Source organism: Pungitius pungitius, chromosome 8 (assembly GCF_949316345.1).
Source record: "Pungitius pungitius chromosome 8, fPunPun2.1, whole genome shotgun sequence".
NCBI lineage: Eukaryota > Metazoa > Chordata > Actinopteri > Perciformes > Gasterosteidae > Pungitius > Pungitius pungitius.
The window spans coordinates 13,024,217-13,167,159 of NC_084907.1; the positions used below are offsets into that span (position 1 = coordinate 13,024,217).

Below are 142,943 nucleotides of genomic sequence, written 5' to 3' on the forward strand. Positions count from 1 at the left end.
GGCTAGGCGCTGTCATCTATTTTGGGTGGTAAGGTTGATTTTGCTTTTGCGCTCTCCTTCAGATCGTGTCGGCTCCATCTCTGTTACTCTCCTCCTATGAGAACTTTCAAAGCCGTCAGCGGGACACAAAGTGGAAGACATCATTTGAATTTCAAAGGCCCAACAGAACCTCCTCTCTAAAGGTCCTCTTGACAAGAAAGAGCCTTCAGAATGAATCCTCCTCGCCGAGAGTCCTCGTGGAAGCTGCTTCCTCTGCTGGCAAGGCGAAAAGCCGACAAGGTGGTTGGAGAAAGCACCGAGCCGTAGTCAGGCCTGATGAGAAAGCTGAAGGCCTCCCACTCTGCAAGCTGCCTTTTCGACAGGAACCGAACACGTGTTTATGTGGGACGAACAGCATGAGGTCATCTTCCTCCTCTTTGTGCTCTTCACTCACATCAGTGTCTTTTGTTGCTTTACAAAGCAACAGATTGTAAAGTGTGTGGGGAAATGCAAAATGGCCCATGAAAGCACCAAGCTGGAGCTCGTCCCGAGCCTCCGGAGGTCTCGTTTGAGAGACATACGGCCCCAGCGAGCGGCAGACAGCTTCATTGCTATGAGCTAATTAGCTATCCCTAATGTGGATCAGCTTCCATTTTTACTCACGTTGATTTACAGTGCCTGTCCCATTACGTCTCCATGGAGACGATGCCATTGTGGGCCCGGTGCACCAAGTGATCCCATAAAAAAGCAGTTATGGCTGCTAAGTATCACCAGCCCCTGTTGGAGGAGAGTCCTGTGTGAAAGCTGCTGGCTCCTCGCTGGGTGATTGATGTGTTTGGACTCAGATCATGACACTAACCTCTTCTACAAGCTCAGGGTGGCAGCCATGGTTGTCTCTCTGGTACTCGTTCCCCTGAAGATAAGGGTGCACACGTTGAATATTACTGGAAAGAAAAAAAGGGAGGAAGGAACAGCTGCTGATAATTCAGACAACCTGGTATTAAGCAGCGAGTTCCTCCTCATCTCATCCTGAATCAAATCACTGTTTACGCCCATCTAAGTTGCACGGTGCCCTTCATTGGGAAGATAAGCGCCACCGTTTCATCTTTTAAAAAATAACATCTATGGGGACTTTCACATGGCCTCATCTCCTTGGACACATTTTGTTCCAGACCGCAGCTGTCCGTAAGGGAGGGGATCTTCAGCAGTGGCTTAAGTTTTGATGTTTGCTTTACAAGGAAGATGCTCTACTTGACGTGAAGCACCATGGTATATGCCAGTAGTCACACTGCGATGCTCGAGCCCCAGCTGAATACTAAATGATGGGTCGGCCAGCTGTGATGAGCTCTAACAGAGCTGCTAACTTCCATTCCATTCTCATCGTACCAACATCGCTCTTCATAATATCCACCACAATTTGTGGGCCCTTTACAAAGAGCTACTTCCCCGGGAATCAAAGACACATCAAGCCTGAAAATAGAGTTGACACTCACAATAGCCTGATCATTTTCTTCAACAAAAGGTATTCTTTAAGAACCTTTTAATACATTTTGATATAATAAGACCAGCAGACAGCATTTGAAAATGACAGCAGTTTGCATCAGTCGGAGCTGAGTACTTCAGTCTCATATCATGGAAACCCTGCAGCATGGCACAGCTAAGATATTACCTCTAAAAAAGACCTCGACCAATTTCACTGATTTATCATCATTAGTATCTTTCACAAACATAATCAAAATTTAAATGACTGAAATAGAAGCAAAGCCAGGAGTCAAAATGAATGTTGTGGGTCGGCCAAATGCAACGTATTGGATCTGTTTGTAACGGATGTCTTGATTCTGTATCACAGTCACAGTGCAGGATTCATCTTTGATTCAGTATCAGTAAAGGAAACACTCTCATTTCATATGCTAATTATTACCTCTTTGATATTCAAAGGCCCGTGTAGTCTTACATATCGTATGCATATTTATTAATTTATGCTATTTTGAGCTTTGAGTAGATACGTAGTGGTGTCCTTGTATAGTAGATAACATCATGTCAGCATTTCATTAGTAGCCTGGAGGGAAGATGGTTGTACGTCTCCTATGAGATACGCGGCCTCAGGTCATACACTGAGGAAAGAAACAGGGCCAAAAGTAGGAGAGCCATCAATGCAGTGGCCTTATTGGAGCCAGTTACCACATAAAGCTTCCTATTCTAATGAGAGTATGACAGGTGGAGGGCGCCATGTGGCAGAGAGCCAGTGTTCACCTGTTGGGACCGTTTCAAATGTTCCACGTGAGAAGGACGTCTGCAGGAGGCTGATCAGAGGGGACTTTCTCTCATCGTTTGTTTCCTTTGGACAAGCTGTATCTCTCCGAGACCACCTGTACTGAACGTTGCCGTTTGCATTTCCTACTGCCATTACTTGTGTGATTATGGCGGCATGTGAGCTGGAGACATTTAACACCTGTGACCGTGAGAGGAGGCCGATTTGAAGGGGCTTGCCAGTCAGAAGTTGCTCCTTTCTGGGTGGGAAAGAAGGAGGCCAATCCATAACAACCTGAGAGGGAAAGGCAAATAACACTGTGGTCACAAATCAATTTGTAAGTTCTAAATCTGTAAAATGCAGCTCGGACCTGTACGTTGAATATAAGGGAAAACCAAAGACTTATCTAAATGACCGTAAGGGGTTCGCTCCAAACAATGCGCATCAACTCTGCACAGACGAGTGGGCTGGGAAAAGGTCTGAGAAGTTCTTTGTCCTTCCCAGGATGAGGGACTCCATATGTCAACACCACAAACCAGAGGCGACATGGCGAGCCCTGTTTTAATTACGTTCACCTGCTGCTGTGTTGTCTATGGAAGTAAATCTGTGTCATCGATCGGGTATTGAAAAAAAAGGTGATTGAATTTCTAGCACTGAATATTTATGCATTGAAATTATGTATCTGAATGTTTTTCAACATTAAAATACTGCAAAAAAGTCAACCTAAAAAAAATGAAAAGCTACAGTAAGTACTTATTACAAGACAGCCCAGCGTGACTTATTGTGTGTGTGTGTCTGTTATTATTAACTGTTATACGATATCTTCTGTTTTGTATATATATCATTCTTTCCACCGTGTCGTTACAAAGCGGCATGTCACTGCTCCCTCCCCATCTTTTTTGTGTAAAGGTCACCTTCATTGGCATTCTGAGGCAGAAGGGCCTTTGGAAAGTGCAAATTAAATTCCAATCACCTTGAGAGAAATCGCTTTCTACTGAAGAACCAAACAAGGCAGAGGCAGCAATCTGGGAGGTTCATTTAAATTATGGATTGCACTCATTTTTGTTGCATTTGTCACCGTGATTGTTTTTATTTTCCCTGGAATGGTATAAAGGTTAATTGTATAATTGAGTGGATGCTACTGCCTAGTGCCTTGTCTGTGTCATCAGGGCTTTGGTAAATCTGTCGTAGAATATATGAAAACATTTGGTCAATATCTGTATCTTTGTTATGTAAAGATTTGTGTTATTTGTCCTCAACCAATTCATTCGATAACAGATGGTTGTCCTTCTTTTTAACCTCCACCCCTCTCTAAAGCTGGGCTTCTTCTTTCTTTGGAGACGTTGTCTCGTGTGTCTCCCCCCCCCCCCCCCCCATTCATCATCAACCAACATGTTAGCAGGCAGGTGTCATAGAGCATTCCTCCACATCGGAGCACTGGAGTCACAAGGCTCACTGTTCTCATCCGCGGGGTAAAGCCTAAGCAGCACAGCAGAGACGGGGGCGCCATTCTCCTGCATTGAGCCGAAGGTCATAGTCCCACAGCAAGGGTCAAGGCGATAGGCTGCCAGCAGCCTGCCTCATGCATATGGATGACGGACGCTCCATCTGTTCCGCCGTAGAACGCCTCTTTCAGGGCAACCCTGCCAGACTTTACATGGAATCAGTTCCACTTGTTGGTCGCAGAGTGGCGATTTATGCAAAATCCACTATAGAAATGCAAGTCATTGCTACACAAAGTCCCAGCCCGACCCCCTGCTCCGCCACAGCTGAGTCTCAGACCTTCCTGCCTGATTCATCTCAGCCCAACCCTCGTCATGCAAAACGCTGTTATATTTTATCTTTATTTGAGAAAGAGACAGCTGCCCAGTCCACCCAGTATCCCTGTGCTGGAGTAGTTAGAGGTCAGCCTGGTCCCCTCTGTAGTGAACAGGGAAAACAATGGCTGCTAGAAAGCACCATCGTGTGAATATCACAGTCAACGTTCCTCGGAGAAGAAATCTATCCCTTTGTTTTAGGTCTGTGTAAAACGTTGTCAGCTAATGAGGAGAAATTTAAAGAAACAGCACCATGTTTAATCAGATTGTTCTTATCATCCACAAGCATGACACAATTCCATGAAGGCATTTTTCAGCAGATGTTATTGGTTGTGTTCACTGTTCATTGCTTTTGTGTTCCTTTTTTACCATTTATGTCTGCCACAAGTCATTGCTAATGTCAGTAGGCCGGTTTCCACCTCTGCATAATGGATTGGCATAAGCCTTCTTGATCATTCATGGGGTTCACTCATCTAGTGAAATGTAATAATTCAGTATGATCAACACCCTCAACTAAGATGGTAAACCTTGTTATTAAAGCAATAAGGTACGAGAGGCTGTACTGCCTCAAGTATCTTATGCTTTAATAACAAGGTTACCAGCAACATTATAAATAAGTAAGTAAATAGTTTCCCTTCAGCACAAAATAGTTGTAGCAAGCAAACGTTGTGTATCTTATGTCATCAGTATAGAGACAAATAGTCCCCTACGTGCATGTAAACAGCATCGGGTCCCTCACCATCTCATTCATTCACATCATGACGTCACCGTAATGTCCGCTTGTGAAAGTTCACGTTGCCTCAAACGATCATTTGGGGGATTTTTGGTCTTTTTCCAGCGATCCTCACCGAGCTAAAAGCTAAATGTCAACTAACGGTCTATATCTAAAGTGTTACTTTGAGTGCACAGTGATGTGGAACAATGGGGTCAATGTGAACAGCTACTGTACATTATCATTGAATAATGCACACCGTGACTCGCACTCGACCAATCAGAACGCTAGATTTCATCTACCTGTGTTATAATGTCTGTTAAACACTAGCATTAGCTTCAAGCTCAACACACTACAGCCACACTAGTAGAGTCTAGTTGATAAGGTGGCAATATTAACCACATTGTTACAATTACGTTTAAATAGATGTAACCACGTTGTTTTGATTATAGTCATTTTTTGTTGTATCTGCATGCTTTGACTTCCAGTTTTATTGTTTGTTTGTCAGTGTGCAATGAATAATGTGTTGCAGATGCAGTTTTATTTGTTTCATCTACCTTGTTTATTAGGTGCGTGTCAGCATATCTGATTAGGGGCACCAGGTGCGTGGCAGATATTGACAGCAGGTGTGCACTCTGCACCTCTTCACCTGAAGAGCGTGAAACGGTGCCGGCGGCAGTTGGAGCAGATCTGAGTCTTTTTGAATAGAGATGCATCTCTTTTACTGGGTTTTTATGGTGGGGCAGAACTTCTGAGACTACTTTTAGATTCAGTCATTTTAGACATTGTTTTGATCTTTAGTTTGTGATTCAGAGTGCAATAAAATGCATTGTAAATTAATGTGAGTGGTTACCTACTGTGTCACACACACACCACCTCACTGAGAAACCCACCTTTTGGTCACATATATGTATTTTATTTTCAATTTTTTGAGACAATGTAAGCCAGAATAGAAGATATTCAAGTCCGCTTTTCACCACAAAAGTTATTACTAACTGCCTGATTGTCAATTGATGTTTCATTGGCCATGCAGTTACAGAATTAGAGATGTATTCAGGATTTAATCACACTTAATCAACTGTTACCTATAGTTAAACTGTTATATTTTCTTTTTCTATGCTTTGGTAAGTTAGTGGATCAGCATTAATAACCATCAGCAGGTCATCTGTTCAATAGCTTTAAAGGCGTGTAGCGAGGATGTGTGTATTTGAGGGCATGAGAGTGACTTGGCTGTTAATGCAGAGCAGTGTGAGGCCTGTTGGGCCATGGCTGCTACGCTATGTTTGATCCCCGGGAGGTCGGCCTTAAGCTCCTGCTGTCTGTGTCCGTCATGGCGGGGGGGGGGGGGCTGAGCAGACATTCAATCCTCTTTTGCAAATGTATTTAAAAGAGCCGCATTGTGCCCACCCCACCAAGGGCCAGCAGGTGTAAGAACCACTTTTGTGAAGCCTTTAAAGCCTGCTTAATGGCAGCAGGTGTTTGCTGTTCATCAAATGCAACGCCGCATGCTGCTTTGTGGTTGTTTTTATACGACATCCAGTGGACAGCTGACGTTAAATTGTCCTGTTTTGGCGAGCAGGGAGGAGTAAGGACACTCGAGCATGCATTCTCTGCTGATATTTCGATTCCGTTTTGCCTCTAATCCCAAAAACGTTTCATCAAAGCAGCGACTCCGTAATGACAATATCTGAATACTAAATGCTCAGTGGATCCCTCTGCAGCGCTGAATGGTACCAGCTGATCTCCACATAGAATAGAAGTACAACAGATATTGAACCGTCATGCTGCATTGACTTGAATGTGGGTTCTACTCTCTTTCTCTTTCCATGACTTTGTCCTATTTCTCTGTATTTAGCATTTGTAAGCAGTATATAATAAATAATGATTGATTATAAAACATTCATTGACCTATAAACAAGTCACTTGCGCAGAAAGTGATATTATTCTGATATGTAAAATTAAGAGGTTTATCATTGGAACAAAATCGAGGTAATGGAAAATTGTGATCTGATGTTTACCTTTTTATTGCCTTTAGAGTCTTTAGTGTTGATTGAAGGCTGGATGGATTCAAACTTGATTTTTATCCTTCATTTGCTGAATTTTGATCTGTTGTCAAGTTCAACAACAAAGAGCGTCACACAATACTTTCAAACAAAGAGTCTGAGCAGCGTGAATATCACACTGATCAGATTATTTGGATTACGGACATGTTTCCACAACATTTGATTTCAAAAGAGGATTTCAGTTTGAATTACAACACAAAACTGAGATACATAAACAACAAGTAAAACTGGAGAGGACTTATGTATCATCTAGTGTAAAATAGTACGTAAGAAACCAACACAAATCAGAGGATATTTCGAGTGAACACTTCTTCGAATGGGGAAGAGATTCTGAACTTTAAGGCTGCAGTTTCAATCTGCTCTGGATCCATGGCATGAATCTTGTTCCCACTGGAGCATTGTGGGACATTCACACTTTCACTCCAAGCTTTACCCTGCAGGTGCAGAATATCCACTACCACCATGGATGCCAGCAGAAATTCAACATTATTTGTGAGAATAAAGACATTGGATGAATCGTCCTTATGGGCTGAACTCTCTCTCAAACAGCAGCTCAGCATCCCACAGAGGACTCATGTTTGGTTGCTAGGCAGATGTCATTCATATTTAACGACAGTGTTCTTTTGCATGTTGTGGTGTAAATTCACTTCTTCTTGCAAAGGCTGCACACTCTCCGGGGGATAAGAGAGGGAAGTCCTCCGGATCCTGGATTGTTCCCCTGCTGCTGTCACACCCGGCTGACGGCGTACAGAGAAACCCTCTTACTATGTGTTTGCTTATTCATAAGAGCTCACAAATCCTCAAGCCGATAGAGTAGGATAGTCCTCAGCTTCTGGGGACATATATTTGGAAAAGGGATTCCTTTCCACTGTTTGCTATGTGGAGGCCTGTATGGGTATTTACAGGTTGGTGTAGATGGGTGCATATGCATGGCGTATTGCATGGGATGCGTGACTGAAAGCCAGAAAGGGATGTGACTGAGTAATGAAACACCTCTCAAATCTGTTACAGAAGGCTGCTACAAGGGAGGCGAAGGAGGTGTGAAAAAAACAAGACAAAAAAAGATAAAGTGTGAAAGTGATCAGGGAGTCTAACCGTTTGGAAGCTGCCAAATCTGCCTGGCAACCACAGTTCAGCAACCATTAACCAGAGTAACTGGCAGCTTACAGCAGGTCCTCCCTCTGACCTTCTCACTGTAGACCTGTAACGTCACCGACCACGATGCTTCCTACGGTCAAGATGATGTCTTGACCCAGGAAACGGATGTAGTTTGTAAGTCATGTATATTTCTACAAGGCAGATAGTGTGGGTGATAATTTCCTTACATCTGGAGTTGTTAATAATGAACTACAAAGATGTGAAACATCAACAGATGAATAGATTACTAAATCAGCATCTGTATGTGTCTGTTGTTGTTTCCCCTCAGAGCTCCACCCAGTGTCCCGTGACCAGGCAGTGATTTAAAACACCTTTGAGGGGAGCGTTTCACCGGGAAACATGTCAACCAAGCGGTGAAAGTATACAGCTACTGGAGCATAAAATAATCAAATAAAAGTCCTTGATGGAGTGTTATCAGCAGGAGGAAGTAACAGGTGGCTGCAGCACGTCTGTGGTTTGCAGCAGCACGGCCTCAGGTAACCCATTAGAGGACTAATTGGTCCCTGCGTGCTTTGGCGGCTCCGCCATCTCGTCCCCCTCCCTCGGCTACACGCTGGATTTCATACGAAGACAAATCCTTTCAGCGGTCGGTGGGGTACATTGTGACCTCATCGGAGTAACAACGTGAGCTCTGAGGCTGCTGGTGATAGAAGAAGAGAAGGGAAGGTCTGGTCTGACTGGGAATCAAAATGCAAGCACCAAACTGAGGCCTAAAAGTAGGCCAATCAATAAAACCCTGTTTGTACGTTCTCAACTTGGTACGAATACGGCGAATCTGGTCAAATGCAATAATTCATTTCCTCCAGCACCTGGCTCGCCCTCAACCCACTGTCAACGCTGCTGACAGCCTGAGCTCCCGGAGGCTCGCCAGCCAAATCGGACTGGGCTTCGCCCGCGTCTGGCCCTCAATCATCCTCACCCCCCCCCCACCCCACCCTGACAACCCCTAACCCCCTACTTGTGTTCCAGTCGACGCTACCTGAAGAAGAGAAGCATTTGATTGGTTCCTTCTATTTATAGCCTTCTCTGCTTCTGCAGTGTAGGCTGGGGAGGGCTGTAGTCACAGAGAATGAAAATGCTAATATTAAACAAAACACTGCCATTGTTTTACACCCGGCCTCCACTGGGATATTATCCTTACTTTTTATCCGCCTTGAAACAATAACTTGCAGAGCCGGAATTAGAATTCCCATTACACAGGATCATTTTATCGATGAGGTGCCATAAAACAAAGTTATCACTTGATTGCACCTGGCATGTCATGAGAAGGACTTTTTTTTCCCCCATCCACCCTCTGAGAAACACGCGCACACACAAACTCACATTTGTTTCTGGCACTCTGAGCCTCTTTTGAAGCTGGTTATGTTATTCAAGGCTTAGCATGCACACAGTCTCATCGTGTGAGGTGAGATGCCTGATAAAACACACTATTTACTTTTAGTAGTTAACAGAGGCAATCAAATGCAGCGCTCCATACGCTTAATAATAGAAAATGCCTGCAAAGTAGGGGGGGGGGGCGGTGGAGAGAGGTACCGCTTCATAAACGATGAAGAAAGTGCACGGACAAACTGCCAAGAAAAGCAAAAGGTTGGATAAGGCAGGCCACCACCTACAAATGAAGTATGGAAGAGGACCCAGATCTGTTCCCCCCTCAGGGGCATACGGTGCGATGTTCTTCGGGGCGGGGCGGGGGATCCTTCACAATCGACACACTTTTAAAAAGGTTTTGGGGCTTTTCGCTATTGTTGTTGCCAAACTTCAAAGAGGGGCAGAGAAGATGCAACATAAAAAGGCTAAGAGGACCGGCGGCCAGGTTTCACATCACGAAGGATTGAACATGCGTTTGTGAGGGACTGAAAGAAGCTGACTGACGGCGTGCTGTTTTTAGATTTTAATTTGCCACCATTGGAGTCCTGAGGTAAAATTCAAAGGAGGGTAACTTTTTGAAGATTAATGGGGGCGAACACGTGATGATGCGAGCACGCTGCCTGGCCACGTGTCAGTGCCTGCTAATTCAAAAGTATTATCTAGGATGTTATGCAGTCTCCTGTTTTTCCTTGAAACTCTCAAAAGTACTAGATCAAACCTCTGGAAGAGAACGGAGAGAAAAGGGATAAATCATTGTGATAATAGGTGGAACTGTTCAGGAAATATTCTTTTTTTTTTATCAAGTCCTTTTCTGACGCTTTTATCTAAAGCGATTTTCATTGCATTTTAACCCATGGTCTACATTTTGCCTGGGGAGCAATTAGGGTTCAGGTATCTTGCTCAGGGACACTTGGCACTGCCGGGATACGAACCGGCCGCAGGTGTGCCGCTGTGTGTGCGCTGTCCATGGTGCTGAACTTGTGCTGACACAAAAGGAACTTCTAAAATCACAGAACAAGACGGAGCTTAAAGTTGCCTGTTTACCACAATATGACTCTTAACTATTGGGAAGAACGCTGTTTTCAGCTCAATGTAAAAGTGTACTGAGGGGGCAGGGGGTGGGGGTGGAGGGTCTTTGTGCAGCCTTCTGGCTCTGATGGGGCCATCTGCTTTCATCTCTCCTCGGATGAGGACCAGAGACGAGGTGTACAGATAAAAGTGCCTCCGTACCTATGCACCTTCAACCGCCAAAGGTGGCTTTGAAGGCAGCAACACGAGCCTCCTAAATGTATAGAAAATGAACCAAGCGAAGCACTCCGTGTGGCACGCAGTTACCTGCACGCATAGTTATTCATTGACTTATGTGTTGAGTTGATAAGATAGAAGCCGAATCTTTGCAGCCGTGTGTCTTATCCTGACCAGAGTTCTTGCTTGTGCTTCCTATTTTTATAAAGATGAACATATCTTTGCTATCTTTGCTGCGCCTTGCCATACGGTCCAGTATGTAACAGTGGATGCCTTTTCAAACGTCTCAAATGTACAATGTGTGTAAAATTTGTGCCCGAATTGAGTGTTAGGTCCCCAGCATTTCAACATGGGAGCAACAGATTCTGCAACAGAGTGAATGCAGCTCTCCAATGGGGCTTCACTCAGAAAAAAGCAAATGTTCCACTATATGTTAAGGGTTATATGCTTTTTGAAAAGAAGGGTTCAATAGAAGGTGGATTTGAAGGCAGGATTAGGTTCAGAGGCTGTGGACTGTAGTGCACATATTCATTAGGGGTCTCTACTTCAATCGCTCTCCATCTCATCTTCACTTTGTCCAACAGGGGCAGCTCATTCTGCTGATGCCAGTGCTGTACTGCCAATCACTGGGCTCATAATCTCCTTGTCTCAACGCAACCGTGAGCAAATGGATTCTTCAAATAGCTCTAATGCTCTCCAGATGTCATCCTACATGGTCGCATGAAAGCTAATGGGTCCTGGTAGCGTTTCAGCGGGACCTCCAGTTTAATGTGACCCTACTGTATAGAGCTGCAGTTATATTTAAAGGTCACTGCATTATATTGCTTATTATAATGGACCGTTTATATTCCTCAAGCGTAAGAATGCATTAATTGTGGATGCTACCTGTAGCTTTAAACAAGGCCACAGTACTGATGTTTGCTGATATCTTCTCTTTTATTTTAACTGCCAGACAATGGAGCATTACATAATAGAGTATTAAATCATTGATGAACAATGAGCATGACTCTTCTGTCAAGCGGAAAGATGTTATGGCTTTAAACTCATTGCCCTGTAATTCATCCGTAAATGTTTAATTATCTCTTTTGGAGACTTAGAGATCACAATTACAAAATGAAATGGGATCTTAGGGCGGTCCAAGCACTGAGTGAACATGTTTGTTGTAGCTGATTGGAGACAGCTCAGATTTCCACTAAGAGAATAACTAGAAGAATAAAACTAGGCAACAACGAGATTTCTCTGATTTGTGTTATCTGGGTGTACATATAAATAAAAGATAAAGTCTTGTTTGTGACGTTGTTGCAGGAAAGTCATATATTATAGGTTCGCGTAGAGAGGAGGAGGAGGCGTTTATCCCCACCCCCACCCCCCCGTTCCTCCCCATGCCCCACCGTCCTCTACTGCCTTTGTTCACATCACAACAAGCCCGGAGCAGATGGTGCTCTGCTCGGCCGGGCCCGCAGTGACAGACAGGCGCTCCCGGCCAATCAGCTGACTGCTCTGGACAGCGCCAGGTGCTTTTTTGTTGTAATCATTTTTTTCCTCCTCCATCCGTCACAAGCAGCAGGCAGGAAGGCGGTCGCGCGGGGACACGGCGGGGACAGGACACTGGTGGTTGGTCTCCGGTCTGCACCATGCGTCTCCACGAGGCGCCGTGTGACTGATCGGATACTGAGGTAGAAGCACGTGTCTCGGCAGCACAACGTTGTATCGTGTTTACGACGTGGATGTCTGGATAAAGGACCCGTGCGCTTGGACCGGAATGTCAACAAGGTGAGACTCGGGAGACGGGGGGCATCTTTCTCCCCCCCCCCCCCCCCCCAACGGACTGTTTCTTTATACGCTGCATATTTGGTTGTTTTCACGTGTAAAGACATGTTGCACTTAGTGAATGGGTTCCCTTAATGATGCATTCATCATGCACACGCACCCAAGGGCATGCTCTGTGTTCTGTTGTTTCACTTCAGGGTTTAAATCTCTTCTGAATCCGCAGGAAAAAAAACATTCCACCCATTTGATCAAAATCCATCAAACCGTTTCTATGCGTCAAAACGGTGTTTCGCGTGAGACAAACTTTGACGAAGCTGCGGTAAATCAGCCGCGGAAGCGGCAGCGCTTCGCCCGCGACGTCGTGCAGAATGTGTGACGCGCATATTAAACGTTCAAAGAGACGCCGGGTCCCTGAGACCGAGACACTGGGCCTGTGGGTGAGAATGGGGCTGCATTGGCAGGGGGTCCATTGTGGTCCACCGACCTGCAGCTGTTGCGCGTGTGTGGTGAGAGACTGCGGACGCGCATCACTCGCATCCAGGCACAGGGGACACGCTGTGGAAAGGTGAGGATGATAAAAACTGCGTGTTTCCAGGACTCTGTTCTGACCTCCTTTTAAAAACCAAAGTGCTGAGATACCTCTTTTGGCTCTGGGTCGAGGAGATGCATCCCAGCGAGATGGGGAAAATCTCACTGTGTGCCGGTGCTTCTCATCATCAGACTTTCTTGAGGTTTATCCAGACAAAATATGTCTCCTTGGAACAAAGGCGGTTTGATTCTCTCAAACTTCGAGAGACTAAATCACTCCCTAAAAGTGAATAACGATGAAAGGATGGATCACCTGATCCATTTCTGTAGTTTGTAGGTCTATTTTCTCTTTAACTTGATCGTGCCTATTTAGTGTGACTAAGAGGCAGGTGTCTGTGTGTGGGTTTGTTAGGAGACAGCAGGGCTCATGGGGGGAGGAGGGGGATTCACCCCCACCACTAACATTTGGGTCCCGAGGGTTTAAGGCATCGCGTGGAGGGGGCGGGGGGGGGGTCATTCAGCCTCGGGCCTCGCACCATTATTCCTCACAGAAGGGCTGAGGCATTAAACCCTTTGTCCTCTGTTGGCGTCCCCCAGACAGATCTTTTGGCTGCGGGAACGTGGCGTTTGTGTGAGGTTGGACACCAGGAGCTTCTTGTGGCCATTTGTGAGCAGCTGACTGGCAAGAAGGAGTGGATGGCCATTTATCTCACTATTTACACACTATTGAATCCGCAAGTTGACATGCTAATGCTTCAGGTGCGTTGGTTTGAAAGAAGGGAAACTTTGAATGAACGAGAGATGCTGTATTAATGTGAAGCCAAACCTGTAAGCAGTAAATTCATCGAATCTAATGTGAAACTGGCCCACACACACACACACACACACACACGCACACACACACACACAGTGTCAGTGAGGTGAGTAGGAATCACAACAACCTGTTTGAAGTCCTGATTCCCTCCTCGTTCATGGGAACAACATTTCCCCCCGTAGTCTTGTTGCCTCATGGATCTTTTTGTGATGGTCCCCCAAGAGGCTGTAAGTGAGATAATGTTCCTCCTCTTCCTCCTGCTGAAGCAGTAAGCAGTAGTTTTCTCTTCATTTAACCTTCTTGTCACAGCAGCATTCTGCTCTTTGTCTTCCCCCTCGTTGAGTTGTTGATCTGCCATCTAATTCTGGAGTGTTTTTACCACCTCTATTTGGTTGAATTTGTGACAGGATGTGTTTAGAATCTCCCTGGGGTTGTTTATCTCACCTGCTCCACCTGTAATTTGTTTTTGCTGTTTTTGACATCTCTTTTTTTCCATCTGGGGTGTACGCTCGAGTAAACTGAGGCTTGAAGGCGGACCAGGACCCTCAGGGTTATACGCTGACGGATCTTTAATGCAAGACACCTGCTATCCAGTGGAAGTCAGTTTCATTTTTTCATGCCACACTCGGTTATTTGTCCTCAGGCTCCGATAGAGAGGTACAGGAACAGAGAAGTTGAGCTCTGTACACCATCACAGTGGATTAGATGGAGACTTAAAGGCGCCTCCATCACAGAACATCACCGATAACGTAGTAAAGCATCAGCATAACTAACACAATGGCAAGTTATTACTTAATTGGTTAAAATTAGGCTAGTAATGAGAAATTGGTTGATACTGTATCAGCAACCTGTTTGGATATTTTTAGGCCATACCTTTGTGAAGCGATGCCAATACGATGCCTTTGACGTTTCTCAAAGGAATCAGGCAGGCGATGAAAGTGGACACTTGCATGGCTGCGGAGACGGCAACCTGCTGACAGCCATCACTGCAGTTACTAGCGATGCAGGCCAAACACTTTGGCTGTTTCAATTCTGTTGCTTTGGGAGAAAAAGAGCAAAGAAATTGTTTTCAACTTTATTTCAATAAACTCGTGGTCTCCTGAAAGCACCGTGGATCCTGCTGCTGATTCTTTTTGTAAGTGCAGTTTAACGTTGCTGCTCTAGGTCACCAAGTGTGAGAAGGGTTTCCATTAGAGGCACACTGCACTCATTCTGCATGTGTCACCAACCACATTTTATTAACCAATGGATTTTGGATGGAAACCTAATGGAGTTTTTATTATTGACGGGTTCAAAGTGTGATAAACAGTGTTCTCCCCCCTGCTGCTCTTCGGCTCCGCTCACAATGGACATTTCAGTTGTTGATGAAACATCAACAGGATGTTGATGGTTTTTTTTTTTAGTTACGTCAGCATTCTTTTTTTTTAATTTCAGCTAACCCATTTTTTTGTGTCATAGTTTGTGCGTTGAGTATTAAATGGGATCAGAAATGTCTTAATCTTACGCTGCACTAAGAGGAGCACGGACAAAGCTGCATTCACCAAACGGGGAGAATCTAAGATTAACCCCATTTGGGGTAAATATTGCGCTGCAGGAAGGCGCCCTGAAGCCGACGCATGGGAGTTGGCACTTTGACACTGAAATAATATCTGTGGCTAACACAAGCTTAAGAGATTCCATTGCTTTTATCTGCGATGTAAGTAAATACCTCTCTGGGGATTTTTAACTAACAATTGGCTCAATGAGTACCAAACATCACCACCAGAACAGGAAGTCGTTCTCTAGTGACTTGATTGACGGGTGTGAGCATTAGATTTTTACTTCTTTTGCTATCATTTACGCTTCAAAATGTATACACGTGAAGATTATTTTGCTAAACCAAACGAGTAAATATCAGCTTTTTCTCCCCCTAACAAACCGAACCAACAATGTAATGTGGAGAATGTGTTTAATTGCATTTTCAATTTTTTCAATTCTCTTTAGAAGTCTTCTTCCAGAAACTGGAAAACCTTTGGAAAATTATCATCAATGACAATGCCGTCACTTAATCAGCCCGACCCAAAAGAAAGCCAACAAAACAATACATTACTATAAATGTTCTCGGGTTTTACAAAACATTTACACACTTTTTTGTGCTTTACTTGATTATGATGACTGTGGATCACAAACATACTTCCAAAAAGTTGAAACCTTTTCGTCAATAATATAAATTATGTTATTGTATTATGTTCTTATTGGAGAGATTATTGAGTCACTGATAAAATGACAAGTATGTAAGGAGTTTTTTCTTTTTTTAGATTGCACTGATATGTTGCTTTTAATTTACGTGGCCTGTTTCTCTCCTCGTGCTTCTCACCTCAAGCTTACCTGCACTTCAGGATCTCCATCCACTAGTCGTGACTGGCACAGCCATCGCCACAATACACAGTGCTTCAGCTTAAAGAAGAGCTCCGGCGCTCCCCCCGCTCCTCCCTGTCCCTTAGGGAATACCCAGTGAGGGAGGAGCAGAAACATCTTCCTGTCTCCGTGCTGCTGTTGTCAGGCAGCTTTCAGAGGCGTTAGTCAGCGCTCCTGTTTGAAAGCCTCTTAGGAGCTGCCTTCCTAAGCTGGCGTTGGCCATAAAGCTATGTGTTGGAGAAGGTATGCATCCGTTTCCTCCTTTTGAAGTAAAAGGACCTCATAGAGTATTGGGATCTGTGTTGATTTTGGATACTGCGTATGCACAGGGTTGTTGAAGACGTGGCGCCAATCCTGTAAATAAACGATGGTGAGGGATGAAACTGTTTTATGGAAACAATACGTCTGTATACTTTGCATGTGAACAGATTATTCCAATGACTGAGGCGCATATCTCGTTTGAATGCGATAAAAGCCTTTGACAAGCATCGTTTGCTCCAAATCCCTGATCAAGACTGAGAGTGAGGCTCCGTATCAGTGATTCTTAGAGCCTAATGCTGATGTGAGCATGCTTAACCGTGCCTTCATGCTGATGTGTATCGTGAGTACCACGTTCCTCTTAGTAAGAGGACAAATATCTCCATCAAATTAAAATGTTTCTACAAGTGTCGAACCCAATAAATATCTTAATTCGAAATGAAAGTACACAAAGAGAATCCTCTTCAAAAGCACTAAAGCACTAAAATCCTAACGCGTGGCAGTGCACTGACAATAATAAGTTACAGGTTTACTAAAGCATTGCAAACATATTAAAATAATGGAAAGGAACATGAAATGAAACATTAGAATAGTCTTGGTAATCTAGTAGTTGAGATAGTTCAGTCCGCAGGTGGACCGACCTTTACTGCATCCCTAATAAATACAAATACCCCACACTAAGTCCCATCTACTTCCAGGTGGAGTATTGTGTGAGAGTACGACGCGTTGTCACTGCATAGAGTGTCAGTCACAGCCCACTGGGCCTCTCAGGAGCTCGTCTTTGAACAAAGCGACTGAGCTCTCGTCCACTCCTGCTCCTGTTTTGGGGTTTCAAGTGTTAGAGTTTAAGAAATGCTACTCAAAGTTTTGAGAGTGTTCCTTCTGTGCCCAATCGTCCCAGAAAGAATCTCAGCCCTGCTGAAAACTTCTTTTTCATGTTTGCCCTAAATTCAGCACACTGAAGACGTGTTTAAAATGAAGACATTTTTTCCTTTCTCCAAAGCCTGGCGCATACTCATATCTCAGTTTTTAATGATGTTCGGAGAAGCTAATGATCAAGTCCTTTTGGGCTTGTTGGATAGATGAAAGGCCTCGATGAGATCTGATTTGTTTCCAAGTCGCTCATAGCAGGGTTTAGTGCATCGTAATGAGCTGAACTTGCATTTTCTTTAAGTTGTTGATGCTGCACATAACTCGCTCTCACAATGGAGATGTTGTTCTAATTCAGTTGGTTGTCTTGTGTAATTGCTTAATTTTCAAGAAACGTAAAAGATTATGTTCTACTGTATTTTAAGTATACTGGTGTTCGCTGTTATGTTGTGCTGTACTCCAAGAAAGTAGTGCTTTAAATGTCAACATGCAAATAAATGTTTGCAATAAGCAGGTATGTAATTAAATTTAGATGTGGTTTTCAGAAATGGCATCTTTTTAATGTTTGCTCTTTTGTTTTAATGTGTTTTAAATATTGTGCACTGAGGAAACCTCCATTTTATTAATGTGTGTGTGAGTTGTTTTTGGTGTCAAATGAGTTTCTCCACAGGGGATTAATAAAACTTTCTAGTCTTATTAAACTGGAAACTTGCTGATGTTTTTTCTGGTTTCTGTTCTCAAACCAAAGAATTAGAAAAAATAACATTTTGAGCTGATGTTGCTGCTAAATTCTATGGCAATACATTCCAAAGTTGCTGAGCTATTTCATGTATAACTATGAATGTTAGACCAAAGCTGACGAGCGAGAGAGAGAGTAAGAAGACCACCAAATGATGTTATTTATCTGTTGTCTAAGAACAATGAGTGTATGTGCAGAATTGCAAGACTATCCATTTGATAGATGTTGACGTAGATCATTCTTGACCAAAGTAATGCAGCGACAGTGACAGACCCACGTTGCTATTACTGAGCCATGCTTCTAGCATTGCTAAAAATATCCGTTTTACAAACACTCCTCATTATGAAAATAAAATTAGACCCTTTTCTTCACAATGACATATACCTGCTTTGTCCTTCTTTTCCAGACTACTCTGGGGCTCCAAGATCTGGTGGTAAATTTTGACCCCCTTTCAACCCCGCTGCTGGACTGAAAGACCTAATCCGCAGAAGGTCTGGTTGATGACTGTAACGCCTCCCGAATTCATCTGGCTCTCCTCCTGTCGATCCCCAGCATGGCGAGACGGAGGTTGGACTGCTTACTTCCGGGCCAGGTGTTTGCTGGCCTGATGCTGGTGTCAATAGGACTATCCTTCCAGAGCAATGAGTGCCCCCAGCTGTGTGTCTGCGAGATCCGGCCATGGTTTACCCCCCAGTCCACCTACCGAGAGGCCATCACTGTGGACTGCAATGACCTTCGCTTAACTCGTATCCCAGGAAACCTCTCCAGTGACACTCAGGTTCTTCTTCTACAAAGCAACTACATTGCCAGGACCAATGACGAGCTAGAGCAGCTCTTCAACCTGACTGAGCTGGACTTGTCCCAGAACAACTTCAGTAGCATTCGAGATGTTGGCCTCTTCAACATGTCCCAGCTCACCACGCTTCATCTGGAGGAGAACCAGATCACAGAAATGCCAGATTACTGTTTGCAGGACCTCAGCAACCTGCAGGAGCTCTACATCAACCACAATCAGATCAACACAATCTCTGACAATGCCTTCTATGGGCTCCACAACCTGCTCAGGCTTCACCTCAATTCCAACAAAATTAGGACCATTGGCAGCAGATGGTTTCAATCCACACCCAACCTAGAGATCCTCATGATTGGGGAGAACCCTGTGGTTGGAATAATTGACTTTAATTTCAAGCCATTGGGCAATCTTAGGAGTCTGGTTTTGGCGGGGATGGATTTGACAGACGTACCTGGAAATGCCTTTGTGGGACTTGACAATCTTGAAAGCCTCTCTTTCTATGACAACAAGCTTGTCCGAGTTCCCCAGAGAGCCCTACAGAAACTACCTAACCTCAAGTTTTTGGATTTAAACAAAAACCCAGTGCACAAGATCCAGGAAGGAGATTTCAAGAACATGCTGAGACTGAAGGAACTGGGTATAAACAACATGGGCGAGCTGGTTTCTATTGACCGCTACGCACTTGACAATCTTCCTGAGCTCACAAAGCTGGAGGCTACAAACAATCCCAAGTTCTCTTATATTAACCGCCAGGCCTTTCGTGATGTCGCTGCTCTGGAGAGTCTAATGCTGAACAACAACGCCCTGAATGCTCTCTATCAATCCACGGTGGACTCTCTACCAAATTTGCGTGAGATCAGCATTCACAGCAATCCTCTGCGCTGTGACTGCGTCATTCAGTGGATGAGCTCCAACAGAACCACAGTCCGTTTCATGGAGCCTCTGTCCATGTTTTGTGCCATGCCAACAGAAGTAAGGGGTTTACATGTTCGGGAGGTGCTGCAGAACAATTTGGCAAACCAGTGCCTGCCCTTGATTGCCCACGATACTTTCCCAAGCCACCTCAACCTGGACATCGGCATGACCTTGGACTTGGACTGCAGAGCTGTGTCCCAGCCTGAACCCGAAATCTACTGGGTGACGCCAATGGGGAACAAGGTAACGACGGACACCTTATCTGACAAGTTCACCCTCAGCAATGAAGGTACATTGAGAATTACTCACATCCAGGTACAAGACTCTGGCCGATACACCTGTGTGGCTGAGAATTCCGAAGGCGCGGACACAAGAGTGGCGGCTTTACGGGTGAACGGCACTCTTTTTGACAGCACTCAGCTAATGAAGATCTACGTCAAACAAACCGAATCTCACTCCATACTGGTCTCCTGGAAAATAAATTCCAACGTGATGACCTCCAACCTCAAGTGGTCATCTGCCACAATGAAAATAGACAACCCACATATTACTTACACTGCCAGGGTTCCCGTTGATGTCCACGAGTACAACCTCACGCATCTACAACCAGCGACTGAGTACGAGGTGTGCCTCACGGTCTCCAACGTCCACCAACAAACACAGAAGTCGTGCGTGAATGTGACGACGAAGCCGGCAGCTTTTGCTGTGGAAATATCTGACCAAGGGACCAACACTGCTCTCGCTGCAGTCATGGGAACCATGTTAGCAATCATCAGTCTGGCCTCTCTGGGAGTGTACGTTGCCAAGAGGTGGAAGAGGAAAAACTATCACCATTCTCTGAAAAAGTACATGCAGAAAACCTCGTCAATACCGCTGAACGAGTTGTATCCGCCCCTCATCAACCTGTGGGAGACGGACAGTGAGAAGGAGAAAGAGGGCTCGTCCGAGACCAAACCCAGTCAGGTGGACACCACACGCAGCTACTACATGTGGTGAGAGCTGCTACCCACTGGGAGATGAAAAGACATGTTTCTTTCAGGAGCACAAATATACTTACCTGCTTCTTTGTGTCATTTTTTCTTTGATGTTTCCAGTTTATTTTTCTTCGGTTCTGAGACTTGATCTTTAAAGCCATCGACGAACCAACATCCTTAGTTTAGCATATTGCCTTTTTACCTCTAGCTCATTTTGACACGCAATGTGGCAGCTTTGTTTAGACTTTAGAAGTCACTGTGCTTATTTTTAGTTCTCGTTTCAATGAACACAGCATGAGCATTGTCACGGATTCAGTCTACGCAAGCATCGGGAAAGCTGAAGTCCCACCTGTTTTTGACTTGTTTCTATGGCAGAACTGTTGAAAACTGCCTTTCTTTCTCTCGTAAAACAGATTCACTGTTGACTGTTGTGCACTGAAATAATATATACTAATTTGTCTATCAACTCACATATAAGCTGACAAAGTGTTTAGACTTGATATGCTGTCTATTAAATAATGTTAGCCATTCCTATGTAATGTTGTATCAGCTATGACTAATTTACTTTTTGAACATAAAATAATTATAATAACATACCTATGTTTGATTTAGATTTTAAGTTTGCAGTTCAGCTACTGTAAACCAGCAATAGAAATATGAATGTTATGAAATAGGTGAATAGATGTAAGGCTTTTTCAATTTCTTAAACATTTCTTATTTTGCTAGAATATGTCTACAATCACTGGTTTTGATGTGGTTCACACACAAACATGTTGTTTATTGAAGAGCGAGTCAAATAAAATCTTCTTTCCTCATATTTTCTAAACCATGATTTTAACAACACGTGTCATTTTTACTTTAAGCAATTGTATACTGAATATGCCGTTGAGAACATAACTAAATACTTTAACGCTTTTAATTGTTGCCATAGAAAGATTTCAGTGTGATCATATGGTGATCCAACTTTGTAGAGATACGAGATGAGATCATTATATAACATTCCATCAAATGTCATTTAGCTAAATCTATCCAAAGCGACTTACAAGAATGGGCAATTTCATCAAATAAGCCGTTTTACAACTTGTTATAGACAAGAGCTATTAGAAGTTTAAGTGCTACAGTTTGTTAGTGTTGTTAGTCAAGGTATATCTGAAGAGGTGTTTCTTTAGTTTGAAGATGTCCACCACCAGCTCCTTCACCATCCTAAGAAGTCCTTGGTACTTCCTGTCATCGCTAGCGGAAATGAGACCGACCATTGCAGTCATCTGTAGGTGGCAGATTTATCTTTAAAGTCAGAGGTGTTTATGGTGAAGAGGAAGGGAGCTGGGACAGTTCCTTGTGGGGCCCCTGTGCTGCAGAACACTAGGTTGGACTCACAGTCCCGTATCTGCACGTACAGTGGACGGTTGGGGACATAGTCCTGGTCCACCCCGGACTGCTCCAGCTTGTCCTTCAGAAGTAGAGGCTGGAGAAATCAAAAAACATGACTCTCACAGTGCTTGTACTTCTAATGGCTCTTATCTATAACAAGTGTAAATCAGCTTATTTGATGAAATTGCACTTTCTTGCTTCATGTTCTTCTGAGTTTGTTTCCTCATGGTTGAAATATACTTATTGTATGTCGCTTTGGATCAAAGCATCTGCTAGATGACATGTAATGTAACGTATAATAGAGCATTATAGCAACAATACCATAATCCACCGAATGATTCAGGGTCTCATAATGCTGTATTGCTTGTGAAATGTGTAGCACTATCCGTGTGAAAAGACATGGATCAGCCGTCTCTTTTCCCTGCAGGATCTGATGAGACAGTAATATGTTGCATATGACACAATGCAAATCCCAATCTCAGTGGCTCACGGTCTGGAAAAAGTGGATCTCCAGCGGTGGCCCAGATGTTGACTGACAGATCTGGGCTTTGTCGTGCAATCAAACAATGGCCGCTTAGTCTCCCCTGACAACACGGCTATTCTTGTGCATGATGTCCCTTGTGAAGTAGCTATAGTATTAAAGTATTTAAGAAATCATCAGCGATATAATGCATTAATAAAAGAACACACTCTTCATTCACGTAAGCGTTTCTAAAACTAACCTCAAAACCCAAAACATTGTATTGTGTTATAAACAACCTATGAATGTTTATACATGGTTAAATTATACTCTAATTGGGTGGTTTGAATAATGAAGTTATGGATACACATAACACATCACAGATAATGTCCCTGACTCTGAATGTTACTGACTGTGTGTGCATTGGGCATCAAGGAACACTGTCTCTTTGTCATGTGCACAGTCAGGTGATTCTGTGAAGGTCGTGCAACCTTTAGGGAGACCTGTGCCCAGAATGGTCAGAATGGTTGATAAACCTGCACATTGAAAAAGGGACGAGCCATTACACGACCCCAGTGGGAAGCCTAGTAACAGACTCACTGGACAGCTATCAATGAAAGCCTCTCAAAGCGTGCACTGGAGCCTGCACCATGTCCCCTCCCAGTGGCCTGTTTCCATGGCAACCCCTTCCCTCCATCCCCCTGCAGGTGCTTGCAGCTGAGTGAGAGAAGTCCCCAGAGCCTGAAATAACACTGACGAGGTCAACACCCCGCAGGTGGGAAACCACTAAAAAATCCTGTACGCTTTCAAAGGTGTGGAGTGAGAAAAGCTGCTTCTTTGCACTGATGAATTAGAAACATCTGTTTTCAAAGTCTGATGGACATGCGAGGAACATGGTGAGTGGTGCGTACATGGAATTGAACAAAAGAGAATAAATTACAATTAAATGAAAGTAGAAAATCAAATAACATATAATACAAATAAAAAGTGGACAGGTAAACCGATAACACTACGACAAAGACCGGATTGATGGAGGAGGAAAATGTCTTATTAATAGTATTATTATCTCTGCCAGTGAGAAAGCTGGAGGCAAGCATCAGCCAGAACCTGAAGCTCTCCATCCACATAAAGTCTAAAAGACGGAGTGCACATCTTTAGGAGCAGAGGATCAACCAAAGAAAGTGGGATGAAGCCAGTCAACCTGCAGACACCAGCAGCGCCTTCTGTCTTCTGCTCCAGACACCAGTGCAGTGGGACATTTCTAATTGGATTGTTATTAACCATCTGCTGAGCTCTATAGTTACTGTTGCCATGCGTTCTTTCTCAAACAGCCAACAACAATTTATGCAATTTACAGAGAAAACTACCAGTCAGAGAGGGAGATACAACTCTGACGCTCTTGCATTGCATCTTCTCTTCCATCTTCACAGGAATTTAGGTTTAGGCAACGTTTGGTTGAGGAAAAGCGTGGTTGACATTCATTTGACTGGCACTGGATTCAACACTTTACAATCTAAGTATTATTATAACAGCGAGTCTTATTCAGCCATAATGTACAGTATCTGTTCACATTGACCCCAGCGTTCCATATCACTGTGCACTCAAAGTAACAGCTTTATTAAGGTGGACGTCTGGACTTTGCTGCTTATTTGACCGTCTTACCACAAAAAAAAAATCAATTTGAGTAATGGAGAAAATGTTGTTTTTATTAGATGTTTTGCTCGTCTTTTACTCGCAGGCCTTCATTGTGATGAAACAATGGCTCCTATGCTATCTAAATAATGGAGGCACACAGTGGGACTTGTGAAGGAGTGATGCATTTTGTCATCTCAATCAGCTGTTGAGAGCGTGATGAATTGTTGGACCGATAGTTCTGGTGTATTCTCCCAGGGACCAATTACACAGCTTTGTCTTTATCCAAACAGACACATGCAGGAGTCACCATCTATGTAGAAGATGTGTGTGTCCACCCCCAGCCGGTGCTATGTTTCCATTTGCACATCGAGGCAACAATCAGAGAAAGATGGCAGATTTCAGCCTTGCGTAATATTCATGGCTGACCTTATGCTGCCCCGACTCTTCCTGCAGCACGGTGGTGACATTAGAAAGCAGGTCGGAAAAGGTCGACCATCTGTTGACTTTGAAAATGATTCTTGCCCCTCATTTTCATTTAAACATGAGTTCATTCCCTTAGAAAGACAGTGTGCAACTTGTATCATATCTTGTAGTATCTTGGAAGTGTTTTCTGAGCTTAGACTTACAAAGGCATGAACAGTTTTTATTAGTCATGGCAGTGGCTGCGTCACATGGATGGCTACGTCAATCCAGCAAATCCCTTTGTGCTCTGATTCATTTATTACAGACGTGCATAAATCCTATGAATTCTGACTGCACCCACGTTTTGACTTTCTCTGTCAAACAAATATATAAATATCTAACAGGTAAAGTTGATCAAAGTCAGACTCCTACTGACTTGGTGATCCTCTGATTGCTTTCATCAGGTCAACATTTTTCCACTTCATTGGTTGTATGTGAGAATGTTAGACATGATGCTGTTCCTCCCAATCACACTTAGCATTGTTATCGTCAGCCTGTTTGTCTGAGAATATGAAATACCATGTCCCTTTAACAGCAAGATGTGTTGAAGAGAAGTAGACACATTCAGAAATGGCCTCAGTTTGTGTTTGTAATCATTTGAATACGTTACTCGCTCTGCCCGAATGCAAAAACATCAGAAAGAAAACCTCCATATTCATGTGTCTTATATCAGCCGTGACATTTGGGTTAGCGTTTAGTTAACCACATCTCAGACCCAGCAGTACTCGTCAATAACATGCAACATTCTGTTCCTCTAAATTGGATTTTAAAATATGCAAAGAACAGAAAAATGTATTTATTATCACTCATTTCTTTCTAATTTCATCCTTCAACCATTTTCACAAATGATCACATTTCCTGCAGGAAACAAGGACCAGTCGCCGTCCTTTGTTCAAAAGCTTTTCCCATTTTCCATTATGATGATGCTCATTGCTGCGTGTTGGAATCATTCCATACGGTCACAGGTTGGAACAAACAGCCACAGCTCAGAAAGTTTCGTTGCTCATTACCGACACGGCTTGGAACTGAGGAGTGAGGACTCACTTTCTTCACCACTGCTCACACTCACAGGTTTCTGTGCTGCTAATGAAGCATGAATAACCTGAACTGTCCAGCAGAATTTAAATAAATGAGGTGACATTAAACACGGACGATCTTTCGAGGCTCGGTGAACCCTCTTTAAAACAAAACTGAATGCAAACAGATTGTCTCATTTGTCTCTACGCAGCGCGACAGGTGTCATTATTACACCTCATTTGAGCTGGTTGAGATGGAGCAGCTAATTGCTATTGAATGGTTGGGGAGAGCCGAGCTTCTTTACTGAGTAGAACTTTTCAAGACTTGTCTCTTTCTGAGGGCAAAAATAACAATTCAGCATGACGGCAGAGCCTCACTTAAACAAAAACAAATAATTAGAAAATAAATATGGATATTTATCTACTTGCTGTAAATGTGATTGCTGTATTTTATTTTATCATTTTTATAGTTTAAAAAAATGCACCATGACATTTGATTTTGAGGGGCAGGGGAAGGTAAAGATCAGATCCAAATGCCATCTCTAAATCTGTTTTGCAATTCAGTATCCAATATTGTACCATCACAGAATTGTTGATCATTTAAGAAACTAATCCGTTATACTTTTCACAAATGAACCACTAGGGGAACTCTTTAGAGAAGCTAATGCAGCTTCATGTATAGAGCTGAAACCCAGTCATTTAAAATACAAAAGAAAAACACTAATAAAATAAACTTCCGGCATTTGTGTAACAACAGACACAGCAAAAGAACCCAATATAGTCACAATAAACACAAGTTAATACATGTTACATGCCTCTGGAGGCTCGAGTTGTCGCAAGGGTCAAAAGTTTAATGCAAGGGTTTGAACGCAGGCAAATTTAGTTTGTTGGAAATTTGAATCTTTATCTCTTGTCTTTGGTTTACACCTTGTTTTTCAAAATGCAATCCCTGAGTTTTCTGATCCCGTTTTTCCGCCTTCCATGGCCTTCTATGGCCCTTCCATCGACTTCTATGGCCTTCTATGGCCCTTCTATAGCCCTTCCGTGGCCTTCTATGGCCCTTCCATGGCCTTCCATGGCCTTCTATGGCCCTTCTATGGCCTTCTATGGCCTTCCATGGCCTTCTATGGCCTTTGATCAACTGTAGTAGTCAGAAAGAAGAGCTTAAAACTCTGGGGTCATTATAATCACGCCTACGAAGGCTGACAAAGGCAGAGGAGGGAAACCTTTGAAATGTCCTTTGAGCATCACGTATGAACTCGTCTCACAAGCTGTGGGAGGCATTGCAGCCAATTTGAGGCCAAGTCAATCAGCACAGTAGCACAGGGAGTGCAGGGCAGCTGTTGACAATGTCCCCAGAGGACATGCTCCTTTCATTAACTTCCCAACCAATTGTACTCCAGCAAGTTCTGCTCCTTTGTGTGTGTGTGTGTGCACGTGTGAGTTCTCATTAAAGCCAAAGGATTCCCTGACAACGGGGCCTATTAAAGACTCCCAACATCCAGAAAAGCTGCCTCAGCCCATTGTCAGAAGACACGAGGGGGACCATAATGTCAACTCACATTATAAACACCAGGAAAGGCCTTTTTAAAGAAAGCAAGTAGACATTTGTTAGATTATTCGATTCGACTCGCCTGAAATTAACCTTAAATCTAAAAAATGCTGTTAAAAATCCCATCATTTTTAGCCAGACTGAGCGTAAAATACAGCTTATTATCACCACTCTAGGATGGGGCCACATTATGCAACTCATTCACCAAATCCTTAAAAAGGCACTCATTTATTCAGGTAATAATTAAAGGCCCAGCGAAATGAAACAATTGGTGGGTGCAATGGTTTCATGACTTATGCTCATTTGAGAATATTCCGCCATTGGGTTGTGCTTTAATCCTCTGGTTACAAAAAATAAATCAGATTGAGGTCTACGGCTTACTTGATTTATTACCTCACTAAACATTGTGAACAGGAGTACGTTGTGTCAAGCGCTTAAATCAATTATTCTTCACTCAGCAAGGTATTCATGTGATAAGTGATCGTCTCATTTAGACTGAAATAGACATTAGAGCATTTTAATATTCGTAACGTGTCCTGAGGTGTAGAACGTGATGACCAGAGCCCCCCCGGCCACCTCGTTTTATTCTGTTCATCTGCAGCTTTATATTCCAGTGCTGGAGAACATGACCTTCAAGTAGCCTTGACTTATATATGGGTCAACTCTTTAATAACAACTTCATAAAGCTGCTGTTTAATGATTTTACACCAGTGGCCAGATTTTTCTGACAATGAATCATCCATCCAACAGTCTTTGAAGGCGCCCCCCTGGGCGGGGGGGGGGGGGGGGGGGGTGGGGGGTGCTGGAGTCAATCCCAAACAATGATGATGACTACCCAAAAATCGAGATGGCAAAAGCAAATACACTGAACATATGGCTTGAAAAAAAGTGGTCTACAAACGTATGGGTAACATCACGGTGCCCATGCTCACTTTGTACATGCAGACTGGCATCCTCCTTGAAACATGTGTCTCTTTTTAGTATCAGTAGACTTGTCCATAACTGTTGCTCCAAAGATCGTTGGATGAATTGCCCTGTGTACAGAGTCTCTGCCCCCATTGGGTAAATTATTGAGTGGTTCCTCATAATGTCAATTACTTCACTTGAGACCTGCAAATAGTTGTATACACACGTTTATGGGTTCAAGCAGATTAATTTGAACAGCTGAGGTTTTTCCCATGATAAATTTGTACATTTTCACGCAATACGAAAAAATGATTATTGCCCGAGGGAAATCCTTGGCCACTTGCGTGCAGCCTGGAAATGCCGGCTGACAGTATGACCTCCTGCACATCTGTCTCAGCTGGCCACCAGAGAATAAACCGCTGCATACGAATTACACCAAGTCATAGAAAGGTTAGTCATGGAGACACACTTTACATAACTCTCAGTGTCTGCCTGAAGATAGATACAAAGAATGACGTTAAAAAAGGAGGATGTTTTGTTCTCCTCTCTGGAGGAGAACCATCTGACTGGAGACACCAGAGTTCTTCACTCTTCAGGTCCTTACGGCTTCCCACAGGAAGCTTGGTTTGCCCGTATGGGTTGTAAATAAGTTCCCCTGGCGATGTGTTTTATCTTGAGAAAGGGATTGTAAAAGGAGGTTGCCTTTGAGGGACACTTGGGTACAGCCTTTTGTGAGGATACCATATTGTATCCACTTTATTGCAATTTAAAATGCTTCATTAAATCTATTCTGGATTTCTCTCTCATTTTCATTGTGGATCACAAGAAGACGTCCCGCCACCTGCAGGCCGCATGTAGCAGCTGCAGTTGAATGGATCCACTAATGCATGCTACCACATAACCACCACTATAACATAAAAAAACTAAAGAAAGATCACCTTTATGGTTCAGACCAGGTGGAGAAACCAGACGGTTCCCGGTGACGTAGTAGCACCGGGCGGCCTGTGGAGGGCGCGCGCCTGTGATCAAACCACCGGAAGTTACTGCTTCTGGGTTTGAGGGGATTTCTGACGCCGTGTAAATAAGAGGAGGGCACTTTGGAGATGAGCGTGGATTTGAGCAACGGCATCGAGAATGTTCCGGTTTTAATTACGCCGAATTCCGCCGTAATGACTTTTCCTGAATTCCAGGTAACGTTTCCCAGCATGTCCCTGTCCCTCTGGCGGGACATCTGGGCCACGATGTCCACGGCAATAGAGACAGTACCAGTAATGTGATTGGTTCTTGAAGTCACGTGACTCAGCGTAAAGCTGGTCAGTCAGTTCCGGAGCGGGAGATGTGTGTGTAGGATATTCTACTGCGGTCACGTGGGCCGCATTTCAAAATGAAACGCACCTCTATTTAAGACGTTACGGTAAATGGGCTCTAAAAAGGCACTGATCGTTGTCTCTGAATCTAAAAATGGTAACACTCTCCTTTTACCGTAATATTTAATGGGAGTAAACGTGGCCATAGAGGAGGTCCTCTAGAAAGATGTGAAACTAGAATGCCACCTTTTTTGGATCTAGTTCAAAGATTGTGAAATGACAAATATCATGTCATTTGTAATGACTTTTCCTGCAATTCTCTCAAAACCCGTGCAGTAACATGTCATGTGCATTTAATTCAAAGAATCGTGAACACACTCATGTTTGCAATCTCCTGCTTAGGTTTTGTGCAGAACACAAACACACCAAACCCTGCAGGTAACTGATCAGATGCAACGCACAGTTCTACCAGCAGGTGTCACCAAATGTTCACAGATCAATCCTCTGAGTGATGTTCTGGTTATGGCTGTAGAATGTAATGCAACCACATTTCTAGGAAATAACTCATTTGCATGTTATTCATCTTCATTGCAGAATGTGGTGTAACTATTATGTGTGGTAATGTGGTTGTTAAATTCATCAATTATCAAAACAGCTGCTGCCTGAATCTTCTGACCAGTTGTCTTTGTGTGTTATTTACAGCTGTGAAGTTAACCCTCCACTGCTCTTCTTCAGTATTCCCCAGATAACATTCAAGGCCCCGGGTGCACCACTGACCCCAGTGAGGTCACCCTTCCCGGCTGCTCCTGCCGCTTCGCCTCCTGCCGCCCCGAGAACTGCTCCTGCCTGCGGGCGTACGGCGTCGCCTACGACGGGGCGGGCGCCCTGCTGGCCCGCGGCCCGGCGGCCTCCGGCTACTGCTCCCCGGTGTTTGAGTGCAACGCCCTGTGCGCCTGCAGCGACGCCTGCTCCAGCCGGGTGGTGCAGGGAGGGCTGCGGCTGCGGCTGGAGGTCTACGCCACAGAGGGCAAGGGGTGGGGAGTGCGGACGCTGGAGGCGATCCCACGGGGGACGTTCGTGTGCGAGTACGCCGGAGAGGTGATCGGTCCGGAGGAGGCCCGGCGCAGGCAGGTCGCCCAGAGGCCCGGGGACAACAACTACATCATCGCGGTGAGGGAGCACGCGGGCGAAGGCTCCGTTACCGAGACGTTCGTGGACCCCGCCGCCGCGGGGAACGCCGGCCGCTTCCTCAACCACTCCTGCCGGCCCAACTTGTTCATGCAGCCGGTCCGCGTGCACTCGCTGGTTCCCCGGCTGGCGCTGTTCGCCGGGCGGGACGTCGCCGCCCGAGAGGAGCTGACCTTTGACTACGGCGGGCGATACGGCAGCCAGCTCCCGGCGGCCACACAGAGGGGCGGCGACCCGCAGGCCGCTGGGACGGAGCGGCTCCAGAGGAAGGCGTGCCACTGCGGGGCCAACAACTGCGTTCGCTTCCTTCCGCTGGATTTATCCGTTATCGATGCTAATTAGCTTTTTGAATAAATGTATCTTTACTTAGTTCTGTTATTTCTTGGTTAGTACAGAGAGTCATTGGAATAAGTGCCGGAGGCGTCATGTCTGCGTGTCACCGCTTCCTGTTTGGTCACCTGCAGCGCCCCTCACGCAATGAAAACCAAAACATGGTTTTATTAAGAGTAAACTTCTCGATAAATGTTCTCCACCAGGAGATGTTTGCTCTGCACCAAGAGGTCTCTGCCCGGTCGACTGTCTCTTCCTGGAGGTTTAAAGTCCTTTACTTCCGCCACACGTGAGGCATCATTTTCTGTGACAGAGATTGCAGGACTTTTATTTTATAGGTGTTTATAGGCTACAGAATCCATTCCTACACCTTCTGCACTGCTTTTTACCAAAACGTGTCACCAAAATGCTCCAGTAAAGAAATAAATAACTTGATTCTGTTTTGATCCACTTGATGTTTCTCTTCAATCCAGGCAGCCTCTCTTTGGAGGTATTCTCGGCTTCTCGGTGCACTCAAACCTCAAGAGAGGTGGGACCAATTTAAAAGGGCCAGAGGGTATTTTTTAATATAGAAACCGACTTTTATCTCCTTGTCAAAGGAGGGGCCAAGGTGTCCCACTTCAGCATGATGATTGTGAAACCAGCTCAATCTGCCCTGCTTCTAGTCTAGACCTGCTTTCATCTTATTAATATCCACTTCTGGGTTAATGAGGATGGAGACCGTGTGTCAGCCACAAATGGGACCAGCGGGGCCGTTTCAATGATGGGGGGGGGGTGGAAGCCCACAGGAGACTACTGGCAATCTTCTAGTTTGGAGGGGACCGGCTTCGTGGTCCACACTACGAGGGGTTACCTTAGATCTTTGAGTCAGATGGCCCTGGGATCGCCATGGCAACCGGCTACGTGTACAGGAAGAGATTCGTTGTTTAGGCGGTGCAACAAAGGCTGCTTTCCAGGACAGTAACCTAGCAACCAACTGTTTAATCACTCAACGTGAACATCAACACGTCAAAGATGCCTCGCGGGGCCCAAACGCTGCGTTGAGCATTTCGGACAATCGTTCCTGTGGTGGTTTCAAATGTTTGGGGAAACAGACGCAGAAGTGTCGCTACGTTGCGCTTCGTGCGAGATGTTTGTCTTCTCACCGGTAAACGGACCTCGTTGAGTCAGAACTCCGTGAGGAGCGTGTTTGTACTTTACTGCCAGAGGTTTTATTCCACTTGCTCTTGGATGGGAAGATTTGATTGACAGCCAGCGTATCTTTAGCGTATTAAAGCCTGGACCCTTCTAGCCAGGCCCAGTCCAAGGTGACGGCATCTGTGAAGTGCACTGACTGACTCCTTACATGTAACATGTTACATCTAATAAGACGTGTGCCTTAATGCATTGCTAAGTGAAAGGTGAAAGCACAAAGATCCACTTGGATGAGCAGCCACGCATCACATCGATGAAGGTGACACTGTTTCGGAAAATAGGGCACCTCTCTGATGAGGGAGCAGATGTCCTTGAAAAAACGTCTGCTGGCATTTTGATGTCCAATTTAAAAACAAAAAAAGTACTTTGTTGTAAATGTATGAAATGTCTGTTTCTGTTGTTCTGGAGACTAAACGGCTCGTATTGAATTAGTTGTCGTTCAGTAGCCACAAAGGACTTAAAGTGCCACTTCCCTCACCAACATGAACTGTCCCAACAGACTTTGTAATGGAGGACGTTGTATTTTGCAGACGTCAGATAGATGTCGATGTTCCTTTGCTTTTGTCTTTTTTCCTCCCCTCGCAGATGCTAAGCTACATTTGTCCCAGGACACCTGCAGCGTCTCAGCAGGACGTCCTGCAGCCCTCGAAGCTCTCACCACTGATCAGACAAAAACACACTATTCATGGATATCCTGACCACACCTGCGCTACGTTAGAAGCAGTTTGGGGTATTTGTGGTCTGCTTGTAAGTGCCATGATGGTAAATAACTTGTTTCCATTATAAGCAAACGTCCATCTTTGTGTCCCATGGCTGTTACAATCTCTGCTCAAAGGATCCTGCTGAGTCTTCATGCTGGATGGAGCATTGAAAGGCACTGGATGTAATGGTGGGAGATGCTCACTTTGCATGGCAGGCTCAAACCTTCTGACAAGCTAACCTTCTAAGCTGTGACAACCCTGTTACCACGTCACCTGTGCACCATCCTGTGCACGCTGAGTTTTTATTCTGGAAATATGTCACATGACACTGGTTTGAAATCAGCGACAGGATATTTAATGTTTGCAAACAGGAGACAGAGTTGACACAATATACAAGTTATGACTCCAAGGTCTTCTTTCTGGAGTCACCATATATACTTGAGATGTGGATCATAAACATGGGGGGGTCAGACCATCATGTGTCCTCCTTGACACCCTCATCTCAGCTGACGTGTCATCAAGATCGAACATATTCTATTAGTACGTTTATGTGAATTATATTAGCTCCGTCAGAACAATGATGCCTATTGTGTTTTTTCACCTTTTATGTGTCCTATTTGACGGTTATGGGCAGAAGCTCATTTGAATAAGCAGATGGGCAGCAGTGAAGTGAGAGTGAGGCGAGGAGTCTTCCACTTTCTGATCCTAATAGATTACCTGCAGCTCAAGCAGCTTACGGAGCAAGTTGTGCAGGTGACGTCTGATCACCGCCTGCCAGGATGTTGCACTCCTTCAGCAGGATTAACTCAAACAGGAAAACAACCCCCCCCCCCCCCCCGGCTCCCATTTGTGTATGGTGTGGCATATTGATTATGCCGTAACCAAGGCGATGGGCCGGAGTGATCCTCGTATCTGATGAAGAGGGCACTAGTCTGTTGTTGCGTTTGGACAGTAACATGAAGAAATATCCCTTTAACGCTGTTATCACGAATAAACCTCTTCCTCCAGAGTGGATTACCACACGGTCCAATTTGAACTTGTGTTTCCTACACTGGCAACACGCGTTACCACATAAGCACAAGGCCTAATTAGAAAATACTGCAGCCGGTCTAATCACACCATTTCCATTGGGAACATGCAGGCCATTACACCAGCATAATTGTCTTCTATTTTTAGCCAGGTGGATTTCCACCTAATGCGAGGGTGCTGTTTCTAATACATGTTGAAAACTGGGGGGAATAAGAAGTCTTGGTTGTTGTCTGTGGGCTGCAGTGTGAGGAAGTGAACCGCCCCGAGGTGATGTGTACATCACAGGCTTTTGTTAGAGGACGTGCCGTTCCAGTTGTCACAGCTCTAATAAAACAGCCTCAATAATCAAATGGAACAGTCTGTGCGGAACATGAGTGGAAAGACATTTGACATTTATCTTAATAAGCCCTCATCTGTAACGCTCGTCCCCGGCGGTTCGATGTCCCAGATGCAGGGCAGCCGGCTGAGGGACGCCATGTTGTTTGTAGAGCTACACAGACCTCCACCTCGCCTTGATATTCCTGCTGAAAAAGAAAGTCGGGAGGGGCTTTGTTCCCGATATGCTCCTGACATTTCTGATGAATGGCGCGATTAGAAGGCCCACACAGAGGACTGTCGCAGCCTCAGAGGAGGATACCAGGGACCATTGTGCCCACTCAAGTGGCGCTGTGGGAAGGCCTGGATCTGCATCACCAACACATGCCCAGTGTGACGAATCCCGCAGTCTGTGCACCCACAGACGCCTCAGCGCCTCCTCAGGACCCTCAAAGGAGGCTTTTGATGTCATGGAGTTTGTTGGGGAAAGCCTTCTGAAATAATATAATAAGAATGACCCCCAAAGCTGTAACATACAAACACAGCCCCACTCTGGTTTTGTGTTTGCATTCAGCGCTTTGGTTTTGTTGCTCCGTGCTTGAGCGGTCGGCCATCCGTCTGTATCCATGACAACCGAGTACTTTGGGATCTGCATTCAACTGTTAAATTCATCCATATCCTGGAAATGCTTCCACTTTTGTAGGTTTGGTGATTTTGTGACGGCTGCTCTGAGACAAAGAGCTTTTCCCTCATCCTTCCTTTCACATAATGACTCAACAACGGGAATAACTGTAGTCTATTTTTTACTTAAAGGGAACTGAATGTTCTTTTGACATAATGTTTTGTATAATTTATTACAATTTGTTAAAACCTTAAAAGGCTGGCAGTACAGAGATTGGAGATACGTATATTTTTTTCACCATTTTATCATATGAGAGGCGGGAATGTAGCACTTTAAACTGTACATTTTTGAGCGGGTGGGGGCTCAGACCATAAAACAGAGCAATTCATTTACATCTCAAAGCCCTCGCTGTGCCGATGAGAAGCAGATGTGGAATGTGGAAACAGAGGAGCAGCACTTTTATGGTAATGAAAACTTGTTTGGCCCCACTTACTCCATCTATTGTGTAGCTCAGAGAGCAAATGAGCAGCTCATCAATGGATTGGGTTAAAGCCTTTGGGGATGAAAGGGCTCTTTCTCTTTGTATAACACTTTCTCATTGAGGTTGCAATTTGGAATGATGAGGTGTCATCAAGTTTTTACACATCTTTCAAACGCAAGTGCAGCCTTTCAATGAGAAACTGGAGGAGGGTCTTTTCATTTCTGTAGAAGAATTACAAAAGGACACTTTATCTTATGCACAAGTTATTTATGAGTTCAGCATTGCACGGTGATAATTGTGAATATTTTAGTACGAGACCGTGTTCCATTTCTAGCTGAAAAAGTCACAGTGGGATTTTACTGGGTCAACTGGAAATAAACCAGATCACTCAAAGTTGTGAGCTTTCTAAAGCTTATGTTTCAAACTTGACAACACGGTGACCCATTAGACACACACACACACACACACGAAGTCAACTGAACAAAGGCATGAAACCTGACAATGTGACCTTCGGTCCAGTCACTGTTTGGGACAGGAGACGGCTTCTTCCACACTTTGGGTGGTTTGTGCTCCCGGTTTGGACATTAAATAATGGGAAATAATGGGTTTTGATCATTGAGGGACATCTTCACGACAGTCCTCGAGGTGCTGTGGACATGATAGGCTTCAAACAGGGCCACGAGCCGACAGCACCACTGACTGCTGTGGACCTACGTGCGCTATCCTCCGACATGGTCACCACATTGAAATGATGTTTGGCACAGATGATGTTTACCATCTCAGTTTGTTTGTTTACCAAAGGGTTTGAACAGATGATGACATCTAGAGGAAAAGATCTGCCTTAGAAGTCACAGCGTAAAAGGACCCGGTTGTAGGGAGCTACCTTACACAGTGTGGCTCACGTTCTCGGGAGCTTAAATACAGGGCATCCATGTATCTGTCTATATCGGTAGACCATATATCGGTAATGACTCCTTACTGCTATTCATATTTCATATTACAATGTGTGATCTGCCGGTAATCAATAAAGACTAATTGAATGGAATGGAATCACTTTCTCTCACAACATTTTCCCTGGTACTGAATAAAATGAATATTTTTAGTCCAGTTGGAGCATCAGAAACGAAGCGCGTGTGACGGGAGTTAAAACTCCCCCCACAAAACTCCATTACCCGGAGAGCACTGGTGCAGTATAAATAGTAGGGAAAGGGGCGTGTCCACAGTGACATGTGGAGGTGGTGAGGACGGTGCTGTCAGAGACACCGCCGCTCACCGGGAGCTTCACCACTATGGACTTAACCCAGGATAGCGCCGTGGAACTTATCCCGTGCTGACCCACTTCCTCACGCGCCCTGCTCCCTCCATCGTGGACGTCTCCTCCCACTGCGGCCAGGTAGAGTCCTCCAGCCGGCGCGCGCCTGTCAGGGAAGGAGCCCCGCGCACACCTGCGGCTCGTGTCTTTCCATTTGGTTCAGCTGGCTGAAAACTCGTGCGCGTTTGCGTGCATGCATGCGTGCGTGTGTGTGTGTGGGTGCGCGTGTCCCGTCTGGAAGCTCCGGAGGCAGTTCAAGGAGCTTCGCGTCACGTCACACGTCGTGCCGGTAGCTTTGTGGCGCAGTTTGGGTAAATATCTGCGTAAATGTGACCTTCATCGTCACGCCGACCATTCGAGCCGCGCATGCAGCGCCAGGTGTGCCATTGTGTTCCTCCTCTGCAGGTACAAAGCGTTTGTTGCTGCAGTGCTGCCTAATTGTGAGCTACAGGTAGAGTTACATTAAGTTTAACATGAGGAAGTTTGTTCTTGTTGTCTCCAGCTGGACACTGGCTGGAGACAGGTGACCTACATTTAAGATGTTCATGCAGCTAACAATAGCCCAGATCAACTTCAGCCTAGTGTTCTTGGCAGGTCTAATAGTTTCCAATCCACACACGATGTGTCCAACTTGAATAAACCATGTACAATATGTGGTGGAGTTGATCTTCGGCATGTGGGCTGTGCTTTGAAGCACCAGGAGCCGAACACACACAGGCCACATGCACACTCATTAGCTGTAGAGCTCATGTTATCTAGCAGAAACAAGGTGATGATGGGACGTATGAGGGGGGGGGGCTTACAAATTAATTTCAAGTTAAGCAGCAATGAACGACTGTGTGTGCAGGAAGATGGAGGTGAACTCCTCGTCACTTCATGAGCTGGGTGTAATGTGGGATTGGCTGGAGCTCTGCTCTTTGTGGTGACTGCTCTCAAGAACATTTTTGGTCTCAATCTTCTGCAGGTGAAATCAACCTCGAGGAGCCATGTCGGACAAGATGTCCAGTTTCCTCCATATAGGGGACGTTTGCTCCCTGTATGCAGAGGGCTCCACCAACGGATTTATCAGCACTTTAGGGTAAGTCCACCTGTCTTTTGTCCTCACGTCCTTTCCCCTGCAGCAGGAGTCCAGGTGAGCTTGAACTGGCCCCTGAGCACACAAGGGAGATTGGCCTGATGCGATGTGACTGTCCTGGGAGACAGGATGCTGTGCAGATTGCAAAACCCTTTTTTGGATGGCGTACAATATAATACAAAGATTGTTTTAGTTAAAATTTGCTTTGCTGTAGCTTTTGCCGTGTATTGCATGAGTAAGAAGCTCACAGTAACATTGGCGAATGAGCTGCTCCACATACGTACACCACCAGTTTGGACACATTTTATCATTCAATCCAGTGAGAAGTAGCAGTGTCTTGTCATCCCATGTGGGATGGGGTCAGATGCCATGAAACCAAAGTAGAAAATAACTCAAGCGCTACAGAAGAATAAATAGACGCTTTCACAGCTGAACCTTAAATGTATTTAGTTTTTTTGACTTTAGAGTTGATAAACCTCCCATATTGGTACTTCCTGCTTGTGGCAGGCTGATGGATAGGAGGGAACGTTCCCATTGATCTGCTGGTTTTGTCTTCATCTTTAACATGGAGCAGAATATGGAGTCGCCCTAGAAACGAGGTTATCTCATTTGTAAAGAGGCGGATCCTTTTTTTCCACTTCCTCCATGCTCTGCTCTCGGTTGGTAGTGCGGCCTCAAATGATGGCTACTGGCTTCTTAATCCAATTTGTTTATCAAATTGACCATTTAGCTCTGTTATAACCCCCCCCCCCCCACTACCACCACCTCGCACACCCCTGCTGTGAGCTTAGAGGACGCGGCTATAAATAGCAACGTTGCATTAGGTGTTGCACATTGAATGAGACCCGCTGAGGGACTGCTGCAGCCACCTGGACCACTGCTGGCTCAGAGGGGACGCCCCCCCCTCCTGATGCTGTATCCCAGAATGCAAGGCGAGCTTTCTTCTTGACCTTGGATGCAGATGAGCCTTTAAACTTGTGTTCTTTTCGGTGTGATATCAGGGTTCGTACAGAGCATCTCTCAGGCCAGGTGCTCTCTCTTCTCCATCTGCAGTGCAGAGTGTGCTGCATGAGCTGCATGAGCTATAAAAAGATGGAAGTGACTGGACTGCCTACGCAATAGTGTTACATGTGCTGCTCTACTATCCACTGATATTCCCACGGGCTTCCCCAGAATTCCTTAGTATGATGGAGCTAATTATTACGTTGCATCAAGAAGTAGAAGTAGATTATGATGCATTCTTTGGGTTGAGGTACTGTGTATTAGCAATCCTACACAATAGGTACCACAATGGAGGGTACCGTACTACGTGCAAAGCCATGTTGAAAATAATAACAAACATAACAGGAATATCAATCCTCATTATCTCCGTCCCTAATTTAAGGCTTATAAGAACTTGTGGTACATTGCAACGGCACAGATTTTAAATGTGAGCTTTTCTTTACACTGAACTAAGAAAGGCTTAACTCTTTTTAAACTCCTTTAAAAAAAATGGAGGAAAACAAATGAACTCAAACCATCTTCCCGTTAGTGAGGCAAAGTTAAATCTGCAAACGACCGAATTGGCCCTAAATCGTCGAGCAGGTCTTGGATGTCTTTTCCGGTCGGTCTTCAAGATGCTGAAGAAGGTGTCTGAGGGACTAAAGGCTCTGTAGGTCTTCCACTGGTGAATAGAATAACACCGGAGAACATCTGTAACATGAATTTGTCCCTTTTTTAAATTAGTGAACTTGCCAGCTTCCCTGTGTCTCTGATTGTTATGCTTTGGGGTCACTCTGTGCTAATAATGAGGGGTCATTCCTCCAGAAATGCAGCACTTCCTGTGTGCAGAGGAACTTTCTGACATTTTGAATTACTTGGCGTTGTACTGTTAATGGTGGCTTTGTTGCATCTAATGATCCTGTCATGTTAATGACAGCGACCATGTTATATGATGTGTGGGTACGAAGGGATTTCAATGGGATGACTTGTTGTCCTCATGTGGTTCCAGGCTGGTGGATGACCGCTGTGTGGTACAACCAGACACCGGGGACCTCAACAACCCCCCCAAGAAATTCAGAGGTAAGGCCTCGTATCTCACTGTATAATATTCAAATTCTGACTTCCATGTCAAGGTTAGCATTTCTGGCAGTTTCTGTATTTTGTGTAACATATTTTGTTTGTGGTTGTTATCCGTTTCTCAGAGATGTATCTTACAACCTTTTAAGTGTCTTACTATATGATTCCCAACCATTTTGGCCATTGCTGTCTGTCAATAAGAAACACTAGATTAGATCTCGTCTGTTAGGGGGATAATTGTCTTTTAGGTCATTGGGGACATTGTGTTGCAGGAGTGTATATTCATTAATAAGTGTCTCCATATATTGATTTCTGGTGGTGTTACTAAAAAGGGATTTGGCTGAAATCCCCTTTCAGTCCATACATCCTAAGGTGCTTCACTGCGTCACTTTAGAGTTGTATTTGCTATTCTATTGGTAGAGCCTTTTCCTCCACATGTGCTCACTCTGGAAGAAGAGGCGTAAGCAAACATGAGACGGGATGGACGCACACAATTGTCTCCCTGTCATCAATCAGCGCAGAGACGGACGTCCAAGTGGCGGCTAATCAATTAGCCATTAAGTGTTTGACAGGGTCTTCCACTTCCTTCAAATCTATTTGTGGTGTTGGCAGGTTTCCGAAGGACGTCTCTGATCAGTTAAGAGTGAATTCTTCCGTCCACATTGATCCAGGTCAATCGACCTTTTGTAGACTTGGTGACCTCTGCAGGAGATTATTAAATACATCATCGTTAGTGGTTTGAGCGCACGGTATCCTCTGATATCCTTTTACCACAGCATGGATTCATAAATGCATCTGCACATACTTTCAGATCATCAAGGTCATTTTGCTTTTATAAAATCAGTGGTCTCATGTCGGTCAGAACCTGAAAAAAATCTCTGAATCGAAATTCAAAATCCACAGCCGTCCACATTGAACCGATCCCCAAATGGACCGGGTGTGTGTGTATGTGGGGGTATTTTTGGATTGAATTTGGAAGATTCTGTTTGCTTGTCCAGGCCCAAATAAAAGCCCATGTCCACCTCGTTCAGGGCGGAATGCCGGGCGCTGCAGAGCTCAGTATCAGGGCCTGTCTTCCCATCTCAACGTCTAATAACAGGCTGTAACGTTTGCTATTTTTCAAAAAATACCACATCTTTGTTCTGTTGTTGTTTGAAAAGCTTCTCTTGTTTGTTTAGGTTTTAAATGCATAAATGAACCACAAACATTTATTTATTGCATTTGACTTTGTCAGAAATTTCTTTCAACAAAAATGAAACAATTTTTTTTTCTTCTCTAAATTATAAAATGCTCTTTGTGAAATTCTGACCTTTGTTGTAAAGGTCGGTTTGGACCCAGCTATAATAATTCGAGCCAAAACTCATGTGAGCTTTGGGCGGTTCTCACGTGACCTCGTTATCCAATTAACCTGCGCACCAACTAACCCACAAAAGACCTGACAATGTTTTCATAGAAGCCCAACGAGGGAACCAAGAGATGAGAAACAAACACAAAGCTGTATTTCACAGCTGATTTAAGAGAGTCGACTATTGAAGTTGAGTCGCGCTTTGCTCCACCTCGACCAAAACAGTCGCCATGGTGGGGTCAGAAGGTCACAAGGTCGCCCTGTCCCTGAGTATTCCCTGCCTTAATTGTGTATTTTACTAACTAAAAGGATCACAATTTAAAGGCTGAACAATGCTGGAGACTCTCCTTAGCATACACAATGTCAGATGGCAAAGTATCCCGTGTGATCATCTCTTTATGAATATCCCATGCATGACCAAATGGTACCTAAACATGGCTGAGGGAGGAAGATGGCGAGCTTGATGGAAGGAAATACAAGTCAGTGATTCTACAGAATAAAAGTCCAGAATTAATAGTGATGCTGTTTTTATTGGATTCCATCACATTCAGCTTTGTTTTTGAACACACTTTCCAACATTTTGGGCTCTAATGCAGAGTGCATCCTCTCTGTGCTTTGCTGGTGATTCATCAGAGCACCTGTTGTGTTGATTGTTCGTGTGATTTTACGGTTGCAGCGACTGAGCTGCATGGCTGTTCACTGAATTAGGATTAGTACGCATCAGCACAGTGTGCCCTGCTGCAGCTTGGTCGGGGAAGGGGTTACTCTCTCGGAGGCAGTTAGTTTTTTAATGTGAGAAGCATTTCTTTTTTGAATATTGAAAAGTACATCGAATGGATCTGAGGACATTTCATAGCTTATATCTGCCACTGCCCCTTGTGGATGTAATTCATGTTTCAATGCACTGATTACAGGGACTTACAGGACTATTCCCCTCGACAGCCAACATAATGTTAATGATCATGTGTTTCACTGATGCAGCTGGTTTGTCCGATTGAGGCCATGAGGGGAGCCGCTGACTCATTTGACCAGTTTATTGGCGAAATACACAAAACAGCTGTGTTCATAGATGAGGTTCCCAACAAAAGACCCGTTAAGCACCCTCTTTTTTCACCCTGTGCTCAAGGTGGAGGCTGCTCATCAATGCAAGTCCATTTAGTACCTTCTCAACCATGAAATGAGTCACAAAAGGTTACATATGCAAACCCACCCGGCGTCGCCTGCTGCTCGCTGGCTGTGTGCACGCTGAGGTGCACGCTAAGGTGCACGCCACTAGTCCCTTCTCCACGGATCTTGATGGACAGCAGATGCGTAGATTATACTTTTGCATGCCTTTGCCTCAGAGAAACGACTTGACGTGTTTCTAACTGAGTTATTCAAATCCTATTCAAAGCAGAGGAACACATGGCTGTGCTAAAGCCACAGTAGATTGTGTGGGACATGAAACTGCCTATAATTAGAAATCTATGGCACCACATGTTGTTCTGTGTCTAATTAGTATTAATGTTTTAGAAACCGTTTTATTTAAGAACATATTATTTACATTATTATGGTGCATTTAGAAATGTACAATTAATTAAATAATAGTTTAACGCGATTACATGTCCAGCTCGGGTCGCTCTCTGAAGGACGACTGAATCCGATCCTCCGTGTTCATTATCAATGGCACACTAGATCTACAAGGTCCGTAACGCATGTATGTCGTTGCTGTGCTGTGTGACTGCTGTCAATGAGGAGCATGCAAAGTTATTTATTCAAACAACACTGAAATAAGCATTAAAAATAAACTTTTCTTTGGTAAAGTACAGCTAAGTTGTTTGATTAAAAACCGCTGACAGCACGTTGTGTGGACCTTTCAGTTCGGATGCTCCCAGATATTGATTCCCTTATCAATAAGCAACACCATTGGACAAAGGTATTCATCCCCTCTCTTATCGATTTGTTATTGCTGTGGAAAAAAAACCTGTATTTAAGTTCTTTGTTACCAAAAGTTGAAGATTGGTGATAACTCTATAATTGGCCTTTGCACTATCCTCCTGCTGATGTCACCCATTGCCGATTAGTCCATTAGCTGTTAGCTCTGTTCCTCAAACGCTTTGTCTAGTCTCCCCTCACAGATGGATCATTTAAGATGTGGACAGAGAAAACCCAAACATTTTGCCACTTTATACGTGCATCATTATATTATGTCATAAACGCACATTATTGTTCCTTCTTGGTAACAAAAGCAGCCGAGTTCTACACACTGCATCTTTAAATGTGTTCATGATCTATTCTCACAACGGATGAAACTCATGGGATGTTTCTGTATTTACACCAGAACTCCAACTCTACATGGAGGAGAACATGTGACCTTCACGTTTAGACACACCCAGCAGCATTAGCGCTTGCTGCCGTTGACACACTGGCATTTTTTAATGAGGATTTAATAGTAGAACGTGGCCCTCGTTGATGACCTGTCTATCGAAGTGATGACACCACATGGTCTCTGCAACAATATTAAGCCCTTTGTTCCCGCTGGGTGTGAAGGAGCCGAACTGCATCAGAAATGAATGGAAGGGCCACACAATATATCCTGGGGTGATTGGCAGAGGGGAGTTTACGTCCTTGTGGTACACGTGACCCGCTTTACTGTGAACGAGCAGAACAAACGAAAAGTCCAAAAGTTCGCAGACTTCTTCAAAGTCAAATGAATGGAAGCAGAACTACATTAGGAGCCGAATGTTCATTTCCTCACCCCAGTCAGACAGATGTGAACCCAGTGCCCCATTTTCTACATCAGTCCATGTCCTCCCCCTCACGGTACATGATGGCTCCCCACTGGAGACACGCATTCTCAAAGGGGGCAGCCACAGAGGCTATTTTTACCTTTTTAATAGATCATTGGCTCCCTGTAGTAGTTAACATGAAGCGATGTCTACTAATAAACAGCCTGGATGCACAACGACACCGAGGAACGGTGTTAGGAAATTCTTTCGGATTCTGTTTGTTGTAATAGAGAATGTGTATTAATTAAACGTGAAATAGCTCAACTAGTTTAGAATGTGATCATTCAATCCATTTGATTTTGTACAGCCCAAAATCACAAATTACAAATCTGCCTCAGAGGGCTTTACAGTCTGTTCACGTGCAGAAAGCCTCCCATCGGCACAGGAACTCCCCCCAAAACATGAAACCCCCTCCATGGGGACAAGAGGGAAGAAACCTCAGTGAGACTTGGAGGAGGATGGACAGACTGATAGGATAATGTTGGTTCATGATGACGGTAATAGTGATATGATATTACTATTATTTAAAATAGTAATAATGATGATGATGATCGGCAGGAGTCAGGTCAAGGGTCCAGACAGAATCACAATCTACGGAGACCTGCGAGGGCGAAGCTGAATTAGTGAAGTGCATTAATAAGACGTGGATTATTGTAGAAGGAGACAGTGAGAGTCCTAAGAAGTCCTCCAGCAGTCTAGACCTACAGCAGCTTAACTCTGGGCTTGTCCAGGCTCACCTGAGCCAGGGAAATACGGTACCAGGTCATCAGGTGACCTGTAGCTCCTGATTAATGCACAAACAGTTGGTTCTTCAAACTCCATCAAAGATGTTGCCAGCTGTGCTATTCTCTCCTTCACATATGCATAAACAAAATAATAATAATCGAATGTTCATTTACGGGGTTCACAGAGAATTCAGCTCCTGTGGCCTGCAGGAAGTCCGTCCCTGGTGCCCTTTGACGGACACACCAACAGACCGTCAATGTTCAGGACCCATTGTTTTAGTCTGAAGGGAGCACAAGAGGAGAGACCACATTAAAATGGTTTATCCTGTCGGGGCATTCCAATGTGCAGCAGCGTGTTCCAGTGTTTGTTCGGTGGTGCCCATGAGCAGGTCACACGTGGGGAAACATGACCATTAGACTGGTGGACAAGTCTAAAGGGGGAATATTATAATCCATTCCTTGAATAAAGATATGATATTGTATACAAGAAATCATTTGTCCGCATAGTAAAGGTTGATTCTTTTGAGTGTTCTGAAGCAGGTCCGGGACTAAATGACCATTTATCTAATGTTATTGTTAGAATTTGTGCAGGATGTTCTGCTTTATATCGTGAAGGGTATCACACGTACTTGAAGGGTGCCGTGTTCTAGATGGACATGGTGAATGCCAAAGTATAATTGTGGAGTGCTAAAATACTGTAAAGATGAATGTGGTGATTTTCCACTGAGATTGCCAGTGAACCAATTGCTCAAAAGGTTGGTGTCGGTGTCTTTTTTTTTTTTTTTCTTTGACCATGAGGTCACGCAGCCTGGTATTCCGTCAGGAAGCCACTAATTCTAAATGATGAAGTTCCTCCTGACCCTTGGTCTTCCTGTGTTCTTTCCCGTAGATTGCCTTTTCAAACTGTGCCCCATGAACCGATACTCCGCACAGAAACAGTTCTGGAAGGCCGCGAAACCCGGCGGCAACAGCACCACTGACACACTCCTCCTCACTAAGCTCCACGTGAGTGTCCTCCTGGCCTTAAAACAGTGGAACAGTCTGTATGTGAAATGCATATGCAGCATCCCTCCTCTCTGCTTCTCTGTTCTCAGCATGCCGCTGACCTGGAGAAGAAGCAGAATGAGTCTGAAAACCGCAAGCTGCTGGGATCAGTCATCCAGTATGGAAATGTCATCCAGGTGCGTCCGGGAACCTGCGAGATAAGGCGCTTTGGTTACAGATCTGCAGTAACATTTCACACCAGATATGACAATGTGTGCTTATCACCACTGACTGGAGTTCAGTTGTAATCAGAGAAGAGTTTTAAATAATTGCTGCAGCACAAAGGCGTGCTATAATGTTTTAAGCTCAGACCAGCGCGCTCACCTGACACCAAGAATGGTCATGCATTCCTGCTCAGTGACACACGCACACACACACACACACACACAAGGGAGATGGTACATTCTGTGCCGTGTGGGATGTACGCTGAAAATATTGTTTCGTGTTGGTGACACACAGAGGTGCAGTTTGCATCGAAGCAGTAAGTTAATAAAGTGTATTCATATAACACTTATCACAGACAAAAGAGGACATAATAAACACAAAGTGTCAACACACCCGTAAAATACACCATCAAAGCACATTTACCTAAACCCCCATTCCAGGACCCTTCAAAAGCACAGCCACCACAGGTCCCAAGGCGGCCGTGGGATGGATAGAGAACTTTACTAATTAGTTTAGCAACATGTGACCGTAAAGGCCTCTGTAAGGGGGGCATTTTGAAAGTGTCCTATGAGCTGCAGGGAGCCAGGTTTTGTCCCCCAGACGGTTAACAGTAGACGTACAAAAAGAGATGAAGGCATGTATGACCATCTCTAATTCTGCTGCTGACGACACAGATCTCCGTTCACTAACATTTTCTTAGGTGGAAGAAATTCAGTGATCACTTTGCCTCTACAGAACAAGATCTAGATAGCTGCTTGGTTGGTCAAATAGTCCCCTTAAATTAGAGCAGAGGAGATTGGACCAATACTATGATGGTAGTGACAACTTCATCCAATGCAGTAACCAGAACCTCAGTCTTTTTGTTTTAATTTGTAAAGTTGCTGTGCTGTGCACTACATCACGCTGTAAGATGAATTTGGGCTTTTAACAAAGTCCACCACAGGCATAAACTATGCAAAGCTTACATGATTCTCTTCCGGTCGGTAATAGATTATTTTTGACAGGGTGGGAACTGTTGAAATGGGTGAACCAAAAGAGGTCATGAGAAGAATTTAAGGAGACGAGATGTCAAGTGGTAAGAAATGTAGAACGCAAACAGGGAGCCATATTTCCAGTTTGGTATAAGAGTGACATGTGACATCTGTGCTCCGACCCTCAATGCTTTCCACCCTCTGCACTGTGTTTGTGCCACTAGCTACGTTCCTCAATGCTTTTCCTGTTTTTCTGCCCCCAGTTGCTGCACTTGAAGAGCAACAAGTACCTGACGGTGAACAAGCGACTACCTGCACTGCTGGAGAAGAACGCCATGAGAGTGACTCTGGACTCGGCGGGAAACGAGGGATCCTGGTTCTACATTCAGCCCTTCTACAAGCTGCGATCCCTGGGAGACAGTGTGGGTACAGCGGCGGGGGCGCCAGTTAATTATTGTCAGTAAGGATGTATTTAAAGTGTTTTCACCGGGTCTCCAAAAACAGATGTCACGTGAAAACAGCATAAATTAACGACAGAGGACAAAGAGCACCAGGTCTGTGTCAATGTCCCAATGTGGTATGTGCTGTCCACCGTGACCTGATCAGGCTTCAGTTCCTGCTGCTGGCTAATGGAGGTTCATAGAGATAAAAAAAAATGTATTCACACTTTATTAATCGGGTAAATGTGTCATCTACATTCAAAACAACCTTACTTTTTAATTACAAGGCCAGCGAGTATGCAGGGGGCCAGTTCCAGTTTTGAGGTTGACTTGGTCAATAGGGAGAGATGCCAATTGACTGTGTCTGGATTTTGGTCCAGGTCCAAATGTGCACTTTCTTGCACTCAGTTCTAATGCACATTGATGAATGAGGTCACTGGACCGAAAGCGTGTAGCTTGCAAACAGACTTTGGATGTGTTTGAGGAGTTTTCCATAAAATGTTCACGCACAAAAGGAGACTGGTGATTAGATTCAGAAAAAACGTATTTTTATTGATACTTGTGGTTATTGAGTGATGCTCAACGATTCCCCCTTGACCCCTCGTTTCAACCCCCCCCCCCCCCCCCCCCCTGTGTTTCTGTGTTTACCGACTCCTCCCTAGTGTTCACTGACTCCTCCCTAGTGTTCACTGACTCCTCCCTAGTGTTTACTGACTCCCCCCCCCTTGTATTCCAAAGTGAAAATGTGGTGTGTTTTTGTCTGTTTGGCTCCTGCAGGTGGTGATTGGAGATAAAGTGGTTCTTAACCCTGTGAATGCGGGTCAGCCACTGCATGCCAGCACCCACCAGCTGGTTGACAACCCAGGATGCAATGAGGTCAATAGGGCACAATGGCTTTCTTTAATATAGCAAAAGGAAGCTTGAGCTTAGAAGCCATTATTCTACGAGTAATAAGTCATTCACACACTCTTTTGCCTCTCAGGTTAATTCCGTTAATTGCAACACGAGTTGGAAAGTGGTTCTGTTCATGAAATGGAGTGACAACAAGGAAACAATACTCAAAGGGGTAGGTACCCAATTGAATTCACAAGTAGTTTTATTAAATGAATCTCCAAAGCTGACATAGAACATGGTAAAAAAAAAAAAAAAAAAAACGTTTGACACACAGTTTTTAATTGAAATAAAAACGACACTAAATGAATATCCTTTAATACTTTGTGTGCGTGTTTGTCATGGCAGGGCGACGTGGTCCGCATGTTCCATGCCGAGCAGGAGAAGTTCCTCACGTGTGACGACCACAGGAAGCAGCAGCATGTTTTCCTTCGAACGACTGGTCGGCAGTCGGCCACATCGGCCACCAGCAGCAAAGCACTGTGGGAAATAGAGGTTAACAACACAACTTAAAGGCCTCCCTTTTAAAAGCACTGTGCCTTCACATAACACAATGGTGTAAAAGTTATTTGAAACAAATTTCAAACTGATATGACAACATTGTAGGAATTGGACATGCAACAGGACTGAATGTGTACATGTTTTCCATTGTTGATTGTGGACACATGACGTCCTGCTGGAGGGGTCCTCCTCTGTGTCTCACTGAGGTTTCTTCCCTCTTGTCCCCATGGAGGGGTTTTCATGTTTAAGGGAGTTGTTTCTGTGCCGATGTGAGCCTTTCTGCATGTGAACAGACTGTAAAGCCCTCTGAGGCAGATTTGTGATTATGGTCTATACAAATCAAACGTGTTAATGGCTTCTTTTCCATGTGTTTTGCTGTTTCCAGGTGGTCCACCATGACCCATGTAGGGGGGGTGCAGGCTACTGGAACAGCCTGTTCAGGTTTAAGCACTTGGCCACCGGGTGCTATTTGGCTGCTGAGATGGGTGAGGTGGGTGTCAACTTCTTTACCTTTCGTGTCTCTGTAGCCCTGCACACTTTGGTACACTGTGTTTGTAACACGGCCACGTGGTGTAAACGGCTCAATAGGCCGCCATGACTGAAATGACTGAGGCCTGAGTGTGTTTCCCAGGTGAATGCAGACTTTGAGGAGGAGAGTGCTGAGCAGCGGCCCGCGGTAAGACGTCTTCTCCTCCCCCACAGGGTGCCTAGCAACGTCACACGTATTGCCCCCACTTCTATTGATCTAACCTCCTCAATTCTGTGCTGGATCTTTGCTTTCTGCTGCAGGTGGTGGACTTTACACCCTTTAATTTCCAGGTACTGTAACTAAATCTTTTATTGTCATCAGACAACCACAAAGTCTTGAGTTTAGTAGCAGCAGATCACCACCGGGGGTCCCCGTCGTCCCTCAGCCGCTGCGTGTCTCAGTGGGAACGCCGTTAGGCGGCGGTGTTGTACAGACCCCTCGGGACCCGTCTGGGAGTCACTAGCCTGCAGTGCTGCCTGCGTGTAGCTCTACTGCAACAACTAGTAGCTTAAAGTTCAAACATGCAGCGTCCTATTGGTGATGCATAGCGTGTCTCTGTCTGTGTGTGTGTGTGTGTGTGAGAATGTAACTGCAGTTTGCATTCAGTGCTTTGCCCCCCCCCCCCCCCCCCCTCAACACACGTTTTCCCGCTCCAGCTGGATGCGGATAATGAAGCTTTGCTGGGCCGCCTGCGAGCTCCGCAGGAGAAGATCATGTACAGTTTGGTGCCAGTTCCAGACGGCATGGACATCTCCTCCATCTTTGAGCTGGACCCCACCACCCTGAGAGGAGGGGACTCCATGGTGCCCAGGTAGAAATCAGAGCACAGTGTATATTCAAACCTATTTTAATGTCTGGTTGCGCATTAGTAACCTCAATAACAGGACAAATGAATACAACCAGACATAACTTTTAAACCTATTTAACATATTACCTACACAAAAATAAGTAAATGAACTAATGCCCAAGATCTCTCTCTCTCACTCACTCACTCACTCACTCACTCACTCACTCACTCAGCGGGTTAAATGATGGACAACAATAAACAGATGCTTAGTGCTGATCTAGAATTTAAGGTCCCAAATATGGTAGGCTTCATTATTCAGTGGTAAAAGAAATATTGCTAACACTGATTGAAGTTGATAGAGTTACCGACGTGGAACGCTGTGAGCGAGCTGGTAAACATGGAACTTTCCCTTGGCATGAAACGGCAAATAATCAAACCAATGCTGTTGTATCTATTTTATTCATGCAATATAAAGTCAGTGCACCAGACGCCGCTGCTTTTAACAACTGTTCAAATATATATTCAAATATAGAATATTGGTTGACAGCCCTTCTGTGTTCCCACGGACCAAAGAGAAGGTCGTCAGGGTTGGGAGCGGGCGACATTTACGTTTTTAATTCCGATGTCACAGTGGGAGAATCTAAGAATACAAACATGATACCACTCCCCTTTACTCCTACAACAGAATACATGAAGATCAATTTGTAAACTGTCTCTGTACTCTGTGTTTCTCCAACGATTACAACTTCCAGGGGAGAGTGCTGCTGCGAGCTCACACGCTCATATTCACATATTCATGTCACTGTGGAACTGTGTGCGTGGAAAAATAACACAACTTTTACATTTTTTTTTTTAATTCCCCCCTTTTTCGGCGGAGGGGAAGTCATTTCAGGGCCGGGGGGGGGAAAACACTGTGTTGCTGTTTAACACAAAGTGATACTTGGTATCACGTACAAAGTCACAGAAGCTCTCAAGGGGAACCGGGTCTCTGTCCTTTTAGTGGAAAGAGTAGCATCAGGGATGTTGGAACATATGGGAGGGAAGTGGCAGTAATGACAAATATGTCAACACCACGTTAGACCACAGTGATGTCAGGACTACAACAAATCAGAGTGGCAATAGTACCCGTTTGACTGGTTGAGGCTGAAGGGGAATTCTGAGCTTTACTAGGAAAGGCAGTGACTGAGGTGATGTGAGGTTGTTTGTGGCTACGGACCAGGACACTTTCTTTTTGTTATGCATGTTGTGTTCTCTCTTTCTTCTGGGTATCTTTAAAGTTGACATGCAAATAAGTGATCTTCTTTGTTTGGTTGAATCACAACACTTACTTAAGTTTATGGCTATATTCTTGGCTCCTATGCAGACTTTGCCTTGTGTACAGTCAGATTAGTATAGCTCCTTTTTTTTCTGTGTGACCTGTTAACGTACAAAGTAACCTTTTTGGATGTTATGATACCAGCCCTGAGGACGAGGAAAGTCCCCATCAGGGCACGCTACAGGAAAGCGTTGTCATGACGCAGCCCGTTGTTGTGTGTCTGAGCTGAAACCACACAGTAGGCGTTGTGTGAACACACCATTAGGCAGATACATATTGAATCGGACATTGACTTTTTACTCCCAGGTTGGTATTGAAACGAGTCCTACTGGATTCACAACAACAAAATATTGTTTAAAATATTTCACAATGCTCCAACAAACCCCAGTCAGTAACTTTTTTACATTCTTGTTGACATGAACACTTGCGACCGCTCATTGGGTAACAGCGGAGGCTCTCCACCTCGCGTCAAAGCCTCATTGGGTCTCATTTGTGTCACATTGTGTCACATTGTGTCACATTGGGTCTCATTGTGTCAAATTGTGTCACATTGTCAGGTGCGTGTCTGCCTTCAGCCGAGGGGCCAATCAAACTGTAAGCCTGTCGGCTTCAGTGGGCTGTCACGTGACGTCTGCCAAGTACACGGCTACTGTCTGCTCCGTGACCTGAAGGGATAACAATCTCCAGACACACACACACACTCGTGCAGCTGGTATGAAAGACATGTCTGGCTGCGGCTTGATTACGTCTCCAGGTTTAGTGCTTAATGGAGGGGAGATGATACTGAACATGTTAATAGTGGCTGATCCGTAAAGCCACACTTCACCGAAGCTGCCTTCGTAAGCAGCCTCTCCCCAACCTTTGAGATCCTTGCTACTCAACTTGTCTAATGCAAAGTGCAATGACTGGTGTCTTGGTGATGTGAAGATGGTGGCGGAGTGTTGGATTGTTTAGAAACGATCTGCGTCATTTCTGGGTTAATAGTGTGAAAAATACAGCAACTCCAGTCTGTTGCCTGAGACCACAGGGCTCATCGTGTGATTCTAGTCCCCCTCCTCCTGCTGCGAAAGTTCACTGAGACGCAGACAAATCTTTGGGAAGGAATGCTTCAGACATCTACAGATCCACGTGCAAACTTGGTCTGCATGATCAGCTCCAGGTGAGATCATACCTGGTCCCACCTGGAGGGCGGCACAGTAGATTCTGCCTCCTCTCGAGATAAAAAGGTCCTATATGATCTTATGCAGGAAGATAATTGGGTAGGACCTAATACCTTTTCCCTTCCGTTCCCTGATGTTCCCCTGAAACCATATGGAGGCCCACCTCCCACTTTGTAACCCTCTCCTAACACTGCCGTTTCCCATGAAATTTGATGCTGAAATTACAGCAAGATAGACTTGTTTATTTAACTTGTCTGCATTTGACCATTTCAAGAGGAAAGCTCTTTTGTGTGTCTAAAATGTAAAGGGTTCCTCTGAAGAATGAATGTCCTCTGTAATGTAATGAAGGTCTTTGGCACGGTGCCCTCAAGAAAAACATTATTGACCCTACAAGGGAAGTTTGCTCATTTGACCTCCTTCAAACCGTCTTGTGATTCGCATCGCTCAAACACGAGTGTAAATAGTGCTAAAACAGAGAAACTGGTGTCCTTCTTGTCTACCTTTGTCCTGGCTATTCAGAGGTATTCAGGGCTGTTGGTGTGGAAATGATCAAATATGCAAGTGCTCAATTAATCCTGTGCCCTTCAAACATCTCTGTCCCTGTGGTGTAGGAGCTCCTACGTGAGGCTGAGACACTTGTGCACCAACACGTGGGTTCACAGCACCAACAACCCCATCGACAAAGAGGAGGAGAAGCCTGTTATGTTGCGGGTGAGTAGCTCACGCTGAGGTGAAGACGGGGTCTCCTAATCAGCAATCTAAAATCAGCTGAATTTTCCAGATTGGAACATCGGCAGTGAAAGAGGACAAGGAAGCTTTTGCCATCGTTCCAGTACCACCAGCAGAAGTCAGGGATTTAGACTTTGCCAACGATGCGAGTAAAGTGCTGGCGTCCATCGCTGGAAAGCTTGAAAGAGGCACCATTACGCAAAATGAAAGGAGGTACTGTAGAGTCACCATGTGTGTGCCCCTTCATCCCATTGGAAAGGACAACTTTTACTTTTTTGTTTCTTTTGTACGGCTCATCAGGTTTGTGACGAAGCTCCTGGAGGATCTAGTTTTCTTTGTGGTGGACATCCCCAACAGTGGGCAGGATGTTTTGGAGATCATGGTTAACAAACCCAACCGAGAAAGACAGAAACTCATGCGAGAGCAGAATATCCTGAAGCAGGTAGGCCTTCAAGCCCACGGACTCTAACTGACCTGAAGAGTGTATGCTTTAACCACATTTTGGGCTATTTCCATTTCAGATTTTCAAACTCCTCCAAGCGCCCTTCACAGACAGCGGCGACGGTCCCATGCTGCGCCTGGAGGAGCTCGGAGACCAGCGCCACGCTCCCTTCAGGCACATTTGCAGGCTGTGTTACAGGGTGTTGCGGCATTCCCAGCAGGATTACAGGAAGAACCAGGTAGGTGGACTCCACGCCGACCCCCTCACCCTGCGGCCGTATCTTGGCAGTAATCGCCCCCTCTTTCCTTGTGCCCGCAGGAATACATCGCTAAACAGTTCCGCTTCATGCAGAAGCAGATCGGATATGATGTGCTGGCAGAGGACACGATAACGGCTCTGCTGCACAACAACCGCAAGCTGCTGGAGAAACACATCACTGCTGCTGAGATAGACACATTCGTGACCCTCGTGAGGAAGAACCGCGAGCCGAGGTGAGGCCCACAGGGGCCCACAGGGGCCCACAGGTGTTTGTGGAATGTAAATCTATGTAAATGTGTTCGGAGGTGTATGAGGGGAGCTTCTTATGCAGGACCTTGGCACAGCGAGTCATTTGCTGCTGTGTGCATGTGATTTCTGAATTGGGCCGATCCCCAGGTTTGGACGGGGGACGGGAGGGTGGGGGGGGGCAGGCAAAGTAATTCTTGTACTTCCTAATACACATCTGAATTGACCATACACAGAAGCCCATTTGTTAATACCTTAAAATAATCACAGAATAAATCCTTTGAGGAGGTTTCGTGTTATATTCCGAGAAGGTCATCGTTATGACTTATGGTTTTATCCATCGAGTGAGGAAGAACCTTATTATTACGTATGGGCTTCCATACGTAATAATAAGAATAATGTAATAATCCACCTCACTGTATTCTGCGCCAAGGTTTCTGGACTACCTGTCGGATCTCTGCGTGTCCATGCAGAAGTCCATCCCTGTGACACAGGAGCTCATCTGCAACTCTGTGCTGGACCCCATCAATGCTGACATCCTCATCGAAACCAAGTCAGCCTCTTGTTTGTCTTGATTCTTTTACTAATCTGAAATGTGCTTTGAGAAACAACTCTCATGCCTCTCACCAGATTGGTCCTGTCGAGATTTGAAATTGAGACGACTACTAACGAAGAGGGTCCAGTAGAGCCGGAGGACGAAGAGGAGGTGTGGCTCTTCTGGAAAGACAATTCTAAAGAGATCCGGAGCAAGAGCGTCAGGGAGTTGGCTCAGGATGCAAAGGAGGGCCAGAAGGAGGACCAGGAGGTGGTCAGCTACTACAGGTGAGATGTAAATAGCCATGAACACAAGAAGACCTATCCGTATATTTCCTTTTAAACGCATATGAAAAGAGAAGGACGATGCTAACGATTCCAAACTGGCTTAATACTTGCCTCACAGGTGCCAGCTGAACCTCTTTGCCCGGATGTGTCTGGATCGTCAGTACCTGGCCATCAACAAGATCTCTGGTCAGCTGGATGTGGATCTGATCCTGCGCTGCATGTCGGATGAGGACCTCCCCTTCGACTTGCGGGCGTCCTTCTGTCGCCTGATGCTGCACATGCATGTGGACCGTGACCCTCAGGAGCAGGTCACGCCTGTCAAATATGCCCGTCTTTGGTCTGAGATTCCTTCTAAGATCGCCATCGATGAGTAAGTTCATCCCATGCACAGACTTTTAATCGACTCTCGCTCCCCTGGCTCATTTTTGCTCTTCTTAAGCAGCTATGACAACGATGGAACCACCAGAGATGAGATCAAAGAGCGGTTCTGCCTCACCATGGATTTTGTGGAGAACTACTTGAGAGAAGTGGTGTCACAGAACATTCCCTTCACTGACAGGGAGAAAAACAAGCTTACCTTTGAGGTCCTGCCTCTTTGTGGATGCTGAAGTCTCATTGGTTTAACTCAAGTGTGACTCATGCTTCTACGCTTTCTTGTCCATAGGTAGTGAACCTGGCAAGGAACCTCATATACTTTGGTTTCTACAACTTTAGCGACCTGCTTCGACTGACCAAGATCTTGCTGAACATTTTGGACTGTGTCCATGTCAACACCATTTATCCAATCAACAAGATCGAGAAGGGAGAGGTAAACATAGGTAAACACGTAGCTCCCCTTGGGCTTCATTTGAATCAATAAGCAGTGTTTGATGTTGTATCACCACAGAAAGAGTCGATATTGCCTTTGGTAAATGACGGCGCTGCAGGTTCTCTTTCTAGTTATTCATCTTCTCATTTTCACATACAGTAATTAAAGGGATAGCGGAGCATGTGAGGTACTTACCCGTCATTGGTCTTCTACCTTTATGGCATGACTACCGCATCTATAAGTAATCGTACTTAATGCTTTTGTAAGCCAGGAGAGGTTTTATTTTAAAATATCTTTAATATATGAAAGTGACTTTTAGAACCATCTCAGATATTCGTCATCTGTTGAATTGAGTATTTTCTACTTCACTGTTGATTCTCTTGCGCCTCTCGTATCCAAACTAAAGACAAGTGAGACCGCCCAAATATTCCTAGTGTGTGTGTGGATGTGAATGCCATCGTGGCTCTGCTTCTGCAATGCAGCTGGCAGTAATGTGATGAGGTCCATCCACGGCGTCGGCGAGTTGATGACCCAGGTGGTGCTGCGGGGAGGCGGCCTGTTGCCCACCACGCCGACGCACCAGCCAGAGGGAGACGTGGCTAAAGCCCAGATTGAACCGGAGCGAGAAGACATCATGGTCATGGACACCAAGCTCAAAGTCATAGAGATTCTGCAGGTGGGACAAACTGGTTCTTTTTACTTTGTTTGTTTAGTTTGTGTCCTTTTACTTACAAGGACACAAACTCAGATGAACAAGAAAAAAGGGCAATTTCATTAAGTTATAGATAGGAGTACAATTTAAGTGCTACAATATGTTAGGGTTCTTCTTCCCTGTCAGCCAACACTTTTTAGTTTTTATTTGCATCATGACTTCTTGTTTTGTTCATGTACATCTTCCTTCAGTTCATTTTGAACGTGAGGCTCGACTACAGGATCTCCTGCCTGCTTTGTATTTTCAAGCGAGAGTTTGATGAGAACAACGCACAAGCAGATTCCAGTCAGAATGGAACCAATAACGTCGCGGGTCAGATGCCAGGTACGATGCTCGATCTCTCTCTATTCCTTTGTTGAGAGACATGTATTTGATATGTTCCTTATGTAACAAATTAATTGCATTGCTATTCACCCTTTCATTTCATACAAATGTTGGACTGTATTTATTTGAAGAAATTGACTCTTTGATGGTTTTATATCAATAATCGTAGGAAATCTTGACTTTGAGAACATTGAGGAGCAGGCAGAGGGGATTTTTGGAGGAAGGTAATCTACAGCCTGCTAGTCTTTCCTGAGCTTTAACATAAAGCAAGATGAAGGTGGTGTAATATCTTCTCCAATGACTCTGTAGTGAGGAGAACACTCCGCTGGACCTGGATGACCACGGGGGTCGTACCTTCCTGAGGGTCCTGCTGCACCTGACCATGCACGATTACCCTCCTCTCGTGTCTGGAGCGCTTCACCTGCTCTTCAGACACTTCAGCCAGAGGCAGGAGGTCCTCATGGCCTTCAAACAAGTAGGCCTCACCACTCTCTCTTTAATATCGGACACTGCACACCTCCTGGATTCGCAATATTACGCCGATAGTTGATAAATGTTGGGATTTTCGAGATGAACTTAAAGATGATGCGATTCTCCACCTCAACCCTCTTTGCCTTGATTTAGGTCCAGCTGCTGGTGACCAGTCAGGACGTGGACAACTACAAGCAGATCAAGTCCGATTTGGACCAGCTGCGTTCCATTGTAGAGAAGTCTGAACTGTGGGTTTATAAGAGACAAGGGGAAGATGGGATGGACGGAGAAGGGCCTTCAGAGTCTGAAAACAAAAACAAGGCACGACGCCACTTTGTGCAACGCCTCAATTACACAATGTGTTTGTTCCACTATAAAAGGTTAAAGACACATTCTCCATATTGCTTGTTTAACAGGGTGACTCGCCTGGTTCAGACAAGAAGAAGTCAGAAAGCACCAGCAGTTATAACTACAGGGTTGTGAAAGAGGTGGGACAATTAGTGGAAGACACCATCTTGTATTCACGTGTTTGTTGCCTGCAGTTGAGAGCGTCCTGCTGTGTGTGTTTGCAGGTTCTCCTGCGTCTCAGCAGGCTTTGTGTCCAGGAGGGAAGCTCAGGGAAGAAGAGCAGGAAGCAGCAGCAGAGGCTGCTGAGGAACATGGGAGCTCACAGTGTGGTGCTGGAGCTCCTACAGATCCCCTACGAGAAGGTGCAACACTGCAATTGAATACTGTATTTCTGCAGAATAATGGGGAACGTATAGGACATACAACCCCTATTAAAATAATGTGAACTATTTTTTTTTAATGCACTCCCTCAATGCATCTGCATTAGGGCGAAGATGTCCGGATGCAGGAGATCATGAAACAGGCCCACGAGTTCCTGCAGAACTTCTGCGCGGGGAATCAGCAGAATCAGATTCTTCTTCACAAGCACATCAACTTGTTCCTCAACCCAGGGGTGAGTAGTACAGGCACCCCCACCAATAAATCCAACCAAATCGGAACTTCATTCATTCATTTTCACGACTGTCCTTGTTCCAACTGCCTCAGATTCTAGAGGCAGTCACCATGCAGCACATCTTCATGAACAACTTCCAGCTGTGCAGTGAGATCAACGAAAGGGTCGTTCAGCACTTTGTCCACTGCACCGAGACTCACGGTCGACACGTCCAATACCTCAAGTTCCTGCAGACCATAGTGAAGGCCGAGAACAAGTTCATCAAGAAGTGTCAAGACATCGTCATGGCCGAGGTCCGTTCTCTGCTCTTTATGCCAGACAAAAGAAGAACTTTTACATTCCTAATGATAACAATCCGGGTTTGGCAATGGGAAATGACAGGTGCAGTGTAATCTCTTGGTCACAAAACTGTACTCTTCCCCCCCCTCAGCTGGTGAACTCGGGCGAGGACGTCCTGGTCTTCTACAATGACCGCGCCTCCTTCCAGACCCTGGTCCAGATGATGCGTTCAGAGCGGGACCGCATGGATGAAAACAGCCCTCTAATGTACCACATCCACCTAGTAGAACTGCTTGCTGTGTGCACGGAGGGAAAGAACGTCTACACTGAGATCAAGTGCAACTCCCTGCTGCCCCTGGATGACATCGTACGGGTCGTCACCCACGAGGACTGCATCCCTGAGGTAGGAACAATGGCTTTTCCTCATGGGGTGGGGTTTGTCTCACAGGGTCAGAGACGGGGCGTCCGTTCCCCCTCCCGCTCGGCGCCGCTGGCCCAATGTTGGCGTCACAACTGGCGGGATCCCGTTGCCAGTCGTCTTGGCACATGGCGACGTACTCAAAGCCACTCGTGTGGTGGTTCCTGTCACAACAGAACAAAACCAGCCCCGCGCTGTCGCTGCTGGTAATAACCGACAAGAGTTTGGATCCCCACAGGTGAAGATCGCCTACATCAACTTCCTCAACCACTGCTACGTGGACACGGAGGTGGAGATGAAGGAGATTTACACCTCCAACCATATGTGGAAGCTGTTTGAGAACTTCCTGGTGGACATCTGCAGGGTAAGGCACCACGCAGATGAAGAATGCGGAGTGAATTTGTGAGTTTTCCGCCGTGTGTTTGGGTGATGACACGCGTCAGCTGTCTCCCACATGCGGGAAGTGTGATCCAGCGGCCGTGTGTCACGCTCACATCTTCTCTGTTGCTTTCCTAGGTCTGCAACAACACCAGTGACAGGAAGCACGCAGACACCATCCTGGAGCGTTATGTGACGGAGACGGTCATGAGCATCGTCACATGTTTCTTTAGCTCTCCTTTCTCCGACCAGAGCACAAGCCTGCAGGTAATCAGGAGCAGAGCATTTGATGGACCCTGTCCATGCCGACACGTAGCTGTTTGACACTATTCCTCCCTCTGAATAGATTGCTCGCCGTGTGTATGTAAGTACCGGTCACCAAACGGTAACCCTCCCCCCGCGCTTGGTTTCCCAACCCTTTAGGCCGCGTTGTCGACGGGAAGCTTCTCCCCTGCGTGTTGTTGCTCAATGTTTTGCCGGGACGTGGGGCAGATGATGCATTTGTCGTTTGTTAGACTTGATGTTTTGTTTCCAGTAGATCCTGACTCCTGACCCCTCAGCCCTCGTACCGTAACGTTGTAATGTGGTCTTGCAGTCGGCACCCTGCGTTGGTCTGGAATTGGTTTTGTTCCAAGTCGGCCCCCCTAGAAATGACTCATTTAGTTTTAGCGCCGGCCTTTGCACATTCTGAGAACTCTGCCTGCTGAGGTTTACCAATCAATGATGACGTCACGTCCCTCTTTCTCTTGCAACAGGCTGCCATTTTCGGAAAGATAACTGAGGTATTTATTGTCCTCTCGGTCTGCGGCCAGCTGATAGAGCCCTCCACCTTAGGTGCTCTAGTATCCTCACACTAACATCTCCAGCACAAATCGGGTTTCTGGTTCAACAAAATCACTCACTTTGTGGCTTCTTAAATTCTTAACCCCGTTTTCTCCTCCATATCTGCGGTACAGTTTGTGCTTTGGGTTTATTCTGTACTCTCTCTCATTGTGGTTATTCATATTTAACTTGCTCTCTCTCTGTCTTCCAGACTCGTCAGCCAGTTTTTGTACAACTGCTCCAGGGGGTCTTCAGGGTGTACCACTGTAACTGGCTCAACCCGGTTCAGAAGGCCTCGGTGGAAGCTTGCATTAAAGTTCTCTCCGACGTGGGTAAGATGCTGACGCCGACCACCGATCCCTCCCCCTGTCTGAATGGCATTGTGGCACTCCATAGAGGCATTAAGAAATATCCACACTTTTCACCTCTACTCAGCTAAAAGCCGAGCCATCGCCATTCCGGTGGACTTGGACAGTCAGGTGAACAACTTGTTTGTCAAGTCCAATAATGTCGTGCAGAAGAGCATCCTCAGCTGGAGGCTCTCTGCAAAGAACACCACCCGACGAGACTCCGGCCAGACCTCCTCCAAAGACTACAGAAACATCATCGAGAGGCTACAGGTTGGTGGCATGTCATTTCACGAGTGTTCATTATACAATAGTATTTGGACTGGAAATAATGCAGATGGGGAAAAAGTAAAAGCAGTGGTTAGATCAAACATCTGTGAAATAATTGGACTGCCTGAAGACAGTTGTTGGTATTTTTGATACGTCCCCATCAGCTGTGTGTATAAAGGAGGCTGGTTTATTGAGGAGAAGACTCCTCTTATGAAGTGCATTAGCGGCATGCATCTGATGGCAGAGCGCTCAGTAACCAGAAGATGTGATGAACACCTAGTAGCTGAACTCTTTTTAAATACACAAATAAATCAAAATGATAATCTTTCATCCAAATGGGAACTATAACATTGACATTATAATCATAAAGATACAACTCTTAATCTAATGTATACAGTATTCAGGTACTAATATATACATTTCATATTCATTTATTATTATTATTTATTCTTTCATGTAAATTATGTAATTCATTACATTGACCCCTCAATGTTAAAACCAGCACTCTGCACAATTCTGACCATGTTTACGGTTTACTTTTACATACATTTTGACGTGTACAAAGACATTGTATGTTGTGTATATTTATACACTTTTTATTGTGTGTTTACATTAAATTTGTTTTCTCATTTCTGTCTTGTTGAAATAGTGAAAGTTTCAGATTCCTCATCATTGTTTCAGATGGTGACTGATTTTGTGAACACTGATTAGTGTAAACTCAGACTTCCTTTATATCTTCACTGTAGTTTATTTGTTTAATGGATACAAATGTGTGTACGGTTGTTTTTGTGATTTCTTTTTTTGTGGTAATATGCCAAGACGGCAAAAAGTGTTTCCTGACCACAACCTGATTTTAGTCACACGCTGCTCCACCCGGTTTCCTTGTAATGCATGACTGCGGCTTCACTGGAAGTAAAACCATCTGCTTTCACAAAGTGTTTCTTACTTATAAATTTATTCTGTGTTCACTGAAATGCATCCCCAGCAGGACACCAACCTTAGAAGTAACATTTCAAAGAGTTCACTAGTCGTTTATGTCTCTTCATCAACCAAATCCCAAGGAGAGGCCTCTGTGGTTCACCAGAGGGTTTCTTTCCCATTCCTCTATTTGGGGAACAGTTTATCAGAGAATGCATGTGTTTGGAAGTTTGTTTTGTTCACCTCCTCATCACTAGACAGCCCACGCTGTACTGTAATCCACAGCAGGATGCATGATGTACGTTTAACCATCACCAGGTGTGGCAGGAAGTAGAGAAGTGGGAAGTGGTGTTGCATCATTGCTTCTTTTCAAGTACAGTTTGTTGTCACATTCTCTGTTTCTCTTACATTTATTCATCCAGCGATGTTTCGTTTTTTTGGGGGTTTGCGGCAGCTGGATTGCTGGCATAGAATACGTGATGTAGATGCATTTAGAGAGGATGTTGAGAGATAAATAAATATTGAACGATCATTCCTAAAGATCTGCACAACAGGGTATCCAATAACCCTGTCATATCTTCATCATCTGTGATGGTATAACATGAGATCAGCCTTTTGATTTGATCCATTGGATTCTGTGACACCTCCCCTTGTTGTTGTTGTAAATGTCTCCGTTTGCTTGTCCCGATTTCCTGCAGGACATCGTCTCAGCGCTGGAGGACCGGCTGAGGCCGCTGGTCCAAGCTGAGCTCTCCGTGCTGGTGGATGTTCTGCATCGCCCCGAGCTGCTCTTCCCCGAGAACACAGAAGCACGCAAGAAATGTGAAAGTGGAGGATTCATATCAAAGTAAGTCCAGAGGTCAGAACTTGGCCTAATGACATCTTATTGTAACGTGTGAGGTTCGATGGGCTCGTGTTCACTCAAGTGGTCCAAACAGATGTTATTCTAAATACTTATTCTTGTTCTTAAATAGAGATATAATTAATTATGTTTTAATAGAAACCGATACTGTGGAAATAATCAAGGAACAAATCCATTAAATTGATCATTTCTTTATTTCTTGGATGACGAGTACCTCGTGGGACACTAAGAGCTTTATTTTGGGGGTTTTGCAGGGTTTGGCTCATTAGGTGGTCATTAATCCATTTCCACACTCTCACTTCTCTCTCTTTCCCTGACCAGGCTGATCAAACACACCAAGCAGCTGCTGGAGGAGAACGAGGAGCGTCTCTGCATCAAAGTACTGCAGACACTGAGGGAGATGATGACAAAAGACCGGGGCTATGGGGAGAAGGTACAATACCCTCTGTGCTCCTGCTTTTTATGAAACACTTCACTGACGCTGTGTCCCACTGCCCCAAACGCACTGGAACCCATGAGAACCAGAAGGTCTCCTCTGTAGCTCCTTCACCTCCTTCACCTGCATCACGCTCACAAAGGAACGTGCATTAACACTATTAACATCACACACGCTTTGACTGTCTTCTTAACCCGTTTACAGGTTTACTAATGAAACGTGCTGTTAGTTGGTTTGTAAACTTGTCTAATAGTTCACAACAAAGTAAACCTATAACTGGAATTAGGTGTTGGATTCATAAAATGAAGACCATGCAATTGGTGATGAAAGTCAAGGAGAAAGGAAGAAGAAACACAAATAGAAATAACATTAAATGGAATACATTACAATAAAATAGGTTCATTACTACAAAATCTGCCTCGATGACTGTACTGATTTTGCAGGACATTTTAAAACCCAAGAAGTGCTACTGCCCAGATGGCTGAAACACACACAGTAAAGTAATATATATAGTATTTCCATAACATATTGTTAGTATTTCCACAATATTTGTTAGGCCATGAATAATGAATTGAATTAGGATTCGATCAAATGTTGTTATAATCCGGACTATGCAGTAACAGATCCAACAATCACTGTAATCATTGGTTCTCTCAAAGAGAAATAAATGACAGGAAATGGGTTCCTTGTATTTAGGGGAGAGCCATTGAATGGACAGCGTGTTTATAACAGAATAACTCCACTAATGAGTCACACAGACCGAGTCGTCTCAAACATACAAGCATTCAGAACATGAAGCCACCTGAGGCAAAACAAAACTTTGATTTCAAATAGAATGAAAAGAATGTAAACTTAAATTATATTTCAAAACACGTCCACGGATCAGTGGCCAGTTCAGATGTGGATAAAGACAAATCTGTATCTGCAAAGGCTAAAGTTAAACAATGTACATTTCACAAAGGAAAAAGCATTTAATATACAACCCAGCTGTAAATGTTCGATCCGTCCACAAATAAGAAATCCCCACTAAAAAGGATTTGGGAGACGCTAGATCTCAGTGATTGTTGAACAAATCCATTTTAACAAACAAATGTGTACTTGAAGGTAATAAATAAATGACAAACAAACTTCAAATCATCTTCATCAATTTTAATATTGTGTGTGTAACTCCTTCATCTGGCTCTACTAACCCTCTGCCTCTTTATGCTTCTTCCCTTGCAGCTGATTGCCTTTGATGATGAGATGGATGTTGCTGAGGTTTTGATCACTTTTCTTCCTTTTGTGTCCTTCCATTTGGTTTCGTGTCCCTCTGACGACGTAGACGTGCTCCTAGTGCCCCCGGCTTCACGTTCCCATCAGCAGCTCATCCATGCTGTGTGTCTGTAGCACACTGGAAGCTCCCATTATCCTGTGTGTCTGTAGCACACCGGTAGCTCCCATTATCCTGTGTGTCTGTAGCACACTGGTAGCTCCCATTATGCTGTGTGTCTGTAGCACACTGGAAGCTCCCATTATCCTGTGTGTCTGTAGCACACTGGTAGCTCCCATTATCCTGTGTGTCTGTAGCACACCGGTAGCTCCCATTATCCTGTGTGTCTGTAGCACACTGGTAGCTCCCATTATCCTGTGTGTCTGTAGCACACTGGTAGCTCCCATTATGCTGTGTGTCTGTAGCACACTGGTAGCTCCCATTATCCTGTGTATCTGTAGCACACTGGTAGCTGGCATTATGCTGTGTGTCCGCCTGATTTTATTTTTAATCTGACTGAGTACATTCTGGTTAATGCAGGGAGCTTTTTGCACCACTATTGATTCTCCTGAGGGATTGAAGTCTGTTGTAATCGAACCGATCTTCATGCTGCTGAGATCGCTCATCACAAACTGTGTGGGACTTTTGGGCCATGGAATTTCCATGAAGGGACAGAGATGCTTTCTTTTTGCTTACTTTCTTTTTTATAAAGAAACGCACTCATCGCCTCACTCTCTGCTCACGCCGTGACAACCAGTTGTAGTATTTTATCCTCCCACTTTAGGGAACCTTCTCAATGAACAAGTCATCATTCATCCTGGGTCATGACTTTTAAATGTGGACATCTTTTTTTGGCCATTGCCATGCATTGGCGAGTAGTGTGTCCCTAACGAGGCTACTCCAGATTTAAAAATAGTAAGAGGGAATATTCTGTACTTTTGATTTCATCTCTTAATCTTGAGTTGACAATGAATCAACGTCACAGAGATGTTTCTGTTGGTCAATCTACATGATGGATGGTGGTGGGAGATCATGTCCTAAGCCCGTTGCCACCATTACGACAGCAGGTGTGTGTGTGTGTGTATATCAAGAGAGATACTGAGCTGGAGACACTTCATCCAACAGAGATCTCATAACGGGGGGAGGAAGGGGGGGGGGGGGGGGGGGTGAACTGTGTGCAGCCTGGTGTGCATTGCAAAACTAATTGTGTGGTCGTGCCCTGCGGCCTTAAGGAAGTGGATGAAACCGGTTTGTCGAGTTTGGTTTTTGTAGTTTTAGATTTCAGGTTAGAGGGCACTGAATCTTCAGTTTCTTTATTCATCTTAATCTGCAGTTTTCTTTATTCAGACCAGATAACTTTTTTATAGAAATGTCCTATAAAATCTGATGGGAACAGCCCTTGCTTTTTTTGATTATATACCAAAATAATATCAAACGGTCTTCATCAGTAGAAGGAGGTTATTAAGGCCATTTGTAGCACTTGGAGGACGTCTCATCAGTCTCTTGACTTGGTCCAAACCCGTCCACTGAGGAGGGCTGTGTTTTGCATACCCAAAGCTCCGGGGGAAAAGCTGTGTGTGTTTTTTATTTTCTTTAGGCAGAGAATACACTGATGTGTACATTTCTCTTTTCTTGAAACGGGTCAATTTGTCAGAACTGAAAGCACACATTGTCAGAGCAGAAGGAATCTTTGGCAGAAGGAAAATAACCAGCAGTCACTTAATGAAGAGAGCGCTGAGTGCAAGGGAAGTGGACATAATGTCAGCAGGGGAAATGGCCAGATTGTCGGAAAGGGTCTTTCCAGAGTTGTCAGGAAGCGATATGCTCTTAGTTTCTCTGTTATGTCTGTTGGTCTCCGTCTCCCCCCTCACACAGCCTCCCTTCCCTCTCTCCTCGAGCGCGCCAGCGACGGAAATCCCCGGCTTCCACAAAACAAACCAGCCCATCTGCCCCCCCCCCCACCCCCCATGCACCTTAAGAATGCACCAGCACGCCTTTTGCCTCTCACGGGGGAAGAGAGACTCAACATCCCCTCAGCAGGAGCCACGCCCTCTGACCCCAAAGACCCCTCACTACAGGAATAGAAACGTGATCAAATGCCGGGGAGGGGGGGAGGGGGGAGATTAACTAGACTCCATCGGCCAGCAGACCTCGCCTCTTGCCCCCCCCCCCCCCCCCATATCTCCTAATTGACTGCTTGTGTTGGTCTGTGAGGCGGTGGGATGGAGACGATGTCTCCGCCTTGGATCAATTATTGTCTGTTGAGCCACAGATTTCTCCATAGTTTGTTTTTCTTTTTGCATCCGAGCTCTTTAGTTTTTGTCCGTCACCTTCTCAGCCGAGCTTTTACTTTGGACCGTGTCCTCAGACAGACTCCTGCTCGTCGCGGGCCCTGTTTTTGTTGTATTTAATAATTTCCTTCCTCAGTCCACAGGGGGCGCTGCAGGTACGCCTCTGTCCCGCTTCCTGAACCTAACGATCAGGCCAGTTCTCAGGAAGCGGTTACATAAGAGCAAACAATCTTCCTTCTTCGGCGTCCTTGCAGTATTTAAAGCCTCCGCTGATTTGCAACCTTTGCTGGTAATTGGCAATGAAAGTTGAGATGTTTTTTAAGGAGACGGTGGTGCAAGGGGTTACATGAGGGGATAAGCGTTTGGGCCATACTGAGACATCAGTGTTTCCATTGATTATGAGCAGCCAATGTCCTCAGTGAATCCCCCTTGGAGGTGAGATCTCTAGACTCTGTAAGAGACATGGTTCCACCATGGCGGTGCCTTCTGGATTTCCTGGAGGATCTGACGACTGGCATCGCGTGTTTAGGATCTTGTTTCGTTCGTGTTTATTTGCCTCTGGAGGTTTTATTGCACAGTCTTGGAAGCATAAGAAGCAGAACTGAAGCTTACGACAGTGGCATCGAGCTGTCCGGCTGACGCATAGTCAATAATAAGGCGAGCTAATGACGTATGTAAAACGGAAAATGAGGTCAGACTACATCGATCATCATGTCCCACCGGGGGGGGGGGGTTGATTTCCACCTGAATTAGAAGGAAGATGGTGCAGAATGTAGCTTTGCATCACCACTGTTCTCTGTGCAGGGGAATTCCTGCCCAGTTGCACAATGAATCAGCATGAAGCAGCATGTCGCAGTGATGTCCATGGCAACTTGCATTTGTGGTATTTAGTCTGCGTCTGTGTTTTTAGGTTTTGTGGCTTAAATAAGTAGTTTAGTTCCTTGAACAACAAATTTGAATGCCCAACCCGATCAACAAATTATCCTCTTTCGTTATACTATTTATTACAACTTGTATTAACTTTCCCTTAAACTTTTTTGTTGGCTCCAGTTTCGAAAATGCAGTAAATGTTTTTTTATTAACATTTACTGTCAGAGGAGTAGCTTTTCATCATATTTGGGGGGAAAAGTGACATTTGGAATACATTTTTATATTTACCACTGTTGTATCAATGTATTTACTTTTTCTTTGTCAAAAGTTTCTGTAGAAATGTGACATAGTTCTGCGTGTGAGTGTGCTTATTGTCTTGGTCTCAGACTGAGAGGCAGCAACGCTTTGCAGAAGGAGGTTAACAGCAAACCACAGAATACGAAGCCTTGTCTCCGCTGTGGTGGAGGCCACAGAGCTCCTGCTGCGTCCTGCAGTGAAAGCACGCACGACACTCCCACCAGGGTCTCTGTCCCCGGCTCTTTAAGTCACGCACATGTGTGATGCACATGTGTGATGCACATGTGTGATGCACATGTGTGATGCACATGTGTGATGCACATGTGTGATGCACATGTGTGATGCACATGTGTGATGCACAGGTGTGATGCACAGGTGTGATGCACAGGTGTGCAGGCGCCAGGTGATCTTAGTGAGCGTAGAAGGCCAGGTACAGAAGGACAAACCTGAGGGAACCAGGGCCGGGGGCCACTCTTTGGAGGCAACGTAACTAATTCACATCTTCCAACTCTGACTTACATCATACTTTTATGTCCAATCAGCTGGCACCTCCACCTGAGCCTGAAGTCCCTGCCGAGGTGTGTTTAACCTCCCCCCACCCACCCGCCCCTCCCTCCCTCCGTCCCGCCTCTCGTTCATCTCTCCTTTCACCTTTTGGTTTTTTGAGCAAAGTCCAGTTTCCTGATCTTCCTCAGTGGGGGAAGGAGGGGGGGGGGGGGTTCCCTGCCAGAATAATACACAATGAGTGCGTGTCGGTAGCTTCCCTTTTCTTTTTTTACTCGTCTTTGACTTATGTAAATAATTTGCCTGTGACAATTAAATAACAAGTGAGGCCCCGGAGGCCAAAGGTCAAATGTTTGAAAGGTGTCTGACCCGCACAAAGCCTCGTCCCACTTTGACTCACCCTCATCTTCCCTGACACGTCCCCCTTCACTGCACCGTCGCATGCCACCCGATTCCCTGCATGCTCCTGAAGGAACTAATTTGCGCTGTATTAACAACATTGTGTTTTCATCTTAATCCGCTTCCTGCTAACGCGCCTCACCTTTTAAGGAGCTTGACCCCTCCCAGCCGCAGAAGCAACTGGATGATCAGAGGAGGGTAGGTACTGACTACCGCTGGGAAGCCCTCACAGGCCCGCTGCTTCCACTGAATGGCCCTCACCCACTCACCCACTCACCCTGTCACACCTTCAGCCCAGGGGGCTCGTGTAGGTGATTGCCGTCAAACCCAAAGGGGGGGTCACGGATGGTCTGCATGTGTTGAGATGGGAGGGGGCACAGAGCCCCCTTTAAACGTCATTGACGGAGTTTAATGCTTTCACATTCTTCCTTTTTATTTGATCACTCCTGTGGTCATTTTCAAGTTCTCTTTATTTGTATTTATTTGCTCCAAAAGGAATTGAGAATCCATCTAATTGCTGTGTATTTCATAGAAGTGACCAACCTAATATTGTTTGCTTGTTGATGTGGGATTCGGAGCCTTTGCTGCTCTTACGGATGTCCTTGCATCAATGTTCTGGCTTCATCTCCATTCTCCACGACAGGGGGAAGCTCTGCGGCACATCCTTGTCAATCGATACTACGGGAACGTCAAAGCTGGCCAGCGGAGGGAGAGCCTCACAGCCTTCAGCAGCGGGCCGCTGGCTGCTGGGGCGCCGGGGAAATCACCTACAGGTGGGTGTAATACACCTTTATTAATATTCATAGAGAAAAGAGGATAGGATTTGACTCTGCAAGATGCTCAACGCACTTGAATCCAAGATTACAATGATTCAGTTTGAAGTGGTTACAAGCTATTAATAAAGAGAGAAACATAAACACCATTCAAACGTTCAATAAACTCCACAAAAATGAAATTGTTTCCTTTTTATCTTTGTTAAATATGATGCATTTGTTGTCAGGTCAAATCTGTGATCGTCTCAGTGAAGGAAGAGAGCTGGTGGTGCGCCAACATTTGGTCGTATGAATTTCACAGGATGTTATAGATGACGCAGAAGTTCCTCTCATGTCGGAAATGTCTCTCACACAGATTACAATGAAGTCATAGAACAAACGCAACATGGCTTTCATGTGGAGCCCACAATGTAAATCCACAGCACCGTGTGTTCATTGGGTTCCCAACCCAAACGTATGTAGAGAAAACCCTGTTTCATCTTGCACTGGTGTCTTTATCTTAGTCAAGACTGGCATTCCCCGATGTGATCGATAGTAAAACCGACAGTCCATCCCTGTCTGTCAGCTATGACTCATCGTTCATCTGCAGTGCTTTGAGGAAAATAAATGAAAAGAACCCTAATTGTATTCCCTGCCATGGCCTTGCTCTCCTTCAAGCCCTTGGAGCGAGTCCCTCCTCGGCGTAACGTGGGCCGTGTTGTTGCCAGGCGACCAGCGAGCCCAGCGCCGTCTAGAATGGGATGTGTTGTTGATTCACTGGCTCGCCCAGCCAGAGATGGCTCCGACGGGTGCTGTTATCTCACCACTGCTCTCCGTGGATCACACACATCTGATCTCATTTATGGCTAGAAATGAAAACCTGCCGTTCACTCCATGCACCGAAAACGCTTCAGCAGATTTAAACATCCTCTGGACTCCAGCCACTAGATGTAGGAAAGGTTCACTTACATACATTTTAGATGTACAACTGGTTTGTTGAGGTATTGAGAGTGGTCCAGATGTTCAGGAGACCAGGCGAGCCCAGATGTACCAAATAAATAACAACAATCAGTGGAAGCTAGCGTTAAGCTTCGCTAGTTTAACTTTCTCCTGAAATTGAATGACTCTACTTGTGTATTCCATGTATTTATTGATCCATCATACTGCATTCAGCCTGCAGTATACGGGAAGCTTTTAGTCATTAAATATGATGATAGATTGTCACCCCTGTTATGTTATGTAACTTCTCTGAAACTGGAAGCCATCAGCATTGACGTGTCCACAGTTGTCAGCTCCGGGGTCGGAGGTCGAGGCGACCTGAGTTTGGCGGAGGTCCAGTGCCATCTGGACAAAGAAGGTGCGTCGGATCTGGTCATCGATCTCATCATGAACGCTACCAGCGACCGCATCTTCCAGGAGAGCATCCTGTTGGCCATCGCTCTGCTCGAGGGTGGAAACACGGTCATCCAGGTAAGCGTGCAGAGCAAGAGGAGGAAGAGCACGTGTGATGATGAGCTCCTCCACGCACACATGTCGCGTGCAAATAAGTGCAACCAAAAAACCATTTGTCTCAGAGAGGCACAAGCAGTATCTCAACATGGAGATGTTATCTGCGAGGGTTCAAAGCTGTCGTGCGAAGAATTCAAGTCACTTAACCTCAAGGGGGGGGCTTGAATTGAATGTGCTGACTGTGAAGTATCCGGACATGTTTGAACTTACTGACATTTGGAGTTGAAGGTGAGTTTATTTTTGAGCGCAGCGAGAAAAAGGGAAAGTGAGTCGGGGCCATGTGGAAGTCAGAATAGAAGAGGAACCGCAGTCTGGTGGGGGGAGGTCAAAGCTGTGCAGCGCGTCACCCCCCCCCCCCCCCCCCCCCCCGCAGCCAGCCCGAGGTTGCTAAGGCAACGCTAACTCTTTGCAAGCCTCACAGCAAGCAGGTGGCGAGAAGAAGGGAGCTGCAGTGTAAATCAACCCATCTGGGCGTGTGCGTCCGTGCAAATATGCATGCATGCATGCATGCAGGCAGGCATAGGTGCGTTCGTGTGTGTCTCCTACGCTGCATGGAGTAAAAAACGTCTGTGTGTGTGTGTATATCCACCAAGCGTGCTAGTGCTTGCTGCTTGAACGGCGTATTCTGGTTTAGTGGTTTTTGCCTGTGAGCTGTTTTGTGTTCTCTTGCATAATAAACAACTATTTGCATAGTGCCCAGACATAAGATGGGAATCGTGCAACACAAATGGTTTCACATTCTTGTTCTCACCCTTGTAGTTGTAAGGATTGTAGAAACAAGTGCACTATTTTCTACTGAAGTGTAATTGTGAAACTTATCTGGCAGTAAAAGCAACTAACTGGTAACAAGGAAGTTTCCTTTTTGAACCGGAAAACACAAAGAAAATGCTTTCAGGTGATAATCTGTACTTCCTCCAGCACAACGGCTACGGAAACCGTTGCTGCAGCCTGCCTGTGCGCCCGGCTTAATGACGGCCAGAACCACCCTCACATTCCAGCCGCATGCATAGCTGGTGGAAAGATGGCAGGAAGAGGCTTAAATCCCCAGAGGTCTCCTGTGAGTTGATAGATTTCAGTAGGTTTCCACTTAGCTCTCGTTTCATGTGCTCACTTGTCTTTTCCAGGCCTGGGCATCATGAAGAAGCTCAGTGTCCTCTCCTGGACCTGGTCTCGTGGCCCGTGTCGTGCATATTCAAGAGGGTGTGGGACTTGGCGTTCGTCTTATTGATGTGAATGCAGGCGTTTTACAGGGATGTAGCAAAGAATCTAAATGTCCTCCTCCGACTGTCACAAGGTGGTTCTCTTACCTCAGCGCTGGTGATGGAGAATCAGCTCAAAGTGAACTTGATATGCTTTGAGCTTTATTGACGGAAAGCATGAGAAGACACAATTCTATGGATGCAGCTTGTGTTTAACGGCGTTTTGGACCTTGTTTGTCATGGTCCGGGGACAAGGGAGACAAGTGGGCTTTGTTGAGCAATCATGTTTGGTCCGGATGGGCTATACAACACATCAGCAGACGCACCACATTTCCCTGTGTTACGTAAGGACGGGTCGCCTGCCTCTTTAAGACAGAAGGCTTCTTGTGTTCTCAATGAAAAGCAGGACAACAACATGCCCACTGGTTGCTCCTACCAGTCTGTTTGTTTGGTTTTTCACCAGTAAACTTGGAACGTTGTCTAGCCAACCAACTTCTTGAAGTAAAATACTGCTTTTATTCAGCACCTTAAAAATGGCAAAAATATAATTGATTGGTGAGTGTTTTCAGAGACATTTTGGCTTTGAAGAAACGCATGAATTGTTGTCCTGACCTGACCTTCCACGAACATCCCATTACTGAGTTAACATGCCGAGTCTCACGTATGCTCACACGCTCCAGGCTGTTCATCGCTGAGACTAATAGTGAAACTCAACCAGAGATGGCGCGCACAGACCGTATCACATGCACAAACCTACACTCTTGCATACTCATCTGTGCACCACATTAGCACACGCACACAGTCCTGGAGATATATTTAGAGGCTGCAGAGCTTATTCCAAAAGCAGCCCTTGGAGAAGCAGCGAGGGAGCGTGTGTGTGTGTGTGTGTGTGCGTGCGTGCGTGTGCACACGCGTGTTTCATGGAAGAGAAGAAGTGGAGCTCTGCTCCTTCCAGCCCACCATCCATCCACTCAACACCGTCTTTGTGACCTCAGACTCGTAACTGTTACAGGACCCAACAGGTGCCACCACTCTTTCACAATAGGCCTGTTGTGGCACGCCAGCGCCCTCAGCCTGCCACCACCCCCCACCCCCCCACACCACCACCACATCTGCACGCTCCATGCTCACATTACACCTCTTGGAAAGCTTTAAAAAGCTTCTGCAAAGTGTGTTTCCAGGCATCAGGGTCCAGCTCTTTTTAACCAGGGAGGGAAGGGGAGGGGGGATTCTCCTTTTAAAGCTGCAGCATTTCAGTGCAATCAGTGCAATTCTGTTGTTGCTGTTGCAGTCATTGGATACTTTTTCTTGGCTTGTTGCTTTGCACGTTCACTTCCAAGCCCCTGACGTAGCTTTACAGAGCACATCACCGTGGTTACCAGCTGGGCGGGGGGGGGGCACAGTACACAGGAAAGGCTTTGTCGCTCGCCAAGGTGTCAGGCGGGAGACGGGATGAAAACGAAGGGGGGGGGGGGGCTGCTGGTGTAAACAGGCCTTACATAAGAAGTATACGGGGGCGGTGCAGTCCTCACGAGGCCCGGTCCGAATCGCAGAGGGAATTTACGACCAAAACCTGCCGTGCTGAACATGAGTGACAGTGAAAGGCAAAGCCCCCTCGGGGAGACAAGCCCTCTCTGATTGGCCCAGGGACCTCTTTCTTTACGGGTGACTCACAGTTCACGTGAAGAAGAGGGAGCTGAATTCCAAAAATCCCAAACCGGTTTCTGTGTGAAAGTCGTAATGTTTTCCCCTCTAGCACAGATAGGAAACTATTTTCAGCACCTAACTTTGAGGAATTGAATCCATAAAAGCACCATTCAATGCCGCGCTGAACGACTTCCAGTCTGAAACTACCGATTGCAGCAAGCAGTCGAGGCCCACTTTTAGTATTTGACCCTGTTACGTCGGTGGTAAGTCCAGGGAGAGGAGGAGCAACAATATTTAAAATACAACCGGGGCAAAAAGAGAACAGGAAGTCAGGTTCAGGCGCAAATTGAAAAGTGAATTTATTAACATCTTGACAAAGGAGAACAAATACCAAACTCTCTGTCTCACCTTGTTTATTTGCTGTCTCATTCAAAGTAATGAGGTAACAAGGCTCAACAGTAAATGACAACTGAGCAGTCCTCCCCTCCACTGAGGAGGTTAACAAATGCAAAACAAGAACAAAACCAAAACCAATCCAGACACTGTTCTGAACTCACGAAAAAATGCAAGTGGGTGGGCAACCCACTGGTTGAAGGAGGTTTGTCTGCAGAGTGGCAGCAAGGTGCCAAAACAAAAAGCACCCCTGTGAAGGAAAGACCAAGCCTTCTTATCCTCCAAGCACTGAGCGGTAATCAGGCACACCTGGGGGCACTACCTGAGAGAGAAAAAGAAACCCGCCCCAAACCAAACACATGACCAAACGCAAGACCCTTTTTGAGGCTGGATACCCAGCCCTTCTTTAACTAACTGCGATAGTTGCATGTTGTTCCTCTTTGCTCACAGCGCGTGTGACAGAAAAGTGTCAACAAAATAATACACATCTCATACTCATGAGATGCATTTAATATGGTAATCTTGTAAAGCTTGGAGCTGTTGTTTCTTTCTGGTGGAGCGCTTGCGTAAGTCTTAATCAGATCGCTATGGGTGGATGACTCGATCTCGTAAACAACACCGCGTTAAACCGCTCGGAAAAACAAGCGAGCGCTAACTGTTGCATGAAGGAGGGGACGACCACTCTGATGGGCCTAATAACGTTAAGTGGGGATTGTGCAGAGGTTATCTGGCCGCAGATCATTGGCTTGGTTTCAGATCTGTCAAAGAAATGTAGGAGCCACCTGTATTTTGTTTCACTGGATGTCTTTCCCCTCTTTTGGAAACTTGAGAAGCTGAACCTTGAACCAGTCTTATGTAATAGGCTTTCAAAACCGCCCCAGAATCCATGTATGCGATAACCAGGGCCACCGCCACCTCGCCTCCCTTTTTTTCGGAGCCTCCCTCCGCTCGCTTCGTGCCGCTCTGGCAGCGGAAAGTAGGGCAGGGTTTTCCTCTCTGTGGGCTGATGTAACAGCGTTAGGGCCGAGGCGCCGCGTGCCCTCGCTGGAACCACTCAGCTGATTACAGGTCTTACGTAAAGACGGATTGTGGACTGGACGGATATGAGCAGAATAAACAATGTGTCCGTGCATGAGAGTTTTTCAGACTAGATGCCCTCTGTGTATTTAGGCAAAACCTCGACATCACAAATCTGAATCCCGTTTTGATTGTGTCATTGCTGAGAAGCTCATAAAAGCAAAGATCTGCTATCAAGTGAGGGAAATTGACAGAGCTCAGTTGATGTTCCCTGCTGGACAGCAGTGCGTCTTTGTATGCATGTACTTAAGTATGTGAATGAATCTTGTCTCTGTTATTTATTTGGCGCTAGTCCTCAGGGGGCCATGTTGTGCAGAAGGGGAAAGGTGGTGTGAAATCAGGTGAGGCCTCGCGGCATGTCTTGCACGTTGGAGGCGGCTTATGTAACAGAACCTGTGGAGTTCTGTAGGCACCACCAAAGAGACGACCATGACAAGGTTATTGACTTTTCAAGACCCCCGTGCTCTGATCACGGCATTAGGGATGTAATAAGAGAGCACAGAATGTTGCGTTAACCACAACCAGTAATAATTGTTCAATACATGTAATGTTCACCATCCTTTTTTTTTTTTTTTTTTTGTCCTCCAGCGGTCGTTCTTTGAGCGTTTGACTGGAGACAACAAGTCCGAAAAATTCTTCAAGGTGTTTTACGAGCGCATGAAGCTGGCCCAGCAGGAGATCAAAGCCACGGTGTCCGTGAACACCAGTGACCTTGGCAGCAAGAAGAAGGAGGAAGAGCCACCCGACAAAGACGCGCCAGCACGCAAGAAAGGTGCTGGGGGCCAGAGTCTGGCTTCACCAACTGGAAACAGCATTAGTATATTTGTATATAATACACCCCTGTCATCTTGTGGCATTTAGTCGGCTTGAATACAAAGTGACTCAAATGGTGCCATGTCATCGATTTAGTCCGTTGCTACTTGTAGACACAATGATTTATATTCCTTTTTAAATATATATCTCATTTTAACAAAGGTCCGTACGCATGTGTCGGTCTCTCAGCAGTGAAAGACGTGCTGGTGGTGGCGGTGGTGACGGAGGAGGTGAAGGAGCAGCTGGCTGAGGCCTCCGTCGTCACCAAGAAGGCCTTCACCACCTACCGGCGCGAGGCCGAGGCCGAGGAGCACCAGGCGGCCGCCGACGGTTCTCCGGTGCCAGCTCCTGACAAGGGCCAGGAGGAGGGCGAGATGAGCGTCATCATCACCATCATGCAGCCCATCCTGCGCCTCATGCAGCTGCTCTGTGAGAACCACAACAGAGAACTGCAGGTGAGCTGTCCCCCCACCCCCCCCTCTCGTCCACCCTCCCGCCTCGTCCTCCTGAACTTTGTTCCGACTCTCTGTCAACACACTCGGTGACATAGAAATGAAACCGGGGAGTTTGCACAACGTCCTGGTCTGGTTTCACTATGAGGAGTGTGTCGGTGGATGGGCGAGATTCTGCAGACCAGACAGAAGACTTCCTGCTCCTACTGGTTGTGTTTGCACCCCAAACCTCAGTGAAAGGTTGTGGGCTCAGCCGCCTGTGGAGTAGAGATGGAGCAGATGTCTGAATGTATGCGCTGACATGCTTTAAAAATAAAGTGGAAACACGAATCTGTGATGCTCAGCATCACATCCTAGAATATGTATGTAAAGTTCGACTGAATGCCAGGGGGAACAACGTTGGACCGTAGTTTGCTTAAGCTTTATCTCCTTTATCCCCAGAACTTTCTGCGCAACCAGAACAACAAGAACAACTACAACCTGGTGTGTGAGACACTTCAGTTCCTGGACTGCATCTGTGGCAGCACCACGGGGGGCCTGGGGCTGCTGGGCCTCTACATCAATGAGAAGAACGTAGGACTCATCAACCAGACGGTGGAGAGCCTGACTGAGTACTGCCAAGGTCCCTGCCATGAGAACCAGGTGATTCATGTAGAGGCACCGCACACAGCCTTGTTTTCATTTGGATGTCTGAAAGTTGTTTTCTTATCAAATCCTGCAGACCAAAGATCCTCTGCCCATGTCACAGTGACCCTCTTCATTTTAATTGAAGTCATTTGTTTTGTAGTCATTATCTCTCTGAGCACCCAGCAGCCGACTGTGTTTTTCCTCTGGTGTGGATCTGCATGGCTTGGTCCTCTCACATGACGGTGGCCTCCTGTGCTCCGGCCGCCGTGGGGGTCACATGATGGCATGTGTGTAACTGGCTTGACTGAACTTTAATGCAGGCGCCGTAGCAACTGACAGACGGACTAAACCCGGCTCTTGGTTTCTGCTGAGAGGAGATAGAGAGAGAGAGAGACACACAAGTGCTGGAACCATTTGCGTTTGCGAGGTATTAAAGGGCGAGTTTGGATAATTTGCAGGGGGGTTAGATGAGGGTCGGCAGTAACGTACTGCTGGGAGGGCACAACTTATAAAACACATCTGTATTGCTTTAAATTTAAGCTATATTTAGACTTTCACGGCTCATCTTACCGTCAGACGGCCCTCGCTCGGTAGGATCATACGACCAGAGCCCTCTATGGTCCCATTGGAAGAAACCAGTAGTTTTCTACCGCTGCCTTGATATGTGTTATTGAATGAGAGTAGGTAGGTAATTTGACCCATCTCATCAGTACATGACCTGTGCCCAGCATTCAATGTTCTGAGTCATTCTGTGATGAGTCACATACAAATCTTGTCAATCAGAATTACTGATTACATACTTTTAAAAATAATAGTAATAACTTTCTTTTTGCGTAATACCAGTAGCTCTCCTGTTCATTTTGTTCTTCTCGTTGGTTCCACAGAACTGCATCGCCACCCATGAATGCAATGGGATTGACATCATCATCGCTCTCATCCTCAATGACATCAACCCCCTGGGCAAGAAGAGGATGGATCTGGTGCTGGAACTCAAAGTGAGTGATTATCGATCACACCCCCGAAGCCTTGTAGTGTTACACGAGTGGCACGCCGGTGTTTGTTTTTGCTGCTTGATGATGAATGCTGTCGGTTAGAGAAAACTCAGGGCGTCAGATTGATTTTAGTCACAGTTTCAAAACACAAAAGTCTGACTTGACATGCAAATGCTAAACAAACAAGTGTCCTACTCTCACAGCCCGGTGTTATGAGCAACTTGGCTGCACTCGTCCTTCTCTAGAAGCTATCGAGTCATTACAGGAAATCACTCTGAAGTGTTCCAAAATATATCATTACAAAACATCATCATTAAGAACTCCACCTGCATATTGGATAATAAGAAGAATTATTTGTATTGCCTTTCCGCAGAATAACGCCTCCAAGCTTCTTCTGGCGATTATGGAGAGTCGCCATGACAGCGAGAACGCAGAGAGGATACTGTACAACATGAGGCCCAAGGAGCTGGTGCGTGCCGCATCATGCAAATCATCTGGCTTCATTACGTGGTTGTTATGTGACAGCGTGTGTCCCTGCAGGTGGAAGTGATCAAAAAGGCCTACATGCAGGGGGAGATCGAGGTGGAGGAGCCGCAGGAGGGCGACGCTGAGGAGGAGGAGCACTCCGCGTCCCCACGCAACGTCGGCCACAACATCTACATCTTGGCACATCAAGTAAGTTGATACTGACATGGCGGTGGTACGTGCACGCTGTGGCTCTGAGGCATTTCCTGCAGCGATTAAAGAGACAATATACCTGCCATTCTGGACTAATGTCCTCATTCTCGGGATGCTGCTCACCAGCTGAGTGTGTGTCGATCCACACCCTGAACATCCAGCATTCAAAGGAAAGAACTAATAGCATGTTTGTCCTGTTCCCAGAGGTTAAGTACCAGCAATGTTGGCTCTGAAATTACAGAAGCACATAACCGATAATGAAGCCGCCAAAGACAACGATCTCTTTTAGGAGGAATCATTGTGTGGCGTTGGTTGATGGTGCTTGTTGTCATTCCAGTTAGCTCGTCACAACAAGGAACTGCAGGCTATGTTGAAGCCAGGCGGCACGTATGGAGAGGGCGACGAGGCCTTGGAGTTCTACGCCAAACACACAGCCCAGATCGAGGTGAGTGGTCAGCGCGGTGTCCCGTCTGGACCGGGCCATGAGGCCTCTCTATTGTCTCCCCGCTATCGGACACGTATTTCAGGAATGCGACATTTCGGCCTCGCATTTGGCTCGCGGCATGTGATGTTTTTCTTGCCAGTCACATGGTGTACCTTTGGCATGTTATCACGTTTCCCGCAGGAGGAGGAATGCTGATTGTTGACAATGGCTTAAGCTATCAGGCACTTTTAAAATAAATACAATCCTCTTTATTTGTATTGCTGAGTACAGTTTGTGACAGAAACCCGACGGTGTGATGAACATACGGATAAGGGATTTCCAAATGGCATTGAAGCCTCTGTGGTTGTGTCCAGATCGTACGGCTGGATCGCACCATGGAGCAGATCGTCTTTCCTGTGCCCAACATCTGCGAGTTCCTCACCCAGGAGTCCAAGCTGCGTGTCTACTACACCACAGAGCGCGATGAGCAAGGCAGTAAGATCAATGACTTCTTCCTGCGCTCTGAGGACCTTTTCAACGAGATGAATTGGCAGAAGAAGCTGCGAGGTACTCAAGAGGCTTCCGGTGACACGAACGCAGTTCCCTGTACGTCCTTTTCCTCAACTCTTTAACTCTTAGTTCCTGGTCTACACACTGTCCCTTTGCATCCCTTCAGGCCCCTGCAGTAGCCCCCCCCCCCCCCCCCTCTCCCACCCCCCGCATTCCCTCCATACACGCTATGAATGTTCAAATGTTGGCCTCATGTGTGAGAAGGAAGTGGAGACAAAGTTCCACTGTATGTCTCATTGGTATTTTGTCAAATCAAGATTGAGAAAGCTCTCCCAAACTCTTCCTCCACACCTTTTGTGTGATCAAAAGCCAGGAACCAGAACAGCGATGTCATCCATTGGGTTTCTCTTCTCTACAGCTCAATTGTCTGGAGAAGCACAACACTTTATACTTGATGACGTCACAAGTTTCACCATTAGCACCCGCATGTTTTACGACGATTTAGGAGGGATTTGCTCATGTTTAATAATGGCACTGTATCCTGTGTCCATGAAAATAATGATAGAATGCGTTCTTTTGTTTACGTCTAAACAGCCGTTGTTCCCCCTTAAGAGTGAAAACACGTTTAAACAGTGGGGCATTATGGGTAAAGATCCCATAGGGCTTGGGCCTGAAGTCAGTTTGTGGTGTAACAAAGGTTGCTCTCTTCCACCTGGTCACATTGAGACATTCTGGACAAAGAACTAGAAATCGGTTGTTCAAAGCGTATCTGAACCGACGTGCCGAGTGTTTAGACACCGAAACAGTCCTAGACTGAGAGAGCACGTTATTCAAAGCTTTTGGGCCGAATGAAGCCATTGTTATCGCCACAGGACGTTCCCTGCTTATAGTTGGTGGCTTTTATGTGCAGGGTTGATCTTACCGAACTGTAGAACATGCTTGTAGCATTCTCTGGTCTCTCTCAGGATCAGTGGAGCCAGCGAAGGCAAAGAAAGCCCAGCTGCGTCTTCCTTACCTCGTGGTGCACACCTGTGCTCCTCCGAATACGAGACAAAACGTACTAATGCATCAGAACCGGTGACGCATGTCACCGGCCCAACACAGCGACGAGCCAGGTGTCCTGTCTGAGGCCTGGAGGAATGGAAGGGGAGAGGACGTGTAAACCTTGATCAGTATTACAATATAGTTATAATAAGGACTGTACAAGTTGATGAAATAACTAAATATATCCTATAAATGTATGTTTTTTTTGGTGAGCCAGGGGTGAGTGATGTCATGTTATGTGTAATATATAGAACTATATATAGTTAAATGTATGTATGTATGTGTATTGTATGCATATTGCGAGCCCATTCACATCTGTATTTGATAAGCAGATTGGGGTGTCAGGTTACTGGAAACAAAAGAAGTGCTAAGTGTGATGTCTGGGGTATAAAATAATATCTATGGATGCAGCAGTTAGCCTGCTTCCAGTAAAGTTATTTTGGGGGTATGCCTTCTTTGTTGTAAGAACAGATTGGGACAGTAAACAGAAATGAAAAATGTCAGTGAAGTGAACACAGATCACAGTTGGCTGGATCCTTTAAGCCTGTCCAGTCTTAAAGGGATTAGCGGTCTGACCTGTTTCATCTACCTGCCAGTTTGAGGCCAGGCTCAGTCACACATTCTTTACCTCTGACATGGCACAAGAAACCCTGCCGCACTGTATTGATCGCAGGGCAGCTCTTGAATCGGCACGTGGCAGCAAGGCGAGACGGGCAAAGCTGCAATAAAAAAGCTTTCCTTAAGCAACCAACTGGTTTCCCTAATCTTAAATAGCATCAACGCTGCGTAAAGTCTCCCTACTATGGACTCAGACGTGGCCTGTCGGTTTGTCTAGAATGTGACCCACACGTGACTCTGAACCAATCAGAGCAGCCGGAGACCAGCTGGGCCGCTGCTACTAACCACCTGTCACGATGAACCTTCACGAGCTGCACTTCTTCTTTTCAGATGAACACACTGAAAATAGCAGTGGCACTAAACGGATACTGATCTCCTGACACACACACACACACACACACGAAGTGTGCATGGTTTTGTGTTCTGAGGGTTTTGACCCTTTGTGAAGTCCGTGGTGCTACACACAGCACTGGTTGGCTCTGATGAACGTGGTCCACCCCAACGATGATTCTTTTTTCATTTGATGTTGTTCAAATTTAAGTCTAAATAATACAACAACAAAAAAGGCAAAAAAGTTGTTTTGGTGTTGTGGGAAACGTTTGCCACTGAGGGGATTGACTACAATCACTAATAGCGTGTAATAATGTGTTCAAGCGACTTTGAGTCTCTGAAAAGCGCTATATGAAAACAAATTCATTATTATTATTATTACTGATCAGCCGCTGACTCGATGCTTGATGATGTGACGTAACGGCGGCTCTGGGATCTGACTCGTGTGATTTCAACATCCAGCTCAGCCCATCCTGTACTGGTGCTCCAGGAACATGTCCTTCTGGAGCAGCATCTCCTTCAACCTGGCTGTGCTCATGAACCTGCTGGTGGCCTTCTTCTACCCTCTGGAGGGAGTCCGTGGAGGTGAGTGGTCTCTTAACGCAACAGTGTTCTGTTTGACTACTGTGTGAATGGGGTGTGGCCCGGAGGCGTCCGTACATAATGGGCTTGATCGCAAACCTGTACAGCTAGCAATTTGCCCGTCACCACTAGTAGGTAACAAAACCTCTGTGTACAAGAGGACGGTGTCCTGGGCTGCCCTCGTGATAGGTGAGGTGGGGCAACAGTTCCAGGGAAACGCATTCCTCCTATTTGGAGGGGAAGGACTATTATCTTGTGCAATCAATTGTTGCACAAGTTTCTGAAGCTCATAATTCAACAGAAAAGGATCACAATGATGATCGGGGTCTGTTTCTAGGTGTTGGGGCGCAGTCCTGCATTATTGAAGAGACGTATTAAGGCCGGATGTTGAGCTGATATATTTGTTCACTTAGAATCAACCACATGAAGCTGCCAGAGACAGTTTGGACGCGTCCTGCAAGCCTTTCAGTGGCTGCATGGATTCTGAACAATATTCTGCTAAAGAACCCGCTGACCCTTTGGGATCTCACAGCACGCATATTCTTAGCAGACTGCATGTTGGTGTTCAGATGCACAGGACCAGTGATCACGGTGTGCTCTCGTGCCTGTGGTTTGGGTGTAGCCTCACACCTCCCAAAGTGAGTTTCACCACAAGTGGAGGTGTGATGAGAATGGAATTGTTGTGCCACTCACAAATGGCAGAGACTAACTTGTTTTTGACTACATCCTGATGCGGATATTGATAATGCATACTTTTCTGAGCTTAACGTCATGGTTTGAGTAGTCTTTTTCTCCATCTGTGTCACCTCTGGCAATCAGTTGTGTTACTAATACCTCGCACACACTCACACAGTCCTGTGTGAGTGTGTCCCACAGTCACAGTGGTCCTTTTCTGACCACTAACTCCTGATCGGTGAGGCCCTGTCACATGGGCAAAACGTACCAATCACTGCACAACATCACAAACCAAGTGACCTGAGTGTGTTTTCAATGTTTATCCCTTTTTTCCTCTCCGCTCTCCTTGAGGTCTGTATTTGTGGTGAAGTGAGAAGCCGCAGGCGTTTAGGCCGCCATTGTTCCAGTGCAGCGCGGCAGAGAGAAGACGCACATTGTGATTTGCACAAACTTTCAATTGTTCCGTCCAGGGTCAAACGGAGAGCTCCCTTTTGTTTGAACTTCCTCACAGTGGAGCAGAGGAGACAAAAAAAGACGTTGTTAGCTCAGCTTCAGAAACGTCGTCGGGCTCTTCAGTGTCAAAGGTCCTTTGGGAGCGTAACAGTTCATTCCAGGACTCTCTCTGCTGGCAGCACACTGCAGCCGCTTATCCAGGGGAAAGAAAAAAAGGCCTCCACCGCTGTGGAGTTAACTGTGAAGTGGCTGCACACAAGCGCTCACATGCTCACACACACACGTTCACACATGCTCACACGTTCACGCGGTTTGCTGTGTTCAATATGAACTTTTCTGGCTTGTAAACCTTGAATGACCCCATTTACTCCATCAAACCTCGCTTGGGAAAGTTTGATGTTTGAGTCATGTGACATGTTTACGCTTGAAGGAGCTTCATTTAACATCCAAACCCCCTTCTTGCTTTGTGAAGCTATGGCGGCCTTCCGTCTACCTGCGCAGAGAAGGACTCGGCTTCTACATTCTGAAGCCCCCCTAAAATATTCTTTAGTCCCCATAGTCATTTGGCAATATGGGCTTTAAATAAAATAACACCTTTTCATATTTTAATTTTGGTGACACCATTAAGTTAAACTTTTGTTTCTCACAGGCCACATATACGCAAACATGCTGCCCCCCTTTCTTTGAATCCTGGAGACGCCCTGAACGGTAGCAATATTAGCAACGTCGGCTACAAACCGTGGTCCTGCCTATTGGGTGCAGTTGGGAGGCAGACACTTTCAAAACAGCAGGCAGCACTTCCTCATTTGTTTGTGTAGCAAAATGTCACGTAGTGTGCAGTAGCAGTTCACTGTCTGCCGGTGCAGCCTAAAGGTCAGCCTCTATCTACAGAACCGTAGGTGTGTGTGTGTGTGTGTGTGTGTGTGTGTGTGTGTGTGTGTGACGTCCCAGCTGCTGCGTCTGGGTCGGGTGCAGAGTCCAAGCGCCCAGGACCATCCCCTTGAATTCAGCTGGAACCGAGTGTATTTTTAGCCAACCGCAGGTTATGCAACAAGTACCTGTCATGTGATCAGTACACAGGGAGGCGTGAAGGAGGAGGCCTCGGCAGGGAGGTGCCGCGGTGAAAAGAGAACATGACTGACCTTTTCAACTCGATGCATTCGTGTGCGAACAGCGAGGAGTTTTATTCTCACAGTCAGGGTCAGGTGAGATCATGATAACACAGTGCTGACCAGCAATGGCTGATGTGGAAAAACAAGGCGGTTGTGTAAGAGCCGACACACGCGCACAGAAAGGGACTTTCTACCCGGTAACACCTCATTCGCAGTCGGACCAGATGAGTCTGCTTCAGTACTTCCGGGTCATTGTGTTGCTCACTAAAGCTTCAAAGAAAAAAAAAACATTCTTCGACAAGAGTCAAGGGTCCGTCAGTAGGGGGAAGTTTCTACAGAGAAGCAGCCGCAAGTTCACAACCCTCCCAAATGTGACCTTCGTCATCCTCAGGTACCCTGGAGCCCCACCTGTCCGCCCTGCTGTGGATGGCCATGCTGGTTTCCCTGGCTATCGTCATCGTCCTGCCTCAGCCTCACGGTATCCGGGCGCTCATTGCCTCCACCATCCTGCGCCTGATCTTCTCCGTCGGCTTGGAGCCCACGTTGCTTCTGCTGGGGGGCTGCAACGTAAGCGTGGATCCATTGTTCAGAACCCAGGTTTGGGTAACGCAGCGGAGTGTGTGCGTGCGCACAGTGCAGGAACACACCTAGTGTTACGCAACATCACACATTCAGCCAGATTCTGCGATGCAGTGGCTCAACAGTCGAGAGAGCATCTAAGCTTCTAAAAAAAGCTGCTGTAAACCTTCCCTTCGCAGTTGAAACTGTGCACCTTCCTGCCATGTCTCTGCGTTACCAGTTTTCTTTGTGGTGTCCTTGGTTCTCCAGTTGTGCAACAAGATGATCTTCTTGACGAGCTTCGTCGGGAACCGAGGAACCTTCACGCGTGGCTACATAGCCATGATCATGGACGTGGAGTTCCTGTACCACTTGCTGTATCTGATCATCTGCAGCCTGGGGGTCTTTGTCCATGTCTTCTTCTACAGCCTGCTAGTACGTGAGCACACATGACACCCAATGCTGATGGTAGAATTTCTTTTGCTGAATAGCAAAATGAGACGTTTGTGTTGTAAGACAGAGAAAAATGAGTTAAATAATTGGATTCAGATGCCTTTTTATTGGTCATAAAGGTTTTTTCCCGCAATAGCAATTAACGATGAAATGTTTGCATGGGCAGCTTTGGAGAAGCAATGATGCAGACCACAAACACACAAGCTACCAACGTTTGACACCTGAATGCTCCCTCTTTCCAGCTCTTTGATCTGGTTTACCGAGAAGAGACCTTGCTCAACGTGATCAAGAGTGTGACTCGCAACGGGCGCTCCATTGTTCTGACAGCCGTGCTGGCTCTCATCCTTGTCTACCTCTTCTCCATCGTCGGCTACATCTTCTTCAAAGACGACTTCATTTTGGCTGTCGACAGGATACCCAACAAAACTCTAGGTACTGTAAAAGGCACACATACAGACACACACACACACACACACACAGGTTGTGTATGAAAACACATGCAGTCAAAGTGATATCTGCCTCATCAACAAGCAAATAAACACCATTTAATATGCATATATTAAATATGTTTGTCTTGTTCCCCCCATTTGAACAGAGCATGGGGCCAGTATGGTGGGAGAGTACTTCTCTGGCACAGTGTGCCAGAAGGACAATGGGGAGAACTGTTCCACAGAGGCCGTAATGGATGGTAGGTCGACAAATCCAAACGGAAAGCTTTGCGTGTACGTGCTTGTGGGTCACCGCCGCCTCGGTCGGAGGCCGCTCTATGAAGCCACATGTTGGTGCATGCGTGCATGTGTGCTCATGTGCAGGCCCGATGCCTGGATGGGGGACGTCGTTATGTCCTCACGGACGGCTCCGGGATTCGCTCCACCAGGATGCAGGTGCGGGCGGCCCGGTGGCTGCGGGATTAGACCTGGTTTCAGGGGGGCGGGGTGAAGGGGTTCAGACTCCATGTAGGGCTCTGGGTTAAGAGGTCGGGGATTTGTTAAGGCACTAAGCCGGTCGATGGGTGCACCCATTGATGGCGGCAAGACCTTCTCACAGCAAACAACGGGTTCCTCCAAACCCACTGACCTTGACGGGAAAAGCCTCTGATCAAAGAGGAACCATCACCAGGCTGACTAACTCCCACAGTCTGGGCCTCGATGCTGTGTGGCTGGAGGACACAAGTCTTCGAATTCAGCTGAGGCTGATAATAAGTATTTGTAAGTGTGTGTGTATGTATGTATGTATACATAGTGTGTTTAGTGTGTCCAGTGCCTTAGTGGCCCCTTGTTGCGTGACGTTGACCTGTAGAGACGTTCAGAAGAGAATGAGTATCTGACAGCGTCTGCGTGTCCCTGTTTAGCCTCCGTTGTGGTCCAGCCGTCGGCGGTGGTGATTGAGGACAAGGAGCGATCATGTGACTCACTGCTCATGTGCATCGTCACAGTGCTGAGTCACGGCCTCAGGAGTGGCGGAGGTGTCGGGGACGTACTGCGAAAGCCATCCAAAGAGGTACGAACGCGACGAGGAAGAAGGCGAGTTCGCAGAACCAGATCATTAAATTACCTTCCCTCGCCTTTAAACCGCTGTACACTTCCTTCCACTTATCCACATGCTATGTGCTCTCCCCAGATGAGTAAATTCATTTGAATGTGTGTGGATGGAGGAAACCGAGGACCAATCTTAAAATGTGACTGTTTTAATGAGGGCCTCATTTTATTTAATCAACTCTAACCCGAGAAGTACTCTATATACCTCCTTTGACCTAATAAGCGTCAACAGGAATGACTCTGCTACTTCCCCATCCAAAGCATAAGTCAAAATACAAAAAGTCTCCTGACTTGAGACCGGAGAGGAGCTTTCAGAAGTTCAGAAGTTCAACGTTACTTATCCAGGAAAAAGGCAAGCTGGTGTGTGTGGGATCTGCAGCGTACGAAGGCGTGACTCATACCGGTGAATTCAGTCCGTTGCATTCGACTCACAACATGTATGCAGACACACTTTCTCCTCAAAGCAGACCTTGTGTTAAAGCTAAACAAAGTGTGCGCCGTCCCAGTGACAATCCTCACAACTTGTCTCCTGTTCACCAGGAGCCCCTCTTCGCAGCCAGGGTGATCTACGACATGCTCTTCTTCTTCATGGTCATCATTATTGTCCTCAACCTCATCTTTGGGGTCATCATCGACACATTCGCCGACCTCAGGAGCGAGAAGCAGAAAAAAGAGGAAGTCCTGAAGACGACGTGTTTTATTTGTGGTGAGGAAGAGTAAAATAAATCAACATAGCCTTTTTCCGTTCCACAAGGTCCACACATCTTCTCTTTGATTGAATGATCCTTTAACTTTATTTTATAATTCAGCAGCACTTCATTTGATGAATTAATGATGACGAAATCAAGACCAATCCGATGCGTGGTCCGCATGCTCTCATGCGAGCGTGTCTCTTCGTAGCGTAAAGGAGGAGCCGCCTCTCCTTCCCAGAATGAATGGTTAGTCATGGCAGGTGCTGCTGTGGAGGAGTGTTTTTCTTGGGTCTTGACCATCTCACACGGAACTCTCACTCAGACTCACTTCGTCAGCACGTCAACCGTCCCGGACTGTGATTGGTCACCTGTGGTCCTTCCGTGTGACAAACGGCACCTGCACATTTAAAGTACATCTCACCTGACTTGTTTGGTTTGGCCAACCCCCCTTGTGACCTTATTTCCTCTTTGGGTTTCTCTGTAAGTCATCATTTAGGTCACAAGACAGATGAAGTCAGTTTTTCCACCAAAAACTCATTTCTTCATTCTTCCAAAGAAATGAAATGAATGTCTAGTGTGTGTGTGTGTGTGTGTGTGTGTGTGTGTGTGTGTGTGTGTGTGTGTGTGTGTGTGTGTGTGTGTGTGTGTGTGTGTGTGTGTGTGTGTGTGTGTGTGTGTGTGTGTGTGTGTGTGTGTGTGTGTGTGTGTGTGTGTGTGTGTGTGTTGTATCCATTTTTAGGTTTGGAGAGGGACAAATTCGACAATAAGACGGTCACCTTCGAAGAGCACATCAAAGTGGAGCACAACATGTGGCACTACTTGTGCTTCATCGTCCTGGTGAAGGTGAAGGACTCCACCGAGTACACCGGCCCAGAAAGCTACGTGGCTGAAATGATAAGGGTGAGTACGTCGTCATGTGCCTCAGAGACTGCACGTGCTAAAGTGGCGTGCGCCGTGGTCGTCTCTGAGGTCAACCTTCAGTCCAGCGAGCAGGTTCAGATCAACACAGCTGATGGTCTCTTTGTCCCTCTGCACCACCGAGGGGGACCTCATCTGTCCCAGAGTCCCAGATCTCTGCCTCCGTGACCTTGAATCCTTCCAAAGTATTATCACATCAGTCGGCTTTGTGATCGGAGACTTAACATCCAGACAAAGTCGTTCATTAGCATGAAATGTGCTAATCCCACAAAGCAGCCATGCCTTGTTTTAATCATTAGACGCACTCAGGTCCCACTCGGCATACGACCTCATGATGCGCAGGCCGGAAGGCAGCCTCGTGGTTTTTGTCAGGCAGCAGTACGAAGAAGTCTCCTTTATGTGGAGTCATTCAACCATCAAAAAACAGCTACACTATTCTAGCTTTACCTCACTTTATATTGCTTTTCCTTATTTTATTTTGTACGCACACAACCTATTGTGGTGTTTTAAGAGTTGTATGTATTTATTCATCATAGGTTATTTTTTCCATGTTGATTTCAAAATGAATATGTCAAAAACTGCTGCGTGCTGGAGCCTCAAAATAATGAAATGCTTTTGACCTTACTGATGTGAAACAACAGCTGCACAGATTTAACTGTGGAAGAAGAAAAAAAGATCAAACCCAGAAAGCCAATCGAATGTTTTAGATTGTTGCATCACACCCGAAGCCTGTGAGCAATTAAAAGGAGATTTTTAAAGTGCAGCAGGAAAGTCCCTTGTGCAGCGGCTGCTTCCTTGACGCACTTGTCAGTTTCTGACACGGTTTCTCATTAGAAGCCATTTAACACACTCGGCTGCCTTTCGTCTTGTGAGCAGCCACGTGATTCGGGATTAACCCCTGCCCCCCCCCCCCCCCCCCTGCCGCTGACCTTACACCCCACTGAGCCCAAACGAGTTTGTTACGGTTGGGTTTTGACCGGAAGGACCCCGGTGACCCATCAGCTGACCCAGTCATCCGCCCTATTAACCCTCACATGGCCGCCTCCGTGTCTGAGTGGTCCACAAAGATCTTTGTTTCAGGGGTGATTTCACTGTTTTTTTCTTTATCGACTTACCTTAGCAACACAATTATTAGTAATATATTTTCAACATGTGCGTGCATTTTAAGAATCATTATATCTGCAGACCGGGTACGTAAATCCTATCATTAAATCCTGTTTACGAGGAGGGCAGAATGTTGTGTAAAACACTCCCGTGTACATTCATCACGCGGGAGGGACCCACAATAAAGAAGATTAGAGAAGTAGATAATGTCCAAATCCAAAAGGATGTCCTCTGTATCATCACGTAAGTCAGAAAGAATAGAAAGTTAATAGATTCAGTCTTTGTACCATAAAAAAAGTAGATGACAGGCACATATTGTTTATTTGATTCTACACTAGCAGCACAAGGGAGACCATACTGTTGAAGCACGTACATTTCTCTCATTGTAGTAGTGCGTGTGTTCTGTTCTGTGGTTCCATGCTTTTAGTTCCATCTTATTTGACCGACATTAGTTCTAAAGCGTACTGGGCTGCGGCAGTCTACTGCGGTTATTTATAGAACAGGATCTATGCTGCGTCTTGCCAACCGTGTTTCGGTTCGTCCGATTCTGCCGTAACGTGGAAGAAGCAACCGGGCAGAAGGGGATGTTAAAAGTCACATCACTCTGACAATGACTAGGACTGACGTCAATGCTGAAGGTCTCTGAGTGAAGTGTCAACACCCCCAGAGGATGACGCTGGGCTCGCTTGTACTGCATCCAGCAGCGCGGGATTGCCCTGCTCCTCAAGCTGGTGGAAACATCATGTCTTTCATTCAGCAGGCTTGTTGGCTTTGAGTGGGCCGGCGGCTCGTCAGGCGGCTTGTGGCGTGACTCTGACGTTTTCTGTTGCTGTTTTAACCACACCGCATCCTGTTTCTCTCATGGCAGTGCGGTTTTAATAATGAAAACTGTACTTCCGTCATTTCCATTAAACCGGCGTGATGCAAAGTCTTAAGTCTTTACTGGAAGTGCCCACATTTGTAAACAGTGCGGATGGAAAAGAGGGCCGATGTCGTCAAACAGAGGCACGTGAGCCCCGAATGGGGAAGCGACCTTTTCGTGTTTATTCTCCAGCAGACAGACTTGTGAGATGCTAAAACTGCTTGTTAGAAGTTCTGCGTGGTTCTGTTAGGAATAAGAAAGGACCACTAGGTGAACTCGGCCTCGCTCCTCCTGCCCCTCTTTGTCTGAGCGGTTTGTGGCTCGCGTTGAGGACGCGTGGTCGAGAGGCACGAATGAATGAAACACAAATGGGTTCCCTGTGGCGGGCGATGGTTTTGGAAGGAGGTTCAGACGACACACAACTCCAGCGGCATGTGGCGGTGGAGTGGGAGCGTGAAAGAATGCACCGCGTGAACTCGCCGACCCCTCAAAGTGCTCGCTGCGTGTCACGCCGCTGCCATTTGTGCATGTTGGGTATGTAGGTTAAGTGCGGTGAAGACGTAGATCCGTCCATGTGTCACCTCGTTTGGGGCCGCAAACATTCCAGAAGCTTTGAGACCAAAGATGAATCCCTGTCACGAGAGCAAGCCGTAAAGGGGGAGGCGGGTGTCACCGTGACGACGGGTTCCATGTCAGCGCTGCTTCTCCTGGATCCTCTGATGCAGGATGGAAATCTGAATCCAGTGCAAACTACTCAATAGAGATGTAATCAGGGATGTTGTTTTTGCTTTGCTGCTTCATTATACATAAAAAACAGGATGTTCTATACTGTGAACAAAACCAACAGCTCGGTTCTTGCATCAGCCTTAAATTCAGACTTACTTCAAAGCGGATGAACGTCTACACTTCCAACCCGGATCACCAGACATTTCAAAATAAAATGAATAAACCTCAATACAAGCTCAAGCTTCAGGTTCCCTGATGTCAGCATACTCCTCGTGTGTGTGTGTGTGTGTGAGTGACTTTGGTAATATGGAAAGTCCAATCCATTGTGCACCATTGAGAGTTTGATCCGGCTCTGTGTACCAGGACCACAACCTGGACTGGTTTCCACGGATGCGGGCCATGTCGCTGGTCAGCAGCGACGCGGACGGCGAGCAGAATGAGATCAGAAACCTGCAGGAGAAGCTGGAGTCCACCATGAAACTGGTGTCCAACCTATCGGGCCAGCTGACGGAGCTCAAGGAACAGGTGGGTCCAACTGAGAGGAGCCTTTGTGTTTGTTTGGAGCGCTTCGCCCTTTAGATGCAGAGCTTAATGCTGATGAGTCATCGCCTCACTAGGGTGGGTTTACCAGATAAAGCCTTTCTGGTCCATAAGATCAAATACTACAAATACTACTATTCCTTCAGTAGGAAAAACATTTAATGCTTCTCAGTTGGGTTCAAATCTGCCGACATTGTTTTCAAATGAGGATCGAATTGCGCAATCACTGCAGTCCACCCTTTCTAGTAAACTGTTTACCCTTGAAATGAGAACTATCTGCGAGGAAGTGAATGTTACCGAGACATTTTGACCCAGACGGGGGAAATGATTATTGTGTTCCCGCATCAAACGCAACATGTGCGCCCTTTTTCTGACTTCTTTAATGAAGCAGCCGTTCAGAAAGGTGTCTGTTCATGGAAACCAGGATCCAGTCACAGCAGAGCGTTCTCGGTGAGATTATAACAGTCCGACGTTTGAAAAGAGAAGCCCGTCGTTCTGCTCCCAGAGCTCAGGTCCACTGGCTGTGTCTGAATGGATCACTCATCACATGACCACTTCTACCATTGTTGTGTTTCAGTGTTGTTTAAATGAAGTCAATTTCTAGCAGAAAGGCTGTAAAGGTTACCCTCCGTGTTATGACTCATGGGCTCTGCTTGATCTCTCAAATATCTCCCGACTGAGTTTCAGTATTAGTCGTTTGTGTCGTGCCGCGTTCGTCAGAGGGACGACGTGGACGACGAGGCCGGCCCGATCATCGGCACATTCCGGTTCCGAGTTCAGTGTTGCTTTCTGGATGGGGACCGTTATGAGGACGAGGACCGCAGAGGTACAGCGGGAATGACTTCATTGTTTTTGTCCTCTTCAGATGACCGAACAGAGGAAGCAGAAGCAGCGCATCGGCCTGCTGGCCCACCCCCAGCACATGAACGTCAACCCCCAGCAGCCTGCATGAGGTGTGTGAGTGTGTGTGTGTGTGTGTGGGAGGTCACTGTAACATAAGTAGTCTTAAGGCCATGTGTAGCTGTGTCTGTGGACAGGAACACTCCACCCCCCCCCCCATCGCTTCAGGCCCATTTGGAACTGGTGCCAAAATGTTTTCTACGTGAAAGATGATTGGCCTTCACTGGTTGAACTTGAAACACGATAAAGGTGACTGAACAGGAGGGATTCATTAATTTTCTATTTCCGTTTCTGGCATAACGAGCAGTATTAAATGTCTTATTTTTCTATGTGCAATATATTGACTTAAATATGCAACCCCATTGGTGTGCACATTTAAATTCCATCAGTTAAGTCTTATTTAAAAGTTTGGGCAATTTTTTCTGTTGGTATCTAAATAGCAATTAGTGGGTTGTCTGATATAATATAGAAACAATATTTGATAAGTTGTCATTTTACTTTTTTTTTTATAACTTAATAGAGATAGTATATTGTGTGAGGGCGATGTATACAGACAGCTTAGTGCTGGATTCTTATTGGTTTGGGTTTCCGGGTGTTTTACGGTTTGAGCGTGTCATTTATTCGGCATCACTTGTGCTATTACCATTTGCTCAGGAGTTTGCTATTGTAAAAAACGTCATTAGCATAATTTCTTCTTTTGCAGCAACATGTCCCATTGTGCCTGTTTCTTTGTTTCTAGTCACCAGTTTGCTCTTTGTGCAGTCACTAACGTCCAGCTTCCAAATGCGTTAGTGGGTTTTCATGATCCTGTTTTTACGTTTTTGGACTATGTTTACATACCATTGCTTCTGTATAGAAAAATGAGATGGAGAGAACCAACTTTTACTGACGAACGTTAAGATGGACTAAAAATCTAAGCACTGTCAATTTGTATATTAAAGTAGAATTATTTATTAAAATTGATGTAATTATCCTTTACTTCATGTTGTCTGTTTATTGCTTTGTGTTTGAGGTTATTTCATAGAAAGCGTATTGCATTTCATTATCTTCTACGGTCCATTATGTAAAATCAGTGACATTTTAGTCCTTATAAACCATGTGTTCTGAGAGCCGTACGGTGCTTCCCACATCACAACTGAGACTAGACCGTGTCCTGAGTTAATCTTTTGGCTTTCGGAGAATCTACATCTCAACTGGAAACCTGTGTGAATGAAAGCAGCAGACGACAGCAGAACAAGTGGAACGTGTGTACGCAGGTGGGTTTAGAATAGCATGGATCCTCACTAACTAGATGTATTCTAAAGCCCTTAAAGCTAGAGTGGAGGACCTGTTTGGTCATTTAGGACCTCACATCTGCCCGTAATAAACATATTGTCCATCAGTGACTCATTTGATCGAGAGCAAAGGATCGCTGATTTACACTTTACACCCAGACATTTATCATTTAGTATCTATTGACTTCACAATATTTAAGTGGGCCATGTTAGAGCGAGGTGACTATGCTGTTTTACTTTTATATCTCTGCTTTTAAGAGAAAACACTGCGCTTTTCATACTTTAGATATTTTGCATGTAAAATCATATTTAAATACATTGCAACGATTGAACGGGCCAAAAGTGTATCAAGACAGCTCCACCTCTATCAATGTGATTTTCATCAGTAAAATATATCTATATAGATATATTGAAAATAAATAATATTTGATATTTTACTGATGAAAATTCAACTTCTTTTTGATGAACAACCGGGTAGAAATACAAATCCTTTAATGATGCCTCGGTGTGTCCAGCTGTTCTCGGGGTTCCGATCTCTGGCTCCGTTGTTTTGGAGCCGCTTCTATCTTTAGAGCCCGGCAGCTGCGGGACGCCGCGGGGAGGGGGCAGGGGGCAGGGGGGAGCCGGGAGAGAGCCGGGGGAGCCGGGAGCGGGAGCCGAGCGACCAATCGGGAACCCTCGGCTGTCGGCGCGCCTGACGTCACTCTCCATGAGGAGCGTAACGTGACAGAGCCGCGGGTGGCGGAGGCAGGTTTAATGAAAGCATCCCGCTGCAGGTGCACGTGTCACAGCGAGTGGGACATTACACGGTGTCCTTCCTGAGCGCGTGACCTGCCGAAAATATGACTGTGGAAATGATTGCCTTGTTGGACATTTATTTCAAGACATCACGTTAAATATAAATATTCGTTTCATTTATATATGCATGCATACTTTATAATGTGACTCTTTCACATACATCATAATGACTTTACATTTCTACTCAGGGACATTTACATTTCATACTACTCCGACTAAATTATATATAAACACCCCCTTTTTAAAATTCTTGAAAAAAAAAAAACCAAACCTACAGGATGTTTGTTTTAAAAGATTTTCCAGAAGGTTTTTAGATGCCGACATGTGCTGGAGCTGAGTATTTGGCTTTTAGCTTTCTGTCTGTTTTTAGAGATTCTGGTTATTATATATAAAAAAAAATTTTTTTATAGCCGACCAAATAATTTTATATTCTGGGATTTTGATCCCGTTGGTATTTATTGTTCTTCTTAGTTAGGTCGAACGACTTCACTGTGACCTCATCGCACCTTTCCGTACGTCGTGAGGTGAGCTGTTTGGAACAAACACACCTGTCTCACAGGTACGTCATACGTCACCGCGTGTACAATGTAACAGAATTAGCGGATTGATATCCCCTCGCGTCTTAAGCGTGACGAGGGACCGGCGCCCTATTTTCTCTCCGTGTAAACACGGCGCGTGGCGGGACACGGGACTCGACCCCGGTGGAGGAGTACTACACAGACGGGTTGTACTCCAGCAGCAGGGCGGGGGGAGGAGGGGGGAGGGCGAGGAGTTGAAAGCGCCGTAAAACACGTGAGGCTCATGTGACGGTGTCTGTGTCTCCAGCGCAGAGACGTGCCTGCAGTCACAGGGTTTATTTAACACGTAGTCAAAGCGCCGCCGCGCAGCCCTCTCACGCACTCCCGACCTCCGGCTCACCGCGGGACCTCCCGGACCTCCCGCACCTCCGGAGATCTACGTTATTCCCTCCGATCCGTCGGACCGGAGCTCCTTGTGCCACAGCAGCGTTTTGAGCGCCTTCCTTCGGGTGGAAACGGCTGAGCGACATGGAGAGGATTACCAGCGCGCAGCCGCCCCCCTCCCTGGAAGGGTAACGGCTCTAACCTCTTCTTCTCTCCCATCATGTAGCCCACTCAGCCTTTGATTCTCCCTCTCTTCTGTCTCCAAAGGGTGGATTTCTCCATGTATGTGTACAAGCCCCGGAGGGGCATGAAGCGCGGCGGGGATGACAGCAAGGTAAACCCCACTCCAAATGCTCTAATGTTGCGGCTGTCGTCAGCCGCCCGGGTCTCACTGAGCCCGTTTCACACCCTTCTTCCAGGAGACCTACAAGTTGCCCCACCGGCTGATCGAGAAGAAACGGCGCGACCGGATCAACGAATGCATTGCGCAGCTCAAGGATTTGTTGCCAGAACACCTGAAGCTCACCGTGAGTCTCCTTGTGCGCTCTCAAAGAATACAAAGTTTGGGATTGAACCATGAAAACGCCTTTATTTTTGTCCTCCTATTACTATTACAAAGTACAAATCGACCAACATTTTTAATTTGAAGTTGCCGAGACATTGGTCTTTTTTCTCTGGAGCTCGGATTGTCCGCCTGCTTGTCCTCTCTTCAGCTGCAGAATGTGTTACGTAAGAAAGATCAACATGCTTATCGAAGGTCTTCCTGTTTTAGACGCTGGGGCATTTGGAGAAGGCCGTGGTGCTGGAGCTCACTCTGAAGCACGTCAAAGCCCTCGGTGGCATCCTGGAGCAGCAGCAGCAGAAGATCATGGCGCTGCAGAACGACCTGCAGACCGGTGAGTTCCTCTCTGTGTGTGTGTGTGTGTGTGTGTGTGTGTGTGTGTGTGTGTGTGTGTGACATCAGCTACCGCCGCCGCGGGCCTCCATCGGAGGAAGTACGTGCTGTAAGGAGTCCTTTTCTAACCCTGTGGTTCCCATCGATCAGGTGATCACGGCGGCGGCGGAGGCGAGGGGATGTTCCGCTCCGGCTTTCACTTGTGTGCGAAAGAGGTCCTCCACTACCTGACCAGCCAAGAGAGCAGCAGGGACCTGACCCCCTCCCACGTCATCAGCCACATCCAAAAGGTCACGGCGGACGTCCTGCGTGATCAGGCCGTCCCTCAGGCGGCGGACGGCCTGAGCCAGCAGCCCGCCGGAGAGCCCCAGAGGGTGTACGAGGGCTCGGCCAAGAACTGCGTCCCCGTTATCCAAAGGACTTGCCCTCACGCGGCCTGCGAGCAGAGCGGCAGCGACACCGACACCGACAGCGGCTACGGCGGCGAGCACGAAAAGCGCGAAGCCAAGGCTCAGTGGTCAGAGAGCCAAGCCAGGGAGGGCGAGCGCATGTGCGTCGCGGCACCTGGCGCCATCAAGCAGGAGGGCGACGAGCCGCGGGCCAAGAAGTCCAAGTGCGACCCCTCAGAGGACGAGACTCTCGCCGGCCGCGTGGCGGAAGGAACGGGCGGCTACGTGAGCTTCTCCCCCAACCAGCCCCCCTTCTGCCTCCCCTTCTACCTCATCCCGCCTGCGGCTGCAGCCGCCTACCTGCCCATGCTGGACAAACGCTGGTACCAAGGGGGCATGCCCGCCATGTACCCGGAAACGAGCAGGACGCCGGAGGCGTCTCTGAGGGCGGGCTCGCCGGCGTCCTGCTACCAACGCCCTGTGGGCGCCGCCGCTCTGCACAACCTGGAGGCCAAAGACTGAGCGGAAGGCCTCCATGTTGGCAAGGTCGCCCTCTGGATGGAGTCCCTTCAAACCTCAGCCGCTGATTGGCCCGTCAGAAGGCGAGGTGTCACCGCCGTCTCAGCATCCCGCACACTGAAACCGGACTTTAAGGGGTTGACCCGGCTCTGAAGCACTGTGATGGGTTCAAAGATGGCGGCGCCACTCAGTGCTGAATGTCAGAGGTAAACAACGAATGTAAGGCGCCCCCCCCACCCCCAAAAAAAACAAAAATGATTTGGACCGACTTCCTTTGCACACACACCACCCTCCAATGAATGTAAAGGTTGAACAAAATGCTGCTTGAATGACCTTTGACCTGCTGTGGATCTGCTTTGGCCTCTAGCTGCAGCGAACCACCGTTTAGAATGTTACCAAAAAGCAAAGCAGCAGACAAGTCGGTGGAGACGCTTCCGCCCTCGAGCGGCGAGCGGCGTTCCCGGCGCTCTGAGAATTCAGGGTGTTGTCCCCGAGGTGTGCCACTCCCGTCTATTTTTAAAAGTGAAGTGAAAGATTTCATTTGTGACTCATGACTATTTGTGCATCTACACGGGGATCCTGTGAAGTAACGTCTTGTAAATGGTTCTTCTTTTTGCTCCTGCTCCTCGTTCATCTCTATTTTTGATACGTGTATCGCCATCGCGACCCGATGAAGGCCGAGGCGCTCGCTTCAACCAGATTAGCATCTCGCCCACAAATTCCCAGTCAAGTTAAGGCCTGATTTTAGCTCCTTCATGTTGCCTTCGCACACACACACCCACGCACACAGACACACAACCACGGCAGGTGTTTCATGTATTTTTGCTTTATATGTTGTGTCTGGGGCAAAAAAAGAGTGAATGTAAAGTTCAAAGAAAATTAATAGTTTTGTATAAAGACAGGTACTTGGGATTTTTTTTTTATATGTAACAATGTTTGTACATATTTTGTATATAAAGTATTATTGATATATATTAATAAAGCTTCTTTTTCCTCCCCCTGTGGATCTTGGGTCTCTGTATGTGTCTTGTTGCACGTGTTGCACCCAGACAACCTGACAGCTCCTCATAACAACACACACTTACATAAGCCTTACATAAGCGGGCTGTGAATCAATATGAACTATTCACATTCTAAAGCATTTCTAAGAAGTGAACACTTGATACGACGCATTCAATCACGTCACAGTCTGAACTCTGGGTATTAGTTTGCTTTCAACAATCTCTATTGTTGATGTCTAAACTTGTGCACATGGGACTCTTGTATTTTGTACAGTTTGTGTACCGAAGGGAAGCCACTGAAACGATACTGAAAGGAGGAGCTTGTCACCACGAAGATGGAAATAGTGTTTGAGGTTGTGGGAGAAAGGACTTACTTTCATTTAAGGATATGGAATACCAGCGCCCCCTCCTCCCCCCCCCCCCCCCCACACACACACACACACTACCTTCATACCTTCTTCCCTTTTCTTGGAATCTCAACAGGAGGAGTGTTGAAAGTCCTCACGAGTGCAGTGCCAGCGCCTCCTTGTGGAATCATTGCGTCAAACCCTTTTCACGTAAAATGATGGAGGAAAAAAAAAAGCTAGGATCATCTTGAACACCAGTAGGCAGCGTGTTATTTTCTCCTTTGTAAAGTTTTCAAAGGAAAGCCATGTGAAAGGGGAGCACATGAACCCATCTCTGTCCTCCCACCTTCTCACACTTTATTGATTTATTTTACTTGGCCAGCACACAACTCCCCTCCATATATTTTCATATTATAATATGTTTGCAGCTTCCTCCTGCTTCCTCCAAGTGACCAAATAAATTGGGTTTGGTTTGCTATCTTTTCTTGAAATGTTTTTCACAACACAATCGGAATTAGGAGCAAACGCATTTTTAAAAATTCTTCTCCGTTTTCTTCTTTTCTGTCATTTTCCATTGGTTCCCAATCCCATCTAAAAACACATCTGATTGGAAGGCAATAGATGATTGAGCCGAGGCACAATGGGGCCTGAGGCTGGAAGTAAAAATAAGATCAAGATGAGATTGAAGCCCGGCTTCCAAGAACCACAGAGAGAAACGACCTTGTTATCAGGACGCAGCCTGAGGAACATCTGTGATAAAAGTCTGTGGAGCCTCAGTGTGGGGGGGTCCCTAGTAGATGTGCCGCAGACAGTGTCAGCTCGTTTTAATTCCAATAACTGCTGTTTCATTCATGAGAAACCACGTGAGACTGGTTCATTTCACCCATTTACACATAGGACTACTGTGTTATCCTTAATGTGCAGCGTATGCTTCTCAGGGTTAGTCGATGGAGTCAACATTTATTAAAGGTCTGCAAGTTGTATTTCAACTTTATGTACTGTTGTTCTTTCTAAATGTATTGATAAAAAAAAAAACTGCAAACCTAAAAACATTAGAGCCGACCAGCAACGCCACATGCTGGCAGAAGGAGATGGTTGGATTTCTATTTAATGCTGGTAAAGATAAAGCTAATTGTAGTAATTTATTTATTTGGTAGGTACGTTTATATGAAAGCATAATATTGTGTACTGATATTCTAGTACTTGTGGAGTAATATGGGTTGGTAGAATTATAATGTTTAAATACCTTTACATAATCAACGCAGTCATTTCCTCCCACTAAATAGTGTGATATTAGTCATATGTACACATCTACAATTAAGGAACAATATCATCGGAGTAATGCAACATAATTCATTTGATAGTAAGCCACGTGCTCTTTGGAATATTGAAACATTTGTGAAAGCTAAATTAAATGACGTAGACGTTAATTTAAAGTTCTACTTACATAATTATTAATAACAAAGATGCAATACACGAACTCGGATAGGGATTATCATCTGAACCATTTGTCTTAATATATGTAACAATTGGGCGTAATCACGGTTATTATCACAATGAAGCCAAAATCCATTGTTTAATAACCTGTTTATTAACCAGCTCTTATTGTGAAAAAACTCCGATCGGAAGTCCCAGCGTTGTTCTTTAATCCCACACCACCCGCTGCCACCATGCTGCTGCTCGGGCTCGTGCTCGTGCTGTCGGGCCGCGCGCAGCTCGCCCCCCCCGAGGTGACCATCAGCCTGGACGAGGAGCCCGTGGTGCGCTGGGACCCGCTGCTCGAAGCCTTCGAGCCGGACTTCCTGCGTAGAGCCGCCGCGCAGGTTATCGAGTAAGTTCCAAAAGTTCCGTGTCGTCTCTGAACCGAGAAGTTCGACAGGTCATTTCCTCAAATGAAGGAAGTACCCTCTGTATCAAACGTGTGTGTCGTTATTCTGGTGGAAACTATTAGCAGTACACAGGTCCTGAAGATAGATAGTTACATGAGTACATACTGAGTACTGTGTACATGAGTACATACTGTGTATGTACTGCTATTGGCAGTAAACAAGTCCTGAAGATAGATAGTCACATGAGTACATATTTCTTTAGTAGCAGCTGGGGCGAAGGGGGTGCATGGAGTAGTGTAATGCGCTGGGAGCCGTAAGGTTGGTGGTTTGAATCCCTGCTGCTCCATGTGCCATGTTCAAGAGTCCCTGAGCAAGACACCTGACCCCTAATTGCTGCCCAGGCAAAATGTAACGCATGGGTTATAATGCAATGGGTAAAAGCATCAGCTAAATGACCAGTGATGTACTGAGAGTTACATGCAAGTTCAGAAGAACATCTCCACCAGTGACAGAGGGGAAAGAGGACCACGTGGGCAGCCCCTCTGCCACGCCCCCTCATCGCACTGCTCAGGTCCTGCAGATGTTAACTTCTGGGAGAATTAAACATACATTTGACTGATTCTGTTGCTGAGTTACCAAAGTACATATTTGACCAAACTGATTTTCAGAAAACATAATATGTCCGATGTAAATATTATATAAAGATAGACATAATCTATCCTAAACTGAATTCATCCATCGGACAAACACAGGTAGAGAGAAGAGGGGTGATCCCCCCCAGTGCATTCCATTTCAAACCACAGGCGGACCTTGGAATGTGTTACGCTTTGTATTAAAATATCGTGTCATCACTCCAGGCGCCGCCTCTCGGTCCTCAGCCCCGCCTTGAGTCCAGGAAGTACAATGAGTCTGCATTTGGCCATTAGTAATTAGTTCTTTAGTTCGTTTAACAATTTTTTGGATCTTATATTTTATATTCATGGGTTAGTACTGGCAAGTGGATTTCTCTCTTTTTCTCCTAAAACGATACATGATTGCAGGTTAAATATGAACAAACTATATTTTCCCGCGCCACGGCCATCACATGTCGAGACCGGGGATTAGGATTGGGCCGTTTGACCACCATGTGAAATTAGCCTGAGGACTTGATGGTGAGAGTCAGCTTCCTGTTTCTGTGTCATGTGACATCAGCCGCTGAGGGCCTTGAGTCTATTGATTCCAATGTGAGTTCAGAGTGTATTTGACATTATTCCAAATCCCCTCAATGGCCGTACTATCATGTGAGTGCTCTTTAGGAGCCGTGCCCGATTGTAGCTTGTGTTTTAGACTTGACACTTTTGAAAGTGACACGTTAATAACTTCAGATAATGATTCTGGGTTTTCTTTGTCATTAACACATCATGGCTTCCTTGAATAAACAGTGGACTAGCTTCTTGTGTGCATCTTCCAGTTCTAACACACGTGTTTTATTTGTTCTTGTCAGTACTACAGTTCCAAAATGGCTACACGAGGCTATCATTCCTTTGGCGCTGGACCTTGAAAGGTACATTCCTCAGCCATACGCGGGGGAAATCCGCGGCTTGGCCTCACACCTTGGAAACCCTTCAGATGTCATCCTTCTCAACTTTGCCTATGAAATATCTGCGTATGTATGATTCAAAACCTAATTACAACATTAGATGTCATACGTGTGTGTGCTAGATCCAGCATGCAGGCCTTCACACGCTTGCAAACACACGTTGTGCATTCCTAGATTTTGCACCAGCATCGTAGCTCAGGACAACGCAGGGCACGTGTACCACGGCAGGAACCTGGATTATCCACATCCTGTTCTGAGGAACCTCACCATGGACGTAATATTTCTCAAGAATGGAAAGGTACGGTGCACACGCAGAGCCCAAACTAACTGTTGTAGCTGCTGAATGCATTTTATAATGAGCTTTATTTGATGGACCCGATTAGGAGGCATACCGTGGAACGTCGTTTGCTGGATACATCGGCCTGTGGACGGGACAGAGTCCTAACAAGTTCACCATCTCAGGAGACCAAAGAGGTAGTAGCTCACTTCCTTTCAGCCATCACGTTTGTCCAGATAACAACTCGATTTGATTGTTTGTGATCACCAGGAACGGACCGCTGGTGGAACTGGTGGAAGAATGTGGTGTCTGCTTTCATTTTACGGAGATCCCCAGTCAGCTGGCTGGTGAGGGAGGTGAGTACAGAATTTGAAGGAAATTAAACTGAAGGAAGGCTGTGGTTGAAACCAGTAACTTATCACAATATAGTAACTTATTGTCACCATTTTGTTGTATGTATGCTGAGTACACCCTCAGTACACGTTGTGCTCAAAGTCTCCCAGAAGGCTTTGAGGGAAATAGTGGTTGACGAAGGACACGACCTTCCTTCATTACACTAGAAGGAAAAAAGCAGACAGAGAAAGCAGCGCAATTGAGACAAATTAATTTAACAGATTTGTGGAAAATACACTTATTTCCACTTTACTTTTTCTGGATTTACCTTTCACAATAAAAGCCCTAGACATACAGAAAATGTGAAATTACATTTAAAATGTGATGTTTTAAGGGACACAAATAGTGTCCAAATGGTGTTGAACTTTATTTTACCAACGTGTATTGCTCACTCAGGAAAGTGTGTTTGACTGGGACCTTGTGGACCTTTTGTCTTTAAGTCGTACTAAATGATGCCACGGTGCAGCAAATAAAACGCCTCTAAACCAGCCACAGTATTGAAAATACACTTTTCTTCACCACTTTGCAGACACTGGAGGAAGCGAAGGACTTTCAGGAGGCCGTGATGCGTCTCTCCAAGACGCCCATCATCACCGGGGTGTACTACATTGTGGCTGGGGCGCGGGCGGGGGAAGGGGTCGTCATCACCAGAAACCGAGCAGACACGGCTGATATCTGGGCACTGGAGCCTGTGAGTGGAGGGTAGGACCAAACAAAAGATCTGAGACGGGTCTGTTCCATTAAAGCGCTTCTTTGAGGTGGGATTGCAAAACCAGAGCATAAAATGTGTGCCTTCCTGTCTCAGGTGGTATCGAGTGGAGACAAACTTTGACCACTGGCTCCCGCCTCCAGCCAGGGATCACCGGCGGTGAGTCATCTCACGCCATGAATGCTTCCACGATATCGTTGCAGTCGCTCACTATCCTCTCGCTCTGAATTAATTTTGTAGAGACGCAGCCAACAAAGCACTGAACGCTACTGGCCAAGATCACATCAGTATGGAGACACTTTATCAGGCATGAACTAACAAATCAATACTTGAGGGCACCAAAGTACACACCCTACTGAGAAATATACTGAGAAATATTGCGTACAGCATATTTGAACTCTAATTTTGTTTCATAGGTTCTGTCGCTGTATCCGGTGTGTAATGGGTGAGCACAACTCTATTCCTCCATAAGGCTACACTTCCTGTTTCACGGTCTGCTGATGTGTTGGTGTTTTTGTGTGTGTGTTCCTTGGAAGCCTTTGTTTGATCACAGCTTCAGCACCTAGCAGGTCGGATAGAGAGAACAGCTCAGTGGCTGTGAAAACATCAACGGGTTTATATTTAGGGCAAAGGAATGATTATTATATGTCTATTTTCTGTATAGTTATATTGTAATCGTTTCTATGTTGATGATTCCCAGAAGAACCGTTTACACAACAATAATGAGTGCAGCGACCCCCGAGAAGTACAACACAGTGGTTAGGCCCCAGGTAACTGCATCTTTCAGAACTAGATCTTCAATGCATGTGTCGTATAATGTTCATAATAAGCAAAAAAGGGCCGATGTCTCACTGAAAATGAGGCCTTTTCTCCCTCATCTCTTCCAGGGCTGCCCACCGATCTGACGGGAAGTGAACGGTTGAGACTGCAAAGGTTCTGACTGTTGGGTTATTAGATTTAATGACCAACGAGTAGAAGGGAGTCGGACTCCGTGTGCGTGTGTCAGTGCTTTTAGGCTGCTAATGAAGATGGCTGTTAAGATCTTTGTCACCTTAGGTAAACACAATTGAAATGTAAAGCTTAATAAAAATTGTGCTTGATTGGTACCATCTGAAGTCAGAAGAAGTGTCGAGCAACACAGAATTTCTAATTGACACTGAAAAACAGCACGAGTTGGAAGAAACAAGATCGGAGAGGCCCATCTGGAACGTCTGTTTATTACTTACTCGCAATGTTTAGTTATCTGCTTGAGCAGGCCGATGGCCATATTAACTCGGTTTGATCATTGATGAGGTTAAACAAGAGGTGTTATCCCAAATAAGGAGCTCATGAGTTAGGTAACATGTCACTGCTTTTCATGCACTAATGTGTTTCAAAAAAGTCAGTTACAACAGCTTAATTATTTCCCTAAATCAAGCTTGCAGCACAATGAAATTCTGATGTGCTAAAAACAAAAACAAATTTGGGCAGTATCGTGATGGCAAAGACTGCTGAACTTTTTTGTGGTGATGACAAATGTGTTGTTAAAGTACCTCTGAGAACTTCTTTTGGCCTTTTTTTTGTAAACCAAATAACCATTAATAATAAGAGTGAGAATAATACTAATGGAAACAGTATAACTGACACTGGAGAAATTTGTTTTTAGCCCATTCACTTTCATTGAAATACATTTTACTTCAATTAAGCCTTCAATAGAAAACTTTTAATACTGCGGCATTAGTAAATATATTATGAATAATTAGTGACATTAAACATTGGAACGGTCACCTTTGGATTAATTGTCCAATGGATTTATAAACCTTCCCAATCAATTATCTCAAAAGAATCCGACCCGCTTCTGGGTGGACTGGTTCGGCCCACGTGTGTGTTGTCAGGACGTTGATGCCCAGGCTTCTGATCCAGCGGCTGAATGACGCAGCAGAACCCGGAAGGTCAGTAACACTTCTTCCTCAAAAAGTGAAGCAATCGAATGTCGAGTTCCGCCTTCTTTGCGCGCGGGCTCCCGCTAGGCGCGCGCTCCCTTTTGCTCACGCGTGGGATTAGCAACACTTGTCAGCTGATCACATGACATGACAAAGCAGCTAGCTACTTCCGGTGTAGACCGCCGCTAGCCACACAGCTCGCGTACGGACCACCTCTTCGTCCAAGATGCTGGCCCTCATCAACAGGCTTCTGGACTGGTTCAGGACCATCTTCTGGAAGGAGGAGATGGAGCTCACGCTGGTGGGGCTGCAGTACTCCGGAAAAACCACATTCGTCAATGTGATTGCAGTAAGTAGTCCGTGTGGGCCGAAGCTGACGTCACTAATAACCGGGAACGCTTCTTTTCGTGAGCTTCTAGAAGTATTCGCTGCAACATTCGTGTTGTTGTTCCAAATACTCCAGGTGGTGGGGAGGGAGGGTTAGAAGGGGGTAGGGGGGGGGTGACTGGGTTGTTGTGACGGGGTTGTTGTGACTGCGCGTTGTCACGTGAACGCGAGATGTCGTTGTCGGGACAACTGAGCGAGGACAAATAAAAGCGGACGAGGCCCGGGGCCGCAGGAGCTATGAGACTCCATGAAATCTACCGTTAGCATGACGTATGCCGAGGTTACATGAGGTTATCATGTTGTGTACATACGTCATAGCTTCCTTTGTTTTCACGTTTACCTTATGCCACGTTGTCTCAAAGCTAGCAATGTAAATACCGATTTTTCCTCTTTGCTTGACCAGCTTGGCTTGTTTATCCCTCTGCTGGGTCAAAGGGTCACATCCATAGGCTATTGCTGTTCACGTGTATCTAGGTGACAGACACCTCGGCCACAGGAGGTCTAGCAGCCCCCCCCCCCCCCTCTGGTCAGGTCAGGTGATCAGGGTAGAAAGAAAACTGCCCTCTCTTTTCACTTTGTGTACGAGTCCTGTATTTTTGACCATTAACGTGATGCCACTGTGGGGATAAAGGCCTCTGTGGCACGTTAGGCCGCTGGAATGTTAAGTTACACGGAGCTGGCTGCTTGCAGAGAATGTAGCTGCACAAATGGTAGGAATGAAATGGCATGAAGGTGGAAAGGGACTAATTGGATGTTTGTGAATATTTGTATCCGTTTTAACACGCTGCCTTTTGTCCCCTGCAGTCTGGCCAGTTCAGTGAAGACATGATTCCCACGGTCGGTTTCAACATGCGGAAGGTCACTAAAGGAAATGTGACAATAAAGGTAGGCGAATGAGCAAAGACGTCCAGCTGGATGCTTTCACTTCTCTTCTTCCTACCTTACTGTCTGCATTGGTTTATAAAGGGACAAAGCGTAGAAGTTGTTGAGGCTGTTTTTGATTGGGGACTTTCTCTCCTCAGATATGGGACATCGGGGGACAGCCTCGCTTCAGAAGCATGTGGGAGCGCTACTGTAGAGGAGTCAATGCCATTGTGTAAGTTTGTGGACATCACCACGTACACATTTGCTATTTCACTGAGATCTTGACATTGCATACGCTAATGCTTATTCAATATGTTTTCATTTGTCGTATTTTTTCATAGAATTGTGTCATTGCATCATTTTATTTCCATTTTGACTCTGTAAGTACTTTTTTTCTCGCACCTTTGCAGTTACATGGTGGATGCGGCGGACCGAGAGAAGATCGAAGCTTCCAGAAATGAACTGCACAACCTTTTAGACAAACCACAGCTACAAGGAATTCCAGTAAGAGGACAATTGTGGTCTCATAATTTCAGAAAGTCTAGTGACTCTGCTCATTAAACTCATTAGTAACTGATGGGTCACAGTGACGCAGGCTGGATGAAACACTAAGTGCTCATTTGAGCCCATGCCGGGCTTCTCTTTCAATTTTCAATATCTGAGCTGACGGGCTAATTGATTTGATGGGGTTTGACTTGCTGGATCAATTCTTGCTGTGACCTGACGCCGCACACAGTTTATTTTCTTCTCACAATGAAGATCTGGTTTCGGGGGAAGCGCTTGTTTGAGAGAAATCCTTTAAAGTGTCTGATCACACGGTGGGACCATGCCCTTCCCTCTTCTTCTTTCTCCTCTCTCAACATTTCAGGTTCTAGTACTGGGCAACAAACGAGACCTACCCAACGCACTTGATGAGAAGCAGCTCATTGAAAAAATGTGAGGCTCTTTTTTCTTTCTTTTTTAATCTTGGACAAACTTCAAGACTACCTTGGATGTAAATCATCCTGTTGTCATGACGACTGCATGATTAATCAGCGTCCGGAGTATGTTGTATGATGAAGTTCTGATATAAGGCATTTCCAATCCATTAAATTAAACTCAGCATGACCATAACTGAATCCAAAATACTTGAATAATTGATATCATCATGAAAAGCCGTTCCCAGAAGAATGGAGGCTGTTGGGAGCAGGTTATTAATGGCCATAGAGCTGGAAAGAGACCACAGACTTCTGGCCATAAAGTGAAGTTGAATCCTTGAGGGGGACAGCGCGGTTCTCACAATAAAACTGGACCCAAATGGCATCGTTGGGATTTTGGGACTTTAGGATACATTTTGGATCATTCATTGCATATTTACTTAATCAGTACACCCTAAAATTAACCCAGTAAACGGCCTACAATGCTGCATTTCACTGCCTGCAAGTGTGGTAGAGCACAGCGATGTGCTAAGCTTCCACTGCACTATTTCCTCAAACATCAACATTATGCCTTAAAGTTGCTTTAAACATTAAACTAATGTCTTCTTAGCGGTTTCATATTTCCTGTTCTTGTTTTGTAGGAATCTGTCTGGGATTCAGGACCGAGAGATCTGCTGCTACTCTGTCTCCTGCAAAGAGAAAGACAATATAGGCAAGGAGTTGATCATGTTGGAGATGATGTTCTTCCATCCAACCGCATACATATATCAAAATGTTATGTGCTACGTGGCCCCCTGCGCTCACTAAAACATGTGACCTCCCCTCCGCCTGCAGATATCACGCTGCAGTGGCTCATCCAGCATTCAAAGTCACGGAGAAGCTGAAAACCACGCCGTCTAATGGCCACGGGACCTCGACAGCCATCTTATTCCAGCTCTCTGCTCACTACTGTCACCACCTGCACCACCCAGTACACTACCATAGACGCCCCCTGTACAGCACTACCGCCAGCACGACTACCCGGATTCTCCTACAGTTGGTTCAGTACTTTGCTGAATGGTCGATGTTCATACCCATCATGCCTTATCGCTGGTCATTATCAACACGACCCCTTCTCCTTTGTAACGACACCAGAATCTAAAGATGTTACAGTGTGCCGTCTCCGGGCTACAGGAGGGACCTCTCCATTGCACACGCGATGTTGTGTTGCTCCTGAACATTTGGGAAGGGTTGCGATTGTAGTTTTTAACAGTTATTTGCCAAATGACGACGCTTGTATTGATACGGGATCTTTGCAATGTAGCCGGCCTTTCATTGCGCTCGGCAAGTATCAGTTGTATGAAGTGACTTAAGTCAACGTTTACACAGAACGTAAAGACAAAGAGAAGGTAAGACTCACATCCTAAAAGGGGCCAATGGAGTTTAAAGTGCCTTCGTCGAAGGAATTGCTCTAATCAGACGGTTATTACCTAAAGCCACTTTAACCCGATATCATGAAGAAACACACGTCCCCCGTTGATCAACCTCACCTTACGGCGTCTGAGATGAGAGCGTACTGTGCTTCCACTAGAGAATGACCAGGAATGAATTAGTGATTGAAGCAAGCTGAATGACTTAATGTTACATGTGTTTTTCTTGCTCGGTGTCCCCCCCTGCAGCCGGTGCCACTTTCTTGTAGCTCCAAACTCTTCTCAGGTGGTTGATGAATGTCTCAAAAGGCATCTGTTAGCCGCTCCCTGTGGAGGTTGGGTTGGAGAACAGAAGACAATCCGCCGGATGCTTAATGTCTGACATGCCGAGCCAGTCTGCACCCTGATGTGTTTTTGTAGAAGTCTCCGCAGCACTCAAGACGCCATTTATCGACGTAATCTCGTGTCGGCCACAAGACGTATTCCTCATGCTGACGCTGTAAATGAATCTGCCCTTTGCTTGGCCAGTTTATCTTGATCATTTCTCTTTTTTATGTGTGAGCTTTGCTGATAATGCATCCATTGCTCTCAGTAGAGCTACATGGCTTCTGCATTTCACTGTCATTTCCTCTACAAGTCGCCCACACACACACACCCCCACAAGTTCTTGATTTTAAGGATCCTAAATGGCGATCGTTGGTGACTGTGGGTCATTTGGGGGAAAGCTTTTGTTACCTGTGCAATAATATAATATAGCCCATTTGCATGTGCAGAACTTGATTGCAGACTTTGTAAATAAGATTTAGCCTTTTTATTCCAACAAATGCCTCTGTAGATGTCATGCATTTTCTGTTTCTCCTCCTGTAATTGCTAATAAATTTGGTTTTATTTTTAAGGTGTTCAGGTGTGGCATCTCGTGGTTAATGTAGGTGTTTGCCACTAGGTGGAAGCAGAGGACCGTGGAGGGAAGCCTCTGCAGGAACACTGCAGTTTAACCCAATGTCCTCCTTTAGGTCTTCACAGACCTTTCCTCCCTTTTTTTTGTAGGACGATGTTTTGTTGCATGCCTGGCAAATGTCAGCGTAAACCTATTTGTTGTGGCACTAAGTGTACATGAGTGATCACAGCTGAATAGTCGCAGCACAACGTATGGTGAAAGGAGGTGCTCATCTAGCAGCCTAAATGCACCAACACGTCCCTCCACTCCTTCCTGCCTCTGTGGGTCTGTTCTATCCATTAAGCAGCTATTGTTACTTACGCATCCCATAATGGATGATTAACACCTCCTCAGTGTTTCTTGGGAGAGAAAAATGCACAGAAATCCAACACGTTGAGAGTGAAATGTGTGTCACAAACTGGGGGCAATAAAGCGAGCCGTGTTCTCCCAGCCGGAGCTCGCACGGCGCCGTTGGAGGGAGGAGGCCGGGGCCGTTGAAGCAAGCACCCTTAATTAATCTGACCCCTTTTTAATGAACAGCAGCCCCCATTCTTTGTATACGAGTGCAGCAGTGGGAATGTGTGGACAGATCTAGGTGTTATCCGACAGATTCCATGGATCACTTGAGGTGTGTGTGTGTGTGTGTGTGTGTGTGTGTGTGTGTGTGTGTGTGTGTGTGTGTGTGTGTGCGGTTTACATTTGCAACGAGCGCCAGGGATTAAGTGGTGGTTACAAACCTGCCACGAGGATTTATGGAAGGAGGTCATGGAGAAGACCTGAAGGCGTGACACGCTATTAATGTAGTTTCACTCCATTACATACCAAAGGGCTCATTAGGTAATCCACAATGTTCTGCACCTACCACCTGTCTCAACTGCTATTTCTCAAGTGTCCAAACACACGTCGGCCAGTCCTGTGAAGGACCGTTCAAAACCAAACTAAAATTGGAATTATGGAATATTTGTCCAAATATTTATTTTCTCCCACACAGCTTTCACTCTATTTAATTGCAACAACCAATGGCCTGATAAAACCTATTTAAAACATTTTCATTATCAAGATGTATTTCAATTTCCAACAGCTTAGATTTAATATTTAATTGGCATCAATTCTTCCTGTGTGATGCACATGAACCGCTTCCTTACGCTGATTCCCAACAAGCAGCCTCATAACCCTTTTGCAAAGATATGCCACTTGTTATCTGTGTTAGTCACAGTGAGAACATGTTTATAGTCTGTACAAACATTCTAAAACATGTTGTTCATGTTCTCATCTGGGTTTATCCCGCATTTAGGGATCCTTCTCAAGGCCGTGGCATCCCCCCCCCACCCGCCTCTGCCCTCTTATTCCCTGTCATTATAAACCCTTTTATATCTTCCAGACAGGCGTGTGAGGGTGTTCAGTCCATTTCCAGCTATTACACAGCGTTTACAGGGCACCAACAGAGCATCTCACTAAACCCATCAAGCTACAACCATCTGGTTCTCAAGGTGAAGATCATTTATTGCTGATTTACAGCACCTGTACCAGAGGAGTTCTGACGCTGCTTGACTCGGTGGAGTCTAGAATGAAGCATGTATGAAAACAGTCATTGGTTTTTAAGACATGATTTCAATGAGACCAATCAGTTGTGTTGCCATTGTTTGCCAGGAGGTAAATACGTTGCTCCAAAGTCCTTAAACTACACTTTGGGGATTCAAAGAAGCATCTGCAAGCACTTCATCCGGGTCCCAGTGCGGACCTCATTTTGGCACCAACAACCACGTGTGGAAGGTCACATGATTCATACAAAGCTGTGTGGCACACGTCACCATCCCTTACTGCTCGGCACCCTGTAAAAAACACATGGTGACATGCACACACACCCTGAAAAAAGACTCCGTGGACCATTTAGTGTGTTTGACTCAATGGGATTTTCAGTTCAGCTGATTTTATTGATTTCCCATCGCATTCTGATGGCAATTTATTTACATTTGTTGCCTTCTAAAACCGAGTAATACTAGCATTGCATTGTGGGACCTTGTTGATTATAATGGCACTATATACACAGCCTGAAATCATTCATCATCCTTTATCACACCCAAATGATACAGTAGATCCCAACTTCATTGCGTTGGCTGTGAGAACGTGGTGAAAATATCTGTCAAATGTTTTCGTGCTTTGCTTATTACATGCAAAAACTTTAGACTTTAATAATAGAAGATGAGGAAAATTATGTTTATCTAGTTGTTTTGATCATTAAAATGCAAAAGAAAAAATACTCAAACTTGTTTTATAGTGAGGACACTGAAGTTTTCAATATGTATTGCTTCAGTCGAGTGGCTGTGAGTCATAATAAAAAACACAGTTTGAGTGTCAAACGAGAAAGTTATGTTTTATTTGACGTAAACCACGACTTTCTCTTCTTTTTTTGTGATTGTGGGAGTGCAGAAAACTCCAAAAGCAATAAATCCATTTCCACTCAGTGCGAGTAATCTTTCAGGTCCGGCGTCCTCTCCTGTGAGCGCGTTGATGCTCTCACCTCCCTGCCTCCGCTCTGACACGCTCCCCTCCTCACATTCCATTAAAAACCACAACTCCAGCTCCTGCGGCTCTGATCAAACAGGCCCGGTAATGCATTTCTCCTGCGTTGTGATTTTTTTTTCTTTTTTCTCCTATGTACCTCATATTTACATATAGATTGAGTATTTATCATTCTGCATTTTAAGGCAGATTCACTGTAATCCACTTTATTAAACCATGTTGGATTTATGTATATTTAATGAAAAGTTGATGTAGGGAGTGTAATTCTTTGAACAAGAGAGAATACTCGGAATGTGGCTTGAATAGTAATGTGGCCGCTGTGAGCAGCTGAACTTTCAAATCTTCAATTGTTGGTTTGGTCAGTTTCGTTTTAATGGTGTAGCGACCTTTGCACCTTTTGCTCTCCGTTGATGCCTTGTTGCAACAACATGTGAATAATCAGTATGAATCCTCAGTTTGAAGTGACATAGGTCATCATCCCCGATGTGGCCCCACACCGTCCTTCTTCCACACTCCATAGAAATTACTGGTGAAAAATGACCACAGTTCCACAAAAAGATTTTGTTTGGGGAATATGCCTATTTCCTTTCTAGATAAAACTGTATTATAATAACCAGCTGCAGATTGGATTGTGCTTGTTGCCTTAGTGTAAGCTGCTTCTGCCTCGCTTCAGATCTTACACCAACGAGGTAGTTATCTACTTAAATGTGTCTCTTCTGGTAAGTTCTGTCCAAGTCCTTGCAGTGGAACTCCTTGCAGTGGATGTCCTCACAGGGCGCTCGCAGCCATCTTGGCTGGAAGCAGTTCCAGGGATGAGTGTGGGGGTCACCGTGGCTTCAGGTTAACAATGGGCTGACATTCATATAATTTCCATGCTTCCATTCCAAGCACCATCCCCACCACCCCTGCTCCTCCTTAATGAGACTTTGGATTGAGTTCACTCAGAGGGCCAGGCGAACAGAGAGCTCGCTGACAGCTGGATTCCAACCTGGTGACCTGCCTTTGATATGAGCAGAACCTTTCCTCTGCAGGGAGCTGGCCTTGGCAGACAACCTGAAGCCAATCAGATTGGAGAACAGCGTTTTATTTTGTCTGATCCCCTGCCAGGATACCCTATGCAGCAGGACGACCATACTATCAATGATGGAGTTAACATAGCTCCAGATGAAAGGTGATTTATGAAGAGGCCTGCACTGTGTGAGACAAGCTGCGATCGGCTGCTCTTCTTCTGGCTCAATCTTCCTTTTTGAATTTCTTTCTCATCCCTTTTTGTTGTTGTTTTCATTACATGAAGGAAATATATGCAGCACCATCCCTTGAGTAAAATGATTTACTGTTGCTCATACAGTAGAAGCAACAGTCTTCCCTGTAGGGTTGCGCTCCATTATGAAATGTTGCTGATGAGAAGCAGCTGTTGCCTGAGTCACAAGGTTAGCAAAACTAGCCCATTGGTGACTTTCAACCACCTGTCTGCACACAAGTTGTTTTCAGCTACAAGCAGCTTGCAGTTTGGAACTGCATGACAGCAAAGTTGAACTAACACTAAATTGATACCAAGGTTCAATATGACTTCCTTTTTCCTTCATACAACACAAACACTGTGCTCTGTGTGAGAATTTAATGCATCGTCCATTTTCATTTCACTGACTTGGTTTCCAAGTGACGCTTTGCTTTAGCATGTTGTCGTTGAGACATTTCCAAAGCTAACTTTCCAATCATTAATTCCGTTGCCATGTTGTGCGCGAGGCATTGCCAGACCAACCACTTGTACTGTAATTAAAGACGTGTTTGATGTGATGAAGAAAAGCGTTTGGTCACACAGGAAAGGAGACGAGGCATCGCAATCAACAGTGAAGAAAGAATGGCATTCTTTGACATGGCATGTCCTTCACACTCACTCTGCTGCCAAGTTAAAAGAATCTCTTGAGAGCATGATTAAAGGTTGCTTATAACTTTTGAGTCTTCGAGGAGAGTCCTTCTGTAAAGAGGCATGATGGAGCAGGACTGGAATGCTATTGTTTCACAGGAATGCTGTTTCCTTGCTCTTGGCATTTGACTCCTAAATGAGGACAAGTTGCTATTTCTGGTGGAGGGCGACTGCAAGTCATTGTGCCAGGCTACAATGAGCACAATCCCTTCTGAAGGCACAGCGACAATAACCTGGTTTCCTAGAATATGCAAGGCATGGACTCAATAGAAAGTCGTGTTGGATTCTAACACGGAAGTTAAGGCTGGCTGAAATGTCACAACCATAGAAGAGTTCTCACTGTTTCTTGTTAGATCAATTAAAAATAAGGGAAAAAGGGAAGTCCAACCCTTTGTTCAATTATAACTTGTTGATTTTTCACTTTAGTTTTCGTACAGTCGCGCAAGAATGTGTTTAGTCGTGTGCTTTAATACTGTTGAATCTGGCTAGCTCATATAAATCGTATATTGTATATATTGTGGAATTTGTAATTCCTTTAAATACTTACTCATCCGTTTACTGAGTAACCTGCTGCTGCTACACACACATTTCCCCCTGGGGATGAATAAAGTAAACACCTGTCTATCTATCTATCTATCTGGCTCCTTATTCCTGTTTACTTTGTGCTAAGCTAAGCTAACAAGCTGCTGGCTGTCAGATATGACAGCACGTGAAGCTGGGGAAACATGTCTCTGCCTCTCGGTCCATCAGCACCGGTTCCCCCCAAGGCTGCGTTCTTTCCCCTCTGCTCTTCTCCCCGTACACCAACAGCTGCACCTCCAGTCACCAGTCCGTCAAGCTCCTGAAGTTTGCTGATGACACCACCCTCATTGGACTGATCTCTGGTGGGGACGAGTCCGCCTACAGGTGGGAGTCTGACCACCTGGTGACGTGGTGCAGCCAGAACAACCTGGAGGTCAACGCCCTGAAGACAGTGGAGATGGTTGTGGTCTTCAGGAAGTACACAGCCCCACCTTCCTCCCTCACCTTGTGTGACTCTCCCGTCACCACTGTGGACTCCTTCCGTTTCCTGGGCTCCATCATCACCCAGGACCTCAAGTGGGAGCTGAACATCAGCTCCATCACCAAAAAGGCTCAGCAGAGGATGTTCTTCCTGAGGCAGCTGAAGAAACTCAACCGGCCACAGACGATGATGGTGCACTTCTACATGACCATCACCGAGTCCATCCTCTGCTCCTCCATCACCGTGTGGTACGCTGCAGCCACAGCCAAGGACAAGGGCAGTTTGCAGCGTGTCATCCGCTCTGCAGAGAGGGTGATTGGCTGCAATCTGCCGTCTCTCCAGGACTTTGAAGCGGGCCAGAAAGATTGTAGCCAACCCCTCTCACCCCGGACATGAACTGTTTGTGCAAACGTTTCCTGATTCCCGATTCCTGATATGAGAGTGGTATGAATCTTGTCAGATAATTGTCTTCAAAAGTTTGAATAACATATTCCCAGCCACATACTTCTGGTTCAGTGACTTTATCCAGCCACACTGAACCACAGTGAGCTCATTTATTGAAAGGCTTCTTAAAACATTTCTAACATAAGGATGCAAATCCATTCAAGAAGCACCCATATTTAGCGCTGTACTGCTCCGCTGCTGCCACTTACAACTCACAGAGGCTATTTCTAAGTAATTACAAAAGGGAAATTGTCGTTTGTAGCTATAAAATTGGTTATATTTTCTTTGGAGCAATACACAGACAAGTTCTTGGCTTGAGAGCCCGATACAACGCTGTGTGTGTAGAGACAGAGTAGAAAGCACGACAGGGTGTCCATACAGAGGAGGCAGTGAAGAGGCTTGGCCAGGTGAAGATGTTTGCACTGAGTAATTAAATGTAAATGTAATGTTCTGTGTATTCACAAGAATCTTCATAATTTGAAAACTGTTTTATTTTCCCCCTTGCATCCAATGCGGTGGCTTTTATCTGAAATGACATCTCCTTTTCTGAGTGGGACTGCATGACATATTTTTCCACACATCCTTTTTAGAAGGCCCTAGGAGATGGTATTTTCTTCGGGACACTGGCTTCGTCTGCCTTTGCGCAGTCTCGACATGTGGAATATATTTTGAGATATTTGCGACTTTTCCTTGGCTCATTGCTTTCTCATTGTATTAAGAGGGTTGTTGGCCCGCTGTCTGCAGCCGCGGTGGTCCTCTGCTGGAGACGCGCCGTGTACCCGCCATTGTCGACTAACATCTCCCCCCTTTCACCCAGAGACGTGACACACCTCTTAACAGGCTAATCTCTATGCGTTATTCCTCACGAGAGGGTTCACAGCCATCTTTGTTCCTCTCCAGAGCAAGAGGCTCCACACATTCCAGCAGCGGCTGGTCATCGCGTCATTGAGGCGGGAGAGCACGGGTCCAGCTCCCTGTCTCCGGACTGATGGATGGCCTGTCTGACTTTATCAGAGCAGGACGGACGCTGCGCTGGCTGGGGCCCACAGATTGTCACTCCTGACGGCTTTATCAGGGCCTGACTTATTGAGCTGTCATCCTCTTGGAGCGAGGTTCCCAGGCACCTCGTCCAGCCATTCCCCCCAACTGTCTGTCGAGCTGCCATGCAAGGACCTTGGCCTGCCTCCCTTCGTGCTGGAGGCCAGACGCCTGCCTCCCACTCCACCACCCAGTTACAGATACATTAACAAACTTGTCCTGATTCATCAGCTCCACCCTTGGGTGTTTAAGTCTGTTGTAAGAGACGTTTTTTGCCAAGTGGTTTTGCCTCCAGATGATGGATGGATGCTCTTATTTTGGGATTTTTAGATTTGCCTTGAGTGGGCTAAATGACACTCCTTATGCAATTTAACAACATGTCGTATGTTCCTTGATTTGAAAACTCAAAAAAACATGGTTTTAAATCACTTTTTAATAGTATGTTTCTTTATCTGGTGTTCACACTACAAACCCTGAATGAAAAAGGAAGAAAAATAAGTTGATTTTTTAAACGTCGTCTCAAAGGCTGAGCCCATGTTTGAGCTTGCCATGAAACCGCAGCGCAGTTCCTTCCTTATTCTCACTTTGATGAGCCATTGGAGAGCTTGAGGGGAGCCAAGTGAAGTCTGGGGCCTCACGCACTTTCTGATGTTTTGTTTCTAACAGAGACGCTTTTGTTCAACAATCAGAAAAGAAGCGCTTCACGGTGAGTCGGAGCGTGATTTGTAACCACAAACACACGGCATGTGTCCATTGGTTTTATGTCATTTTTGATGAGGTTATATACAGCCAGGTAGGCTTCTACTGCTCCTATGTCATTGATCAAGGAATTATGGGATTTTGAGTGTGCGTGTGCCAGTCTGTATCTAATAAGTAGCCTTTAACTAAAAATCTTTTTAGGACCTGCCAGAGGTAGAAAGATCATAAAGAGATTATGGTCTCCAGATCCATCTCCTCTCTCAGTTAACAAAACCACACCAGGGTTACACCTTAAACATGGGTGCATGAATGAATATGAAACTAAACTAGACCAGGTTTAGTAGCTAAGTTTCGGCGGGGCTCAATGGGCAGCAATCCTGGAATGGCTGATTGTCATTGTCCCTAAAGGATAGACCATACGGATCTGGGCGATCTCTTAACAATGATTTTTATACATTTTCCATTTAATAAATTGATGATTTACTGTTGGGGTTCTACTTATGTAAGTTGTGAATGAGTGAATAAGAGTCATTTTGCCACGACTTGGGATTAGTGTTGTATTTTTATCTTGACATGCAGAGACACAATACAATGGTTAACCATTCACCACAGGGACTTGTTAAAGCCACTCAGCCCTTTAGATCCAAATAGCAGCTCATAAGAGTCCCTTCAGAAGGATTTCCACAAGTGGCTTCCAAGTTGAGACAGCAAATGACTGCTGTTGTATGAGAGTGATTGTCAAAACTATTCTCCTACCGATTATGTCAAGTGCATTCTCTAAAAGGGACGGGAGGTCGCTCCCCCTGAAAGAATGGACCCCTCCCTCATTTTTTTTTTGCTGATCAGTCATTCAATGTCCCCAAGAGTAGTTTTTATACCCCGCTCAATGTTCAGTATTAACAGACTCCAACACACCTGGGATGGTAACTGAATTGCTCGCTTCATGTTGATTCGTTGGTTGGTTTTTAAATTAGATTCAATTCAATTCGTTTTATTTTGTACAGCTCAAAATCACAAATCACAAATTAGCCTCAGAAGGCTTTACAGTCTGTTCACATGCAGAAACTCTCACATCGGCACAGGAACAACTCCCCTAAACATGAAAACCCCTCCATGGGGAAAAAAGTGAGACACAGAGGAGGACCCCTCCATCAGGATGGACAGACTACAGGGTGTCATGTGTACAGAATGAACATCCATCTACTGTATATCCATCTATCCAGTCCCTACAGAGTGTTAATCAGACAATGTGTTGTTAATTATGTATAACGTATCTAAATAGATGTTTGGATATTTGAGAGCTCAAGTACAAAAAATGGTTTCTGTTTGATTATGTCGGTCACTGGTCCATGACAATACACTCTAGAGTTGATATTCAACACTTTTATAAATATATACAGTAATAAACAGAGGATGAGGCCAGTGTGTCAGCCCGTCCCCTCCAAAGCTCTGCTTTCCATCCAACCTTGATCATATGCCTTCAATAGTTTGTGATCTCTTAGGGGTGAGATTTATGTCCTCCCCTTACAGTCAGGGCCAGGAATATTTAGGAAGTGAGCTTCAGCTTCCAGGCTTCAGCTGGAAGAAATGATCGGCCTTCTGCACATGTGTGAGAAAGACTCCAAACAAGGCACTTATTGTATACTCCTGCACTAACACTGGATTTGGTAAAGTTTCCAAAGTCAACCAATATGTCATCGTTACTCTTTTTGTACCTTTTATTATAAATATCACTGTGCAGGTAAAAAAAAAAAAAAAACAAGCGGCTTGGCTACGATCCTGCAGTTTATAATAACCTCAACACAATAGTTGTATTGTACCAGTTGGTCCCCTGTAATTGTTGCCGGGATGGTTCTGTGAAACTCGGTATTGTGTCGGATGATGGAGTCTGTTTGGAGACAATACACGTGTTGAACTTGTAGAAGAGAAATACGCCCCGTCGTGGGTCGATAATCCGCAGAAGTTTGACGGACTGGCTGCTTTCTCAATAAGTTGATGTGTCACATGACATGTTACCTCTGGGAAATGAAGACCAAATGTGAGCCAAATGAAGAGTAGGAAAATACGTCGGTATCATATCCATTGATGTGAAACATCTGAAATTAATTTACCAAATAAGCGTCGCATGCGGACAAAACCACTCTTGAAGAAGAAAACTTGCAGAACAAGATGAAGAGTGAGCTGGCTTGCTTGATGCTTTGTGACGCTGTCCTTATAAACATCAGTATTAAGGTACAGCTCAGCATAGCATAGCAGAACAAATGAAGCACTTTAGGTAGTAATCATACTAAGCCATGAGGCCTGTTGAACCAGGGAATGTCACTGAATGTTAGTGAATGTCAGCTGGCAGCTTCTATACATCACTGCAGGCCAATCTCTGGACCTGCAACATTTGTTCTGAGCCCCACGTTGTCCTTAACTGTGTTTCCCTGTGAAATCCTAGCCTCTCTTCATTATAGCTAAATGAAAATGGTTTTATCTTGTAAAAGCAATATGGCACGATGAGCTAAAAAGTTATTGGATGACTGATAAAGGCAAGTGTATGCATGAGGATGCAATGCCTTTGATGTCTCACCTTTGCAAGCCTGGTGATGGAGGACATGAATCCATCACCTAGAGCTGATGAGTTTATTTGACTGAAATATTGCAGCAACACGTAGCTGCAGTATTTCACGTAGCTAAATGGGAATTTCATTAACCTTCCCTCAATCCTTGAAGCTGAAGCTTTTAAGTTGCTTCAGGTGTTGAAAGATAAAGGTAACAAGCTACATGATCATTCAGTCTAATTTATATGATTCCAATTGGAGAGGAATTCCTGTTCCGTTTTGGTGCTCTCCTCTGGTGATCACTTACAGGTCACACACTGGAAAGTAACCTGTATTACCAGTGGTACCCATCCCCAATAACACAGTGACTTTTGTTGTAGAAGTACATCGGTGTATTTACGCCTCACATATATAGGTTTTCTGTTGGACGGTTTGGCCACATACACACGGGTCATTGCAGTGGAATGTTTCCTATAATAGTCGGTTCAGGGATCCAACTCTTCATATGTTTGCCTGGGGCTAATGATGGCTGTGGAATGGCAAGTGGCTCCCTTCTTTGGTTGAGCCTACACAAACCTAATCCAATGAAAAAAGGTTTGATTTGAGATGTTGTGTCTATTTTTATTTCCCCTAAAGGCATTCTTTCCAAACCATTTCCCTCAATTGCAGTGATGATGACCTGCTCATCCCAGATCAAGTCTCAGTATGCATGTCACCTCCAACTTCAGTGTGAAAAACAGGATTTCACAAAGCTGGGGTTCATTTCAGAGATCCTTTGTCCATCATGGGTATTTAATTATTGTTTATTTATGTCTTCAAAATTACACCAAGCTCCATTAATGCTAAACAGCCTGTCCCTATTGTGTTGGTGAATGAATGAGTAGAACAATGTCATCACTGTGATACTACGAAATCTGTGTAATGACGATATTTTAGATTTTAGAGTAGATACTGTGCGTTTTGGTTTTGGATCCATAATGAGGCTGAAGCAAAGCGTGTCTGTTGGCAGATTTGACCCATGTGACCTGTCAGAGGGCCCAGTCAGACAGTGCCACCTTCTGCCAAGGTGACCTGTCAACACAGGCTTTTAAACTGGCCTTCCAGGGGTCTTACATTGCCCAGGAGGGCATTAAGGTGTTAACACCATGCTCACTCTGCGTACTGGCATGAGGGGAAGGCCTGGTTACAGGAATAACCACCTGTTTCCCTCTGGTCTGGGACGACTGGCCCGACTGTCCACCAGGACCCTCCTGCCCTGCCACAACTTTCCAGATCCACACTGAGAGGAACGGCAAAGCCCAACGAGACACACCACAGAGGTCCACTGGCCTCCGCAATTTGTAGGGTCCAGTCTCCATCCAGGACATGGACAAACCCTCCATCCCGACATCAAGCTGCTTGTTCCTCCCTCACTGAGAGGAAGATCACGACTCTTTGCTGTCCTGCTCCTGAATGGTGGAAGGAGCTCTGTGATAACATCAGGACCACAGAGAGCCTTTACATCTTCAGACTAAAGACTCACCTCTTCAGACTAAACCTCCACTAAAACACTAACACACTGTAGACCTTAAACTGGACTTATAATGAATTGTATCTATAACAAGTTGTGAATCAGCTTATTTAATGAAATTGTCACTTTCTTGTTTCTTGTTCTTCTGGGTTTGTTTTTTTATGGATGAAATGCACTTATTGTAAGTCGCTTTGGATGAAAGCCACAGCTACAATATGTAATGTAGTGTAATGAAGATTGTCACTCGGAATGAGTATTTCAGTGAAGTCAGTTGGTCCATTAATGGCAAAAACCTATTATTTATATTCAAATCTAAATCATTTCAAGTTGACTTTAATGAGCTGCCAAAATTCACCTCTCACTAAATCCACCCGGTCAAAAGCAGAAACGATTATGAGCATAAAGAGAAACCGTCTGGAATAGTTGTGTTATCAGCGGCTTAAAAGTACCTGAATGGCTCCTCCACCTCCTCCTGCTGCTCCTGCTGCTCCTGTTGCTCCTGCTGCTCCTGCTCCTCCTGCTCCTCCTGCTGCTCCTCCACCCACATAAATACACAAACACGCTCATCATGTTTCATGTAGACAGCTGCGACAACATACAGATGTTGGCTGAACCTCCGGCCACTGAAGCTCCGAGCTAATTGTTTCCATTTACTTTTGAAAATAAAGATGGTGAGCTGTGTTTATTTTATGCATGATGGCTGATTGTAACGTCGCTGAGTAATGTATATTTAGGTGACTGACTCGAGACTAAAGCGGGATTTCCTGAGCGTCCTTGTTATTTATTATGTGGGCTGCTTAAGTGTGTCATTACGCTGTTTGTCAAGGTCAATTATGGGGGTATTATTGGCTAATTGTTCTGGCTGTTTAAGTCAATTTTATGTCTAATAACAAATTAATCTGCATTGGATTTTTCTGTCATCACTGCTGTTTTCTGCGTTAGGATCTATGTGGAACGTATTATTAACAAAGAAATCAAAACAATAGTTTCTGAGCCAACACAGCTTCTCTCCTTCTTTTTAAATGGTGAGCTTTTGGAAAATTACACCTATCAAATGTGTGAGCTGATCTAAACACACCCCATATAATATCTATTTATTCTGTGTAAAACCCATCGTAGACAATCCAACCTTTAAAACTTTCAAATCATCTGAGAATGTTCTTGTTTTCCTCAGGTTCCTGTTCAGTGGTTTCGGTGTGAATAAGATTGATTTCAGGGCCGAGGTGTGAGGGGAAGGGAGCAGTCCGTTTTAGATCCCAGGGTCCGGGGCCAATGTCATCCCCACTGCAGCTGTTGGTGGAGGCCTTCTTTTATGGCCTATTACCTCACCATAACCGGGTTATGAAAATATCATCAGTCTGCATACATGTGCATGAGGACAGAGGGTGGCGCTTGACTGGGTGCTAAATTAAGAGCAATGATGGATCCTCCTGGTCGCCACCGGCTCTGTGCGCCGCTTCTTAGGGGTAAAAACAAAGAGTGATGGACAACATTGATTATGCATTTCCTTTATGCAGTCTTTTTTAGAATTAATTTCCCTTATTTCAGGTTGAAAGGTTGATGTAAACAGACCAAACACTCAATTGTTATGTTTACTCTGCATGCACTTTGTGCATGAAGACGTTTACACGCTAATTTCTATTTCACAGGACATCTGTCCTCCAAATCCAAATATGGAAAGAATGACAGAAAGGACAGAAATTGTCCGAGAGTTGCATTTAAGACAGAGCACACAACCGTCCTCAAACAGAAAAGGTTATGGACGTGACCTTCCCCGACTGTCCATTGAAAAACACGACCTCAGAGTTTAGTCTAAACTACGACTTTAGTGTGGAACCTCTGACTCCATGTCGGCAGCTTCCACATAAACACCCCGAAGAGGCACGAGGCCTCGCAGCACAGTCCAGCATAAATTAGGCCGAGGTTGTGTGGGGCCTCTGGGGAGAGGTGAGTAATCGACTGTCCAGAAGGCGGGGGGGGCAGGCGAAGGATGCTGTGGATGCCTGAACTAAAGACCTGTGTGGTTACCACTCCGTCACATGACACCTTAAATCTCACCAGATGGATGTAACAAGGAAACTGAATTTTGTTTTAGTTTACTCTCAACTTTGTTCAAACTAAACAGAGAAGCAGGTCAAAGTGATGTATCTTGCAGCAGAACATCTTAGCTGTATAATACAGATTTAATCAGATTTAAAATAGTCTGGTTACCGTTTATTTGGAGATAATTATTTTAATTTTAATTTCCATTCCATTTAAGTAATTTTTCGACTTTTTTTTCTTGCTTTTTTGCACACATTTTAAAAATGCAAATAAAAAGGCTCATGGAAATGGAGTAAATTAATTATTTAGAGACCACGATACAAGAATGGTTTTATCTGGGGATTATAAATGTTCAAATTTCAACATGGATCAATATTTTCCCTTTAATCAGTTGTGCTCTACACAACCAATGCCAACACATGCATTTCATGTGCAGCACAGCCTCACATCTTACACAACACTAGCTATAAAAGCTTGCAGCAGCTGTGTGTGATCTGTGCTCAGGGCACCAGGTCCACCTCTTCATTCCATCACCTGGAAGTACAGTCATGGCACCTTAGTTTTTACTTCAGGAGTTGCATTTCATGCTGGAGGGGCCGTGTTCTTTGTGCCTTTTCGTGCCATGGGGCTCTGTTTACTACCAAGTACAAGCAACAACTGTAGCCTTCCTGCTAAACTGTATCTGTGGCCTTGAGCTAACAACATGGCACATGTCACTGTGATGAGATGATCCAAAAGACCACCCACTCAAAGGCTCTGCAAGAGGAGGTTTGAACTTTTACGCAGTACGTCTGGAATCAGATTGTGTTTCTGGTTGTGACTCGTATGTCTCAATGGGACATAGTGAGAACATGATGTCCCTGACCACGTGGACTCCCTCCATGACGACGCACTGTGAACCTGGTTCAAATCCCCCCCCCCCCCCCGAGCCGTCCGTCCGAGTCGAGGGTTCGTCTGAAGCATTCACTCAAAATGTTTGTTTTCATGCCGATAAGACGTAAGAAAAGATGCGTATCAATCACTGGTGATCTCATCACACTTCTTCCTTTCATATTTTGAATCTGAGTGTGCATCTTGATTGCAAAGAGGGAGAAACCAGTCTTTCATCTTTTCTTCAATGATATGAAGCAGACGCTGGTGTCTGTAAAATCAGCAGCGCCTCCGTCGTGATGCAACCGGTCCATGCGGCCTGATTCAGTATGTTTGTCTGTTTATTTAAACCTTTATCCTTCTGTCTCCCTCTATCATGTCAGTTGAGTGTGTTGCATGACAATGTCAAGTCTTCTGCATCTGAAACTCTCTCTACAGCTGGTTTGAATGTGTCGCCACCTCAGAGTAGATGCAGATAAAAGTCACAATATTTACAAGTGAAACAAGATGATTGAACATAGTCAACAACAGCAATAAGTTATACAGACGGTCAGGTAACTTTTTAGAAATTGCCATCCTACATAATCTGGACCCACAAGGGGAAATTATAGATACATGTCATTTATATTCAGTAATTGACTACATTTAGTTCATTAGGTTGTCTTGATGGAGGAGGAACCAGGGGTCCGCTTCGAGAAGCGAGTTTAGTGTAAACTCAGAGTTTGTTCACCCTGAGATGAGTTTCAGAAAGGGAGGTAACTAAAGCTCAGGGTCAGTCGCTATGGTAACTGAGCCTGTGAACCTCACTTGGTAGGTGTGAGCAGGTGTTCTTCTTTCACAGGCTCCTCCCTCTGATTGCGGCCAGCCAATGACACAGCGCGCTTTCATTTCCTCATTCATTCATCCTCTGAATCAGTTTCCACATATGAACAAAAGAAGATCCTATTACGTTAAAGACTAAAGTGTCTTCTGGAACATGCATGTCATTTTCTGGACAATCCTGTTGATGAAGAAGCGGTTACACTTGGCAGGGTGTTAAACGTCGGCAGAGAATATTGAGGCCTGATTAGATATATTGTCATTTCCAGATATTTCTTCACCGTCCTCATATAACTAACGTCCCCCATCGTGGACATGCTCTCACGTCACAGCACATTCTTTGTGTTACTTCATTTGCAAACGGCAGTTTCCTTTACAACGGGATGGAGAATATTAGTAAAGCTAAAGTGAGAAAAGTGTGCCTCGCTCTGAATGCATTGCATTAACATTTACACGTCAGAGGGGTGACGTAGGCCGACCGATTGTTTGAGGTGGTTGCCATGGTAACTCGCTGTATCGTGGCTCCATTCATGCTGCCTTGAGTGCACGCTCAACTCTGAGCCAACCTACTCCCAGTTGATTGAACCGACTCTAAACAGCTGTTCTGAAACCCAAAACTCAGAGTTTATCATCTCAGGGTAAATCAACTCAGAGTTTGTTAAACCTCCTACTTGAAACGGAGCCCAGGATTTGAAGGAGAGCTTTAACGCAATCCCGAATGATCCAAACTAACTGGGATGAAGTTGGTTTTAACTGAACTTAACAGGTGTGAAATGACCCTTCAGGGCTTTTCACACTGTGCCACAGGCCAAGTGAGCGGTTAGCCTGGGGCTCAGGGAGCTTTTAAGAAAGCTTTCCCACTCTCTGCAGATTCCTTAAGGGGCCAAACCCCAACCTAAGCTTTGAGCTTTGTAGCCCTACTCTGGGGAAAGGACAGCCTCCAGTTTGCAGGGTTTTCCCCTGAAAATCAACACAAAGCTAAATGCAGCATGTGAAGACAACAATGGAATTTGCATTCTGTTCTTGTTGTCCAATACAGTCTTATGTAGTCATGGCTTCCAACAGGCTTTTAACTCAAGCCAGAGGAAATGCACTCTATGTGTAGCCCAGGGCTTAGCTTGATCCTGGGTTCACAGTGTCCATTTCTTTATTTATATACTATATAGGATTGCCTTGGAGGGAATATACAGTGTAAAAAGTCTATTAGTTTAGCACAATAGCATGCAAGTGGTTACCCACTAGCACTAAACACAAAATAATGTGCAGATTAATGGGAAAGTCAATAGTTGTAAAGGTATTTGGTAGCTTGTCTTTATATAAGTATTTATCCTGTTTTGGGGTTGCCTATAAAGAAACGCCAGTCTTGCCATGGCGGTGATGACTCAAATTGCAGTGGCTTAGGCCTCTGACTAAAATCAACTAAACTAAATCCATTAGATTAGTCAAACAGCTCGATGTATCTTTTTCAATTTTTCTGACCTTCTAACCGGATTTTGCGATGTCATAGGAAAGGGTGAATCAAACATAACAGCTCTAAGCCTGTGGTGAAAAGTTGAACTTCTTCATATATTGACTGGACTGATATTTACAGAACAAAAAGTTAGATATCTATCCAAACGTTCCACGGTTTCTTATCTCGGGGCCCGGCTGTGCCGTCCTGAAAGATATACACGTGGGAGCTCTTCAAGAGTCAAGTCAATTACGGGAAGTATAACATCACTAGTAATCACTTAAGTTTTACGACATGCATGTGCAATGACGGCTAGAAATTTGTCTCAAAAGACATTTTTCACACCACACACCATAAAGTGAGAAGTGCCACACACAGCGAGAAAGCACTCTCAGAGTTGGGAGTAAAGGGGTATGAAATGTTCTTTTGTTTGGCCCCTGCAACCTGTGATCACACACTAACCCTAACCTGGAGCACTGCAATGTCCCTTTATTGAACCTTAAAGTTAGAAGAAAGGATTATATATCCCTCATATTCAGGGACCAGTGCCAGGCATGACTAACTCTGAGCCATTTCAACAGTTTCACACAGTGTGCACGTATGCGTGCACAGACATTCACTCCAGGCATTAAAACAGAGTTGCATGCATGAATGCAATTATTTTTTTCTTTCACACACTTTGCAAAGCAATTTTGTTCTCTTTGAAAGCCTAACTAGGGTTTGTCTAAAAATGCAGTCACTCTAAGTTGACTTTTTTGCATGATGCAAAACAAAAGTCACTTTGACCTCTTCAAACTGACAAGCGGTTCCTGCCACGCCCGTTACCTGAAAGGACGCCAGCTCTTTCTTGCACGTTTTTGGGACTAATCCGACATGCTCCAATTTATATGGCATTATCGCTGCTATAACAGGACAAAAGGAGCACTTGCCATTGAGAAAGAACGGATTTAAGACAAGATTTGACCCCTGGAACGGGATCTTTTCATGGATTTTTTTTTTATGCCCAACGTAAAGCTTGTCAAAGAATAAGGAAAGGAATTTTAATTTCCAGAAATTCAAACCAACACAAGAAATGATACGCTCCTCCCAGCCCCCTGCCGGCTAGCTAATCGGCTAGGAGTGATTGACAGCGTTGGCTCAGCCTGCTGCCTCTCCGACCTCCGCCTTGTTAGGACACGTTGGTTACTGCACATCTCAGTTTCAAACCAAGGAGTGTAGTTTTCTGAGAATCTGACATGGTTTTTTCCTTTAGCTTTACTGAACTTTGGCCAGTAGATATTACCGTGATGCCTTCTGAAGCTTTAACGATAAATATATAAATAGTTAAACTATTAAACTGCCTGCCATCGTCTGATTCTCCATCTCTTCCTGTTTAGCTGCATGTCCACTTTTTTCTTTTTATCTTATGTCCTTCTGATTCATTCCCTACTGGTGTCCCGCCTGCAGATGTCAGTCCCAGGAGGTTTAAAGGGCTCCGCTCTGCTGTTACCTGCTGACACTAATCCACACTGAAGGCCTGCACCCACTACAAGACCCATAGCTCACTGCAAAAAGCTTTTCAGTTCCCCTTGTGCGTACATTTCTTTCCATCTGAGTGGTTTTACACAGGTCTGCTCTATTTTTCTACCTGCTTGTGGATGAGTGCATTGGCAGCTACGGGTGGTGTTAGTTTCTTAGAGCACAAAAAGGTTATTAAAACACATCCTTATTACAAATTAAATTCAAATTGGAATTCAAATGCACATCTTTACTATTGAAGCAGTGGCGGCTGGTGAATTTTATTGTAGGAGGGGGGGGGGGGGGGGGGCTAAATAAAGTTGTTTTTTTTCACATACAAACGAAGCATTCTGGTGCATTCTGACAAAATAATAAAGACAAAATAGAACATTTTCTTACAGAGGCAAATGGGGCCAAGGAAAAAGTTTTAACTTAATTTATTTGCCTTGTAGAATTTAGTAAGATTAAGTGCAAATACATCAATAGAAATTGGGAATTATACACAAGTTAACATTCTAACAAGTTAACAGAATGTGATTCTAAAATGGGTGAGTGTGTTACGGCCAATCTATTGTGTTGGTAATATCCCCATCGCTCTCTTTGCTCAGTTACGTATGACGCAAGTGCGTAAGTGCGAGCCTCAAATCCTCTCGAAAATGCATTGAAGGCTCGATTTTCGGGAAAAAAAGTGTTAACATGAGAGGCGGGAATCGCGACCTGAAAACGTGACCTGAATCTGATGAATCGGATTGGACAATGACAGATAATATGTCTAGAACACTGAAAACTACTTTTGCTGTGATAGAATTTGTTGAAACCCCCCCCCCCCCTCCCCTCTTTCTCCCAGTTGGTGGGGCGTATTGAAGTAATGCGATTTGAGGTGTTTAGAAACTGATATCATACTGTTAGCAATACAGCAGTAAGGCCAATAAACGTGATGATGATGATCTTAGTTTTCTAATCTTGTTACAGTCAATATCAGAAAACCACATGAACCACTCTACAACTCCTTTAAATGCCGTTCACTAATTGCTGAGCAAAATCAAACCAGGGTCAAAGAGCAATGGTATTATTTGTGTTCCCACTTTACAAAGGCTCCACCCGACACCAAAAATTCCATCTTAAACTTGCAAAAAAAACATTGTAAATGTGTCAGCGCACACAAGTGGTGGACACAAGCTTCAGGGGAAGAGTCAACACTGATCAAAGGAGGGAGCAGGCTGTTGTGAAAGAGGAGAACTTCGAGCTGATGTTAAGCGTCACCACCGTTTGGAGTGATGTTGAGTCTCGGTTTACAAACGCTGTCTCCAACAACCCAAATCTCCTAATCTGAGATTTATTAAGGTTCGCTGGAAAAAGTCATTACTGGAATCAGGGTTGATTTAACATTCAGCAAAATCCAGCCATTTTGAATATACCAAGTCGAAAAGTGTACTTTGAATTAGTTTCTAACCAGTGAGAACGAGGCTGATGTCACCGTTGAAATCATAGGCCAATTGAAATCCACATTTCTTGTCTTCTCGTTGTCTTAAATAGGTGAATATTTTCCCTTTTTAGATATGTAACTGTATAATGGGTTTTCCTATTGCAAATATGCTCATACACACTGGCCAAGTTATTTGCCTGAAGAAGGGGTGGTCAGCTTCTACCAGGACGTACAAGTCAGACAAAAATAAAATTCGATGGGTTTTACAGCCAGATATGAGACGAGACAAACAAAGATAATACTACTTTATTTTCCTTGCCCGATACAAATGGTAGGAGCTTAAAAAAATTACAGTTTGGATTTAATGTACAGGGGGGGATCCCTTCATTTACAGAACATAGTCAAAACATAATTCGGTATCAACAAAGCTGTGAATGTGTTGAGTGTTTTTTTAATTTATTGGTAGACTTCAATTGAAGCCTAATTACAGTACAAAGTACAGCTGAATCAAGTCGGGTCACAGGTAATGCCATGTAGGGCAGGGAACCCCCTGCTGCTTAGAGAAGAAACTCCACCTCTCTGCCCATTCAAAAATGTGGGAAGGAGCTTGCATTAATAAGAATTCCTGGTAATTAAAAATGGTTGACAAGCAGTTGGGTTGATCCAGCAATCCCAGTCTTGCATTAAATGTCCCCCTGAGCTGTTTTGGGTTCTGGATCCGGTCCACCCGGGTCCCGAGCACATGTGGCTTCCAGATGTTGCTCCTGGGACAGATGTGGTCAGGCACGCGGATGACTGTAGAGAAGCACTCAGCACAGACAGAGTGGTTAAAACACTGACGCGGACTCATCCCTCATGACTTTCCCTTTAGGCGACTGTCACTTCAGAAAGACCCGGTAGTGTCACGGTTTGGCTTCGCTTCCGGTTTTAGTTTGAAGTTTCATGTCTCTTGTGGTCCTGGGTTAACTTCACTTCCTGCCTTGTCTTGTGATTGCGTGATTGATTCCACCTGTGTCCAATCACCTGCACCTCCCTTGTGTATTTAAGCCCTGTGTGCCAGTTGACCTTTGTCGCGTCATTGTCCATGTCCATGTGTCCCTTGCCGTTGGAGCACGTTATTGTTTTCTTGTCAAGATTAAAGAGCACGTTGTTCGAGAACCTCTGCATTTGAGTCCTGCTTCCGCCTGCTCCAGCACCGTTCTTGACAGAATGACGCGACCAAGAAAGGACTCAGCAGGGTGTTACCCAAAGGAGGAGTTTTTGGGAACTCGCCTTGCGTTAGGGGGCCCACGCAGCGTGCAGCAGGCTGCCCGGCGCAACAGCAACACCGGCTTGCCAGCGGACTCCTGGAGCGACTTGGGGCCTGACTACCTCGATTTAAGGAGCCCTTTCTTCCAGTGGAAGACTAACATCGTTGTTGGCCCCAGGAGCTACCAGGAGGAATGCTTCAGCCTCCGGGACCTCCTCAATCCGAGGAGAAGGAGCCGACGAACCCCCGCAGTCCCGGCTCCCGACTCGGCCCCCAGATATCCGTTCCAGCCTGAGCGGGCCCCAAGACGCCCGTTTCAGCCTGAGCGGGCCCCAAGACGCCCGTTTCAGCCTGAGCGGGCCCCAAGACACCCGTTCCAGCCTGAGCGGGCCCCAAGACACCCGTTCCAGCCTGAGCGGGCCCCAAGACGCCCGTTCCAGCCTGAGCGGGCCCCAAGACTCCCGTCTCCGCCCGTTCCGGCCCCCAGAGTCCAGTCTCCGCCCGTTCCGGCCCCCAGAGTCCAGTCTCCGCCCGTTCCGGCCCCCAGAGTCCAGTCTCCGCCCGTTCCGGCCCCCAGAGTCCAGTCTCCGCCCGTTCCGGCCCCCAGAGTCCAGTCTCCGCCCGTTCCGGCCCCCAGAGTCCAGTCTCCGCCCGTTCCGGCCCCCAGAGTCCAGTCTCCGCCCGTTCCGGCCCCCAGAGTCCAGTCTCCGCCCGTTCCGGCCCCCAGAGTCCAGTCTCCGCCCGTTCCGGCCCCCAGAGTCCAGTCTCCGCCCGTTCCGGCCCCCAGAGTCCAGTCTCCGCCCGTTCCGGCCCCCAGAGTCCAGTCTCCGCCCGTTCCGGCCCCCAGAGTCCAGTCTCCGCCCGTTCCGGCCCCCAGAGTCCAGTCTCCGCCCGTTCCGGCCCCCAGAGTCCAGTCTCCGCCCGTTCCGGCCCCCAGAGTCCAGTCTCCGCCCGTTCCGGCCCCCAGAGTCCAGTCTCCGCCCGTTCCGGCCCCCAGAGTCCAGTCTCCGCCCGTTCCGGCCCCCAGAGTCCAGTCTCCGGGCCCGTCCCCACGGCCCCTGATCGTGCCCCCTCCCTCCCATCCCTTGGTCCTCTCCCCCCCACCCCTGGGGGCCGTCTGGGATCCGGCCCTTGAGGGGGGGGTGGGGTCAGGGGTTGGGCCGCCGCACTGCTCGGCGCCCCCCGCCACGACGACGCCGGAGCCGCACTGCTCGGCGCCCCCCTCCACGACGACGCCGCAGCCGCACAGCTCGGCGCCCCCCGCCACGACGACGCCGCAGCCGCACTGCTCGGCGCCCCCCGCCACGACGACGCCGGAGCCGCACTGCTCGGCGCCCCCCGCCACGACGACGCCGGAGCCGCACTGCTCGGCGCCCCCCGCCACGACGACGCCGGAGCCGCACTGCTCGGCGCCCCCCGCCACGACGACGCCGCAGCCGCACAGCTCGGCGCCCCCCGCCACGACGACGCCGGAGCCGCACTGCTCGGCGCCCCCCGCCACGACGACGCCGGAGCCGCACAGCTCGGCGCCCCACGCCACGACGACGCCGGAGCCGCACAGCTCGGCGCCCCACGCCACGACGACGCCGGAGCCGCACAGCTCGGCGCCCCACGCCACGACGACGCCGGAGCCGCACAGCTCGGCGCCCCAAGCCACGACGACGCCGGAGCCGCACTGCTCGGCGCCCCAAGCCACGACGACGCCGGAGCCGCACTGCTCGGCGCCCCCCGCCACGACGCACGGCCGCCGACCCGGCAGACCCCCCGAGACCCCGAGGCCCGGCCGCCGGCCCGGCAGACCCCCCGAGACCCCGAGGCCCGGTCGCCGACCCGGCAGACCCCCTGAGCACCCCACGCCTGGCCGCCGCCCCGGCAGGCCGCCGGACCTTAGCTGTCGGGTCCCCACCCTCCCTCCCCTTGTCTGATTTTTTCCGGTTCTGCTCCCCTTTAGGACCGTCTGGAATTCGGTCCTTGAGGGGGGGGTTCTGTCACGGTTTGGCTTCGCTTCCGGTTTTAGTTTGAAGTTTCATGTCTCTTGTGGTCCTGGGTTAACTTCACTTCCTGCCTTGTCTTGTGATTGCGTGATTGATTCCACCTGTGTCCAATCACCTGCACCTCCCTTGTGTATTTAAGCCCTGTGTGCCAGTTGTCCTTTGTCGCGTCATTGTCCATGTCAGTCCTCGTTGGTGCACGTTCTGCTTGAGTTTTTGTTTGAATAAATAGCACTTTGTCGGAAGACCCTGCGTCTGAGTCCTGCCTGCCTGCCTGCCTTCAACCTGCACCAGCCGATCGTGACAGGTAGTCTTCTCACGGATGGACACGTGGACGGTAGAGGAATGCATGTGACCCGCTGAAGACCTTCACTTTGCAAATCTGCTGCTAACATGTAATCATACAGAATGAAATACTCCACCCTGGCTACCCTTCAACATGTTCATAGTAATTATGAGTAGTTATTGGCATATTAGCATGAACTAAAATATGTCCAACAAGTAAAGTCTTCTGGCCAAAAGCTCATTGATGTTAGAATCATTTACACAAACGTTAAGCAGCCAGGACCCAGAGTACAGAGATGATCAATCTTTTTGCTGTGACAGCAGGGTGATGGTGTGCGTCTGACCTTTGACATGTAGCTGTAACCCACTGCTGATGTTATATGCAGCATATACCTGTATGTAGCTGGTCACTTTTTTAAAAGACTGATGTACTTTCAAGACGCTTTGAGACAGATAAAAAAGCTCCCAATGAACATCCTTGTGATGTCTGATCAAGGCCACAGTCATTTTACATCCGCATGCCTTAATTAATCCCGCCACACCTCGAACATGACCAAAATCATACACATCACACACAAGCTAAATACATACATACATAACATAACATCACAACCCCTCCATCCCAGAAACATTTACTAAGAGTCCGCATTTTAGCAATTGACCTCCTTTTTGCTGTCACTAAGTTAAAAAATTCTAAAAACGCTTGTGCATGAATTTCTCAGTTTTACACTTATCAACCAACATTTGACGTTATTTAAAGCTAATGCAATGAGTTGTTTTATCAAGAAATGTTGAAGGAAAATTAAAATACAAAATTAGAATTTGAGAGCAAATGCTCTTTAATGTGAACATATCTCAAAGTGACCTGGCTGTCCCAGTATGACCTCAAACACCTGAAGGTATATACACTCACCTTAAGGATTATTAGGAACACCATATTAATACTGTGTTTGACCCCCTTTTGCCTCCAGAACTGCCTTAATTCTACGTGGCATTGATTCAACAAGGTACTGAAAGCATTCTTTAGAAATGTTGGCCCATATTGATAGGATAGCATCTTGCAGTTGATGGAGATTTGTGGGATGCAAATCCAGGGCACGAAGCTCCTGTTCCACCACATTCCGAAGAGGCTCTATTGGGTTGAGATCTGGTGACTGTGGGGGCCGTTAAGGTCAATTGGGCATCGTATTTGCCATGTGATTGGTTGATTAGATATTGGCGTTAATAAGAAATTGAACAGGTGTTCATCATAATCCTTTTGGTGAATGCATATATAAAACATCCTACTATCTGAAACTATCTAATTTGTCAAAGGCAAATAAAATGGCTCTTTTGTCTATTCACTACCACACCTTACTGAAATACCATAATTTGTGTGTGGAAGTATGTGTTTATCTCGGCGCTCGGGACATAATGCAGATTACAGAGGAAAGGAGAACAAAGATACAGTATATACAGTACCAGTTAATTATTTAATTTAGGAAGAGAAAAGACAATTAAAGTTTCCACGAGGCTTCTTGAGAGTGATGTCTTCCTTGACACCCTTTGAAATGTTATTCTCTGCTTTTTGCACCAACATAAAGGATGCAGCCAGCAGAGACGTTCAACCCTGGAACGAGAGCATGAAAAGCCTGCTCTTTTTCTCTCATTCAGCCTTTCGACAACCGGACAGCACTCTCAAGTCAAGCTGTGTTTGATCGTTTTCTCCAACCCCGGAAAGACACCCTCGCCACGTGGGTGCGTCCGCGTATGAGAGAAGTGCCGGCATCTCTGATCTCGACGGCACTCCCTTGAGGACAGGTTTTCATCTCTCGTTCACGATAAATCTGTGAACAAAAACAAGAGATTCTGATTTTCTTCAAAGGAGGCTGAGGAAAATCCATAAGGCGTCTGGGCGGAGCCTTTCATCAATTTGGCATGAGGAACTCGTAATGTTCTCGTGTGAAGTCGGCAACGGAGCTTTGTTTTTCTCTCCAGCTGTGTCTTGTGCACTGAGCCGTGGGCATGTAGAAGTGGAAGGTGAACTTGGAGTCTTAGGCACTGCTCCTCTCCCTTCTCTCTTCCTACCTTGATAGCCGCACCTTCCGGGTACCTGCAGAGGATCTGTGTCGGAACCTTGTCTTCTTACTACTGGAGTTCCTCAGAGCTCCGTCCCGGGTCCCCTCATCTTCTCTATCCACACCAACTCTCTCGGCTCCGTCATTCGCTCACATGGTTTCTCCTACCACAGATATGCTGATGACACCCAACTAATTCTCTCCTTCCCTCACTCGGACACTCAGGTGGCGGCACAGTTCTCTGCCTGTCTGACTGACATCTCTCAGTGGATGTCCGCTCACCACCTGAAGATTAAGCCAGACAAGACTGAACTACTCCTCGTTCCAGGAAAAGATTCTCTGACCCAGGACCTGATTGTTAACTTTAGCAACTCTGTGTTAACGCCCACTCTGACTGCCTAGGAACCTCGGTGTGACACTCGACTCCCAACATCACAGCGACAACACGATCCTGTAGGTCCACGCTCTACAACATCAGAAGAATACGACCCCTTCTCACTCAGAAGGCGGCGCAGGTACTGATTCAGGCTCTTGTCATCTCCCGCCTTGACTACTGTAACTCTCTCCCTGCTGCCACCATTCAACCACTGCAGCTCATCCAGAATGCAGCAGCTCGACTGGTCTTCAACCTTCCGAAATACTACCACACCACACCACTTCTCCGTTCTCTTCACTAGTTACCAGTAGCTGCCCGCATCCAGTTCAAAACATTGGTACTCACGTACCCTGCTGTGAATGGATCGGGTCCAGTCTACATCCAGGACATGGTGAAACCCTACACCCCAACCCACACACTCCGCTCTGCATCTGCCAAGCTGCTTGTTCCTGCCTCTCTGAGATAAAAGCACTCGGCGAGATCGCAACTTTGTTGTCCTGCTCCTAAATGGTGGAATGAGCTCTCTGATGACGATTGAAAAGGTCTACTCTGATTTGTCTGTATGTGGTCACCTGATATTCCCCAACTAATGGTTCCAGCTGTATTTAAATTGCACTGCCCTGTTTTTGCTATTGTGAGTTTTAAGAAGAGTTCTGTTAAAGCGGCACGGCCTGTTGTAAGGATATTTGTGGAATTGACTTTGAAACAAATGCAAATACAAGCTTCCAATGCTCAGAAAGTAATTCTCTCTTTATGTTGGTTTCAAGTTTTTTTTCTGCAAACCCTTGAAACAAATTAGCATCTATATGTAGATAGAACTTTCTACAACCAAAAACAAATCAACACAAAATATAATGATTTTTTCAAGTCACTGTGATCTCAACACATCTCCGTTTTCTTCCCCCTTCCTCTCATCCCTCCACAGGTGAAGCATCATCCCTCTGTTCAGACTTTGGCAGCATGTCTCATCGAGGGCAGCCACACCTGTGTGTCTATCAATGGCGTGGCCCCCCTTATGACCCCTCAAGTAGACACAAAGACGTGGAATGCATGACTCAGCACACACAGACAAGTACTACAATTCAGCTCCGCTCGCTCTCCACCTTTTTTGTTCTCCTCCTGCTCCGTCGGCACACCTCACAGGAGAAGGACACCGACTGAAGGTCATTTATCTGGTGCAGGGCTAAATGAGCCGTTGCTGACAATGATGAAAATCACAACAAATCTCTCATTACAGGAAAAAACATTCCAGCGGACAAGGTTTGGGTCCCGCGGGTCGGGCATTCTGGTTGGTTGAACTGATACTGTTCAGCGGGCGGCGAGGCTGGAAATCCCTTTTCCTTAAAGGAACAAAGTGAGGGAGAGCAGCGTAAAGGCCTCTTGTGTCGGATCTAAGCCGTGACGGTGAACATCTATGTTCCTTAAGTCTCCCTGCTTCAGAACACTTCCTGGGGTAATCTTCATGCTTGAGTATGCACATTGTCATCCTGCAGATTAAGCATGGGAAGAATAACAGCCCCTGACCACACATCACATACTGTATCGCTGTCTTGGTGCGGTCTAATGCTTCCTTACTGCTGTGTCCCGTGAGAGGGGAGAGGGAACCCTGTTATGGACTAACACAGCTTGGTATGCGCAGAATTCACACAGAGGTTTCTGTGTCTGAGCCGTGGCTTGACCCTACTCTGGGTCTCATCTGGTGTCCCTTGGCGTGAGACAAGGAGACGGGAGGGGACCGGTGGAGGAAATGAAAGAGGGCGAAGGCACCAAGTCCCCGCTGACCTCCATCCCTTTACATTGTCACTCAATGACAGGTCAATGACCTTAGAGAACCTGACTACAACTTGTACGTCTCCATGTTTTAAATACTTAACAGTAACTCTTTTTAAGAAAGCACACAACACACTGTGGTGCTTTTCGTTGGCGTGTCTGCTGTCTATCAATATGAGCATTTCCTTTCTCAGTTTGACACATGACAAAGTAACACCTGTGGGATACAAAGCAGACACCGCAGCCTTTTCAAACCATCAGCGACGAGCTGCTTTCATATAAAAACTCACCTTCACTGGCACCAAGCCCTGTTGAGCGGAACTGATGTCACCCAATGGTTTGCCGTTAGGTTTTGAAGAATCCACTTGAGCATTTTGGCCATCACCATCACGGCTCTTTTCAACCAGAGGGGTTGCCCATTGACAGCCAATACAGAGAATGCAAGTTCAATTCACTTCAACATTGGCTTCGCTTGTTGCAACAGGAGGTTGCAGTGAGTTTTTTTTTTTTAATTTAGTGACCAAACGAGCATTGCAACAGAAAATGTGTTTTTCCCCACACCCTATATGGCGTGACAACAGTTCTGTATGATTAACATAGTAAGTCATGTTAATGAAATAGGCTGTCAATGGATCCTGTTGCCTTCATGGGTTTAGGGTGGTGCAAAGAAGGTAGGAGTTGAGCCAATAATCTTGCTCATTCATTAGCCACTTCCTCCGATGTCTCCTCTTCACAACCATGGCCACTTGACCCAATAAAAGTGATGAACAGTGCATCACAAAATGTTTTGTTGTGTAATCACTCGTTAGGTTAGACTTTCACCTTGTGGGCCACCTTTTACTGTTGACTCACCTAGGTTTGACAAAGACATATAATACCTTCTCAGGCCCACATAACCTGTCTCTCAGTGCCCCCTTGAATCCGTATTCAGAAGCCCTCCTGCTGCCTCATACTCATGAATGGGTTTTAAGACGTCCCGGGGCAGAGCGGCCCATCGTTCAGTAAACATACGACATTGGTTAATGCACAGCCAGGCTGCTTTCATGGGGCTCACTGTAATGCTACACCACAAGTTGGATGGCATTAACTCTGCCTGAGTGACTTTAATGAAACCAAGGGAGAGACAAGCCTCCACCTCAAAGTCTCCGCTTCTGTCTGTTAAAACATTGTCCTGCTCTCCTCACCAAAGACATCCATTTGCCAGTGGTGTTTGTTGACCTTTTATGGATTATAGTTGTCAGGCTGTTCATTGGTTTAAGTATTGTGTTGCTTTGATTGTGTTGGTTTAAGGCTTAACATGTATTATGGAGAGATGTGGTTAGCATGTAGCATATAAGCAAGGATGTACTATATACAGTACATCAGCCATTCGTACTATATGTTGTGTTCTTACAGAGTTTAATTGTGGAACCTTGAACTTATTGTCTTACAGTATTTCTAAGATAACTGTTTGGGCAATGAAACTCCTTGGTTTGGTTCAGGAAAAGATCATAGTTTGGATTTGAATTGTTACTCTTTATTTGGCAGTCAGTTAGTGGGGTAGAATAACCCAACACTTACTTGTTCAACACAGGACACACATTTAATCTCCCGTTGACTCAGATTACACAGTCAACGAATATAGAAATTACAAATAGTAACTTGCTCCCTACATACACGATTATGTGAGAAAATTTAAGATAAAGCTACATGTCCCTACAGATCAATGCACAAAAATCTGAATTTGTATTTGTCATTTTTACTTTTGAGTTTCATTGAAATGATTATTTGTATTGACTTTAGGATAACCCAAAATCATCATGAGTTGAATATTCATGTAGTTTGATGACTAGGGGCATCTCCCTTTTGCTCTTCTCCAATCCACTGATCTTCAGCATCACTGGTGGATTGTTTATCTGTTTTCACACCCAAAAAGACAAGAGCAAAATGGATTAATGTCATAATTTTGCAGCGGTGGCTGCTGCATGAGCCATAGTACATCATTTATTCTTTGCCAGAAAAATGAGATTAAATTGACCTCTGACCGCCTAAGAGAATCCTGCAGCAATGCAAATTCAAAGTTATGATTGTGTATTTCATCTTACATTCACTTCTGGTTATCTGTAGAAACAAACAACTCAGAACTTTTTTGTCTAGTTTTAGTGACATTTAATAGCCACATACAACTCCTTTTTATCCCTTCTCAGGCCCAGAGACCCCCTGTGTTGTGTCTACAACTGCATAATAGTCTAGCTTATAGGGCTGCAACAACGAATCGATGAAATCGATTAAAATCGATTATTAAAAGCGTTGGCAACGAATTTCATTATCGATTCGTTGTGTCGCGCGACTATTATCTTTGAGTATTAAAAGAAAGTTGCGCGCGCCGCGCAGAGCTGAGAAAAAAAAAGTTGAGCGCTCGCGCTGCAGAACATCGGAGAGACCCGTACTACTGTTCTGAAACATGCGGAGGAAGAGAAGCCAATGCGATCTAAATATTTCACACTGAAATGGGGGGTGCGGGTCCTAGCGGGCAACGGGGGGGGGGGGGGCTGCTGCGGTTTTCTTTGCAGCGCCAGTAGTTTTACGTTCTAATCGCCGCGCTCGACTTCAAGGTGTAACCTTTATTATTGTTCGGTCTGAAACAGCGCGCCCAGTGACGGGTGGTGCAGCAATATTGATGTCCGGGTGGAAATCAGGAGAAAGGTCGGTCCGGGATATTTTCGGGAGGGGCTTTGAAATTCGGGAGGGTTGACATGTCTGATTGTAAGATATGCAAAAGCGACATGGCCTGGCACGGGAGCACCACGGCAATGATTCATGATTTTGTGCCTAATATATTTAATTTGGCGGCTGTAAAGTATACATCATGCGATGTGTGTATGTTTTTTGTGTTAGTCCATTTTATTTGCTTACTTAGGGATGTTCAAGGAGCAATCTGTTAGTGCAAAACATATTTAGAAAGTGCACAGTCAGTTCTATTTTTCAATAAAGGGTTGGAAATTAATGTTTTTACATTTTTTATTTTTTTATCCGATTCATCGATTAATCGAACAAATAATCGACAGATGAATCGATTATTAAAATAATCGTTAGTTGCAGCTCTACAGTACTTAGGTTGTCCATTAGACACATCCTTCACCTGCACTGTGCGGTTCTATCAAAAGCCTCCAAGTGTGCTCGCGCGTTCTTTGTTGCTTAGTAACAAACGTACGCGGGCCGAGGCGGTTTAACACAGTCTTCTGAACTGGTTGAAGTGCGTGTGTCTCAAAACGCTGACTTCCGTCACCAGAAAACGGAGCAGACAGGTCCGCATGAACATCTCTGCTGGCCGTCCAGCCCCGAGCTGTTAAACGGGTCTTCATCTCCACGCACATCGGTCTCTGGAGTTCCGCGGCTTTAGCCTGCTAACAGTTAGAATAGATTTAGTGATTTAGTTTTTTTTTTTTAAGATCCGTTTTCATCTCGTCATGGAAAAAAGGTCGTTAACGAATATTTTTCGTCATAGTTTTCCTCAACAAAATTAATAGTGTTGTCCATTGGATTCATTTTCATTCCCTAATTTGAGTTGAACTTGGAGTCAGGCAGCACAGTGACAGACAGCCTGCATCATCCACGCCGTAATTGCCATCAATCACTTTAACGGTGAAGTAACTTAACACTAAACATTAAACCCACAAGTACCCCCTCCCTCACCTGATCCGGCAAGCAAGGGAGTAGTAGGGGGGCTCATTACTGCTCACATGGGGCACCGTGTCATACCACGGCTCATAAAAAACATGGTCACAGCAGCTCTGGGGGCAAAGCAGCTCACTTCCACAGACGTTATTTATGCTGGGGGTGTGAGTGTAGGGGGGAGGGGAGATCCGCTTGGTGCCCTGTCCGTCACGCTGCTCGAGGGGTTCAACCTGGGCTCCATTTTATAAGCCTCCGGTGCCAGGGGCCCCAGCTCACACCGGCGTGGGAAAAGAAGGCTAACCAACAGGTTGTGCTGAGCTGTTTTATGATGCATTGTGGGTAATGAGAGCGGAGGTTGGGGCCCCGGAGGCTGTGACCTCCATTCATACACAAAAATGCCACATTTTTATAATTTCTCATGAGCATAAACTCAAATCTTCCTAATCCTTATCTTTTGTATGCTGTTATTGCTTATTGCATGTTTTCAGCTTGGGTATAACTTTGTGTTAAAAATGCACATCTCAGAGCCTCAGTTGATTTGCTCCACGACAGTAAAAGTCCCAATCTTGTCAGTGTTAAATCAACACTCAACAAAGTGTTAACAATTTAACTCGGAATAAGTGTCAAAAATAAATCTGCTCAGTGTTAAATACATTATATGTCCTTTATCTAAAGCGACTTACATTGCATTTTTAACCCATGTATTTTACATTCTCGCCCAGGGAACAATTAGGGGTTAAGTGTCTTGCTCAGGGACACTTTGACATGGGACATGGAGCAGCCGGGGTTCAAACCACCAACCTTCTGGTTCCCAGCACACCCTTAACTCTCCAATCCATGCACCACAGTACGTACAGTTAGCCAACAAGTGTGACACTGTTACATTTCAAACCCATCAAAGAGTTAATTTAACTCTACTAAGTGTCTCAAATGAATCTAGGAAACAGACGTCTGACATCACCCAAGTGATTTTTGACACTGGGTAATGACTCCAGCTCTTTCGCGATCGGCTCTTTTTGCAGTGTGATTTCAACTCTGCACTTCAACACTTTTGCCTTGCACCGGAAAATTAAGTATAAGAATTTTGCTGTGTACTGACGCTTCATTTAGCCTGTCCACTTTTTCTTTAAATCAAATCAAATGCAATCGATTAGTTCCATACTTTTGGCAGCCATCTGACATCAGAGGCTTTGTAAATTTCTACCTTCTTTTTCCTTCTCTGTGCCCGTGTCAGTGTTCCTAGTCAGAAGCATGTTCATTGTATACGAATGCGCAGTGTATGCTGTGTACGTGCTTCAGGGATGTACCAGAAAAAATATGTAATATGCGTTAAAGGCCTATGCAAACTATTATTTTTCTTTGTACTTGTGTTAATTAGCAGTTCTTACAATTCTTACAATCCTGTAGTTCAAAACATTATATAAAATAGTGACTTCTAAGATGCATAGGAGCAGCTTTCATCCCCAAAAAGGGCAAGTCAAAAAAGTATTTCCTGCATGAATGGTAAAGAAGCTCAAGCAAAAGATTGGAACAGTAATCTATGTGAATACAATAATTTGCAAAGGGTTAAAACTATTCTGGGGAAAGTGTCCCCACTTTGCTTTGTTTTTGTCCATCATCTGTTTCTAAATCAAAAATCAAAACCTCCCTTTTATCCATGTACATAACACTTAGAAGTACTACTCTCTCTTTAAGGAGACATTCATGTAAGTAAGTGACACAGAGTACTTTGAATCTGAGCAGGTGTCTCTTCCCTCACAGAAGCCCCATATGTTCACTCCATCAAAGCTTAACATCTGACGGGGCTTCACTCCTGGA

At 45.7% G+C, this 142,943-nt stretch overlaps 6 protein-coding genes across 14 annotated transcripts; all 6 read left to right on the forward strand.

The window, feature by feature from the left end:
- Positions 1-11,994: 11,994 nt before the first annotated feature.
- Positions 11,995-21,483, forward strand: lrrn1 (leucine rich repeat neuronal 1). Its single transcript, XM_037447988.2, has 2 exons — positions 11,995-12,366; positions 18,376-21,483. Exon 2 carries the CDS (start codon positions 18,523-18,525, stop codon positions 20,671-20,673), a length of 2,151 nt encoding a protein of 716 aa, XP_037303885.1. The 5' UTR covers positions 11,995-12,366; positions 18,376-18,522; the 3' UTR covers positions 20,674-21,483.
- A 7,579-nt stretch (positions 21,484-29,062) lies between these two features.
- On the forward strand, positions 29,063-31,696 carry setmar (SET domain and mariner transposase fusion gene). 2 transcript variants are annotated; one of them, XM_037489682.2, is made up of 3 exons: positions 29,063-29,243; positions 29,763-29,798; positions 30,096-31,696. In XM_037489682.2, the coding sequence occupies exons 1-3, from the start codon at positions 29,157-29,159 to the stop codon at positions 30,888-30,890; spliced, it is 918 nt and encodes a 305-aa protein (XP_037345579.2). In that variant the 5' UTR covers positions 29,063-29,156; the 3' UTR covers positions 30,891-31,696. The 2 variants fall into 2 exon arrangements, with proteins under 2 accessions (XP_037345579.2, XP_037345580.2); XM_037489683.2 differs by lacking the exon at positions 29,763-29,798 and having other exon boundaries at positions 29,064-29,243; positions 30,096-31,417.
- Positions 31,697-36,432: 4,736 nt separating this feature from the next.
- Positions 36,433-93,509, forward strand: itpr1b (inositol 1,4,5-trisphosphate receptor, type 1b). 8 transcript variants are annotated; one of them, XM_037489890.2, is made up of 63 exons: positions 36,433-36,613; positions 37,497-37,610; positions 39,598-39,668; positions 45,393-45,508; positions 45,598-45,684; positions 46,947-47,105; positions 47,901-47,999; positions 48,106-48,189; positions 48,363-48,509; positions 48,901-49,005; positions 49,147-49,191; positions 49,305-49,334; positions 49,701-49,855; positions 52,918-53,017; positions 53,088-53,248; positions 53,336-53,477; positions 53,557-53,715; positions 53,796-53,968; positions 54,415-54,534; positions 54,612-54,803; positions 54,922-55,173; positions 55,246-55,387; positions 55,468-55,621; positions 56,094-56,287; positions 56,515-56,647; positions 56,817-56,871; positions 56,957-57,122; positions 57,272-57,439; positions 57,535-57,606; positions 57,691-57,828; positions 57,954-58,079; positions 58,172-58,372; positions 58,510-58,761; positions 59,015-59,140; positions 59,293-59,421; positions 59,910-59,936; positions 60,188-60,308; positions 60,412-60,596; positions 62,210-62,358; positions 62,695-62,806; positions 64,031-64,066; positions 68,059-68,094; positions 68,570-68,617; positions 69,063-69,192; positions 70,457-70,641; positions 75,585-75,768; positions 75,999-76,264; positions 76,703-76,903; positions 77,773-77,883; positions 78,254-78,349; positions 78,421-78,555; positions 78,896-79,003; positions 79,357-79,588; positions 81,947-82,069; positions 84,698-84,873; positions 85,135-85,299; positions 85,560-85,749; positions 85,913-86,005; positions 86,669-86,817; positions 87,396-87,561; positions 88,287-88,447; positions 91,521-91,682; positions 92,563-93,509. In XM_037489890.2, the coding sequence occupies exons 2-63, from the start codon at positions 37,519-37,521 to the stop codon at positions 92,647-92,649; spliced, it is 8,379 nt and encodes a 2,792-aa protein (XP_037345787.2). In that variant the 5' UTR covers positions 36,433-36,613; positions 37,497-37,518; the 3' UTR covers positions 92,650-93,509. The 8 variants fall into 8 exon arrangements, with proteins under 8 accessions (XP_037345787.2, XP_062419814.1, XP_037345790.2 ...); XM_062563830.1 differs by lacking the exon at positions 68,059-68,094; XM_037489893.2 differs by lacking the exon at positions 64,031-64,066.
- A 1,586-nt stretch (positions 93,510-95,095) lies between these two features.
- On the forward strand, positions 95,096-98,378 carry bhlhe40 (basic helix-loop-helix family, member e40). The gene is made up of 5 exons (XM_037490304.2): positions 95,096-95,759; positions 95,839-95,905; positions 95,991-96,098; positions 96,344-96,467; positions 96,617-98,378. The coding sequence occupies exons 1-5, from the start codon at positions 95,716-95,718 to the stop codon at positions 97,375-97,377; spliced, it is 1,104 nt and encodes a 367-aa protein (XP_037346201.2). The 5' UTR covers positions 95,096-95,715; the 3' UTR covers positions 97,378-98,378.
- Positions 98,379-99,362: 984 nt separating this feature from the next.
- LOC119229679 (N-acylethanolamine-hydrolyzing acid amidase-like) lies at positions 99,363-104,615 on the forward strand. Its single transcript, XM_062563920.1, has 12 exons — positions 99,363-99,381; positions 100,322-100,553; positions 102,035-102,196; positions 102,305-102,428; positions 102,514-102,604; positions 102,678-102,763; positions 103,330-103,502; positions 103,606-103,668; positions 103,750-103,816; positions 103,926-103,954; positions 104,210-104,279; positions 104,397-104,615. The coding sequence occupies exons 1-12, from the start codon at positions 99,363-99,365 to the stop codon at positions 104,412-104,414; spliced, it is 1,134 nt and encodes a 377-aa protein (XP_062419904.1). The 3' UTR covers positions 104,415-104,615.
- A 953-nt stretch (positions 104,616-105,568) lies between these two features.
- Positions 105,569-109,907, forward strand: arl8bb (ADP-ribosylation factor-like 8Bb). The gene is made up of 7 exons (XM_037490306.2): positions 105,569-105,780; positions 106,623-106,703; positions 106,841-106,914; positions 107,093-107,186; positions 107,551-107,618; positions 108,241-108,311; positions 108,434-109,907. The coding sequence occupies exons 1-7, from the start codon at positions 105,658-105,660 to the stop codon at positions 108,481-108,483; spliced, it is 561 nt and encodes a 186-aa protein (XP_037346203.1). The 5' UTR covers positions 105,569-105,657; the 3' UTR covers positions 108,484-109,907.
- The last annotated feature ends 33,036 nt before the right edge of the window (positions 109,908-142,943 follow it).

Bases quoted from the DNA above. Each gene is read 5' to 3' on its own strand.
- lrrn1 (XM_037447988.2), top strand. From the start codon at position 18,523: ATGGCGAGACGGAGGTTGGACTGCTTACTTCCGGGCCAGGTGTTTGCT.
- setmar (XM_037489682.2), top strand. From the start codon at position 29,157: ATGAGCGTGGATTTGAGCAACGGCATCGAGAATGTTCCGGTTTTAATT. The intron at 29,244-29,762 runs GTAACGTTTCCC...TCTCCTGCTTAG, and splicing joins TGACTTTTCCTGAATTCCAG to GTTTTGTGCAGAACACAAAC. The intron at 29,799-30,095 runs GTAACTGATCAG...GCTCTTCTTCAG, and splicing joins AAACACACCAAACCCTGCAG to TATTCCCCAGATAACATTCA.
- itpr1b (XM_037489890.2), top strand. From the start codon at position 37,519: ATGTCGGACAAGATGTCCAGTTTCCTCCATATAGGGGACGTTTGCTCC. The intron at 76,904-77,772 runs GTGATTCATGTA...TTGGTTCCACAG, and splicing joins GTCCCTGCCATGAGAACCAG to AACTGCATCGCCACCCATGA. The intron at 88,448-91,520 runs GTGAGTACGTCG...TCTGTGTACCAG, and splicing joins ACGTGGCTGAAATGATAAGG to GACCACAACCTGGACTGGTT.
- bhlhe40 (XM_037490304.2), top strand. From the start codon at position 95,716: ATGGAGAGGATTACCAGCGCGCAGCCGCCCCCCTCCCTGGAAGG. The intron at 95,760-95,838 runs GTAACGGCTCTA...CTGTCTCCAAAG, and splicing joins CCGCCCCCCTCCCTGGAAGG to GGTGGATTTCTCCATGTATG. The intron at 96,099-96,343 runs GTGAGTCTCCTT...TTCCTGTTTTAG, and splicing joins CAGAACACCTGAAGCTCACC to ACGCTGGGGCATTTGGAGAA.
- LOC119229679 (XM_062563920.1), top strand. The intron at 102,605-102,677 runs GTAGTAGCTCAC...TGTGATCACCAG, and splicing joins CATCTCAGGAGACCAAAGAG to GAACGGACCGCTGGTGGAAC. The intron at 103,503-103,605 runs GTAGGACCAAAC...TTCCTGTCTCAG, and splicing joins CTGGAGCCTGTGAGTGGAGG to GTGGTATCGAGTGGAGACAA.
- arl8bb (XM_037490306.2), top strand. From the start codon at position 105,658: ATGCTGGCCCTCATCAACAGGCTTCTGGACTGGTTCAGGACCATCTTC. The intron at 107,187-107,550 runs GTAAGAGGACAA...TCAACATTTCAG, and splicing joins CACAGCTACAAGGAATTCCA to GTTCTAGTACTGGGCAACAA. The intron at 107,619-108,240 runs GTGAGGCTCTTT...CTTGTTTTGTAG, and splicing joins AAGCAGCTCATTGAAAAAAT to GAATCTGTCTGGGATTCAGG.